Source organism: Dromiciops gliroides, chromosome 5, assembly GCF_019393635.1.
Source record: "Dromiciops gliroides isolate mDroGli1 chromosome 5, mDroGli1.pri, whole genome shotgun sequence".
Lineage (NCBI taxonomy): Eukaryota > Metazoa > Chordata > Mammalia > Microbiotheria > Microbiotheriidae > Dromiciops > Dromiciops gliroides.
Genome location: NC_057865.1, coordinates 297148198 through 297270093, shown reverse-complemented (window position 1 = coordinate 297270093; position 121896 = coordinate 297148198). Strand labels below are relative to the sequence as shown.

Below are 121896 nucleotides of genomic sequence, written 5' to 3'. Positions count from 1 at the left end.
ATAATAAACGAACACCTGCCTCACAACAGTCCAGGATGTCTTCCTGGTCCAGGCAGATCCCAGGCATCTGGCCAGTCCAGTGATGCTCTGGGATTGAGGTTGGGGCCTTGTTTGGGCCGGACACAAGTCAAGAGCCGGTTGGAAGAGAATGAGCCCACAGCCTCAGAGGAGAGGGGGGACACATGGCTTGGCTGTGATTCTGTCTGTGGGAAAGGTGCTGTGTACTACCCCCACCCAGCTTTCTCGTCTTACTGCCCCAGGGTGCTATGTCCACTGAGGACCACACGGGGTGCTGTTGGCAGCCCTTGGGTCTTCTGCTTGACAGTCTTTCTTTGGCATGAGCCCTTCCTGATGATTAGGGCTGCCCCAGCCACATGCCGCTGACATTGTGCAAGCATGCAGACTTAAAGGTTGCAAAGGCTTGGGGACAGGGGCAGCAGCCTCCCTGCTTGGATTCCTTGTGATTTTTTTTTTTAAGGAGGCCCAGGCTTTTGGCCATGCAGGGAGCTCCTGCATGTAGAGGCGGATCTGCTTTTTATCGGTTTGGGAAGTGCTGGGGGCACTGAGAGCTTAGGGTCTCACAGCCAGGATGGGTCCCAGGCAGGTCTTCCCATCTCCAGGGCCAGCTCTCCATTGGCTGCCCATCCTATGCTTGGGGGGACCTAAGACTTTCATGGGAATAGATTGTACTAATTAACGTCTGGGTCCCAGGCTGAGGACCCCCTTAGAGGCAGTGATGGAAGAGCTAGTGATGTCTTCCAGGACTTGCCTGAGAAAGGTGGGAAATGGGGACTGACATGCCTCCCCCACCTTCATCCCTCTTCCCTACCTACACCTGCAGCTTTGGGTTTTTAATAAGAGCTAATACTTCTTTTTATTTTTTTAATTTATTATTTTTTTTAAAGTGAGGCAACCGGGGTTAAGTGACTTGCCCAGGGTCACACAGCTAGTAAGTGCTAAGCATCTGAGGCCAGATTTGAACTCAGGTCCTCCTGACTCCAGGGCCGGTGCTCTATCCACTGCGCCACCTAGCTGCCCTGAGCTAATACTTCTTAGTGCCTTAAAGTCTGCATAGCACTTCACATATCTCACTGGGTCTTTTGGGGTGGGTGCTGCTATGAAACCTATTTTACAGATGGGGAAACTGAGGTACGCAGAGGTTAGAGGACTCATCCAGAATCACACAGGTAGTAAGCAACTAAAGCAGGACTGGCACTCAGGTCTTCCTGAGGCCCAGCCCTATATCCACCAGGCACCTAGCTGCTCCTAGAATGGGAAAGAGAAAGGCAAGGGAAGAAGAACAAAGAGGAAGACAGAAGGAGAGAGATGAGGGGAGGATACTGAAGAGAAATGGTAAGGTGGCCTTGGTCCTCCGGGCTCTGACAGCAGATTGATGGGGATTCTGAGAGGCGTCAGCTCCTGTCTGTTCCAGGGCCTCCCTGGAAGGGATGTGAGGTCACATTGACTAGTGCTGTTATGATCATTTCTGGGGTCATGGGGCCTTGGTGCATGTCTGGCTCACCTAAGGTGGAGACATACTGTGGGACATGCCGGGGACCTGCTTGAGAACAGCTACGCTTATGCTGTCATGACAATAGATCATCAGGGACCTTTTGGGATCTCAGAAGGGAAACTTAACTAAGGGAGCTCCCAGGGTGGGTGACAGAGCCAGGGATACCAGGAAAGTCACTGTCAAGGAAGGACACCTGTGATGGGGAAAAGAAGTGAGCTGGTCATTGAGGAAGGTGAGGGAGAGCTGCTGAATTTCTGCAAAATCTTAAATGAAGTAAGGAAAGGCCCTCCCCTGGGGCTGGATTCTCTGTGGATGTGTGGAAGACTTCTGCCCCTCCCCATAGACCCTTTCCTTGTAACAAGAAGCTCAGTTAAGAAACAATAACCAGGGGCAGCTAGGTGGTGCAGTGGATAAAGCACCAGGCCTGGATTCAGGAGGAGCTGAGTTCAAATTTGGCCTTACACACTTGATACTTATTAGCTGTGTGACCCTGGGCAAGTCACTTAACCCTCACTGCCCCGCAAAAAAAAGAAAAAGAAAAAATAACCACCATTGCTCCATCAAGGTCACCCCACCCCTACCTGCTCTGCCCATTAACATGCTGGGAGGGCCTGGGCCCCACAGCCAGGATGGTCCTTCCTGACTCTGAAGCCAGTTCTCTTACTTCTTCCATGGTCCAAACGCCCCCTACCCTAAACCTGGGGCTTTCTTCCCCAAGTATGCACAGCACTCATGGGAAGAAGTGCCAGCAGCTACATGAAGGCAAGTATGAGTGCCCCAAATGACCTTGAATCTATCTTGTCTATGCTGATTTGCATACATGGGCTCTCTCCTGATAAAATGTGCTCCTCAGAGCATGCGGTAAGTTTGAGGCCACTCTTCCCATATGAGAGTGGGGTTTCTACTATGCCATTTTAGTAAATGCCTTTGCTAAGAGCTATGAAGTGTACTGATCATTAATGGGAAGCATTGTTAATGGGGGCTCATGAGCTGCAGCTATTCACAGGATTACCCTGTGATATGATGATGACTAGCCCAGAAGGGAGGCTACCCCAGGGGTCAGTCACCCTTCAGGGATGAGCAAGGCTCCTTGCAAGGGACAGGACGGCATCTAATCCAGCTTCAGAGAAGCGTTCGGTTGGCAATGCTGAGTCTCTGTCGCTTTCTCCTTCCTCCAGCTGGAGCTGCAGAACCTCTCTGGCCATCATGCTAGGGCCCCCACGAGTCCGCTATGTGGCAGGGTGACCCTGCTGGTGCTCGAGGTTAGCACAAAGTCCCTCCAGGGTATAGTCTGGAGGTGCCTGCGCTCTGAACCTCTGACAGCCTTCTCCTACTGTGGACTCAGAGTGCCAAGATACAACCTGCACAGAGGGGCAACCCAAGTCAAATGCTATTTATTAAGAGCCTACATGTCCCCCCCACCCCCCAAAAAAAAGAGCCTACAGGAGCCAGGATTATAAAGATGAAAGGTAACACAAGCCCATCCTTCCTTGAGGAAATTCACCATTGAGAGGGAAGCAAGACCCAGCACATGTCCTAATGATGTGCACAGGGAGAGATTGTTTACAGCTAGGGATGGAGGTGGGCTCAGCAAAGCCTTCAGAAAGCAGGTGGTATCCAAGCTTGGATTCTAGAGACTGCAGGGGTAGGGCGCATCCCTCCCAAGTCTGGGGGCCACAGCCTAGGCAAAAGCATGGAGTGAGGAGAGGACAGGCTGACCACATCAGTCCAGTCTGGCTGGAGCACAGCCAGAGTGACCCTGGTGGGCTGAGAGCAGGCTGGGAAGGTTGGGAAGAGGATTGCTACAGGTTCTTAATGCCATAATCAGGAAGCAATGGGGAACTAGAGGTTTCCTAGGTACAGAATGATGTCTTCAGACCCTTGTATTGGGAAGATGTATGTATCACTGGATCCGAGGATAACAGACCTCAGAGAAGGAAACACTGAGGTCATCTAGTCCCCCCCACCCCAGTTGTATATCCCTGAACTTAATGACTGTTTACCTCAGTTTCCTTAACTGTAAAATGGGAATAACAACAGTACCTCCCTCACATGGTTGTTGTGAGGATCAAATGAGATCTCTCTAAAGTGCTTAGCCCAGTGCCTAGCACATAGTAGGTGCCTAATAAATGCTGCCCCCTCCCCCCCAAGCCCTGACTTATTCTCATTATGATCTTGAAATTGTACTGTTTTCTTTTGGTTTTACATTCCCTAGGTCAGTTGTGTGGATGAACAGTCCAGAAGAGGCCTGAATTAAGGTGAAGAGTGACCAGATGCTTGGGGATGTGAGAAATACTTATCATCAGTGTCTTGGGAGGGACCCAGTGTTCTCCCCTTCCTTCTTAGTCCTGCCTTCCCCCTACTCCAAGGTCCAGTTCTCCTTGAAAGTAAGATTACTTAGAATCTTTTTATCTGGGTCAAGCCCGTCCCAAGCTTGCGCAGAATCTTGGGCTGAGAGGGATCAGTTTATCTAGATGGCAGAAGGACTTTACTGATGGGATTTAGCCTGCACCAAACTAGACCTAGGGGAAATGATTTGCACACCCCCCAGTCAGCTTGGGTGGGGTCTACATTCTTTCTCTGAAGCCTTTTTTGACCAAGATTTGAGTGACCTAAGTCACATATCCCCAGACTTCACTTTATAACACACACCTCCAATCAAGTCAACCAATTAGATTTGATTGCCATGTGATGGACCTCCTAAGGTTAGAAGGGTATATAAGCTATGACCCCACCACCATTAGGGGTATTTAGACCATCCTTTTACTAATAACCTGCCAACCTATTAATAAAATGATTAATTTACCCAGAAAAATATGTCTCTTATATTTGTCATTGTCACAGGTAGTGGTAACTGATTAGCTATGGGGGGATGGAGAAGGGAGAGTAAAGAGTGAGGGGTGACTCACTCCCAGGCCATGAACCTGGGTGGCTGGAAGCAGGGGGATGCTCTTGACAGAAACAGGGAAATAGAGGTAAAAGGAATGGGTTCTAATCCTTGTGGGACAGCCAGGTGGAGTTGTGGGAGTGGAGGTCAGGAGAGTGATGAAGGGCCATCTGCAGACAGGTGATGGGTCACCAAAGAAAAGCATAGCAGAGGGCCCAGGACAGAGCCTCGGTGTTCACCCACACAGAGGGGAATGAGGGAATGATGCAAAGGGTCTGGGAAGGAGTGGTCAGACATGCAGGAGGAGAACAAGGACTGGCAGTGTCCCAAACACCCAGGGAGGAGAGGGATGCCAAAGGAAGGGGTGCCCCACAGGTGCAAATGTTGCAGTGGCATCCAGGAAGTCATGGCCAAAGGTGGCCAGGCTGAGTGATGAGGCCATGGGTGACCTTGGAGAGGGGTAGAATGGAGGGAGAACTCAAGAGTGCTGAGGTGAGGGGAGGGGGGAGAAAATGCAGGAAATAAAAGCACAGTTTTCCCCAAGTTTGGCTGTGAAAGGGAAGATATGGGACAGTGAGATCTGCTCTAGTATTCTAAGCGGCCTTGTCCTAAATTTTTCACTCCTCCAATCCATCCTTTATAGCCCAGTTTCTTAAATTGTGGATCGAAACCCCACATGAAGTCAAGGAACTGAATGTGGGGGTCATGAAAAATTTGGCACAAGTAAAAGGCTATGTCTACTTATTTTATATACCAACATACTGGGGGTCACGTAAAAATATCTCAGGTGAAAAGGGGTCATGAGTGGAAGAAGCTGCTTTACAGGAAAGCCAAGTCCTTACCCAGACACAAGACTTCTATGGCTTCCTGTTTACAGACCAAAACAAGGACTCTGTCCACTTGCCCATCCAGTCCTCCACAATCTGGCCCCAACCAGCTTTCTCTGACAGAACTCCCCTTAGCACAGTTCACATTCCAGCCAAACAGGACTGCAGGCTGTGCCTCCATCTCTTCTCCATCGCCCCTGCCTCCCTCCATTCCCCCAGGTCCTTGCCAAGCTGGACACTGGGCATCTCAGGCTGCCCAGATGCCAGGCTGGAGACTGGGCATCTCTGGTTGCTTAGATGGTTCTCTGCCTAGGAAGCCCAGTTTTGGGGAGACCTCCTCCAACTGAAGGCACCTCTCCCTCCCCTGGCTCTCTTATCCACGTGGGTGTCCCAGCACGTTCTGCCTGACTAGGTGCTATCCCCTTCCTCGAAAGGCTGAAGCTTCAGGTGTGTGGCTTCTCCTCTTTGAATGACCGGTGCCTAGCGCACAGTAGGCTCCTCATAGAGCTCCATACCGGTTCATTCTTCGAGTGCTCTTTGAAATGCCGGGGCCATGGGCTGGCCTGGGAAATGTGGCTGTGTAGACAGCCTCCCTTTGCTTTCCCAGCACTGGGGCTGAAGGATTCAATTTTGAGGGGGAAGGGCCCTTTGCAGGCCTCCAGCTCGGCAGAGGGGACGCAGTGAAGTGGCACATACACTCATGCGTGGAGCCTTTCTGGAACACCCGGAGGCCCCTCCCCCATGAGGGCCTCATCGCCCCCTCCCCAGGAGCTAGGGGCTTTTCTGCCCCCTCTGACTGTGGGGGACCGGGAGCCTTGGCTCACCTTCCTCTCCGACTCTCGGGCTGTTAAGGACAGGGCACCAGACAGGGCTTGGTCATGATGACCCCAGATGGAAGTGACCGATGCCTCCTCCTTCCTCCTCCTTCCTTCTCCTGCCCCTCCCCCTGCACCCCTCCCCCATCACCTGCGGCGCAGCCCTGGGAGACCCCCCTCCCCCTCCACATACACACACACTCGAGCCCAGAAAGGGGCCACCTCCTCCAGGCAGGGGTCACCTTTATATAGTGCTTGGAGGCGGAGACGCTGCCAGGGGAATCAGGGGACCTGGGTTCGAGTCCCACCTCCGCTGCGCTTGGCCTCAGTTCCTCCTCTAGCACCTGTCTCTCGGGGCGTGGCGAGAGGCTAAGGAGAGGATAGCGGCGAAGCACGTGTCCCTATGCCCATTCTCGCGACGCAGAAGCTGAGGATGGGAACCTGGCCCCGTGCGCATGCGCACATGCCCTTCTCTCGGCCCCCTCCGCCTCGGCCTTTCGGGCGACCGCGACCGTGGGCGGGGCGGCCTTCAGTGACGTCATGGTCGGCTTTTTAAAAACACCCCTCATTCTTCCCCTCCGCGGGGAGAGCGCATGCGCACGTCGTGAGGGTCGTAGCCATCGCATGGCGTCACGGCGGCCTCTTCCCGTCATTCTCCGCCACAGATTAGGGCGGGGGTAGGAGTATGCGTGGGGTGGCCTGACGACATGTACGTCATTCACGTTGGCGTTAGCGTTTCTAGGAGATTCCCCAAAGCGGCTGCGGCCAGTGCTGGGCGAGAGCCTATTCTCTCGCCAGCATCAGGTTTTCGCCGTGTCTCTCCCGGCCCCGCCATGGCACGAAGCCGGGGCTTCCGGGCCGCTTCCGTCACGGGGCGGGGTCGGGCCGCGCGGAGTCCCGCGGCAGGCCCTGGCGGAGGCGGACAGCGGCCATCTTGAGGCGGCCGGAGCCCCGCGCGCCCTCCCGCCCGGGCTCCCCATTTCGGCCCCTCATCCTGTTGCCCTCGGTTCCCCCCACCCCCTCCTCCTCCTCCTCCTCCTCCAACGGACCGGGGCGTGCGCGCTCCCGCTCCGGACTGGGCGTGCGCGCACCCGCCGCCGGCCGGCTCCTTCCCCCTCCCCCCGCCAGACGTGCCAGGGCGTGCGCGCTCCCTGACTCCCTCCTCCCCCGCCCTCCCCCACCGTGGTTGGCCGCCGGATCTGGAGCCGCGGGCGCCCCGCGCGCGGTGGGAGCGGAGCGGGAGGGGAGGGGAGGGGCGGGGGAGGAGGAGGAGGAGGAGGAGGAGGAGGAGGAGGGAGGGAGGGAGGGAGCGGGGAGGGGGAGGGGGAGGGGGCCGAGACAAAGCGGCCGCTAATGAATGGGGACCGGGATCCGGATCCGGCTGCTCCTCCTCCGCCTCCGCCTCCTGCAGCCGGGCCGCCGGGCCGAGGCCGGGGCCGGGAGAGCCGAGGAGGTGAGTGGGAGCTGGGGGGAGGGGGGGAGGAGGGGGAGTCACGGCGGGGTCCTGGGGGGCGGCCCCCCCTGGGCTCCGGGCCAGGAAGCGCCCGCCCCCGGCGCCCGGGGCCCCCATTGTCTGCGGCCGAGGCCCCGACCCGGCCCGGCCCGGCCCGGCCGCCACGCGGCCCCGCGCCTTGACAGCTGCCCCGGGCCGCGGGAGGGGCGCCCGCCTTGGGGGGGGCCGTGACCCCGCGGAGCGCCCCGCCGGGCACTGCCGGACCGGGGCTCGGCCAACTTGTCCGGTCTCTCGCGGTGGGGGGGGTTCCCTCCGGCCAGGCCGGCGGCTCCCTTGTGATGGCCGGTGCGTGCGAGCGAGCGTGCCCCCGCCGCGCCCGGGCGCGGGGATGAATGGGAGGCGGGCAAGCGGCCGAGCACGCCCTCCGGACCGGGCAGAGCCCCCCTTGGGCCAGCCGGACCCGCCGCTCCTACTCCCGGAGGCCCGGCCGGCCCGCAAACAGACCAACTCCAGCTCCGTGCCTGAGGGGAGACCAGCCCCCAAGGGGGGTTTGCGGGCGTCCCGAGGGCTGGCGGGGCACAGGTGTGTGGAAGAAGTGCTCCCCCAAGTCCTGTCCTCCGGGAGGAGCCCGGTGACACCGGCGCCAGCGCTGGGCCGGTTCGGCAGAAGTCCAGACAAATGGGGGTTTGGGGAGAAGAGAGTGAGGGGGGTCCGCAGTGGCCCTGACTCTGGCCCTCGGCAGACACCGATCGAAGTGACCTTTAGCAGTCATTGTGCCCACTCCGCACTGGTCAGTGCCTGCGGTAAGCGGTCAGTACCCGGGACCTGAGCCCTGCACGGTGTTGGGCTGCATTCCCATCCCAAACGTCAAGGAGGTGCTGAGGCTGGGCCACCGGCAGCCCAGGCTAGGGAGGAGACTGCCCCCCCAAAGGACAAGGGGGATCCTTGGGGGGACTCCTGGTTCCTGAGCCACCCGCTGACAGGCGGCTTCTGTTTTTCAGATCCTGCTCTTACCTATGGTCGGGAAGGTGAAGAAAAGTGTGGGAAATGAAGTCCAGGACCAGGGAGAAGAGGATGAGTGAGTGCTCGCTCCCCTTTGTTTCTCTCCCCTCTGCAGCCTCCCTTCTCTCAGCCGGGCACTGCCAGGTGGGATGGCTGCAGTTGAGGCGCTTCTGGGCCCCGGGCAGGAAGCTGCTCAGGTTTTCGTCATGGCATAGACTCTGACCCCTGAAGCTGGCCAAGCCCACGTGCTTCCTGGCTTCCTTCTGTAGCTAAGCGGTTGTGTTAGGCTGCTGGAGCAGGCCCACCTTCGCAATGAGGTAGATGAATATCATCTTCCAAAGAAAGCTGTGGGCGCCTTTTTGTCCCAGGCATCTCTGGATACGGTCCTTCCTCCAAATCAAACCCTCCCTAGTGACAAAGACAAACAAGCAGAAACTCCCAGTGTATGCAGTATTCTGCTCTGGTAGTTCCCCACCTCTGCAGAAAGGGAGGCAGTCTGTTTCTGTGCCCTGGACCATTCCTGGTTTTCCACTTGAAGTTAGCCTTCCTTTTAGTGTTCTTTTCATTTAAACTGAATAATCTAATTTTTAAAGCATTCATTATGTTTAGTTTTAGGAAGATACACTCTGGGAGTCTCCTGTTGTTCCATCTCTTGCTCTCCTTAGTGAACACAGCTAAACAAAGAGCAGAATCTTTGAACGTTTCGCTGTGATGCTTGCCAAACACTATAGAACAGGCAGGAAAAACCTGTTGGTGTGGTCACCTATAGAAACCGTTGGTATTGCATTTATACTCATTCTCAGGTTTTTGAGTATATGTGCCGGCATCTCCCCATGGACACGGAGGCTTTCTTGCTGCAGTGTATTTTTCAAGGCTCCTGGTGTTGTCAGCAGTATGGATCCCCCCTTTTCCCCTGGGCTCCCCTTACTTTTTGTGGGTTCTGTGAGATCTCCAGTCCTCCTCACATCTCACCCTGGAGCTGTGGTGGGCAGGGCCGGAGTGGCCAAGGAGCTGGTGGTCTCTGGTGTTAGTCCCTGCTGTGCTCTGGGACCTCCCCTGCAGCTTGGGGAAATGGCTTCTTTTCAAGATGACTCGTCCCCTGCTGTTCTGCTGCCAGTTTGGGAGGGCCCGGTGGGGCCCCTATGGCTGTGACCGCCTCATGGAGCATCGACACCTAAGGGATAGTCACCTGTGGCCATCTCTTAGGTGGGCTGTGGTGTTTTTTCTCTGCCGTTTCATCTAAAACCACAGAGTTGGGTTTGAAGCCTTCAGACTAGATGAGAGATAATTGAAGTGTGTCCTTATTTGGCTAGGCCCAGGAGCTGGTGTGGGCTGATAGAGGTTCAGTTACTCTACTGGCTAGTCAGTGTGGTTGAAATGGAAGAAAACTGGAAGGGCCCTGGCTTCCAAATTTGGGTGCCAGTGGGCATCTGGAAGACCTTTCCGGTCCCTCTCACCTGGGCTGGGGTGTCCTGGGGCCCCGTGCAGTCACTGAATGGGTGTGTAGAGGCACACCTTGTTTTGGGGACGTAGGAGAAAAACTGACCACACCACCTGGAACCCTGGTATTTGACCCAGAACTTGCCCGGGGCAGAACGGGGACCAGATGACCTTCCCTTGTACTGTTTGCTTGCTCTGGAATGCACTTTGTTACTAAGGTAGCCTTATCAGAGTTTGTGAAAGGCCTCCTTGCCTGACCCCTCCTGTCGTCAGGGCTGTGGACTTGCTGTGGTCCTCAGCAGGCTGGGGCCATCACGCTGCACCTCAGAGCTCTGTGCAGAGCCCCAGCTGCGGCTGCTTCCCAAGCTGCCTCCCGTTGTCGAGGGAGGCTTCTCCTGACCCAGAGCAGTGGTCCTGTGCCGGCCCTCAGTAGGGAAGGAAGGAAGCAAGGTGCAGCCTCCGCGGCTCATTGGCTTCTCTGCCCATAAACAAGGCCCTAGTTTGCATTAACCTCACTAGGAAAGAATGCGATCTACCAGTTTGAACCAGGCTGACCAGGGGCTGGCGAACTCTGCTGTGGCTGTGTCAGAAGTTCTGATTTACTGGGTGCCTTGGACCAAGCTAGCCAGAAAGAGCTTCGATGCTTAGGAGGAAAACTGCCAGACAGAAAAGTTTACCAATTATAAAGCATTTGGGATGAAAAAGCGTCATTTGTGGGGGGAAAACCAATTTCTGTGTAGGTGTTCACTAAAGAAAATCAACCAACCTTAAAGGCTGAGGGACCGCTGAGATGGGGGTGGGGGAGTGCTTCCTTGGCTGGAGTGGCTCCAGACCTTCGTAACTCACAAGTTGGAGGGAGTTCCCTCAGGCACCTGAGGGTCAGAGGCTGGGTAAACCTTACCTGAATAAAAAACATGTGCCCTCCTCACTAATGAGAAGGTTGGCATTTAGGTGTCCACATTGTAATTATTTGGAATGTGTCTTCTTAAAACTGATGAGTGCAGGAGATGAATTCAACTTCAGAAACATGCATTAAGTGCCTGTTATGCACAAGACATTCTGTTGGCTCTGGGGCTACTGGGACAAAGATGCCGTGGGCCCCGCCCACAGGGAGCTTACTTGATATTTAGGTACTGCCGTGTGGTTCATAGGTGGTACCTTTGGGAATCTGGGAGGAAGACGAGGTTTCTGACCCAAAACCCAGCTTCCCCTGAGACAGGGCATTGAGATTGGAGCATGGCTGGTGGTCCAGCTGGGCTAGACCAGGAAAGGTTTCATAAAGAGATCAGATGAAACGTTGTCAGAGAACTCGTGTGTCAGACAAAATCTTTGAATGAAAACACTCTCTTCCATCCAGAAGAATTTTGTTGCCCTTTGCAGCTTTGAGATTTTTTAAGTCATTCATCTTTTGTGCTTGGGATCTAGTTAGATGGACTTTGCTTCACTTTTCACGGTTTCAGAGGTGTTTTGTGTTTTCCCAGAGATTCCTTTTTACCCTCCTGGCTGTGACTGATGAGCGGACCAGTGATGGAGGTGTACGGTATGGGTTATGAGTCTCATTCTCCCCTCCCCTTCTCCAGAGAAGATATCCTGGGTGGGGGGGCCAGAGTGTGACAGTTTTCTGGCCCCGACAACGACTCCCTCCGAAAGCTTGACGCTGACATAGGAGCAGGGTTGACATTTGTTGCAGGAGGCTTTTTTCATCGATTTTTCCCCCCATTTGCTTACTGCTATGTAGCATTCCAGGGAGATCAAACAAAACAAAAGTAGACTTGGCTTTTGTGGCTGGAGAGGGCTTTGTCTCAGTGTGACTTGCAGGCCCTCCGGGGGGCAGGGCTTCTTAGACCTCCCGGTGTGTCGTGAGCTCCTCCAGCCGTTTGATGAACCCCTTTCAGAATTAGGATTTGTTTGATTTGTTTGTTTTTGAAGGAAAACTTGTAAAGGAAGGAAAACCTAAATTTCACTTAGAGGTTAGTGGAAGTCTACAGGCCTGTGGCATTCAGGTCCTGCTTAGAACTCTGGATGGCCTTGAAGGAGCACTTCCTCCCTGGGAAGCAGCCCTGAGTGGTTCAGGGATCCAAGTGTCATATTCCTCCTTGGGAAATGAAAAAATGGAGGCTTTGGCAAGCTGTGCTGAGGGCTTCATAACTGTTCTTTCGTTGGGTTCTCACAATAACTTCGGGGAATACGTTGTTATGCATCCCATTTTACAGTTAAGGAAACTGAGACAAATAGAGGTGAAGTGACTTGGTCAGGGTCATGCAGTTAGTATCTGTGACTGCATTTGAACTTGAGTGTTCCTGACTCCAGGCCCAGTGCGCTCTATCCGCTGGGTCCCAAACCAGGCCTCGTCATCCCCCTATGCCTTCCTGTACCAGGTTGCCTCTTCTGTGCCCTGCCCTCCAAGGGCTTGCCTTCTCATAGGAATGAATGAGAAGGCAGTCCTTTTTAAGATGTTGAAGAGGGTTTTCAGGTGTCAGCAGGCTGTCAGTAAGGTTCTAGGGTAAATTCTTCAACACTCATTGCCCCCACATGTATCTTTAGGATTTGACAGAAAAATAAACTCTTTTTAAAAAGTAAACTGAAGGAGGAGGGCAAGGCCCCTCTTTCTTGGGCTTAGCTAATACAGGTATGAGGAACGATTCTGTATAAACGAGAATTTGGTGGGGGCCAGGAAGGGGGTGCTGGACATAGAGCCCCTGGTCCCCTGGCCATCCCGCCCCTTGGTCTGTCCGTCTGTCTAGCTGTAGATTTCAAAGGTTTGTAGGGCCCTTTCTCTGTGCCTAGCTCCGAGTGAGGGCAAGGTGGGTCCCCAGCCCCCAAGAGAGTTGGAAGTTGGAAGAAGGTGGCATCAGTCAGCATGGATGTGCCAGCCCAGACACTGCACTGGGTGTGCCGGGGACAGAGCCAAAAACCGTTGTTGCTCTCCCAAGGACATTCTGAGAGAAGAAGGATTGGGGGTGATGCGCCGGAGACACCGATAATGAGTAAGGGCTTTAGGAATTAAGAGTAGGGATGAATGGGAGGCCCCAGGGCTTCCAGGCCTCCCCTCAGTGGTCAGTGCCCTGCTTGTGTCCAGCCTTCTGAGATTCCTTCTTTTACTGCTTAGACAAAACTCTAGAGGGAGCTCCTGGCCTTCAAGAAGCATGATTAATCAGGGCTTTTGGTTTCTGCACCACAGTCATTTCCCAGGGTGCTACTGGGTAGGCTGGGCAGGGATAAAACTCTCCATTGTAACAGAGAGAAAGCTTGAGGCAGCATATGCAGCACTCTGATCCGGGAGCTCCCCACCTCCCCCAGCAGGGACTTAAGGAATATTGCTGAGCTCAGGATTGGGCACTAGAATCTGAGCTTGACCCATGTCCTCACTTTTAGTGTTGTTGTTTATGTGACTGTAGTCATTGCAATGACCATCATTCTGCCTGGAATTGGAATCTGTTTAGATGTCTCCCCCCATTTCTCTTTGTTGTTCCTTAGAGCACAGTAGTGGGCTCCCCCATCCTGTCACCAAACACTGGCTAAGTGCCCTGGCCTCCAGGACCTTCCAAGCAGTTTGATCAGCTCTTTCCTAACTGATAGGCACCAGCTCGGGCTTCGGCTTTTTAACACCACAAGAAGGGCTGATAAGAACATTTTTAGTATACCTGGCTCTTTCCACCTTCCCCATCCCGGGGATTGTGCCCAGGAGCAGGATCGCTGGTGTCAGCAGGGCTGGAGGGCTCGCCAGTGTGCACTGGGCTGGAAGCTTCATCAGGCCAATGTGATTCAGATTGATAATGTACTTAGGGTTCTCATTCTCCTTTAGAACCTGCTTCTTGACTCTTCTGATTTCAGGGAATGGGGACCTTCCTTGAGGAAGTCACTTCTGTCTTGGCCAAAGTGACTCCCTCCCCGGGCTGACCTTGTAGCCCTCCCCTATAGGTCTTAGTAGTGCTTGGCCCTGCCCTCGTTCTTCTCTGGCCTAATTGGTTTGGCCCAAGTAAATTCATAAGCTGATTAAGAATGGGTTTATCCTTGTGAAAATGAGGTTCTACCTTAAGAACCAATGTTCTAGGCATGAAACAGTCACTTCTAGGCATTATATGTAAACATAAATGACAGAATTGTGTGGTGTACAATGAGTGACCAGAACTGTGGATTATAATGTACTGGTTGTTTAGAGCGGGCAGCTCATTCTAGAGGAGTTAAGGGGGGGGGGCGGGATTGGCATGATTAACTAAAACTCCACAGGCCTGGAGGGGCAGTGGGGCCTGGAAGGAGGGCCAGGGGTTTGGGAGGAAAAACATGAGCAATTAGTGGGATGGTCTTCCTGGAACCCTTAGGGAGAAGCTTAGAAAGTGCATCCGAGGCCATGTTTGGGAGGTTCTGAAAGTGAGACAGAGCCACTTGGATTCCCTTAGGAGTATTCTGGGGAAAGCTGAGGCCTGTGATTTCACCTCTGCAGCATCTCTCAGACACTCCCCTTTCTCCCCTTATGCCTGGACTATTGCAATGGCCTGTGGATGGGTCTGCCTTCCTCAAGTCTCCCCCCCCCAATCCATCCATTCCCCCCCCTGCAGTGACTTTACTAAAGCACAGGTCTGACCACACTACCCCCTATTCCATAAACTCCAGTGACTTTACTGTTGCCTCCAGGAGCAAATACAAAATCCCATTTGGTGTCCCACCTCTCCTGACTCTTCAAGATACCGTGGACAACAGCACGTCAGGCCCTTCTGTTGTCCAGTATCTCCTGAAGTCTCTCTAAGCTCGTGTCTGTTGCTGTCCATCTCATTCCTCTGCTATCCCCTTCTCCTTTTGCCTTCAATCTTTCCCAATGTCAGGGTCTTTGTACTGACTCCTGTCTTCTCATTTTATGTAGCCAAGGTATTTAAGCTTCAGGTTCAGTATTTGTCTTTCTAATGAATTTGTTGTTGTTCGTTCCTTTCAGTCATGTCTGACTCTTTGTGAGCCCATTTGGGCTTTTCTTGGCAAAGATACTACTCCTCCTCCAGCTCATTTTACAGATGAGGAAACTGAGGCAAACAGGGTTGTGTAACTTGCCCAGTGTCACAGAGCTAATAAGTGAGGCTGGATTTGAGTCTTTATAATTCCAGGCCCAGGATTCTATCCACTGTTTCAGGTAACTGTGCAATGAATATTCTGAATTAATTTCTTTAAGTACTGACTGATTTGATCTCCTTGCTGTCCAGGGGGAATTTTCAAAAGTCTTCTCCAGGGGGCAGCTAGGTGGTGCAGTGGATAAAGCACCGGCCCTGGATTCAGGAGGACCTGAGTTCAAATCTGGTCTTGGACACTTGACACTCACTAGCTGTGTGACCCTGGGTGAGTCACTTAACCCTCATTGCCCTGCAAAAAAGCCAAAACAACAACAACAAAAAAGTCTCCAGTACCCCCAGTTTAAAATTCTGCAACACTCAGCTTTTCCTTATAGTCTAATTCTCACAGCCATACATTGCTACTAGAAAAACCACAGCTTTGACTATACAGACCTTTGTTGGCAAGGTAATGTCTGTTTTCTAGTCTGCAGTCCACGTTTGCCATAGCTTTTCCTCCAAGGAGCAAACGTCTTTTAATATCATGGCTACAGTTGCCATCTGCAGTGATCTTTGAGCCCAAGAGTATAAAAATCTGACACTGCTTCCATTTTTTTCCCCCTCTATTTGCCAGGAAGTGATGGGACCAATTGCCAAGATCTTAGGCCTTTTTTTTTTTATGTTAAGTTTCAGTCCAGCCTCATAATTCCTCTTCATTTTCTGCCATCAGAGTAGGATCATCTGCATATCTTAGATTGTTGATATTTCTCCTGGAAACCTTAATTCCAGCTTGTGATTCTTCGAGCCTGGCATTTTGCATGATGTACTCTGCATATAAGTTAAATAAATAAAGTGACAATATACATCCTTGTTGTGTTCTTTTTCCCATCTTAAACCAGTCACTTGTTCCATGTTCATTTCTAAGTGTTGCTTCTTGGCCTGCATATACAGGTTTCTCAGGAGACAAGTAAGAGTCCTCCTGTCTCTCTGAGGACTCGCCAATTTTGTTGTGATCCACAGTCAAAAAAAAGTTTGTGTGGTCAATGAAGCAGAAGTAGATGTTTTTCTGAAACTCCCTCCTTTCTCCATAATCCAGTGAATGTTGGCAATTTGGTCTCTAGTTCCTCTGCCTTTTCAAAAACCAGCCTGCTCCTTTATTTTTTTTTTTTTTTGCGGGGCAATGGGGGTTAAGTGATTTGCCCAGGGTCACACAGCTAGTAAGTGTCAAGTGTCTGAGGCCAGATTTGAACTCAGGTACTCCTGAATCCAGGGCCAGTGCTTTATCCACTGCGCCACCTAGCTGCCCCAGCCTGCTCCTTTATTGAGTCTCCTGTTGTCCTAGTAAGTTCATGTATTACTGAAGCCTGGCTTGGAGAACCCTGAGCATAACCTTGCTAGCGTGTGAAATGAGTGCAGTTTTTTGATAATTTGAACATTCTTTGGCATTGTCCTTCTTTAGGATTGGGATGTAAACTGATCTTTTCCAATCCAGTTGCCACTGCTGAGTTTTCCAAATTTGCTGGCACATTGAGTGCAGCACTTTAACAGTGTCATCTTTTAGGATTTTAAGTCACTCAGGTGTCATTCTATCCTCTTCACCAGCCTTACTGTTAGCAATGCTTCCTACGGTCCACTTGACTTCTTTCTCCAGTATGTCTGACTCCAAATCAGTAGCCACACCACCGTGATTCTTGGTGATTTTAAGTTCTTTCTTCTTTAGGTCTTTTGTGTATTCTGACACATAGTAGGCATTTAATAAATGTTTACTGAATGAATCAATTCAGTGTTTGGGGGTGATTTGTTAACCTCCCCCAGTCTAAATTTCTTCACCCTTTAAAGTAGTGATAACACTGTTCCCCTTAAGGGGAATTGTAAAGCACTATGTGTGTGTGTGTGTGTGTGTGTGTGTGTGTGTGTGTGTGTATTGGGGGGGGCAGAGCAATGAGGGTTAAGTGACTTGCCCGGGGTCATACAGCTAGTAAGTGTTAATTGTCTGAGGTCGGATTTGAACTCAGGTCTTCCTGAATCCAGGGCTGGTGCTTTATCCACTGCGCCACCTAGCTGCCCTTAAATTATTTTTAATAGCAGTCTTTTATTGATCTTTTTGTATTTATTTATCTTTGGTAAGGCAATTGGGGTTAAGTGACTTGCCCCAGGGTCACACAGCTAATAAGTGTCAAGTGTCCAAGGTCACATTTGAACTCAGGTCCTCCTGACTCCAAGGCCAGTGCTCTATCCACTGCACCACCTAGCTGCCCCAATCTTTTTATTTTAAGAATACATTTCTGGCTAGGGGCAGCTAGATGGCGCAGTGGATAGAGCGCCGGCCCTGGAGTCAGGAGGACCTGAGTTCAAATCCGGCCTCAGACACTTAACACTTACTAGCTGTGTGACCCTGGGCAAGTCACTTAACCCCAATTGCCTCACTAAAAAAAAAAAAAACACAAAAGAATACATTTATTTAGTTTTACTTCCCTTCTGTCCTTCCCACTGCCCCTCCTCCATAATAGAAAAGTCCCCTAAAAAACAGACCATTGGCAGAAGTCTGCATAGTCCTGCACAACACTTTAGCTGTTCTTGAAGACCCAGGTTTTTCTCTGCATCTTACGGTCATCACCTCTCTGGCCCCAGTGAATGCAGCGTTTCAGCTTCACTCCTCTGGGGTCATGGTTATCATTGCCTTGATAAGAGTTGAGAGTTTCTTTTCTCTCTTATGTTGTTGTCATTGTCTAAATTGTTCTCCCATTTCTGCTCACTGTGCATTCTTGCTTGCTTCCTTTGGAATTGTCCATTTCATCATTTTCAGCACAATGCTATTCCTTTACATTCTTATACCACAATGTGTTTAGCTGTTCCCTGATAGGAAGACGCTCCCTTAGTTTCCAGTTTGGGGCGCCTATGTAAAAAGCTGCTGTAAATATTTAGGACAAATACGTACTTTTCCTCTTCCTCTGATTTCTTTAGGGTATAGCCCTGATAATTTATGGTTAGTTGGGTCAGATTATGTATAATTTAGTAACTCTTAGGGTACAGTTCCAAATTGCTTTCCATATACCACCACCAGCAATGCTCTACTGTGTCTGTTTTCTCACAGATCCTATGTACAATATTGGTCATTTTCCTCTTTTGTCATTTTTCAGCCTCTTTTTTTTTTTTTTTTTTTTTTGGTGAGGCAGTTGGGGTTAAGTGACTTGCCCAGGGTCACACAGCTAGTAAGTGTTAAGTGTCTGAGGCGATATTTGAACTCAGGTCCTCCTGACTCCAGGGCCGGTACTATATCCACTGTGCCACCTAACTGACCCGCTCTTTTGTCATTTTTACCAATCTGATTGGTTTGAAGTGGCACCTGAGTTGCTTTAATTATTAGTGATTTAGAGCATTTTTACCTTATTGTTAACCATTGTTTGGTTGAATTTCTTAGAAAACTGTTCGTATCCTTTGAATATTGAGTGGGAAATGGTGCTTAGTTTTGTTAATTTGAATCAATTGCTTATATAAGAAACATTTACCAGAGAAACTAGCTAAGATCGTTTTTCCCATAACTTGTTTCCCTTCTAGTTTTGATTACATTAGATTAGTTTGTGTAAAAGTTATTAAATTCTGTATAACAAAAAAATATCCCTTGTATGTTGCCTGGTCCCCCCCAGCTGCTGCTTCTCCCCCCCCCCCCCCGTCACCTTCCTGCACTTAATGATGTGCTTTATTTCTCTGTGCTCATTCCCTCACGGTGGACATACTGGGCTCCCCCATTAGTGTGAGCTCCTTGAGTGTCCTGCTTTGTCCTCAGATCCCAGCGCCTGGCACCCAGTAGGTGCTTACTCAGTTCTTGTGGATAGAAGGCAGCTTGCTCTGATACCCCCATGTGCGGGTCTGGCCACACTAGGGACAGGGACAAATGTGTTCACTTGACTTGGGACTATTTCTTTTCTACAAAAAGTGGGCGGGGGGGGGGGGACGGGATAGGACACAGTTTACTTTGGGCGCTGCTCAGACCTCCAGGCCTTAGTCCTTAAGGATTAGGGCAGGGGCCTCAGTCTGGGTGCGTGTCCTAGCCTCACTTTCATCACTGATCCCAGTGTTGAACTTTGAACTTCACATCGAATGGTTAAATTTGGAGGAGTCAGAAGTCACATGACTTGGGAAATGGTTTCATTCCAAATGTGTAATTGTGACTTCTGCCCAAAGATAAATATTGGTAGCTTAGCAGTGGCAAATATTTGGAATATTTAAAACTTTGAATTCCTTTGCTGCGAGGGATGGTTTATGTAAAGCTGTCCTTGGGAAGGCCACACGCTTGTGTTTAACCGTGTTACACTGGAGGACATTCTCGACACCTTTTGGGAAGGGGGTTGATGTTATTGTGGAAGGTCCTTGGGCCATTCGCTCAGCAACCCCGAGCACTTCCAGTGGGTTCAGGATGTGTGAGGACCTGCTGCCAGGAGGGTGTGGGGTCTGTGTAGCCACAGGGGCTCCTCTCCTAATGAGGGTCTGCTCCAAAGGGGAGGTACAGGCATTTTGTGAGGACAGTGGCCTAGTAGGGAAAGAGAGCTGAAAAAGTGACATTTGCAGACAAACATTAAGCACCTACTATCTGAGAAAACCAAGGCTAAGGGAGGTTAAGAGGTTTGCCTTGGCTCACGCAGCAGGGGAGCGTCGCAGGCAGCACTCAAACTCAAGTCTTCCCAGATCTCCGTTTGGCTTCTCATCTGCTGTGTGTGCCACTGGGACAGAGCCGATGATGGGCTGCCATTCCTTGGGGCTACAGGCTGCCGCCGTAGACGGAGTTCTGTTTGTTTGTGTTTGTCATCCAGAGAAAACCAGCAATTCTGACATTCTGAAGTGCTCAAAAGTGTTTGCAATTGGAGAGCCAGGCTAGCAAATGGCCACTGAGTGTCTCGTGGAATATCCTTATCCAGGTTAGAAATGTTGGCCCTCTCTTTTTCCTTACAGACCGCTCGTTTCCTTTTCATTTTTTACATAAAGTTTTACTGCAGTCTTTGGCTGATACGTCACCTTCATTTCCTGATGTGGCCTTCCCTTTCCCAGAGAGCTGTCCTTAATAACAAAAGGTCAAAGAGAGGGGAAACGGTGTAGCAAAGCAAACGGATATTTCTTTTTAAAAACATTCTGTTTTATTTTATCTTCAGGCTCAAATTCCCTCCTCCTGACTCCTCCCCACCCACAGAGAAGGCAAGAAAAGCAAAACCCCTTATAAACAGAGAGACATACAGAACAGATTTCCACGTGAGCCACGTTCCAAGGTTTAAAAAAAGGCAGGGAAGAGAGGCACCGGCTCTGGCCTGCACACTCTGACTGTCTGTTCTCTCCTCAGGGACCCTTTGGAGTTGCTTCATTCCCTGGTTCTGCATCAGATTGTAAAAGCCTTCCTAGGTTTCTCTGAAGCCTCCCTCCCCCTCATCATGGCTTCAAGTGCAGCCACACTCCACCAGATTGCTTTGTCTGTGTCACAGCCCCTTCCGTCATCCTGCCCTGCTGGTGGGCTATGGCTAAGCACTGTTTCCTGTTCCATAGACCTCCACCTCACATGGGCCTCATGGCTCTTTGGGGAGGGCCAAGCTTGGTCACAGTTTCAGTCGGGACAGTTATTGTACTTGTGTCTATGACTGGTGACTTCCTGGTCCTGCTTCCTTTGGATCAGTCAGTCAGCTAACATTTATGAAGCACCTACTATATGCTAAGCTAAAGATGGTCTAATGGGGAAGCAACATGCAAAGCACTGTGTACATTGGGGGAGTCTCAGAGGGAAGGAACTAGGATTCATCTTCATTCACAATAATTAAAGCTTTACAAAAGTGAAAGGAGTCCCTTGCCCCCAACTCTTCATGAGCTACCCGGCTTCGAATCCTGCTTTTGAATCTTGCCCAGGATAAAGCTCTTGCCATCGGATCGTGGGTTGCTTGGCCCCTGCATATGTTTGCTGACTCTCAGTCTCTGCCCCAAGAGGTAGAGGGTGTTGTGTGATCTTCACAGCCAGGCCTGGTCACTAATGGCTTCTTGGGGGGTCTTTCCATTTTCCCTTGTTTTTGTTCTCAAGTCTGGTTTGCCTTCGAGGGTTGTAGGACCCTCAGTCTCCCATGGGCCCAGTGAGTTCCCACATGTCTTCCTGGGCTTCTCTGAGCTCATTGTACCATCACTTCCTATGAGGACTAATTTCCCAATCATCGGACATAGCTTATGAAAAATGGAATTTTCTTTCCAGTTCTTTTCTCTGGCAAGAAGTGGTGCTGTGCATGCTTTAGTTTGCAGGGGGCCTCTCTTTTTATCCATGACCTCCTTGGTGCGTATGCCCAGCAGTGGGATTTGGGGGCCAAGGGTGTGGACATTATTTTTGGTTTCTTGGTTCATAGCTTCTTAAAGCCCTCTGATTCTCCTCTTCCTTTCATCCGAGGCCTCCTATTTCTTCCATTTCACCTCCCATCTCCCTTCCGATTGCTGCCTGCTGCTGCAGATGGCGACCCAGCTAACAGACTGGGCTCCAGCTCTCTGACCCTGAGTTCCATGCTTGCCCCCTTGGCTCTTGCTGCTTTGTAGAAGTTTTCCCAAGTGTTGTGCCTACCCCACGTGCCCAGAGAGGGCAGGCAGAGCATATTTAATCTTTCCTTTTTTTTTTCCAAGTGAGGCAGTTGGGGTTAAGTGACTTGCCCAGGGTCACACAGCTAGTAAGTGTTAAGTGTCTGAGGCCGGATTTGAACTCAGGTCCTCTTGACTCCAGGGCTGGTGCTCTATCCACTGCGCCACCTAGCTGCCCCTAATTTTTCCTTTTTGCTGCTGAACAGCTGGGTCTCCACAGACTGAGGACAGTGACTAGAACCATTTGGTATCCTCTTCACTGACCTCTCCCAAGCTCTCTGAGCCCTTCTCACTGTCCTGGGTGCCTTCCCCTGTGTTCTTGTCCTTCCTGGCATGTAGCAAGCAGACCCCACACCTGATGTGGGCGGCCATGCCCCCCTATATCCAACTGTTGCCTCCTATTGACTTTGTGGGCCATGAAAACCCCCAGACCCTTTCCAGAACTCACTGCTGTCTAGTCTCCCTTTCCCGTGGAGCACTTTGGAAGCTGAGTTTTTGTGTGCAGATGAAAGAATTTTATTTGTCCCTGGTACATTTCCCCTTCAATCTGTCACCGTCTTCTCACGTGCCGAGATGACCAGCTGTTATCTCTGGTAGCTCCCCTCCCATCTTTGTCATCTGTCAATTTGATAATCATGTGCCTGGGCTTTTTGTTAGTGATAAAAATGCTCTGCAGCCCAGGGCCAAGCAAAGATCCTTGGGGGGAGCTTCTTTAAAGACTTCGCTTTATTGTACTCTTGTCTCACACACTTCCCTCCATCCCTTTTATCAGAATATCCTCTATTAGAGACTGTTTTGTCAAATTCTGGGGAAACTATTCCAGGTCATCAGAACTGCTTCTAACTCAGCTACCAAAATCATCATTGAGGGGAGAAGTCATTGGGGAATGGGGGCCAGCTGCTGACCAGCTGCCACCATTGGGCAGATAGATGAGCACAGGAGCCCTGGGAGGGGCAGCACCCCTTCCCACCTAGACCGGTCCTACATCTAGCCCAGTCCTCAGTCACCATCCAGGGAGGCGGCTCCTATGGAGAAGGGAGCCAACCATTCCCACCAACTGCCACCCACAGGGCAGGCTGCTGCTGAGCCTTAGTAGCGGGGCCCTGGGGGCGGGGCAGGTCAGACCACCCCCACCACCTTCCCCACCACTTCCCCTCAGACCCTGATGGAGACAGCCCAAGACCCCAAACCCAAGAGCCTTGGGAACGGCCGTGCCCTGTGCCCTCTGCCCCCTGTCCTGGGAGATGTAGCCTGCGGCCTGCTCCTGCAGGGGCTGAAGCCACAGGAAGGGAAACCCAGACAAGAACTTTCTGCCACCTGAGTCCTTGGCCCCGTCCGGTGGTTCAGCATCAGAAGCGGGTGGGATTTCATTGGCAGAAAAGGCACAGAAGACGAGGTCAGACCATCTGCTCTGCTACTGCCCCTGAAGGCCTGAGGACCTTTGCATCTGCTGGGCTTGGAGTTGAGACCTTCCCCATGTGCTGGGGGCGTGCTTGAGATTAGGGACCACCTCCCGCTCTGTTATGTCCCCAGCCCTTGGCATAGTCCTTGGCACTTAGTAGGTGCCTACTGAAAGCTTCATTCCTTCGTACTGTGTTCCTCTTTGGCCGGTCTGGCTTAAAAAAGAGAGAGAGAAAGGAAAGGAAATTTGTCTGCTATGCCCAGTTCTGGACCACAGCATGTTTGGTCTTGGTGATGGCCCCTTCCTCTTCTAGAGAGCCAGTCACACTCGTGTTAAATGATGTGTTCTCGAATGTTAGGCAAGCTCAAAGGCCCACAGTTTTCAGGCTGTTCTCTTCCCCCTTTGATCACTGGAACATAGGTCTTCAGATCTCTAATATCTCTTCCTCTTCTCAGGGATTTTTTTTTTTTTTAGTAAGGCATTTGGGGTTAAGTGACTTGCCCAAGGTCACACAGCTAGTAAGTGTTAAGTGTCTGAGGCCGGATTTGAACTCAGGTACTCCTGACTCCAGGGCCTATGCTCTATCCACTGCACCACCTAGCTGCCCCAGGGATCTTTTTAAAATGATTTTTTATTGATATCATTTTCTCATTACCTTAATTTCTGAATATCTCTCACCTTCCTCTTGTAGCAGAAATTTTAAAAGAAACAAAAAAGTTTGTGTGAATCAGTGAACAGACATTCATAAAGGGACAACCACCAAGATCCCCGATGCCCTCAGGGAGCCAGAGACAGCATGTCCATGTACAAGCATACCTCAGATGCATACGAGTACTTTTGGGAGGGAGGGGAAGGTGGTGAGGGAGACCCCGAACACTGAGGAGGAAGGGAAGGAGGGAGTGTGTTCGGGCCTGGTGGGCCACCAGACAGGCCAGAGCTGGGCTTGTATGGGCACCCGGGAGCAGGAAACTCAGCCCAGCTGTTGTGCAGAGCAGAGGAAGGGGGAGTAATGTGGGACCAACTTGGAAAGTCAGGTTGGGTCCCGGCAAAATGAAGCCGCCTTTGTGTGATCTTCTCTCTAGGTAATAGGGGGCCACTGAGTGACCAAGTCAGAGCTTCAGGGGCAGAGAGACCAAGGGAACAGCCCAAGCATGTTGGCAGGACACTGGGTACGTGGGCATGGGGTGGGGGGCTCTTCCTGAGGCTACCTGGGAGATGAATGGCGGCACCCTGGATGGGGACCAGAAGCTCAGAGGAGGGGGCCTGCCTGGAAACGAATGGTGAATAGGGTCTGTTTGGGATGTGCCAGGTCAGACATGTCTGTGGGATGTCCTTTGGGAAAGTGTTTGGGACTCCAGGGCTTATCCCCCAGGTTAGAGGCGGGGTTCAAGGAGCCACCAGGTGAGAAAATATCCAGAGAAAAAAGAAGAGATGACTCCATCCCTCAGCAGGGCCAGTCCGGGCCTTGGGGAGCCCCTAGGGTTAGGGTGCAGCAAAAGCAACCTGCACGTCAGGTGAGTCTGACTGTATGTAGCACTCCACACCCATAGAGCCCCACCTCTGTAGGGAAGCTAGGGAGGCCCATTTTTTCTCAGCTCTTGTTTCCATGATCTTTCAGAAATCTCTGGGTGGCTTAGGAATAGCAGATTCCCACTGTTTCCCCATTAGGCATTTTGAACTGAGTTTGAATCCAGCCTCAGGCACTTACAGCCACTTACTGTCTGCCTCAGTTTCCCCATCTGTCATCTGGGGAGAATAATCACACCTCCCTCCCAGAGTTATCATGAAGAGCAAATGAGACATCTCTAAAGCGCTGAGCCCACGGCCTAGCATACAGTACACGTGTCAACAGAGCTTTCTTAGGCATTGGTTAGTAGGGGCCTCTGCTGCCTTTTCCTGGGTGTGATTTTTTCCTAAACCTTTTCTTGCCCCGACTCCCCTTTCCCTGGGGACGCCTGAGCTCCCACCTTAGGCTCTTGGGACGTTCCCAGCCCCCCTGCCTGACTTCTTTGCGGCCGCCATTTCTGTGCTTGGTGTGAGGATTTCATCCCTCCCAGAGGCCGAGGGCGTCTCCTGACTGACCCCTCAATCTGGCCACCCGGCATTTCTCCTCGTGGGTGAGATCACAGGCGCTGCTGGAGACAAGAAGACAGACTTCTGGCCAACTGGTGTCTGGATGGCACAGGTTCCCCGGCGCTATGCTCTGACGCTTCTGCAGCGTCTTATTCGGGGTGCGTTGTTCTCACCTCCTCTGTTAGGATTTCTTCATGTGAATAAGGGCCTACTGTGTGCAGGGTCTGGGGGTGCAAACAAAGGCAAAAAACCACCCCTGCCCTTGAGGAACTCCTGGTCTGTTGGGGGAGACAACATGCAAACAACTGTATGAACAGGCAGAAATGGACAGAATAAATTGGAAATGACCAGCAGAGGGAAGGCAGGAGAACTGAGGGGAAGTAATTGGGCAAGTAAGAATTGGGAAGGCTTAGGGCAGCTAGGGGGCGCTATAGTAGAAAAAGCACCGGCCCTGGAGTCAGGAGGACCTGGGTTCAAATTCAGCCTCAGACACCTGACAACTTAATGGCTGTGTGACCCTGGGCAAGTCACTTAACCCTCATTGCCCCGCAAAACAAAAGAGAGAATTGGAAAGGCTTCCTGCGAAGGTAAGGTTTCAGCTGGGGCTTACGGTAAGCCAGGGAGGTCAGTGGTGGGAGCCAAGGAGGGAGAACACCCCAGGCAAGGGGACAGCTGAGAGACAGATTGTCTTGTGGGTGCAGCAGCCAGGAGGCCGGGATCATGGGATTGGGAGTAAGGTGTCACAACACTGGAAAGGGAGGAGGGGTCTTTGAACAGCAAGCATCGTTTTGTATTTGATCCTGGAGGCCAGAGGGAGCCCCCAGTGTTTGTTGAGTAGAGGGGGATCACTGACAACAGAGGGGAGGGAGACCCATGAGCAGCAGCAGCTGCTCTCATGCAGGCCTGGGGGGGAGAGGGCCTGCCCCCAGATGGGGCCCAGAGGAAGGACATTACACAGGTGAACTCAGCAGGCGTGGGGAGGAGGGAGAGGACCCTCTGTCCTTCCTTGACCCACGCTGATCCTTTTGAAAGGTCTGCCTTTCCTGAGCCATTCTCTAGTTCACAGATTTCATACTCACAGGGTGTCTCCCTGCCTTCATGCTTTCTCACTTGCATGTAAGTGTTGCAGTGTTTTCCTGAGGAAGAGGGGGAAAAAATCTATTTTTATCATTTCCTTGTCCCAGAATCTGCCCTGGCTTTCTATTCAAGTCTGAAGTTCTTTTTCTTTTTAATTCTTTTTCTAAAAAATGCTTGCTTTGTGTCATTTGTTTGTTCGTTCGTTTATTTATTTTTGTTGCATTTTGGTTTCTGAGTTGTCTCTTTCCCTCCCTCCCCTGCACTAGAGCTCAACATTTTATATGTGTGTGTTCGGTCGTTTTAGTCATGTCTGACTTTTTGTGACCTCATTTTGGGGTTTTCTTGGCAAAGATACTGAAGTGGTTCGCAGTTTCCTTCTCCAGCTCATTTGGCAGATGAGGGAACACGTGCATCTACAGCCTACTTCCATTCTTTCTTTGCTGGTGGATAACGTTTTCCCTCATAAGTTTTTTTTATAAGTTCTTTGTAGTTGGTTTAAATGTTCATACTCAGAATAGCTTAGTTATTTGCAGTTGCTCTTCAAATGATACTGTTATTACTGTATACAACCTTCTCTTGGTTCTGCTCTTTTCACTCTGCATTATTTCATGCAAGTCTTTCCATATTTTTCTAAAATTAACCTGCTCATCATTTCTCACAGCACAGAAGCATTCCATCACAATCATATATCACAACTTATTCAGCTATTCTGGGCATCCCCTCACTTTCCAGTTCTTTGCCACTGCAATCAATATTTTAGAACATGTAGCTTCTTTTCTTTTTTCCCTGATCACTGTGGGAAACACACCTAATAGTGGTATTGTGGGGTCAAAGGGTATAGACAGGTGTTTTATTTGGGTGGGGGGTAGCAATTGGGATTAAGTGACTTGCCCAGGGTCACACAGCTAGTAAGTATAAAGTGTCTAAGGCCGGATTTGAACTGAGGGCCAGTGTTTTATCCACTGTGCCACCTAGCTGACCCCACTCAGGTCCTCTTGACTCCAGGCATTCCATCATCTGCATCTCTCACCTGGATGCTAGGGGTGGGGTCGAAGTGAGTGCTGGTCCTCTGACTTTGGCCTCCTTTACTTCTCAGCAGCCTGTACTCAGAATTGCCCCCCTCCTCCTCCTCCTTCTCCCACCCCCCCCTCCCCTCTCAGTCACAGGCTGATCCTCCCTTCCATTCATTGACTGAGCCTTTCCCCAGTGGTGGTGTGATGCCTCCATCCTGGCAGAGGACCATTGTTTCTACTGCCAATCCGTCTCTGGCCTGGATGCGCAGCCATGCTTTCTCTGGTCAGAGTATGACTGCTTTGTGATGCTTGCTGAGAGATTCCAGGTTCTTTCCCCGAATTGTTGGGGAGTCTGTCATTCTCCCCACAGTGTACTGGTGCGCCCCCCAGTGTTGGCTCAGGCTGTCTGTGAACCCTGCCTAGACTTTCCCACCTGCTGGCTTTGACACCAGGACTAGTCTCTGCTAGTGGTTTTCTGCCGTTTGGAATGCCCTTTCCCGTGCCCCTGTGTGCCCCCTTCTCCACAAAGCCCAGCTTCCTGAGCCTCAGTATTCCTTGCCATTTTTCTGAAGTCATTCAGAGCCTCTCTTCTCTCTCATGTTGTCATTGTAGAATTGTTCTCCCATTTCTGTTCCCATCTGAACCTGCCCCTCTCACCCTTCCCTCTCTTCAGGAGTGTAGCCTGTGGGGGGCATCCCTGGGTCAAAGGTTACACACAGCTTCCTGACATTGGGGGCTTCCCAGAATGGCTGGACAATCCACGACTCCACCAACAGGGCGCTCGTGTTGCCATTTACCTCTTGTCATCTTTATTAGTCGATGACTCTGAAGTGGGCTCTCACAGGGACGTTGGTTTGCATTTCTCTAATGATTGGAGCAGTTTTTCCTGCCTGTGATAGATGTTCTAACAGCCCAGCTCAGTGGGCTCTGTGCAAACCCATATCCTAACCTGGGCAGTAAGTGGCTTCAGCCATTGAGGCTTGCCAAGCCAGTCTCATGAGTGGCTCTGGCTTTTATTGAGCGGCGTTTAATCTGGGGTTCAGCACAATCAGCCGAGGGTCCTCAGGGCAGGCTCCCTTCCATTATGGCCTTGCACCTTTGAGCATAGATTTCATTTGATATTGGTCATCAGAGGCTTATTGAGTTAAGTCCATCGTCTTTGTGATCGACTTCTGGCTGCTTGGCCACAGTCATTCTGAGACAGCTCCACTCCTCCCCTCCCCCATCCAGGTAGTGTCCAGCCTGTAACAAAGAGGAGTAGAGGAGTCAGATGAGATCATATTGGTAAAGCACAGAGTGGGATCTGAATAAATGCTTGTTCCCATCTCCCCTTGCTGCTCCCCCCCTTAGCATTGTTGATGGCATTTAATCTGAAATCAGCAGCTTTCATGTGTCTGATCACAATCTTTGTGCTGTGTCTTTCGCTCCACTTTGTTCTTTATCAGTTTGAAAATGTTTTCCCCCATCTCTGAATTCCTCATGTTCGCCTTGTCTTGGGGTTTGATGCTAACTCCCTTTAGGAACCTCCATTTGTTTAGTTCTTCTCTCAATTTTAAGGGATCTTGGACCATCTTAACAGATGCCCAGAAGGTCCCTCTTGGGCAGAGTGCCTTGAAGGCTCCCCTGGGCCCTACCAGCTCAAATCATCCTGCAGTGTGAGCTTTGGGGGCTGCAGGGGTGGGTCCACCCAGAGACACTTCCCAAAGAGGCATGCTGGCTGGCTGCCGGCCACTTGCCACACACCTTTTGGGGCAGCAGGGGGTTCCGTGGTCTTGTCCATCCTCTGAAATCTGGAAACTTATCCCTGATTATTCTAAACATGATGCAGGCTTTTCTGGATGATTCATTCTTATTATCCTTGTCACATTAGCTTTTTCAACTCTGCGGTGACCTACACATTCCCTTGATGGCTAGTGAAGGATCCAGGGCTGTGGGCTCTGATGCCAAGTGGCTCCAGGCTGCTCTGGGTTGGCTTTCCCAAGGCTTTGGCTCCTTGGTTCTGCTGTCGGCTCACTTGCCTGTAAGAAGGTTCTTCTGCCCTTTCTAGTTCTTCTGATCTCTGCGTAAGGAAGGCAGATCACCTTGATGTAACTGTGTCTAAAAGAAGAGTTAGCTTGTGGAACCCATTCAGAAAAGTGCGTCTGCATGGATCTTCCTGACATATTTGGGCCCTTCTTGTTTTCCCCACCAGTAACTCCATTGGTCTGAATAGGCAAGGTGGCCATGGCCACAAGTGACTTCCATATAGAGATTATTTGTTATAAAAATTAAATAATACAGAGGGCAGCTAGGTGGTGCGGTGGATAAAGCACCAGCCCTGGATTCAGGAGGACCTGAGTTCAAATCCGTCTTCAGACACTTAACACTTACTAGCTGTGTGACCCTGGGCAAGTCACTTAACCCTCATTGCCCTGCCCCCCCAAAACAAAAACCAAACAAACAAATTAAATAATATGTTCAAATGTATTTCAGTAATTTGCCAAATTTGATATTATCATGTTAATGAATTATAGAATAATCATTTCTCAAGGCCTTGACATAATGACTAGGTCATTTTAATGGCTTAACTCTAGATTCATTTTGAGAAATATTCTTGAGGTTTTCAGGGAATTCTCAGAATCTTATTTTTGTGAATATAACAAACACAGAGTTCAGTCTTTTAAAAAATAGATTTTTATTGATATCCTTTGTTTTTACATCACATATATTTCCTCTGTACTCTTCCCCTTTTATCCCTGATAACAACTTAAAAAAATGAGCTAAACTGATGAGTACATCCAAAAATCCCATGTAGGCAGTGTTTCACACCTTTGGGCCCCCACCTCCCTAAAGAAGTGTAAGTGTAGAAGGGAGTCTTCTGGCTGCTGGAGGCAGCTTGCTCCGTGTGTCTGTCTGTCGGTCATTTCTGTTGACACTGCCCTCGTCCTGGAATTTATCGTTTCCCTGGCTCTGCTTCCTTCCCTTTGCATTGGTTCATGTGAGCTTTTCCAGGCTTCTCTCTGCGCCTCCTGCTTGACATTTCTTACAGCAGCCCAACGTGACGTTTCCCACACGGCATAGTTTGTTTGCGTCGGTGTCTCCTTTGTTCCCAGTTCTGAGTGTAGCTGGGACCTTCCTTTCCGTCATTGGTTCCCTTAGGTATCTTGCCCAGGAGTGGGATCTGCCTCATACCAGATGACTTTCCAGAAGGGCTATAGAATGGCAGCTGGCACCCCAAGATGTGAGACTCTTGGGTTCTTTCTGGCAGATGGGCCAGACCAAGACAGGATGAGCCTTACTTCCCTGAGGCTGCTGAGAGCCGTGGCGCTGTCCTCAGCTGCTGTCCCGTCAGAGGTCTGGTGTCTAAGACGAGGGAGATGAGCGTCCTGCCAGCTTCCTGACTGGGCTGACCCTGGAGCTTGGGAGACCATGATGGAGGACAGCTGTACCACTGAAGCCCGGGGTTAACCTTTGTTTAGGTTGGAGAAGCTGGACTGTCTCTTCTAACTGTCTCTTTCCCAAGCTCCGGTCCCCTACCACCAACTGCCTGCCTGCTGGACATTTCAGCCTGAAGCCTCTCAAATTCAGCATGTCTCAAGCAGAACTCGTTCTTTGCCCCCTGCTCTTTTTCCCAACTCTCTCGTTTCTGGGGGTAGTCACCCCTTGAAAGTCATCCTTGACTTTTCACACTCCTTCAGCCTCCATGTCCAGTCAAGGGCCATTTGTTCTCAATTTAGCCTCCCGCACATCTCCCATCCACCTACTCTTGACTTGTATGGCCACTCCCCTACACCAGAAAGGGAGGCCGCCATCACCTCTTACCTGGACTAGGGTAGCGCCTTCCTCCTTGGTCTCCTCATTAACGTGCCCTCTCCCTTTGCATCAGATCGTAACTGTCTGCCCAGTTTCCTCTGAAATGGTCCATTCCTTCTTATCTTACGGCCCAGTATTCTGTTACATTCATTTCCCACAGTTTGTTTAAGTGATTCCCCATTAAGTGGACATCTCTTTGAGTTCTAAATTTTGGCTACTGTGAAAAAATATATAAATCTTTTGATACATGTATCCTTTTCCTCTTTGATCTCTTGTGGGGACAGGCCTTGTAGAGCTGTTGCTTAGGGCAAAGTCTAGTAACTTTGGGGGTCTGTTCCAAATTGGACAGTTCACAGTTCCACCAGCAATGCATGAGTCAGTAGTGTTCCCGCTTTTCCAGAGCATCTTTAACACTTGTCATTGTCCTTTATTGTCATCTTGCCGATATGATGGAACATTTTTTCATATGGTTATTGATCACTGGAATTTCTTCCTTTGAAAACTGTTCAGATCTTTTGCCCATTTATCTGTTGGGGATTGGCTCCTAGGCTTATGCATTTGAATTAATTCTTCCTATATCTTGGATATGAGGCTTTCTTCAGAGAAACTCACTATTTAAGGATTTCCCCCAGTACCTGTTTCCTTTCTGATTTTAACTACGTTAGATTTGTTTGGACAAAAACTTCTCCCTTTTGTTCACTTTTCTGCTGTCTTCTTGCTTGTTTGGCTGTGAACTCTTTTCCCGCTTTGCTCCTCTAATTGCTCATGTGGTCACCTTTTATGTCTTGGTGTCTGGTGCCCGGTGTGGCTCTTTGTGCATTTCCCACCATTCTTACTCCTCTGCACTCTCAGATTGACTGGCCAGAACTCCTTGTGCGATGTCCCTGAAAATGCCCTCCCTGCAGCCCTGGGCTCCTGAGCTCCCTGACTCCCAGACTGGGAGGAGGCTGGATGTGCTTAGCCCCTCTGTCACCACCCACCTACTCATGGTGCTTCCTCCTCTTTTGGCATCCCGTGGCCAGGCTTGTGGCTCCCAGGCCCTTCCCTCCTTTTTCTGAGGCTTGATGCTCCTGGGTTTTCTTGGTTCGTGCTGGCTGTCCCCCTAGCAACCCAATGACGTACCCCCTCGGGACAGCACCGCCTCCAAGATCCGGCACCTCTCTCACTGGCACCAGATCTGGTCTTTGGTCTCGCTGCAGTCCATCTCTTATTAAAGAATTTGAGCCTTTGTTTCGTGTGGTTCAGAAATTGTGTTTTAAGAATTGCTTATCAGGTAGTATCTGTTACTCGTCTAAAACCCGTTACTGTCTCTGGGTTCTGGATGGTAGGCCTTTATTCGGTGCGCATGTGGACACAAAAGTGGCCTTTTCCCCTAGTCTCTCTTCTGCATTCTGGTCATGCCTGCTCTATGTTCTGGTCCAGCCACTGGATGTTTTAAAGTGAATATTCTCTAGGCATCTGACATGTAACATGCCCCAAACTCACCGTGCTCTTTCCTCTCCCTCTCCCTCTCCCTCTCCCTGGATCTGACCCGTCCTTTGAACTTCCCAGTTTCTGTCAAGGGCACCATTGTTTAACCTTGGGGTCATACTGGGCAACTCTGTATCATTCCATCTCATTATTTGCCAAATCTTGACATTTTTTTATTACATAACATCTCTTATATCTGTCTCCTCCCAAGGCAGCTACGTGGCCCAGTTGATAGAGCGCTGGTCCTGGAGTCAGGAAAACCTTAATTCAGTTATGGCCTTACTAGCTGTGTGACCCTGGGCAAGTCACTTAACCCTCTTTGCCTCGGTTCTTTATCTATAAAATGAGCTGGAGAGGGAAATGGCAAACCACTCCAGGATCTTTGCCAAGAAAACCCCAGATGGAGTCACAAAGAGTTGAGCATGACTGATAAGCGACTGAACAATACCAACAATGGTAATGCTGGGTCAAAGGGTATGTGTGGTTTTTATAGTTCCAAATTGCTCTCCAGACTGGTTGGATCAATTCACAACTCCATCGATAGTGCATTAGTGTCCCTATTTGGTCCACATCACATCCCCTCCAACATTTGTCATTTTCCTTTTCTGTCATATTACCCAATGTGATAGACATGAGGTGGTACCTCAGAGTTGTTTTAATTTGTGTTTGTCTAATCAGCAGTGATTTAGAGCATTTTTTCATATGGCTATAGATAGCTTTGATTTCTTTGTCTGAAAACTGCCTGTTCATATCCTTTGACCATTTCTCAACTGGGGAATGACTTTTTTATTTTAATTAAATTTTTCTTTTTACTTTTTTTTGGGGGGGGGGCAGGGCAATAGGGGTTAAGTGACTTGCCCAGGGTCACACAGCTAGTAAGTGTCAAGTGTCTGAGGCCGGATTTGAACTCAGGTCCTCCTGAATCCAGGGCCAGCGCTTTATCCACTGCGCCACCTAGCTGCCCTGACTTTTTTATTTTAAATAGAATTTCTCTCTCCATCTCCTTCTGCTTGGTTTTCTTGGTATATAGAAATGCTGATGATTTATGTGGGTTTATTTTATATTGTGAAACTTTGCTGAAGTTTCACCTGATTTGGGGGGGGGGGCGGGGGTATGGGGGTTAAGTGACTTGCCCAGGGTCACACAGCTAGTAAGTGTCAAGTGTCTGAGGCTGGATTTGAACTCAGGTCCTCCTGAATCCAGGGCTGGTGCTTTTTATCCACTGCGCCACCTAGCTGCCCCCACAGGCAGTATCTCTCTGCAGCAGATTGGATAAGTTTGAAGGTATAGGCATAGAGGTGATTATTGAATCCACGTGGGCTGAGATCACCACGTGAAACTGAACCATTGACCCATTCAGGGAGAGACAGAGAGCGAGGCTGTAGGGAGACAGTGCAAAGAAGGGGACGCCCAGAGTTAGAAACCCACAGACAGGGAGACTGAGGCCTGCAAAGGGCCCAGCACTTGGCCCCAGACTATCCAAGTTGGAGTCTTGGCTGGGGGACCCAGGGAAAGCAGCAGAGCTTTTCAGGCTCTCTGTTTCTCCATCCTATAAAGTGAAGCTAGAAAGCTACATGCCCCTGATGTCACCATTTTATTGTAAGAAAACTATTTAGCAAATGCTGAGATGGTGTGGATGTAAATGGGAGCAAGTCTCAGTGTTGACCTACTTTGACTACCTAGTTCTGACCATCGCTGCCTCTTAAACTTAACGCCATTGTTATATTAAAACACTACTATTGGGCAGCTAGATGGTGCAGTGGTTAAAGCACCGGCCCTGGATTCAGGAGTACCTGAGTTCAAACCCGGCCTCAGACACTTAACACTTACTAGCTGTGTGACCCTGGGCAAGTCACTTAACCCCCATTGCCCCGCAAAAAAAAAAAAAAACACACACTACTATTATTTTAAATTTCATCTTCAATTTCTGATCAAAGATGGATAAGTCCATTTGGGTTTGACTCATGGGGATAAGTAGGCTCACTTAAATTTGCCTTGTGGTTAGGTTCTTTGATCCTACTCAGAAAATATCCCTTTGCCAAAAGGCTTTCTCTCATCATTGTCTGTTTTCTCTGTTTCTTCTAGACTCTCATTCCGATTCATGACCCCTGTACTTATCTGATCCCTCCCTTCTCTCTGTATTCTTCATTCTCTCAAAGCTCCCAAGGTATCTGTTCTGGAGTCTTCCCTCTTGATGCTTTCTACCACTGCCTTGTAGGTCTCCCCTATATGTTCCCCTTTGCCATTGTGTCTTCCTTCCAGAACAATTCTGTCACTAGTATTAGGCTTCCCTATTTTTTTTTTCAGCTGTAACTTTAGGCATCAAACATGGTTTTTGATCTTTTTACAGGAGATTGGGGCTCTTACCATATTAAATAAAAATAGTTTTTATGAGGTAGCTAGTTGGAGTAGACTTTTATGTTTGTTTTTGGTGGGGCAATGAGGGTTAAATGACATGCCCAGGGTCACACAGCTGGTAATTGTCAAGTGTCTGAGGTTGGATTTAAGCTCAGGTCTTCCTGAATCCAGGGCTGGTGCTTTATCCACTGCGCCCCCTAGCGGCCCCCAAGAGTAAACATTTTCTAAAACGATAGTGTGAGGTTATGATATGAATAAAGTTTCTCAACATAAATTAAGGCATTTGGTGGCTCTTGTATTTTCAGCGATTACACTTTCAGTACATTGGGATGGGAATTGTTTGCTTTAGTGGTGTCGCACCTCGAATGAGCGGGGTTGGTTTCCTTCACTTAGATCTCTCTCCAGAGGTTGGGGTTTTATCGGGGTTTGTTTGGTTTGGTTTTTAGGCCTTCTTTAATTTTACTGTCTCTTGGCCTGTTTCAGTCTTTGCCAATAATTAGAGTAAATTAAGGAAAAGAAAGTTACGTTTAGGTTATCATTCTTTTTTTTTTTTTTTTTTTTGCGGGACAGTGAGGGTTAAGTGACTTGCCCAGGGTCACACAGCTAGTAAGTGTCAAGTGTCTGAGGCCGGATTTGAACTCAGGTCCTCCTGATTTCAGGGCTGATGCTCTATGCACTGTGCCACCTAGTTGCCCCTAGGTTATCATTCTTTATTTTAGGAAGCTCTTGCTAACATCTCTGGTCAAATTTTTGTAGATTGAGGTAGGGCATAAACCCTTGATCAGAATGTATGTTTGGGGGTTACTGGTATCGTTGCTTTCTCTCCCTTTCTTCAGTGGATTTTTGAGTGTTTGGTATGATGTTCCTTTTCTTTTATTAGGTTTTTTATTGGTACCTTTTGTTTGGACAAAACACTACCTAATCTTCCCCCCCCCCCCCCTCTCTCTCTCTCTCTCTCTCACACACACACACACACACACACACACGCACTCTCTCCCCCCCACGTAGATACACATGCACGCACACACATCCTTCCCAATAAAACAGGAGAGTCAAGTCAAGTTGCCTAATGATGTGCTTATGACTGACAGTACCCATCACTTTCCAGTTTTGTAGTTTTCTGTTTGTTCACCAGAAGAATGTGGTTTTGTTGCTTTAGTCATTTGGGACCAATATTGTCTGTTGTCTGACTTGAGTGTGTTTGCTTTATAGATATCATTTGTGGTCATTATGTTTGTATAATATTCTTTTGGTTCTGCTTTCTTCATGCTGCATCAATTCATACACATCTTCCCAGTTCAACCATGAAGTGTTTAAGTTTAAAGACTCTGTTCTTAGGAAAATTAATGACATATGAATGCTTCTTCATAGGCTTTAATGGGAGACAAAAAGTTAAAATGGAAGAACGCTTCACCTAGTTTAATTCTCCTTGGTAGTTTGGGGGAATTATATAAGAATTATGTCTTGTACATTTGTTGTGGAACAGATTTTAATGTTTGATTCAATTTAGTATTTAATTTGATTTCATCTTTTATTTACAGGTGATACAAAAGGATCGTGTTTACATTTTCAAGATGAATGGGATTATGACTTTGAGAAAAGAAGCTAAGCCATCACTGCCCACATTTATGTTGACAGCATGGAGCACCTAGCACTCCAGAGGTTCGAGAAGGGTGACTTCAGTCCTGGGATGATCGGCTCCTGATGCAAAGTAGAGGGTTTTGTGAGTTACGTCTGCAAGCTTTCAGTAAGAGTTGACAATGAATCCCATTTGCACAAACGGCCACGTTACAAAAGACTGAAGATTGGATGCTTGTGCTTTTGCACAGACTCGGTTATTTGGATCAAATCGTACGCCTAAGTTATTAACGTACAATGACACAGCCAGAATAATCACTCTCACTTAGCTCATGGATAAGAATCAGGAAGCGTGTCCAAAAATGGATAATAGTTTTGTGTTAGATAAAATAAATTTTAAAGTAGAACCAGATAATATAACTAACCATAGTTTGGAAAGAATGGATTTTAAAAGTGAGCAAGAGGACGTGCGACAAGCAGACAGCAGTGATGAACAAGCAGAATTCAAAGGCAAGAGTTGTAGCAGTCGTCACCCTGGGAAACACTCTTCTCCTGACAATGAGGAGGATTACGGCTCTTTATTTTCACAGTATAGTAGCACACTGTACGATGTGGCGATGGAAGCCGTGGCCCAGAGCCTCCTTTCCGGCAGGAACATCAGCTCCCGGAAGAAGTCCCCAGCCTGGAATCACTTCTTCATCTCTCCTCGGGACAGCACCAAAGCGATCTGCATGTACTGTATGAAGGAGTTCAGCCGGGGCAAGAACGAGAAGGACTTGAGTACCAGCTGCCTGATGAGGCACGTGCGCAGGGCCCACCCCACCGTGCTCATTCAGGAGAATGGGAGCATGCCCAGCATCGCCTCCTTCCCATCCCCATCCTTGCTACTCCCTCCACAGCCTGCAGACGTCGGCGACCTGAGCACCGTGTTGTCCCCTATCAAGCTGGTCAAGAAGATGGCTTCCAAGATACCCTCCCCAGACCGTGTGATGGAGGAGTCCGGCTCTGCCGTTTCTTCTGAAGAAATGTCATCCGACTTGTCCATCTCAGAGAAGTACAGCAAAGAAGAAGCACTGGTGGGCTCGTCTCCACACCTGCCTGGTGCCCAGTATGACGACACTGTGGAGAATGCAGCCGAAAAGACTGTTCCAGTCCCAAAGAGCACTTCAGGTTCCAGAAGGAGGTCTGCTGTTTGGAAGCATTTTTATCTGTCTCCTTTAGATAATTCTAAAGCTGTCTGCATACACTGCATGAACGAGTTCAGTAGAGGAAAGAATGGCAAAGATCTGGGCACGAGCTGTTTAATCAGGCACATGTGGAGAGCCCATCGTTCAATTGTTTTGCAGGAGAATGGAGGTGGCACAAGCATCCCCCCTCTTTATTCTGCTCCTCCCACTCTGTTGCCTTCTTTACTGCCCTCAGAAGGAGATTTGAATTCTGTGGCATCTTCTCCAGGAAAGGTGGTGAAAGAGTCGCCTTCAGCCTCCTCTTCTCCTGATAGGCTCACGGAAGACATCCATTCTCATCTCAATCCTGGAGACACTTTAATGGAAGACATGTCTGTTCTGTCGTCCTCAGATGATGTGGGTGAGGCTTCCTTGGTGTCTTCTCCCGAGAAACAGGGGGATGGACTGAGTACCTTAATATTTGAGCCGGGCACTGTTTTTCAACAAAACAAAAAGATAATGAAAAGACTGAAGTCAGAAGTTTGGCATCATTTTTCGCTGTCTCCCACGGACAATCTGAAAGCAGTTTGCAGATATTGTAGTTGTATGATTAGTCGTGGGAAAAAGGGGGATGTCGGTACAAGTTGTTTAATGAGACATCTGTACAGGCGTCACCCAGAAGTGATTGGGAACCAAAAGAGCTTTATTGATGCTAGTTTGGCAAATTCTCCTTATGCCACTTTGGCTTCTGCAGAATGTTCCTCCTCTAAATTGACTGACTTGCCAACAATGGTTACGAATGATAATCAAGTGATCTTTCCTGTTAATAGCAAAAAGACCTCAAAACTGTGGAATCATTTTTCAATTTGTTCAGCAGACTCGACAAAAGTAGTGTGTTTGCACTGTGGGCGTACAATAAGCAGGGGGAAGAAGCCAACCAACTTGGGTACCAGTTGCCTTCTAAGACATTTACAACGGTTTCATAGCAACGTGCTGAAAAATGACGCCTCAGAGACAGTGTTGCCCTCTGCTGCGGAGATACGCGTGCCCCTGAGCACGGATTTATTAGCATCATCGTCCTTGGATGAAACCAATGAAAAGTTTTCTGACTCTCACCCAGTTGCCAAAAAAATCACGAGTCTTGTAGCAGAAATGATTGCACTTGACCTTCAGCCATATTCTTTTGTAGACAATATTGGCTTTAACAGGCTGCTCGAATACTTGCAACCTCAATACTCTTTACCGGCGCCGTCGTACTTTTCTAGGACTGCAATCCCGGACATGTATGATAATGTGAAGCAGATCATCGTTTCCCATCTTAAAGAAGCCGAAAGCGGCGTGATCCATTTCACCTCTGGGATCTGGATGAGTAGCCAGACTCGGGAGTATCTCACTCTCACCGCACACTGGGTCACGTTTGAGTCCTCAGTCCGGCCCCATTGTGAAGACTACCACTGCTCCGCACTTTTAAACGTGTCCCAAGTGGATTGCGATTACAGCGGGGTCAGTGTTCAGAAGCAGCTGGAATACTGGTGGGAGGCCTGGGTCACTTCTGTCGGCCTTCAGATTGGAATGACCGTGACTGATAATCAGAGCATTGGGAAGACATTAAATGAAGGGGAACACTCCAGCGTGCCGTGCTTCGGTCACACGATTAATCTGATCGTCAGTGAGGCTATTAAAAGCCAGAGAATGGTCCAGAACTTGCTTAGCATTGCTAGGAAAATCTGTGAGAGGGTACATCGGTCAGCAAAGGCAAAGGAGAAGCTCGCCGAATTGCAGAGGGAATACGAGCTGCCCCAGCACCATCTCATCCAAGACGTTCCGTCCAAATGGAATACGTCCTTTCACATGCTTGAGCGCCTCATCGAACAGAAGAGGGCGATTGATGAAATGTCGATCGAATGTAGCTTCCGAGAACAGATTAGCTGTGACCAGTGGGAGGTCATGCAGTCTGTGTGCCATGCGCTGAAACCGTTTGAGGCTGCGAGTCGGGAGATGAGCACACACATGTCCACACTGAGCCAGGTGATCCCAATGATCCACATTCTCAATAGGAAAATAGAAATGTTATTTGAGGAAACAATGGGCATTGACACCATGCTGAAGTCTTTGAAAGAAGCAATGGTAAGTAGATTATCCTCTACCCTTCATGACCCAAGGTACATTTTTGCTACTCTTTTGGACCCTCGTTATAAAGCTTCCTTATTTACAGAAGAGGAGGCTGAACAGTACAAGCAAGATTTAATCAGGGAACTAGAAATTTTGAGTTCTACCTCAGATGATAAACCTGTTTCCAATGGGTGTGATACAGGTTCGCCATCTACAAACTCTGCTGGAGAGGACAGCCTCTGGTCACTTATGGCCAAGCTTAAAAAGAAAGATCTAAGAGACAAGAAGAAGCTGCCAGAAGAAATGGTGCTCGCCTACTTGGAGGAAGAGATGCTTGAACACAACTGTGACCCCCTAACTTACTGGAATTTAAAGAAGTCATCCTGGCCAGCCCTGGCCAAGCTGGCCGTCAGGTTCTTGGGCTGTCCCCCAAGCATTGTTCCTTCCGAAAGACTGTTCAACAGCACATCCAACGAAAGCGGCAGCTTCAGCCAGGCCAGGCTCATGACGGAACACTTCGAGAAGCTGATCTTTTTGAAAGTCAATCTTCCCTTAATATACTTTCAGTATTGAATGAACGAATGAACAAGCTGCCAGGTTCCAAGGATCTGACGCCTCCTGGACATTGCTCCACCTAGGGGCCATGTATGACATCCAATCAGGGACCCTGATTCCAAGGTTAGCGCCACTCTCCAGCTTTCAATCCAGTGTCTACATGTGCCTTATCCATAGTTCTTCAGGCCAGATGGTGTATATATGTTTTTTTTAACAAGTCCACACTAGGTAGTCTGTCTTGTCAAATTATCAAATACGATGATTAGGTTTTAATCCATAACTGTAAACTTTTAAAGGGGTGGGGGGTGTCAGTCATTTGTTTTAATGGAATGGTAAAGAGAGAGAGAGAGATGTACACAGTTTGACTCTGTAGTGTTTTTTTAATTCAATTATGTAAAACCCATGAACCAGGTACTGTATTTTAGTTAAACTTTGCTCTTAGGGCAACCGAGCAGCTTTTGGAGCTGTCCAGTGAATGCTGGGTTTCAGAGGGGGAGGTCAAAACTATCCTTTCCTGAGCAGTCACTGACTGCCCGCTCTCAGATACTTGGAGGGCGAAAACAGACGAGACGGGGAGAGCCGCTTTCTAGTACAGAAAATTTGTAGTATTTGAACACGCAACTAAAGTTAGAGGTATTATGGAATATCTGTTATACAGGGAGCTCTAAAGAAACTTCCCATTGGCTTTTTGTGTTTGTTTTTGTGTTTGCTTTTTATTCAGGTTTTCCATTGTCCTTGAACTTCAGAAATATTCTGAGTATTTATATAAGCTGCTTGGTATTTTCACCAAGGTTTGTGAATTCATGCTTATGTTATTTAACACAGTGCAGAAGATGGAAAGGAATCTACAGCAGAAAGGAGTTCAGTGCATTGATGGGGAAGCCTTGAATATCCACTTTGTGGATCCAAGCTAGGAAGCTCCTGGTGTCAGATCAAGCGGTGGTTCCTGAGTCGATTGAACATATGCATCAGAATCTGTTGTAGAAAACTGATTACTGTATTCCCTTCACAAGAATAGCCTTATAGACGTGGGCACTGCTTAGTGGGACAATTCAGCAGGCAGGCAGGAGGTTTAGAATCCTAAGACATCAGAATAAAGTAAAAACAGTCAGGTTTTCCTTTGAACAGTATGTTCTCAATATTATTTTTGTTTTAACATCTAGAAAAGGGGTCAATTTCTCATTTCAGTTTTTAGATGAAATATTTGGGGGGTAATAAATCACTCATTTGCCTATGAACTTTTAGAAAAGTTGTAGTTTTGTTAAAATACTGTACCTTTGCCTAATCTAATTTTTGCATTTACTATGTTTTAGTGTATTTATAAATGGTGAACTCAGTTTCTGAAATTAAACCTTTTATTTGCAATTTTCTAGTGCTGGTGAACCCTGACTTTTTATTTCTAAGTGCAAACAATGTGTAAACTTTTTTTTTTTTGTATTTTTTTAGTGAGGCAATTGGGGTTAAGTGACTTGCCTAGGGTCACACAGCTAGTAAGTGTTAAGTGTCTGAGGCCGGATTTAAACTCAGGTATTCCTGACTCCAGGGCCGGTGCTCTATCCACTGCGCCACCTAGCTGCCCCTAAACTTTTAACTATTATAAACTAAAATATTTTACCCCATCCACATAGTCCCATAAAGTCTCACTTGATTCCAGATTGAAACCCAGAATGCTCTGCAGTTAGTTACCATTCCCTGTTAGCTCTCTGGGCAAGGATGCCCCCAAACCAGTAACTGTCCACTCGGGAGGGGGGCGTCCTGGGCTCTGGAGCCTGCCTCAAAAGCCCATAGAATCAGGTGACATTCACAGCTTTGTGATGGGGACTGTTCAGCTCCTTTAGTTTCCATAGCTGTCTTGTTTATTTTTTCATACTTCAGTGATTCCTCGCCCATTTGATAGGGAAACTCTTTGTTAACTTCATCTCTGGGGAGCAGAACTGAAAACCAGCTAGGGTTTGATGGTACCAAAAGGCGCGCTTTATTCAGAGACCCTCAGGCCTTCTCTCAGAGCCTGTTGTAACAGGCTCCCTTCCCCACCTTCCCAGTCACAGGAGCAGGCGAAGCAGTGAGGCAGGAGTCAGGAGAGTCAGGAGCCTGGGGGTGGGGATGCAGCAAGAGCTGGGCAGTGATGGACCGAAGCCCTTCATCCTCCAGTCCCGGGAGCATCCAAGGGTCATAGCAGAGCAGCTGAAAAGCCAGGGCTGCACTCTTTTGGCTGGGAGCCCCACGGTAGAATGAGGAAGACTGGTGAAGTCCTGCTTCTGACGCCCACCATGGTCACTCCCTGATTCTCCATGTCCCAGGGGGAGGGAGACCCCAGAGGGGATGCCCCGCGCCCCACCCCCACCCCCCTGCGCCGGGCCTGATGCCGCTGTCACCCTGACAGACAGGCTTGGCTTGGGGACGTGGCGCAGGTTATGGTGTGTGCATAGGCACACTCTTGTCTAGGGCCTCCCTGATGTGGCCTTCCTCACCCAGACTGGTCGGCAGATTGGCATCTGCCGTCATCATGTGGCCTCCATGTCACAAATAAACACGTTGGGACAGGCTGTGGACCAAGTCACAACCCTGCCAAAAGCAGCTGGTACCTGGCACCCTAGACTTGACTATCTAGACAACTGCAAATTAATACAAAATCTAAGCCAGCCCAAGGCGGGGGACCAGTGACCCCCAACCTGGAAGACTGCTGCTCGGGCCCAGATCTCCTGTGGCTCAGCCCACCTCAGTGGCATGCACCAGCTGGTGTGGAGGGCAGAGGCACTTTGTTGGTTCCTGTTAGAATAAAAAAAATTTTTTAAACACTTTGATGCCCCCCCACCACCACCAAAAAAAAAAAAAGTAAAATAGCTGATCTCCAAGGTCCCCCTACTCAATTCGGAGACAGAACTCTCGCTGGAAGGGGCCTCAGTGGGCATCTAGTCCAATGTATACCTCAAGAGGAAACCCCACTAGTGCACACCCAAGTGGTGATCCCACCTTGCCTGGCAGACCTCCAGGGAGGGAGCCTACCACCACCACCACCTGAGGGCTGCCACCCATTAGTCCTGGTTCTACTTCAAGACCCCCACTGCTCTCTGGAGACCCTCCAGTTGATAGATAGCCTTCCTGAACTGTGGCCCCCAGAGCTTGACTGAAGACGAGGTCTGCCTAGGTCAGAAGACCTTCCAAGGTACAAGCATGGAAGCCGTCCTGTGCTGCCCACTCACTGACCTGAAATCGACTGAACCTGTTCTTTTCCATGGCCTTCCCTAAATAGGTCCTTCCCCTTATCCCTATCCAGAGGGCCTTCCCCTGTGGCAAAAAAATAAAAAGGAGTGGGGGGGAAGCAGTCAAAGTAACCTGTCAACACCTTAATGAGTCTGAAAGGCTGTGCAAATCAATCCTTCACATCTGTGCTCCCTCACCTGCAAGAAAGAAGGTGGTTTTCTCCATCCCTTCTTCAGGTGTATCCGTTGTCTTGCTCAGCTTTGAGTTGTTTCCATTTATGTTGTTGCAATCATGTACTTAGTTTTCCTAGTTGAGGTCACTTCACTTTGCCTTCGAACCCCAATTGTCATACTTCTCTACGGTCTCCATAGTCATCATTTCTTAGGGCACAGAAATAGTTCATTACATGCATGCACCATAATTTGTTTAGCCATTCCCCAATTGATCTGCTACCAAAAAAAATGGTATCATAAGGATTTGGGGGTAAGTGGGACTGACATTTTGGGAGGTACATACCTGGGAGAGGGAATCTCTCAGTCAACAGGAAGACATTTTAATTGCATAACTGTTAGGTTGCTGACCCACCCAACCATTGGGTTAGCGTTCTCTCCTACACATGCAAACATGGTAAGCATGTCTCTCTTTAACATTCGTACCAGGGACCTGGCAGAACAGAACAGATCCTGGGGCATTTCACTAGAGACTTATTGGCATTTTACCATTAATAGTTCCTCATTGAGTGCAGCCACTGAATCGATTCAGAATTAATTTACCTGCCTTATCTAACACCAGATCGACACCTCTCTCAGAAGCATAGATAGTGTGGGCTATTTTAACTCATTCTGCATTTATCTAAAGTCTAGGCAGGCTGTCTCAGCATTCTTTTAGTCAGCAAGTCAGAGAAGAAAATATTCTAACGAGCTGTTCTGGGCAAAGCCAGGGTAGATACTCCTGAGACCCACAAACAAAAGCAAACATTTATTAAGCACCTGCTACATGCCAGGCCTTTCCTAAAAGCTTTGATTTGATCCGCCCAACAAGCCTGGGAGGGAGGTGCTGTTCTCCTTTTACAGTTGAGGAGATTTCCCCAGGGTCACAGACCTACTAAGTGTTTGAGGTTGGGTTTGAACCCAGGTCCTCCTTACTCCAGGCCCAGCTACCTCTCAAGGCCTGTCTTTTCTACAAGTTAATTCACGACTTTGATCAGGACAAGAAGGGCGGCTCATTGGCCTGTGACTTGAACAGTCTTGTCTTTCAGCCATTGCTGACATCAAGTTAACCGTCACAGCTGAAATCTTTCAGGACCCAAGGCAGGGCTTCATCTCAGCCTCATCCAAGGCCGCTAGATGCTCTCTTCCCGCCTCATTGCTCATACTGGGGGGTCAGCTGGCTGGTGGCCATTTTGGTTCTTATTTCCTTGACAGAAAAAAGACAAAAGCAGTGACATCTGAGCTGCTTTGCCCTCTGTTAGCTCCCATCTCACCCACTGCAGACCTAGCTCTTTGTTTTAAAAGTCATAGGGGAGAACAAACAAAAACCCAAACCCACCCCTTGTTAATGTCCCTAGCTTCCTTCAGCTCATTCTGAGTTTTAGGACTTGTGATGGTATTTTTAAAAGTAGACTTATTAAATTTTTGCATTGATTAAATCTCCCCAGAGAATCATCCCTTATAACAAAAAAGAGAAAAAACATTTCAGTAAAATCATTCAATGCAACCAAAAAAAGCCCCTGACATCACTGTTCCACACCTGCAGACCCTCACCTCTTAATAGCAACTGGGAAAAGGTGTCTTCAAATATCCCTGCTCTCAAGATGTTTTCTTTTTCTTTCTTTTTTTTTTTTTTGGTGAGGCAATTGGGGTTAAGTGACTTGCACAGGATCATACAGCTAGTAAGTGTCTGAGGCCAGATTTGAACTCCAGTCCTCCTGAATCCAGGGTCGGTACTTTTTCCACTGCACCACCTAGCTACCTTCCTTCTTTCTGATTTTGAAACATTTCAGGCATGATGTCTTGAACTTTGTTTTTTTCTGTTTTGCTATAGTCACTGTATATACAGTTTCTGTGGCTCTGCTCACTTCCCTTTTTATCAGTTCATCACATCTGTCTGACATTTCTTACCACACAGTACTTTTCCATTACATTCATATCCTGCCCTGTTTAGCTGTCCTAAAGTCTGTGGCCATCTGCTTTTTCACTTATCTTTCACGTATTTGGAGTTTTTTTTTTTAAACCAATAACCTACATAGGATTTGTGCCCAGCAGTGAAATCTTTGAGCTGAAGGCCATGAGCCCGTTTCACCACTTTACAGAACTCCTATGGACAGCTCCACCAGCCATGCATCGGTGCACTTGTCCTTACTTGTCCCCCAGCATCGACCTTTTCCATCCCTTTGTCCCAACTCTGTATTCATGGGACCACCATCCTTTCCAGGCCCTATCTCTTTAAGCCGTTGCTGTGCCCCCTGTGCATCCACACTGGTCTCCCCTTTCCTCTTCATCACAAGTGTTTTCTTTGGGCTTTCAGAATTAGAATCTTGAGCCCAGACTGACTTTCCCTGTAGAACTTTGCTGCACAGGGTCCTGCCTCTTCTCTCTCCTGTCTTGAGCATGTATGGTCTGCCCAGTTTTCCTCCCCTTGGCACAATTCTAGGAGGGAGCAGTCCTACACCTTCTCCAAGGCTTTCACGATTTCTACACCAGCTTTCACTTCTTCTTTGTGAGATTCACATCCAGAATAGTTTCTAGTTTCCCCTTGCTGCTTCCTACACTGTTGTTAAAAAAATTAAATTGTGATTCAAGCAAGCTGGGCATCGGACTAGTTGCGCTCCGGCTTGCTCTGAGTAGTTGGTACTCTGCATCACTATTTATCATAACCTATGCCAGGCTCCTGACGTTTCCTGAACACATCTATTTACTCTGTACCCAAAGGGTCTGTAGTCTTACTGGTCTAAGAGGTGTGTCCTGTATCCCTCAAGCCAAATTTATGTAACAGATGCCCTGACACTATTGTCTGTTAGATGAAAACCCATCTTTGGGTTGCAGAATTAACCAGGGAAGGATGGGAGGGGAGAGGAAAGGAGCAGCGGGGAGAGACAGAGAGACTACTGAACTCTGTGGCTCCTTTCTCCTCTAGGGAGTACAAGCATAGAGGGGATCCTAGAAGACAGGAGAAGGATCAGGCAGGCTTTTGTCTGACAGCCAGGCTACGGCTGACAGGCACAGACAAGGCCAGATCCCAGTCTGCTGCCTCCCAGGTGTTTTCAGCCACACCCCAAGCCACACGGGAAGGAAAGCTTTTCCCAACCTCCCTTAATGCTGTCAGTTCCCCTGTCCCCATTGATCCTGTATAGACTGTGTCTTGTTGGGACCTAGCTGTTGGCCAGTCGTCTCCTTGAGAACCAGGGCTGCCTCTGGCCTTCCTCTGCGACGCAGGGCGAAACACAAAATAGCGTGACGCAGGCCTGCCTGCCCAGGCTCCGGGATGGCAGCACTCCCCCCTATCAGCATGTGACGTCCCCATCGGCCCAAGCCCTGGGGACACGGCCCATCTTCCCAAAGGGAGGCCTTGGCCCACCCAGCGCACTGGCAAAGCTCAGGGACGGAGAGTGCCCATTTCTCAGACCATGATACCCAGATAAGGTACGTGGGGGGGGGGGAAGGCCCCCACCCCCACAAGCGGCCCCACCCTGCCTGCTCTCCCCCAGCCCCCACCAAAACCCACTGCGGACACCGACTAAGAAAATTCCTTTACTTTGGCTCAGTCCGGCCGCCGCCGTCTCCTAAGTTGTGCTCAGTGAGGACACACATCATGGGGACAGAACCAGGCTCCAAGCTCCGCTCCCGGGGGGGGGGGCCCCCAGCATGACTGGCAGGCCACACCCAAGAAGGGAGGCAGCTGTGGCCGCAGCTCGGGCCCAGGGTCAGCGACCCTTGCCCTCTGGGGGACCACCCTGCGAGGCTCCGCGTCACTCTGAAAGGGTTTTATTGCAGATACTGGTGCAGGCCCTGCCCGGGGAGGGGTAGAAGAGGAGCTGCAGGCTTAGGGAAGGAGGCCTGTGCCCGGGCAGCCACTGTCTGTGCATCACTGAAAGTCAGCCTGAGGGGCGGGTGCTCTGGGCCCTGCTGCCCCTCAGGACGGCCTGAGCAGTCTCTCCAAAAGCACAAGCTTGGTTTTCAAGTTCAGGTCAAAGGGAGGTAGTTTGGTGAGGTTCAGCTTGACCCCCGTGGTGCCAGCGATGTTGGCCAGCACACGGTGGGTGGTCTTGTAGTGGGACAGCTGCACAGGGTCCATCTCGAGGAGGAGGTGCGTGTAGGACATCATGGGCCCCGCCCCAGGCTGCAGACCTTCCTTTTTGTCGTACCTGGGAGGCACAGAGGAGACCCTGTGGTGACCGCCCACCTGGAAGAGAGCTTCCATTCCTCCCCACAAACCAGGGAGCCTCCCACTAGAGCAGAGCCAGGGAGCTGGGTTCAAATCCCAGCTCTGACCCTGACCCCACAAGCCCCGGTGGATTACATACTTCCAGTCATTGTTGACCTCTAAAAATCGAGAGACGCCAGTCTGCGCAGCGGCCACGTCAATGTGAAGCGCCACATCTAGGAAGAAGCGGGGGGAATGGTGGGTGAAGACGGCCAGCCAGAACATATCGCGGCAGAGCCGTCTACCCTCCTCCCCTCCCCCCACGGAGTCTCCTCTGTGCCACGGACCCACGGACCTGTTTTGGGGGGCACCAACTCGTGGAGCTTTTGTATGGCTGCCCCTCCAGGGTAGTTAAAGTGGGAGACGTAAAGCGACGTGGCCGAGTACGTGGCATTTATCAGGAGGTGGGCCACAACAAGGAGAGAGCCAAGCTTGTATAGCCAAGACTTCCTGTAGTTGTTTAGCCTGAAAATGCAGAAGAAACACGGGTTTTACAAGTCAATTTCAGGGTGCCAAACCCCCAAGAGCTCAAGGCACTGCAGGGGCACGGAAGGAGAGACGGGCAGAGCAGCAGCAACTTCCTAACAGGAGGCTTCCTCTTGAAATCTCTGCCTTGACTGAAAACATCCCAGCAGAGCGTGAGCCCTGCTTCCCCTGCCCCGGTCCCATTCACTCTGCCCCAGGAGCACGCCATTTACCTGGGACCCTGTTTTATGACTCAGCCACTCCTCCTGGAGGGCCCAGGGTGCAGCAGGGCAGGGTGACCCTTGCTGTCCACCCACACTAACCCCCAAGGCCTGAGGGGAGAGATGGGCCAATGGCTACTCCAGAATTCCTGCTGCCTTCCGAATCATGTTCCCCCAAAGAACAATGGGTGAGGGGCCAGGTCAGAAAATGTGCCAGGATGCACGTGCAGAAAATCAATACTGGAAATGGTCTCCTTAGTTACAAGTGAGCATTGCCCTCAGAGGGAAGAGGCACCAAAATGAAAAGAATCCTGCAGGGAGTTTTCATGTGGATGAATCCAATTAGGGCATTAACAAGGCTCATCAATACCAGGGGACTCCAGCCTGGCTCTGTTTGCAGAGATACCCACACGCCACCCTGGCTCGAGAGTCTACTACCTGCAGAGGCTGATGCCACTTGCAAGGAGCCAAGGGTCGAGTCCTCTGCCCAATCCTAATGTCTTCTGAAACATACCTAAACGTTCGTCAGCCACCAACCCGGCAGGGGCACAGCCCCAGAGCCCAGGGGTGACAGCCTTTCTGTGGATACTCACATGCGTGAACAACCTTTGGCTGCCACAATGTTTAAGACCGGAAACGTGTACATGATGAAGCGCAGCTCCTTGTGAGGGAGGAACGAGTACAGGAAGATGAAGCCCACCGCCGGCAGGATCAGCAGCCGTGTCCTGCGGTCCCAGACCCCCAGAGGGATGAAGAGGACGCTGCAGCCCAGAGCCCGCGGCAGAACCGAGTAAAAATACCACAGGAAGGGCGAGGTCTGCAGGTGGGCAGCAGTCAAGGAGACGGTGTGGGGTGAGGGTGTCTCTACAGGGGGCATCCCTGGCCTTACCACCCCCAGGCCACCCAGGGAGGCTCCCTCTCCCATGAGGATGGGCAGGGCAGGGCCTGAGGGGCGGCCTGGGGAAGGCCCCTGCCCAGGGTCATATGGGGCCACCTCTACTCTCCTGAAGGCCGGCTCTGGTCTGCAGGGCAGCGGGTACCCAGCTATACCTGCCTTCCTAATGGGGGGCTTCCCTCGCTCCCCACCACTGATGCCCATCCCCAGGAGCCTGAGGGACAGCACCCAGCCATCCTTCTTGACTTGTCTTAAAGGATACGCCCCAGTCTGAGCTTTTGTTCAGAACTGTGTTGTACCACAGCACCTGGCCCTCTGGCCACAGAATGTGGCGCCAGAACATGGAATCCACAGCCACCGTCAGTCCTGGGGGAGGAGAGAGGTCCCATCTCCAGTTATAAAAGTGCCCCCAGCCTCCGGGAACCCCCAGCAATGCACTCCCTTCCCGCACCAACAAGCCTCCTACAGACCTATCAGGACAAGGAAAGCGGGCCCTGCCCTTGAGCAGTTTAGTCTAGCAGGTGACCAAACACAAGAGGGAGCCGGCAGAGGAGGCCAGCCAGGGGCCCATGACGGACGGAGCCCAGGAGATCACTCGGACTAGAACAAGGGGAGTGAGGGGAGACAACACAAGGGGGACTCCGGGGCAGCCGGGGCCAGGCCAGCAAGGATGGTCTTGTCGTGCCCCGATCGATGCCAAGGAAAATCCCCATAGGTTTGTCAGCAGGGGCAACTTGCCGAGGCTACAGTGCAGTTCTTTGGAGAGGTGCGCGGGATGAAAAGGTGACTGGAAGGCTTTGGGGACAGGAGGAAACGGGGCTCTGACCTGCGCTGCTGGACTTGGGAGGCAAGAAAGGGACAGAGCCGTGCTCGGACCTAACAAGTCTTGGCCACTGATTGGATGCTAGATCCTTGACACGGAGCCCAAAGGGACCTCGGAGAATCTCATTTTATAGACAAGTAAGCTTAGAGGGGTCCCGGGCCCTGTCTTTGCACTGGGCCACACAGCAACATGGCATGTGTGGATCAAGAAAGAACGACTAAGGGGTAGCTAAGTGGTGCAGTGGATACAGCACCGGCCCTGGATTCAGGAGGACCTGAGTTCAAATCTGGCCTCAGACACTTGACACTAGCTGTGTGACCCTGGGCAAGTCACTTAACCCCAATTGCCTCACCAAAAAAAAAAAAAAAAAAGAACTAAGACTGGACCTCCATCTAGGGGACTCAAAGTCCTGTCACCCAACGCCTGGAAAAGGGGGGTCAGCCCCTAGGCATGCACACTTCCACTTGTCAAGTGCGTCCCACTCTTCTGAAAAAATTATAAAACAAACTCCCACAAAGACCCCAACCTACAAAGAACATCAGTGAGGACTATCTAGGACTGCCGCGGTGTGGCTGGCTTTCTGCTTTGTGAGTGCACGGTGACGTTTAGTCTCCAGCTGTCCTGTCTGGGCCTCGGCTGGCACACAATGGCCACACTGGCACATCTGTGGGCATGCCAAGGGAGACGCTCATGGACGGCCACTGACCCATCCCCAGCTGGGCTGCCAGGGCAGCGCTGACCGCCCGGCCACGCCCGCCATCCTAGGACTAAGTGACGGGGAGGAAGAGGGGGAGGGGCAGGGGTCTCACCCAAGCAGACGATTCCGGCAGGAGCGGCGTGGCACAGCACCTTCAGCACGGTGACCTTCTTACTTAACAAGGTTAACAGCAGCATGAGGCCGAGGAAGAGGCACAGTTCTGCCCTGAAGACAATGATGGCGAATGCCGAGAGCCAGATGAAGCGGCCCCGCTGCTGCTGCATCCAGGCGGTCAGGGCCAGCAGCACTGCAAAGACACGAAGACGGCTGTCCGGGTGTGACCCTCGAGCCCTCTGGCCTGGGGGGTGACACCCGGCGGCTTTCCAGATGGTGCCACAATACAGGGCAGAAGCCTGACCCTGTCGGCGAGGAAACCCCCAAGGACCATCCCCACCATGCTCCCGAGGGCCTGCCCTGAGCCTGGGCAAGCACCGAAGACCGATGGGGAGCCTCTAGGTGGAGATATCCAGCACCACCTGTCTCTCCCTCACAGTCACAGGCCCCGGCCCGTGCCCCCACATACCCACGGGCAGCGCAAACACGTTGGGCAGCGTCCGCGTGCAGTAGAACATCAGGTGGAACTGGGAGGCCGTGATGAGACAAAAGACGGTGGCCACGGTGGCCCCCAGTTGTCTTCGGACCTCCTTCTGTAGCCTCCAGAGTCCATAGATGACACCGAGCCCGAGGATTCCTCTCACTGCAGGGGCGAGAAGACGAAGCCTGTCGGTAATCAGCAGCATTGACAGCTACAGGGTCCAGCTGGGCCAGCGACATGCCCGGGGGAAGGGCGTCTGTCACACTCAGAGAAGGTGGTGGAGCCCACCACCAGGCCTGGCCTCTCTCGAGCTCTGCACCCACAACAAACCTGATCCCCTTGACCCTCATCCTCACTTTACTATGCAGACAGCTCTCCGCCAGGTGCGGGAGGTCCGACAGCAGGACGGCTTGGCCTCCCTCCTCATCCTGTCGGCCAGACCCAGCTTTCAGAAGCATGGCTGACACTGGGGCGGCATGAAGCCCAGAGGAGTGTTATGGGGGAAAGACCCCAAAGGAAGACCAAGGGGGGCCATCCGTTCCCGCTGGGGAATGCCCGGGTTACCAGCTGGGTGCTGCCCCCACGTTTCCCCTTCCCCAAATGACCCAAGTCCCATGATCCCACCTCAAGGACACCTCTCGCACATGCCCCGTGTCACCTTTTGCTCAAACTTCAACTGTTTGATCGGCCACCTTCCTGTCTCAACCATTTCTCATTCTTCCCAGTCTCTCCAAGCTCACACCGCGTGCCGCCATGGCTTGTGCTCACACGTGCCACTGGCTTCGAAATATTGCTTCCTTCTCTGTGACAAGTTAAAAGCCAGTCTGCTCTGCCCCTACACAGGCTTTATTCTGCACCCACGGCCCCACCACCTCTGCGATAAAAAGTGGCTGCAGCTACGCTTTCTCAGGCTTTTTGGCCTGTACAGTTTTCAATCTCATCTTCCCCGACGGGAACATGCTCAGTAAGTGGTCTTCACGTGGCCTTCCAGGAGATCATGGATCCTGAGCTAGGGGGTACCTCCAAGGCTACCTCAGCCTGGCTGCCATGCCTGACCCCTCCCCCTAATCTGCACCTGTCCAAACCCTGCCTGACCAGTCTCAGCTCAAATACCACCTCCTCCAGGAAGTCTTCCTTCCAGCTGGTTTCTCTGGCAACACCTTGTTCAGGGCCATCAGACCCTTTCCATCAGCTGCCTCACACTGCGGTCATAAGCCCGAGAGGGTCACACTCCCTAAAGTTACTCGGCACTGGGCACGAGTGCACCCGCAACAAAGCAGAACCATCACCAACCCTAGAAGGATGCCAGGCCAGCACCCTACACGACACCTGAAAATGTGTGGTACGAGACTCTTTGAATCTCACCTATACCCACAACAGAATCAGCACAAATGGCCCCACTGGCCGTCCGCATTGTCACCTGAGGCAGAATGGGCTCGTGGTGCCCATTTACCACATGTAAAGGGAGCTTTAGACAATGGATATGGCACATCCCAGAGGCCATACAGAGGAGAGCTGCCTGATGCTGCTTTTCTTGAAAAGGCCTTGACTTCAGCTGGTCATAAGAATGCACAGATGCCTGTCTTATCTGCCCAGTGTGGGTTTAAGCTTGCCAGGCATGTCCCTGTTGTCTGCTCAGCCTCAGTTTCCTCATGTGTAAGATGAAGGGGCTAGACTACCAGGGCCTCTTCCAGGTGAAAGGAAGCTGCCACCACGGGCTGACCCCACCTCAGAGCTCAGTGACTTCTGTGAGGCTGTGAGATGCACCAGCAGTCAATGGAGTGGCGCTCAATGAGGTTACTTGTCGAGGGGCTCCGGGAGGTTGGCTGCCACTCAAACCCACATACCACACAGAGTATTAAATGCTAACAGTCCTCATGCAAAAGCACTTCTAACAGGCAGAAACAAAGAGTCCCAAACTGGGAATGGAGAAGTCTAGTCTTATGCTCTCCGAGAAGGCAACCATGAGGAAGTGTCCTCACAGGGCTGCCCTCCTGACAGAGCGGGGCTGGGGAGAGCCAGCAGCACAGATGAGGCGGATCTACAAAGAAAACCTGTATCAGGAATTTGCTGCACCCAGAACACACTCACTCTTTCTTTGGAAGCGAGTGAACAAAGCTCTCAAGGGTCAACTGGAATGTCTGGTTGTGAGGAGGGAGAAAATGGGGGGATGGACACAGATTCAAAACTGCCCAAGACCCCCAGGTTTTCCAGTGTACGTAGTTGGCACTAGGATTCTGGGGGTCATCAGACCTGGGGGGCTGCCTTCCATGTTTCCCTGGAGTGGCCCACCGTGAAGGGATTATCTGAGAGGCCTCTGCATTCCACTCACTTCCAATCTTTAAATTAGGGAGAAGCTGCCTTAGCAGCCTGTCTGAGGACTCACCCGTAAAAAGGTGAACAGTGGCAGAGAACCAAGGAAGGCAAATCCTTGGCCTGAGTCAGTAATTAGGGAAGCCACCTGAATAGAACATTTCCAAATGTACCAAAGGCCTTTTCTTGGTCTGGCTTGCTGGTCTACTTGCTACAAAGGGCTGAATCCTAGCTAGAGCAAGATAGAACCTGCTTCAGCCAACCCAGAGGGAGGGAGACCCAGGACCAGCTCCCTCCCCAGCCCACTCATCACCACAGCGGCTGGCTTTTCTAGCACGGGGGCCGAGGCCTGGTGCCCATGCTGATGGTTCCAAGAGAAGGGGTTTCTGGGGGGTGGGAGGACAGCCCCTCCTGTGCCCTAAAGGCTCCTTACCTATCAGCTGAGAATAAAATTTGGACATTTCCAGCAAGGACAGCACATAGACGGCAGGGCTGGAAAAGGCTGCGACTACGATTGGCCCAAGAAACGTTCTTGGGACGACGCCAGGAAACTCATGATGGTCGTACTACAAAGAAAGGGGGCACAATTACCAAGCAGAGCATTTGTAAAGGGCGCCGGCCGCTGCGAGGCGCAAACACCGAGGCATCCGCAGGCGCCCTCCGCCCCAGTGGCCCACTCGCCTTGTCCAGGTCCCAGCGGTGGTACAGGATGTCATGGGTGGCCTGCAGGCTAAAGCTCTCCTCCACCTTGGAGTAGGGACAGGCGACAAGGTGGACGAAGGCGACGGCAACGAGCAGCAGGAGCAGCAGGGGCTGCCGCTTGGCTTGTCTCTTCCCAGCCATGGTACTGGGGGCAGGGGAGGCCCCTTCGGGCAGTGCTGGCCCAGCTGTCCTTCTAGGCTTGGGGAGGAGAGAGAAGGCCCTGTTTCAAGAAGACAAAGGAAAAACACTCAAAACCAAGTTGCAGCTGGACTCCATTAGCCGAATGCTGACCTGAGGCTTTGTCTCCTATCTGACCCGCACATCGCTCATTCCAGAGAGAGACACTTCAACCTCAAAACCCGAGATTCAGAATTCTGAGCAAAGAGAACGCAAAAATAAATCAATAAAACCCCAGCCCACAGCATGTCTAACACCATTTGGGGTTCAGAGAATGCTTGCTCGTTGGCTGTCACTGGCCCACAGTCCAGTATGGACACTTTACAAGAGAAGCCAGAGAGACCTCACCTGCTAAGTGACAAGAAGCCCCAGAGCCACACAGGGAACAGCTTCATCTCTTGATCTTGGACCCAAATGACCAGCATGGCTCCGTGTCCACAACCACATGCACCTCACTGGATCTCAGTAGTGACACGGGTGTAGGATCGGCAAAGGCAAGGACTCACCAAATCCCTCAGTGGCCTGTGACTAAGACCAGCTCCTTCCCCTCTGTTCTTGTCATCAGATGGAGGTCAGCACAAACAGGAACGGGCCAGGGTTCTTCTTGGTCCTCCCCAGAATCCTGCTATTTGGGAGAAAAGCACCCTGTGAACACTTCTCCTCAGCCCTGGCCAGCTCTCATCACCGGACAGGTCTGGCATCCCACCCCAAGGGCACTCAAAGTACAGCAAAAACCATCCACAGGGAACAGACAAAATTTCAATTCACAATCTCATGCCAATACGCCTCCTGTGAGCCCTGTCACTCCCAGAGAAGGGCAGCAGGACCAGAGGCTGCCCAAGATGACCGTGGGCAGAAGGAGACGGAAAATTTTTCTCTCTCTCTCTCTGAATGTCTTAGGGGATGTTCCACACTGGCCACTTCTGTCCTGCCCCCTTCTCCCTGATAAAGATTTGTCCAGCCCTGTTGCCCACAGAGGGAACCTTCCATTTGTGAAGTGGGGTCACAGAACACAGAAACCTCTGGCTTGAAACCTAGAAGACCTTCACCCAGGAATAGTCACGTGCTGCTCTAAGTAGGGAGAACAATTCAACATGACTCCAGAGAGAGGGTCTTTGTGGACATCAGCCATCTCTGATTACGGATGGCTGAAAGTGACTTTGGAGAACTAAGAGCAGAGTTCAGAGGGGTTTGGTCACCATTCTGGTTTATTCACAGACTAATACACTGCTTCTAACCTTGAGGACCGAATCAGTATGAGGTGAGGAGAAAAACCAAAGGTACATTTCTAAATGGCAAATACCATCTCAAGAATCACACTGCAAATAGTGGCAGACTTGAGAATCTGTTCAATTATTTTCCACCAGATGGAAAGTCTTCATTATCTGAAGCCAATTAGACTCAAATACCAGGGGCTAAGTAGTACTATCTTGAAAGGCTTTTCTTGGGGATGAGGTGGCAGTGGGGAAGACAACAAAAACCAGAGTGGCAGCACAGGGACACATAAAATAAGCACTAAGATAAGTTGTTAAAAGTCTGAATGCACAACGAAGATGGGATATGCCATGGTCTCCTTAGGGTTAAGAACATTTAAAATAACAGTCAATACAATAAAATCACATCAATACAATTCTCTTATAGACTGCCCCAAGAGGTAGACACTAAATATTATTAACTCTGTTTTACAGATGGGGAAACTGAGGATCAGAGAGGTGAAGTGACTTCTTCTTGGTCACAGTGCTAGTAAATAACAGAGCCAGGACCTGAACCCAAGTCTTCCAACTCTGACCTGAGTGTTCTTTTCACTTTGCCAGGCTGCAAGAAAAAGGGAAGGAGAAGCCATTCCGCAGTCTGTCATCAACAGGATTAAAGTCTTCCCTGGCTCAGTTGGAATCCCCCCAAATGCTGGGTCAGAGGCCAACAATAGAGAAATGGGATGATAGGAAATAGGGGCAATCTTTGAGAAATGGCAAACAGGAGGCATGGAGGAAGCTCCGCCCCTTAAAATTATGTCCCAGTTACTACACATAGTCAGCCTGCTGGTGTTGCCTGGAGCAATTCTAGGCTGGATCACTAAATACTTAGGGCTTAAAAAATAAGGAGGCAGCCCTCTGAGCCATGGCTCTGGCTACCTTAAAAATAACTTATAGCAAGGTAATCTTGCTTCTTCTTTGAGAGTTTGTAAACCCTATTAAAAGACTGGTGCCAAGACCTGTCCATGTCACCTCTGCAGCATCTCTTGTCCATGTCACCTCTGCAGCATCTTTGTCCATTTCACCTTTGCAGCATCTCTTGTCCATGTCACCTCTGTAACATCTGTCCATTTCACCTCTGCAACATCTTTGTCTATTTTACCTCTGCCGCATTTTTTGTCCATTTCACCTTTGCAACATCTCTTGTCCATTTTGCCTTTGCAGCATCCCTCCCCCATTTTACCTCTACATCATCTCCACAATGTGCCCACCTTCTCTCCTCGGATCCTGCCCCCAACCCTGGTGCTGGCCCTCATCATCTCACACCTGGCCTACTCCAACAGCTGCTAAGAAGTCTGCCTAGCTCCAGTCTCTCCCCACTCCTCTACTGTCCAATCAGCCACTAAAGTGATTTTCCTAAAACACAGGTCTAACTAACCAGGTCACCCCCTACTCAATAAACTCCCATGGCTCCCTACTGCCTCCAGGATCAAATATAAAAATCCTCTGTCATTCACAGCCTTTCATAACTTGGCCCCTCTTATCTTCCCAGTCTTCTTACACCTCCCTCCCTAGCACATACTCATCAATCCAGGGACACTGGTCTCTTGACTCTGGGCATCCTCTCTGGCTGACCCCCTGCCTGGGACGCTCTCCCTCCTCCGCTCCCACTACTGATCTCCCCAGCTTGCTTTAAGTCCCAATTAAAACCCCACCTTCTACGAGGAGTCTTCCCCATCCTCCTTAATTAAAGCCCCCTGCATGGATTATCTCCAATTCATACTGTACACAGCTTGTTTGTATGTAGCTGTCCACATGCTGTCTCCCCCACTAGACTTTGTTTGCATCCCCACTTAATGGCACAAGGTTTGGCAAACAGTAGGTGTTTAATAAATGCCCCTCTGCGATGAGCCACTTACTGGAAACCTGGAGGTCAAAATAGGATCTAACTATGGGTTTGCAGTATGCTTTTAAAAAGCCCTTAAAAGTCTTGCAAATGGACTTTCTAAACAATGGGAAAAACATAGTTCTACAAATTGCTCTCCTTGGGAACCAGAACTTGCAGAGGTCTGGGCCCCCGGGGGCACCGCAGCTCCTAGCCTCTGGCCACCTCCATCTCTTCGTCTGTGAAATGGGGAGAATTAATATCACTATGGGAAAGACCCCAACCAAATCTCGAGCCCTAGACTGGGGGGAGGGGACCAGCTCTCATAACCAGGGCAGGACACCCCTCACTAGGCCCAGCTGTCTGACCAGGGACTGAGGCTGAGCCCCCTGTTGGGGAAAGAGATCGGAGTCCTGGGCAAGTCACGTCACCGCTGCCTGCCTGTTTCCCCCCTCTGTAAAGCGGGGATCATAAAAGCCTCATCACGGACCCTAAGAGTTAAGCGCCCCCACCCCCACGCCGGCCGCGGCCTCGAGTACGGACCGAGGAGAAGCCTCGGGGGGGGGGGGACTTCGCCTTTGCCCAGGCCGTGCTCCCGCCTCGGGTGCCGTCCCCGGCAGACCCCGCCCGCCACGTGTCAGTCCCAGGGCTCTCGGACCACCGCCCCCCAAGCCCCGCCCGGGCCTCACCCGCCGCCGCTTGGCTAAGCTCGGCCTCTCGCCCGGTCCGACTCCGTCCCCGGCACCAGCTCCAGTCCCTGCCTCGGTGGAGACACTCACTCTAGCCCCGTCGCGCTCGTCGCGTCCCGCTGGCGTGGCGCGGCGTGGCGTGGCGCGGCGCACGCGCGACCAGCGGCTAACGGTCGCGGAGGGGTTCCCGAGGGGCGGGGCGCTCGGAGAGTGGAGGGATCTGGGCTGGAGGAGCCCGCTGGAGGCTGCCCCTTTAAGAAACGACCATGACGTGACCCGCATTAAATATGGCCGCCGCCTAGGCGGGAAGCCGTAGCCTCTGCCCCTAGTCAAAATGACCGCCCACTATGACGTAACACAGGGAGCTGGGCGGGGCGGGTCTCGGGCTTCCAATGTGGGCTTTGTGCTGACACGGGCCTCTCCCATTGGCCCAAACTCGTTGGCGAGGTCTGATTCGTTCACGTACTCGCAGCGCGGCGGCTTCTTGTCCAATGAAGATCCGAGGCTTGGCAGGTGAGGCGGGGCTTGGCTTGGGTCCCAGTGAAATAGACCAGGCGCCGAAGGAACCCGGCTTCTGAGCGACGGAGGAGGGGCCTCAGTGGCCTCTCTGCGCTTGCGCGAGCTCTAGCTCGGGGGGGCCTCGGTCCCGAGCCGGGTCCGCTCTGGGACCGGCCCAGGTGTGGAGGCGGAGCTTGCCTTGTCCCGACTCCTCCCGGATCCCGCTGACATTCGAGCCCCGCTCTAACGGGATCCCTCGTGCTTATCCCAGACCTCTCCTCCTTTTTCCCTCTATTGATCCCGGACCCCTCCTCCTTTTCCCCTCCATTGATCCCGGATCTCCGCCTCCCTTTGCTGATCCCGATCCCTTCAGCCAAACCTCCATACGGATCCCGGGTCTCCCTCCCCTCTGCTTATCCCGGATCTCTCCTCCTCCCTTTCTCCCCTCCCCCCATCCCAGATCCCTCCTCCTTTTTCTCCGCTGGTCCCCCCCCCCCCAAGATCCTCCCTCCGCTCTGGCCTGGACCATGCGTCCTCCGGGTACCCGGGGCCAGAGCCTTTGGCTCCTGCTTCTGCTGTCCGCAGCCTCCCTTTCTTCCTCCTCGCAAAGCCACAAGCCGTGTACAGTCTGCAAGAACATCGTGGATCAGTTCAACAAGGTGCGGGGCTGGAAGCTAGGGATGGGGTGGGGAGCGGGGAGCCCAGAGAGGGCAAGGGGCACCTTGGATCACACAGCCACCGCACCAGGGGGCTACCTCTAGGCTCGCCGGGCTCTCGGTCCCGGGTGTCCCGTGTCCTAGTTACCTTCTGACACCGCAGCTCCCCACCCCCTTCCCTTCACTGTCAGAAATGGGAAGCAGAACCTGTCTCCTTAAAGGGCTTCTAACATCCCTTCTCACCTGTGACTTTGAGCCTCAGTGTTCTCAGCTGCAAAATGAGGGGTTGACCTACAGGGTCTCTGAGGTTCCCTTCCCACCTTCCATCTGTGATACTGTGATAGACAGACCTGCGCTGGCCAATTCAGGTAGCTGTTGGCCTTCCATGCAATTGGCCAGAAAATTTAGAGGCGACTCTTAGTAAGCGCTGGGGGTATCCCCTTGGGGCTGGGGAAGTTCCTGCTGGGAACCAGGGGCCTTAGGACCCTTGTCAGGCCTAAAGAGATGTGGGGACGTCAGGTCAGCAGGGGCAGGGAAGACTACTTGGGGGTGTTGCACTGGTCCCCTCTCATCCTCAGCCCCTCCTTTCCCTGGCTTCCCTCTGAGGCTCAGCCCTCACCCAGGTGGCATTTCCTGGCCTGCCCCCCACTGCTGCCACCTGCTCTCTCTAGCTCAGGTGGCCCTCCTCTGGGGCTGTGTGCTGCTGAAGGGCAGGTTCAGCCTTTGGCCTGTTTTGGGGGCCCCAGAGCTTACTGAAGTGCCTTGTCCCCGGTACAAGTTCAGGAAGGGTCTAAAATGCCTGAATGTCCCTAGAGGGGATTCCTGTGTAGCAATGGGGTGAACCAGAACCCTCTGCGGCCGATGCCAGCTCCAGGTTAAGCTAGAATCAGAGGCCATGAAATGTGAGAGGGAGATTCACCTGAAATTCGAAGCTCACTCTCTCTGGGAGAATAGGATGGCTTTTATCTGTCAAGTACAAGTCTAGCCATTAAATGCCCAATGACAGTGAGTTTTCCTGGGTTCCTGCTGCCCAGGTGACCACCAGAGGACAAGGGAGACTCACTCCTTCCAGTCATCTGCAGTTTTCCAGATAAAATTGATAGTTGTGTTGGTTTCCCAGGAAAATATCATTAACTGAACAAACATTTTGTGTTTTCCCTTCGGCAGGGCTTGGCAAATACAGAAAAGAAGAATTTTGGTGGTGGAAATACGGCCTGGGAAGAGAAGACACTATCAAAATATGAGTCTAGGTTTGTCTTATTGTGTATGACCTTGATGGGCATTGTCCCCAGCCCTGTGATCTCCATGGGGTGGGTGTTAGAGAAGGAAGGAGAGAACTAATGGGGCACTCCGGGCTAGCCTGGGGGCCTTCCTCAGGCCCTGTCACATTTCCAGGGGCCACTGCATAGGACTTATGGAAAGACAGGGATGGGATCCCAGGAGGTCTCAGCTCCTTTCCACTTTATGCTGTCATTGGCTGCCCACCAGAGGTCGGGACTCAAGAAGTGATGTTTTTGATGATGGAAGAGAAGAATTCTGGGTTTTGTCTTCTCTCAGGGAGATAGAGAACTAACCCCTTGGGAGGGGGAGCTCGCCCCCTACCCCGTGATCTTCATCACCTGCACACGCCCCCGCTATCTTAGGCAGACACTAAAAGCCTTTAATTTCCTCTAGTGCTGACTTGTGGTTTTCATATTCCAGTGAAATCCGCCTCCTGGAAATCGTCGAGAACCTGTGTGAGAGCGATGCTTTTGATTGTAACAATATGTTGGAAAACAACGAAGAGCACCTGGAGAATTGGTGGTTCAAACAGTAAGTCTAAGCTTGGTCGGTTCTTTGAGGTGGGGGGGCCTTGGCTGGGGAGGAGCCAAGATTTGCATCTCCTTCCCCGGAGAACGACTGCTAAGAAACCCTTCGAAGGGGAGAAAGGGAGGGAGGGAGTGAGGATGGCTGCTCAGCAAAGAAAATCACTCGATGTGTCATGGCCAAGCAGAAGGAGCTCCGGCATTGGAGTCTGCCAAGACCCTGCTGGCTCGTTGCTGTGGACAGGTCATTTACCTCCAGGATCCTGAGATCCCTCATCTGTAAAATGGGGGCAGTGGCAAGAATTCTGCCCCCTTGTTCCCCAGTGCTTGTCACCGCTGGCCATATCCAGGCAGGCTCCTCACCCACGTGCAGGCTGTATGGAGAGGCAGTGCGGCTTTGGTGAAAGGGAGGGAGACAAGACTGGGGTTCGAGCCCCTCCAAGGACTCCGGCAGCTGCTTTGCCTCTCCCAGGTGCACTGGGCCTCGGGGGTTGGGGTGACTGTGCCTGGGCCCGCAGCAGCTGGTGCTCGGGCACTGGTGGCCTCCTGCCCCATCTCCCCAGGGGAGAGCTCAACCCTGGCAGCTCTGTGAGAGCCACTCTCCCAGCCCTAGCACAAGGACTCCCTGCCTTGTTGTTGGCCCGGCCCAGCATGTCATGTTCCGCCACGCGCTGTTTATCAGAGGATCTGTTTCTTTGGGGTTTTTTTGTTTGTTTTTTGGTGAAGCAATTGGGGTTAAGTGACTTGCCCAGGGTCACACAGCTAGTAAGTGTCAAGTGTCTGAGGCCGGTCCTCCTGAATCCAGGGCCGGTACTTTATCCACTGCACCACCTAGCTGCCCCAGGATCTGATTCTTTCAGGGAACCTTGGCTCATGTCTCAGGCTTAACAATAAAAACCTGCTTCTCATTACTCAGGAAGAAGAAACATCCCGACTTGTTTAGATGGTTTTGTGTGGAAACTCTGGAAGTGTGCTGCCCTTCAGGAACCTATGGGCCCGACTGCCTCGGTGCGTCCCCTCCCCACCCCCTGTGGCAAAGCTGAGCCCAGTAGAGGCACGGGCCCTGAATGGTGCCTCAGGGCCGGCAGATGGGAGGCTCTGCTGTGGGCACTACACCCCTGCACACATACACATACCCCTGTGTACACACACATACCCACATGCACATATCCCTATGCACACACATACCCCTGCACACACACCCATGCCCACGTGCACACACACACATACCTCTGTGCACACATACATGCCCATGTGCACACACACATCCACATACACACAGATACACGTGCCCGTGCATGCGTACACATGCACACATAAACACGTGCGCACACCCCCACGGGCCTTGCCTGGTGCACAGCTGGCCCTGCATAAATCTGTGAAGAATGGGGGAAGGAGTCGGTGAGCGGGCACCCTCCTTCCCTTTGCTTTGTCCGTGTCTGTGTGTGAGTTCTGTCCTCCTCTTTTCCCTGGCACCTTTGCTAGGTGATCTGGCCCAGGTTTGCTTTCATCAGCACCAGACAGCACCTTGGGCCTCCTGGTGGTGGGTTTGGGCGGAGGTGCTGCTAGCAAGCCCAGTGAGCATTCAGTGCTTCTGTGTGAGCACAAGGAGAAAGATGAGCCTGCTCTGCCCTCAGGGAGCTTACACTCCATCTAGATGGACAAGATGAGAGACAGACTGGGGAGGGAGGGAATGAGAGAGGGAGAGGAGGGGAGGGCAGATTGCCAGACACTCCTGGGGTCAGGGCCTCTGGCTGGTTCAGGGGGTGGTCCTTGACCTCGGCCAGCCTCTGAGCGGTGCCCGTTTCCTCCCTGAATCCAGAGTGTCCCGGGGGGTCCAAGCAGCCGTGCCGGGGAAATGGCTATTGCAATGGTGATGGGAGTCGTGGTGGGGATGGCCGGTGCATGTGTCACATGGGCTACGAGGGACCACTTTGCATGGATTGCGTGGAGGGCTACTTCAGCACCTTGAGGAACGACACCCATTCCGTCTGTACAGGTGACTTGGCGTCTGGCCCCACAGGCCTCCCAGGGGGGCTGCAGGGTCTCTCTGGGGCCCCAAACCTTCAGGGAGATGAGGAGGGGTGAGAAGGGCCCATGCCAGGGAAGGGAAAGTCCTGACTCTATTTGAGGTCTCTAGGGAAGAAGATGAGCCTGGGTCCCAGCCTGGCTCCTGACCCCATCTGTCCCCTGGGTCTTCCTGAGGTCTCATCTCTTCCTTCTGGTTCTTTGACATCTTAGGTGCCTCCCAAGGAAGGGGCTCCTGTCCAAGGGTACAGGACATTCCCTGCTGCCCCTAGGAGAGCCCGATGCCCAATAGGATGCCAGGGAACACCCAGTTGTGCTCGGCATGACTGGCTTTCAACATGTCTTTTCCAGTGTGTAGCCAAGCCTGTAAGACGTGCACTGGCCCAACCCACAGAGACTGTGGGGAATGTGAAGTCGGGTGGGTCCAAGAGGAAGATGCCTGTGTAGGTGAGTTAGGAGATTGCCCTCAGGAGACAGCCTCCCTTGGGCTGTACCTGTCCCCATTTTACAGATGAGGAAACTGAGGTAGACAGTGATGAAATGACTTGCCCAGGGCCACACTGCTAAGGGATGGAGCGCTTGCCTGAAATTAGGGAGACAGGAGTTCAAGTCTGGCCCCAGGCACCTGCTACCTGTGTGACCCTGGGCAAGTCACTTAGCTTTGCCTGCCTTGGTTTCCTCCTGTAAAATTGGGGAAATAACAACGCCTGTCTCCCAGGGTTGTGGAGATCCAATGAGATCGTAGTTACAAAGTGCTGTTTTATTACCAGGTCTTGTCACTCATGAGGACTGTCAGTTCAGATTTGAACTCGGGTCTTCCTCACTCCAAGCAAGCCCAGTGCTCTCCTCCCTGCCTCCTCCACTTCCTCTTCCTCTCCTCTCTTCCCCTCCTCTCTCCCTCTGCCTCCCACAGCCGCCCAGGCCTGGCTCATTTTTTGACTTGGTCTTTAAAGTTGACCCTGGCCAAGTGGGAGCGTCGGCCCAGCCACAGAACTCGGGCGTGCGCTTGGGGGATGTCATGTCAGGACTGGCTGATGCCCAATGGGGGGGGGGAGAAATGGAAGGTTCTGAGGAAGCCTCCTGGGTCCCCTGAAACCTCCCTCGGGGCCCCTGCCGGTGGTTCTGGTCCCAGAGTAGCCAGGGGCCGGGCCCCAGGCCCTTGGAGACAGCCAGTCACCGCAGTGCTCAGCAGGGCAGTGCAGACCATGCTCCTGCTCGAGAGGCGCCATCTTCTCTGGCCCCTAAGTGTCCCTTCCAAGGCCCAGACCACAGTTTCTCAGGGGTCTGAGGACCTCAGGGCTGGCTGGTGCCTCCTCTTACAGACCCCACAGAAGGACTTGTCCGAGGTGCTGAACCTCCTGGCTCCACCTCAGCTCTCTCCACTGCCCCACTGGCCCCTGCTCCCAGATCTGATGGATGGGGCTGACCTCTCTTTCCTCTCCCCCAACTCAGGAACTAGGAATGATCTCGGGGAAATCCAGGTTCAGATCAACAAACATTTAATATGCTGGGCTAAAGACGACCAATCCTGCCCTCGGGAGGCTCCATTCTCCTGGGTGGTAGATACAGGGGAATGTTACATGCATGTGGGGGATGCAGCAGGAGCCAAGCCAGCTGCTCATGGAGCGTTGGAACCTTTAGCTGGGGGGATCAGGGAAGGCCCCTTGGAGGAGGTGTCCCCTAGCCTGAGCCAGATTCTGAAGCATGAAGATTGATGGTGGGGCGTGGCAAGCCCTTGTGCCCAGCAGAGATGTGGCATGTGGGAGGGTCCTCTGGAGAGGTGGGGCCATGTGGGGAGGGCAGGTATTTTGGAGGGCGTGTGACCTGGTGAGAATCCCAAGGAGGACTTGCTTCATTCTCTGTGCTTAGCTCTCCAGTGCCAAGCCTGGCACCTCTATAGCCTGCAAGGGCTCAATCAATGCTGGTTAATTATCGACAGCTCTGGAGGATGTCTGGGAGATGAGAGGCCAGGAGCAGGGAGACCCTGTTAGGGGGCTCTTAAGCATCCAGGCCCACCTGGACAGGACAAAACAGAGGGAAGCTCCCTCCCTCCTTCCCTGCTTCCATCCTCCCCTCTCCCCTCCCCATCTTCTGCATTTGCCGGTCATTGGCAGACACTGAAATCCTCAGGTTTTCCCAGTAAACTGCAGTGAATTTCTGGGTTAAGCAGCCCCGACCAAAGACACATATATCCATCCCCCATTAGTTATTATTTGTTAAAAGCCTACTCTACGCCAGGTGATAGGGAAATGGTGTTCTGGGGCCTCAGGGAGGCTGCAGTTTATTGGGGGAGACAAGCTGGATACATTCACATACCGCATTCCTGGGGCTTTCCCAAAGCAGGAAGTGACCAGCTGCCCCAAGATCTGGGCCTGAGGAAGGAGAGAGGGACAGGCAGGAGACACTGGGGAGGCAACTTGGAAAGATGGGTTTGGGGGTGGAGGATGCACAGTGGGACATTGGGTTGGAGGGTAGAGAGAGTGAGCCACAGGGCGGGGCAGGGAACTGGGTCGTTGGGCAGTTTGTTGGAGTGGAGGATCCAAGAAGGAGCTGGAGATGAGTTAGACGGACAGATTGGGACCAGGTTGTAGAGGGCATTGAATGCCATGTCCAAGAATTTGGGCTCGATTGTATGGTCCTGGGTCTGCACCAAAGGCTTATGAGCAGAACAGGGATGTGGGGAAGGTTGTGTGGTTCTGGGGGCTGAGGGAGAAGGCAGGACACTGGAGGCAGGGCCACGGTGGCCGTGCAGCTTGGAGGCCGCTGATCTGGGCGTTCAGTCAGGCTGTGTGCCCCAGGCCTCACCCCCACGGGCAGGACCTGCACCTTGTTGGGGGGACGAGGCCTGACGAGTATCTCCTGGTGCAGCTGTCCCCAGCCCTGAAGCTGGGGAGAGTCTGGGAAAGGTGCCCTGCCGACCCTGCCCTCCCCAGGTATGAGTGCTCTCCCTCACCTGTGGCTGGAGGACGGGGACCCCTTTGTTTTCATCTCTGTGAATCCAGTGCCTTGTGTGGAGCCGGTGCTGGGGAAGAGCTGACTAAATGCCTCTTGGATTGAGGGAATTCAGGGGGAACTGGGTTTGCAGTAGGGGAGGGGCTAGATTTCTTGTTGGACTGGAGGGAAGCATGGGGGTGACATTCACTTTGACCTGATATCTGAAGGTGTAGGAGAGGTCTGGTAGTCAGCCACACAGGCCTTCCTTGGGGGTGCCAGGGGACTAGGACATCGGTGGGCTTGGGGGTCATCAGAGGCATCGCCTCCACTGCTTCTTGGGCTGCCTGGACAAGCAAGGGACGGAGGTGGAGACGGTGGGGGCACAGGGCACAGAGAGGACCCCGACGTGGAGTTGGGTCGCTGTGGGGGTGCTGGTTTGGAGGGGCTGCTTCCATCAGCCAAGCTGTGCCTTCGGTCTCTGTCTCCGTTCTGTTGGGGAGTGCGGGGAAGTTGACAGCCAGGGGCCCATTCTACAGATGAAGACACTGAGCTCTTACAGAGGAGGAAACTGAGGCACACAGGGAGTAAAAAATAGCAGGGCCGAGACGAGAGCCCAGATCCTCGAACCCCAGCGCCTTCCTCTGCACCCCTGGCAGTGACTGGAAAGAGGGTAGGAGTGGGTAGTAGAGTCCAGGGAAGACCTTGGAATTGCTCAGAGAATCGACCTGCAGATTGCCCAGCATTTCCCTGTGGAGATCCGTCCTGTAGGGTCCAGTGTGCAAAGGACAAAGCCTGGGCACTGCCAAGGCCCCTGTGCCACCTTCACGTCGTCTGCCATTGCCTTGTTCGGGGAATCCCAGGATTTCAGGCCCAGGTTTGCCTCCTTACAGTTCCTGCGCCGGCTCCTGGTGCAGCCCTCTGGGCCGAGAGCCAGACCAGCCCTTAAAATGCTCAGGGACGGTCGTCGTGTGCCCCCAAGCCTTCCTGGCTGCCCTCCAGCTGCAGCCTGACCAGGCCAGAATCCAGGGGCCATTTCCTTCCTCCTTGTGGATGCTCTTGGCTGCTGGAGATGAGCAAAGCCCTCAGGACTTTCTTCAGACGAGCTGCTTCCCAACCATGCCTTTGACCAGCTTGGGCTGGGGACGTTGACTCTTTTATCCCTGCTCGATTACATCCTAGCAGATTCAACCCAGTCTGTGGCCATTCAAGTGTGGCCCTTGGTTCTGTAAGCTAGCAACTCTCCTCTTTGGTGGTGCCTGCAGGTTGGATGATGGGCATGCTACCTACCTGTGGCTTTGTTGAAGTCCCTGACAGCCTTTGAAAGGAGAGGGGCCGGACTCAGATGCCCAGACCCCTCATTGTCCAGGTGAAGGAGCAGAGGAGGGCATAAAGTTTATGTGACCCATCCAAGGTCACTCAGGGGTAAAGAAAGAGGGCCAAGCCCCCAGATTCAGATCCTTACTGGTGACATGAAACCATTCTTCACAACCTCTTGGGTCAAGCCTTTCAGGCATTTCTGCCGCCATCTCGTACTAGAGGCTGGCCCACATCTCATCTCGCCCATGAAGACAGCGCCGCACAGACACCTCTTCCAACTCTCCCCAACCAGGTCAGGTGGGTCACATTATCAGAAAAGGAAGTGAGGCTAATCCAGACTGGCCAGTTCTTAGTGAAGCCCAGCTGGTTCTTGGCAGGGGCTGCCACCCGGACTTTGCCACCATTTCCTTCCCTTTTCAAGATTCCGGGCAGCATTCATCCTCCTCCAGCCTGCAGCACTTTGCCTGTTCTCCATGGACTTTGGCTTTAAGTTTAAAATGTTTGAATTGATACATTGACAAATGGGGGTGTTTGGACAAAGACCCCAGAAGAGACCATTTTCCTATACAAAGAACAGAGGAAGAGGATCGTATGTGAACCTGTCTTCTCTCTCGTGTATGGCTTCCATGTTTTGAAAGGCAGGTAGTAAGTGCGCCCAGTTACTTTCAGCACTTCCTGCATCCATGTTCTTTCCAAGGGTCACTCACTCATGGGGGCTTCATGGTCAGTGCCCAATGACGGCCTCCTCTGGGCCAAGTGCCTGGGGCAGCTAGTTGCTGTCTTACATGTAGAATGAAGATTCATTTTGTTGTTCTTGGCCTTAAAACTAGGAGCCGTGGGTGGAAAATGCAGGGGAAGGGGGGGGCAGCTAGGTGGCGCAGTGGATAAAGCACTGGCCCTGGATTCAGGAGTACCTGAGTTCAAATCCAGCCTCAGACACTTGACACTTACTAGCTGTGTGACCCTGGGCAAGTCACTTAACCCCCATTGCCCCGCAAAAAAAAAAAAAAAAGAAAATGCAGAGGATCTGAGCTTAATAAAAGGGAAAACTTGCAAATGTTTGGAATGGGCCACTGTTACAGGTAGTGAGTTCCCCATCACCAGAGGTCTTCAAGCCAAGATTAGATGACTGCACGTTGGGGGATTCTTGCTTAGGTACTGGTTGGTCTAAATTGCTGCTGAGATTCCTTGGGACGCTGCTGGTTGGACAGCAGCACTGGGGTGGAGCCAGTGGGAGGTGGCAGAGGTGGAGATGGTCCTTAGCCATGAAGCCCTTTTCCCTAGTATTGGTCCTAGTGAAATGGACCTGTCTTTTCAGGTTTTGAAGCACTTTCCACATGTTATCTCCCTTGAATCTGACAACAGCCCCGGGAGGTGGCTGCTTTTATCCTCATGCCTTTTTTTTTACAAAGAGAGAAACCGAGTCTGGAAGAGGTAGAGTCATGGTTCAGGGTGGCCCAGGTGATAGGGGTCTGAGCCTGCAGGACACGGTACTTTGTGGCTCTCGGCGGAGCTGGGCCGAGAGCCCAGGCTTCCTGGCTCCTTGCAGGGCTCAGACCCTGCTGCTAGGTTGCCTCCCTTCCTCTCTGGGGGCTCCGTGACATTGGGGATGACCCAGGGGGTGTGAAGTGTGTGTGACATGTGACCTGACCAGGACCCACAGGTCAGGCGCCGTCCAGCAGGGGACTAAAGATGAGCTCCGAAGCTGCTCCTGGCCACCCGAAGCCCTCAGCTCCCCTGTTGCAGGCACTGCTGTATGTGGATGGAGCCAGGGTGGAGGGCCTGGGGGTCATCTTGGGAGGATGGAGGGCAGGGAGCCCCGTCTGCTGCCTCATGGAGAGCACCTGGGGAAGCCAGCCCTGATCACAGACCCCCCCCCCCTTGTTTCAGATGTGGACGAGTGTGCAGCTGAGACCCCTGCTTGTGATGAGGGCTTCTACTGTCTCAACAACAACGGCTCATTCTCCTGCAAAGGTTTGCCTCCCCTTGAAGCCTCTGGTGCCTAGAACCCTTCCCAATCGGTCTCAGGTTCCTGTCCCTGGCCCCCCAGAACGCAGGCTGACCCAGAGCTGGGGCTGAGGGCCGGGCTCCCCTTTAGGAAGTGAGATGTGTGCAGCTTTACAGAAGGGCTGAATGGGAGGCCCCCTTGACAGCAAGCCACCTGGTGCACTTGGCTTTTTCCGTAAATTGAGAGTGCCCCAACTTCTAAAAGGCACGATGTTTAGAATTCAGGACATCCGTGTTCACGGTTGGCCAGTAGACAGCCAGGGGTCAGCTGGTCTTTGTTGGGGTTTCGTAGGACTAGAAGGGGCCTCAGCCCTCAATGGTACTTGCCTAGGGTCCCCCGAGTGCAGAGCTGAGACTCGAACCGAGGCCCTGTGACTCTAGCCCAAGGACTTGTGCTGCCTCTCACTTGCCTTAAGTGTGAAGGATCTACCTTTGTAATATCCTCATCATGAGGCCCTGAGGTTGGGAGCCAGCATCACCGACGCCAGCCTTTTGCTTTATTCCCAGAGTGTGACTCCAGTTGTTCCGGGTGTGTGGGAGAGGGCCCAGGACACTGTATCAACTGCACAGCTGGTTACGCACAAGAAGATGGCGCATGTCGAGGTGAGAGTGAGACCCTGGGACCCCCCGCTCCCCGCCCCCCCAGGCTATGCCTCCCTGTCCCCATGCAAGCTTCTGTCCTTAGGATCACCCCATGAGTCACTGCTTTCTCAGCAGCCCCTGGCACGGGGTGCACCTGCTGCTGCTGCCTGGTGTGCCTCTTTTAAAAAAGCGTGGGCAGGGGCAGCTAGGTGGCACAGTGGATAAAGCACTGCCCTGGAATCAGGAGCACCTGAGTTCAAATATCGCCTCAAACACTTAACACTTACTAGCTGTGTGACCCTGGGCAAGTCACTTAACCCCAGTTGCCTCACCAAAAAGAAAAAAAAAAGCGTGGGCATCTCTAGTCTTTACCTCCATATCTTTCTGTACCACCCCACAACGACAAAGAAAAACAATTAAGCACAAGCACTTGCGGGGTGAGATATTCAGTAGTCCATCCCAGCAGCCCCCCACCTCTGTGGTCTGAGTGGGGAGGGCTGTTCTGTCCTCTCTTTTCCAGGACCTTTGATGATTTTCCCATGACGGGGAGGTCAGCTTCCTTGGAGGGCTCTGCTCATTTAGGGGGTCAGTTGTCATTGTGTGTGTTGTTCTGTGGCTCTAAGGTAAAGGCCAGGAGCATCTGTGTAATGAAAACCAGCCCAGGGCCTTTCCTGTCAAGTCCTTGGCTCACGGGAAGGAGCCTCCCACCTCTGCCCGAGCCACTGCCCCTTCCCTAGTGGGAGCAGCACCGGGGGCCTGAGCTGTGTGCCAGCTTACGGTGAATATGACACCCGGCTGTCTCCTCCGTAGATGTAGACGAGTGCTCCCTGCCAGAGAAGGTGTGTTTACAAGAACACCAAAAGTGCTTCAATACCCCGGGCAGCTACGTCTGCGCCTGTGCCCAAGGCTTCCAGGAAAAAGATGGTGCTTGTGTGCTGGCCCAGGAGTCCCAGGGTGAGTGGCAACGCCGCCAGCTCGGTCTCCCTTCTTGCTCCTCCCCTGCCGGTGCCATCCCCCTCTATTCCATCCTTCTTCCCAGCCCATCCTCCCCCCACCCCGCCCGCAAAAGACGCCCCAGGACTCTCTCTGCTTGCGTTCCTGGCTCCTCAGACTCTAGAACATAAACACAGACCATGGTTAGGTCTTGATGTTAGTCTGGGCTGGGGCGGGGTGGGCAGGGGTGCCCAATTGTTGCCTGGCACTGGAGGGAATCTCCTCCTTTGGAAGGAAGGAAGCAAGCAAAGAGGAAGGAGGCTGGTGGTGGTTGTGGGGGCATCATGGGTGGGCCTGTATTTTAGCTGCACCAGGGACATGAGCAGAGCGGGGTAGCCCTGGGAAGACACACAGAAACCCTGGGTCAGGAGGAGGAGGAGGCCGGCCCAGGAGAAACAGGCCCTCATCACCCCCCACATCCTCCTCATAGGCCTCCCTGCCTCCAGTTCTGCATCCGCCCAAAGCGAGGACCTAGCACAGGCCTGGCTGCATCATTCCCCAGCTCAAGGAGCTGTCATGGCTCCCGCTAGATTGTAGGATAAAACACATCCTCCTTGGGTGGCCCTGCAGACATGGCCACCTGGTTCCAGCACAGCCTCCTGTCCTCCAGGGACTCTTCTTGACACATGGCCTCCCATGCCTGGCAGGCCTTCCCTCCCCATCTCCACACCTTGGTGCCCTGGCCTCCCTCAGTGCTTACACATATGCCATCCTCCACTCTGAGGCTGGCCCTCCATGAGCCGGGTCCTCCCCTTAGCAGGCGTCTGTATCTGGACCAGTGTTGTCTCCCCCAGGGCAGAGGCCGCCCTGTCTCCCAGGCACGCTGTGGCCTGTAGGAAATGTAACCTGTGTGACCACTGGTCCAAAGTGAGGAGAAGCTCTGAGCCCTGGATGAAGGGGGTGGGCCGGAGGGAGGGTCTCCCACTCATGTGTTGGGACAGCTGTGAAGGGTGGGTGTGGAAAGGTGACTGATTCTAGGCAAGAGGAGGAACTGGGCTGGACGCCCACGTCTTAGGCCCTGGCTCTTGACCTCCATGTGGCCTGTGCCGTAACAAGGAAGGGCCCGCCTGTGGCGTGCCAGCTGCCACCAAGTGTCTGGAGAGGATCGTCACCTCCCTCAGGAAGGGTCAGGAGACAGACTCGGTCCTGGGGCCCTGGGGCCCTGGGGAGGACAACAGAAGAGGCGCAGTGGGCGGGGGAAGGAGCAGGGGTGGAATGGATGTATACATCATTGATGCAGACAAGCAGCAGGGGTTAGAAGCCGGGGTGGCACACCCTCAGCTCTGCCTTTGGCAGCAGTAGTGGCAGGGCATTCGCCAGGCTGGTCACTTGCCCCATGAACCTCTGAGGACTCCCCAGGTCCCTCTGGCTCTGCCACTAGAGCAGCGGGAACAAAGGGAGAGACGTCCACAGGTGGTGCTAACGTGGCTGCTTGTGTGGGCAGCCGGGTCACCGCCCAGATTTCCCCCTTCCCTGCTGCCTATGGCGCCCCCTCCCCACCACCATGATCCTTCTTACAAGGAGGGCTGCTCACGGCTGGTGTGTGCTTGCTTTTGACAGAAGATGAAGAGACAAAGGAAACTCTGACACCCTCGTCACATGAAGACTTGTGATCTGCCTCCCTAACTTCCCGATGCCCGATGGTTAACTTCAGTTATTCAGATGGAAACTGCTCTTAGTGGGAACACCAAGGAAGCCTCAACAACCAACCACATCTGGGCTGCCGAGACACACCGAGCGCCCGTGACCCCCTGCCCACGTTGGGGGAGAACTGTTCACAGCGGAGGGGCCCTTTCAAAAGCTGCACTTCTCTCTTGTTCATAAAGAAACCACATTGTCTTATATTTTGATACTATCTTTGTAATAAAACTGACTATGGAAGCTGGACCAGAATGGAAGGTCAAGTGTATTTACTCATTAGAAAAACCAACAAACTTCAATGGCTGGATTCCGGATTTGGGTCTCTCCAGAAAGGTCTCTGATGGAATCCACTTGCTTGGGGCCTGTTGTCCATGGGGGACGAAGGTGAGCCAATGATGCCGAGTGCCCTGTTGGGCAATTTTACGCCACTCCCCCAACCTTACCCCTCCCCAATAAATAAATGAATTGGTTCTTGGTGTAAATTTACATTTTTTCCTTCAGACTTGCCATTAGGGCACCTGATGTGCTATTTGGGCAGTAGGTTTTTAGGAACTTCTTATGAACAGATACCAGCCCTTGACTTTTTTTTTTTAATTTTTTTTTTTAGTGAGGCAATTGGGGTTAAGTGACTTGCCCAGGGTCACACAGCTAGTGAGTCTTAAGTGTCTGAAGCCGGATTTGAACTCAGGTCCTCCTGACTCCAGGGCTGGTGCTTTATCCACTGCACTTCTAGCTGCCCCCTTGACTTTTTTTTAGAATCAATTTTTATTGATGGTTTTTTTACATCACCATAATTTCCTCTAGTATCTCTAACTCTCTTCCTTCTATAGAAGCATTTGAAAAATAAAAAAAACCCTGAAAATGTTTAGTCTATGGGGACCTTCCACTGCCATGAAGGGCTGGTTTGGGGGCATCCTGTCACCTCTCTATTCAAATCTTCGTCAGTCTTTATCATTTTGTTCCATCGCTTTTGATTTTGGGGGTGTCATTGTATTCACCATTGACATTGTCCTACTCCCTGTGTAGAGTGTTTTCTTGGCTCTGCTGACTTCATCCTGCATCAGTTCATAGAATTCTTCTCAGATGTCTCTCTATTCATCATATGCATCATTTCTTACAGCACAGGAATATTCCATTATGTACATGTATCATAGTTGACTTAGTCATGCCCTAATCAATGGGCATCTATTTTGTTTCCAATTTTTTGATATCACCAAAAGTGCAGTTATAGTTTGGTGTGTATGAGGACTTCCCTCTTGTTGATGACTTCCTTGGGGTATGAACCCAGTAATAATAGTCTCTGGGTCAAAGGGTATGGACTTTTTACTTGCTTAACATACTTCCAAAGTGCTTTTAAAACGTTGCACTGGTTTGCAGCTCCACAAATAACGCACCAGTGTGCATATCTTCCCATGACTATTCCACCATTGATTATTCCCATCTTTTGTAATTTTTGCCAATTTGTAGGGTGTGAGATAAAAGCTCAGAGTGGTTTTGTCTTGTATTTCTCTTTTTATTAGCACTTTGGAGCATTCTTTCATATGGTTATGAATAGTTTGTAATTTTTTTAAAAAATGGTTCAGATCCTTTGACCAATTTTCTTTTGAGGAATCAGCTATTGACAAAGCTGGCCTGGGGTCTTTCCTTAAAATGAAGGCTCAAGTAGGAACTAACCAATCAAAAGAAGGGACCAAAAGGGCAGAGGATTTTTTGAGGATAGGGAAAACACAGGCTTGAAATAAAACTGAATTGATACAAAGCATAAGGTGGGGAGGCATAGCAAGGCAGTATTCCAGCTTAAGTCTTAGAGATTTGAGTGACTTGCTGGCTCAACACAGGGTCAGCGATGCAAAAATGGTGGCCAGAAAACACACACACACACACACACACACACACACACACACACACACACACACACACACAGAGTCAATAAGCATTAAGAGCCTACTATTTGCCAGCTACTATGCTAAATTGTGGATGTACAGTCTCTCCCCTTCTCTTTCTCTGTCTCTGTCTCTTTCCTGCCTCCATCTCTGTTTCCCCCTCATCTCTTTCTCCTTCTTCCTTCCCTCTCTTTCTCTTTTTGTCTCTTTCTCTGTCCCTCCATCCTTCCCTCTCTGTCTTTATCTCTATCTCTGTCTCTTTTTCTCCTCTTTCTCTGTTGCGCCCCTCTGTCTGTCCTCTTTCTCTGCCTCTGTGTCTCCCCTTCTCTTTCTCTTTTCTGTCTCTTTCTCCCCCTCCTGCCTCCCTCTTATCTGTCTCTTTCTCCTTCCTTCCCTCTCTTTGTCTCTGTGTGGCTCTCTTTCTCTGTCCCTCCCTCCCTCCTTCTGTCTCTGTCTCTGTCTCTCCCTTAGAAGAGTCACGGTGTCCCCAGCTGTGCTGGTACTGGGCTGCTGCCTTTTGCTGTGAGCAGTCCACATCTGGAACAGTAGATCTGTTTGGACACATTCATAAACTGGAAATGGTCCAGCTTCAAGAAGCAGCCAGAGGGTGAAAATCCTGGAGTTTGTGTCCCACGAGGAGCAATAGGATGAACTGGGGAAGACTCAGAGGGGATGTGAGAGCTGGGTTCAAGTGTATGAAGGGTGGCCAAGTGGAACAAAGATTTGACAGATTTTTCTGCTTGGCCCCAGGGGGTTGAGCCCCAGGGGAGGGGTCATTGCAGAAAGGAAGACAGAGTTCAGGTACCTGCCCCACAGTAAAAGGGTCTGCTCCACCAATGGGGTACTTCAGGTAAAGCCTGAATGGCTGACTCCTTGCTGGCTGGGTTGTCCAGGGGCATTCTGAGGTCCTGTTCAACGCTGAGATTTGTTTTTTCTGTGCAAATCACAGCTTAATTGGCCTTCAGTGAGAAGCAGTTTTATGAGCTCAGTCCATTTTCCATCTGAAGGCTATGACCATATTTCATATGCTTCTGGTGATTGCACAAGGAGCGAGAGGGTCCTGTGATGGCTCCAGCTCAGAGCTGGACCTCAGCAGACCCACATCACAGGTGGAGCTGGAACGTGGAGGTCTGGGGCTCAGGCCTCCTTCTGTTGGGGGGCCAGGAGGGAGAAGAACCTGGGAAGAGGGCTTTGGAACTCAAAGGTCCATTGGGGGAGGGATCCTGGGGCACCGTCAGGCAGACCCTAGCTGGAGACCTGGGAAACTGGGCAGAGGATGATGGGGGAAAGACTCGGGATCCCATTCTGGCCAGGGTCCCCCCACTTCCCCTGATCCTGGGTGTCCCTTGTGAAAGCAGTGGTAGAGCTCCCTGGGCCTGCTAGTCCCTCACAGAGGACAGAGGACAGTTGGCCCCAGTCAGGTACAATGTGTCAGAAGAGGGAGGGGCTTAAAACCTGGGGTTCCAAGGAATAGCTGTAGGACCCTGACCCCCAAATCCCTGGGGGATATGAGGGGGAGGAGTCAGCAGGCAAGGAGGCCCACAGGAGGTTGGGGTTGAGGTCCTCAAGGCACGGAGATGTTGGACCAGAGGACTCTCCTGGAAGGGCACTGTCCCCGTGGACAAAGCCCCAGGCCATTGGCCAGAGAGAGGCCTGACATAAGCCACAGAGGCAGAATCATGGGTCACTTGGTCCCACCTGCCCTTCTCTCTTCCCCACATTGGCTTCTGTGGGAGCTGTGCCCAACCTGTTGGAGTTTCTCATCTGATCCCAGGTGGTCCCTTAAGAGCTGAGGAGGACGCCATTCTCCCAGGCTTGGGTCCCTCCCGTCATTGCGGGCCCTCCCAGGCCCTCTTCCATGCATGTCTGCATGATTCCTCCCATCCCCCACCCCCACCACCTCCCTTCTTGGGATTCTGTCATCCCTCTACTCAAACTACCACCTGCAAAAGACCTCCTAGTGCTTACAGAACAAAGTCCTGCCTCTGACCTTGGCATTCAAAGCCCTCCAGTCGGCCCCCTCCCACACACACACACACACACACACACACACACACACACACACACACACACACTCTTCCAGCCTGAAACTCCATGGTACCCCTTCATAGATTCTACATTCTAACCTTTATTCTCATCCTGCTTCCTGCCTTGCCCTGTCCCCCAGGCCTGGCATGAGCTCCTCTTACCTTCCCTAGATTTCCCTGTGGGACCTAAGAGCTGAGATCTCTGCCCAAGTCTCTCACAAGGGCCTCTGTGGGAGCTCTGCTTTACCCTTGCAATGGGCTTGTGTGGCCAAGACCTCTCTCCCTCTGATTGGATTGTAAACCCCCCAAAAGCAGCACCTAGGGAGCATCTAGGTTTTGCACTCCTGAAAATAGTAGGTGTTTCCTAAATGCGCATGGTCCGGCCTTTGTTGTTGTTTTAATTCACAGGTATTACATCATAAAATCTCTCTCTCTCGCTTCTCCCCAACACTAGGAAAAAAGAGAAATTTGTCCCTCATTCTTTTTTCATCAGTCAACCAGCAAGCATTAATTGAGTGTGCACGATGTCAGGCACCGAGGCTACAGGCAGAAAAAACAGGCCCTTCCCTCGAGAAATGTTCTATTGGTCACTCGGACCAGTGGGCTCCAAACTTGTTTGAGCACTCCTATCAGCAAAAGTTTTTGAGCAGGCATTTTAATTTATTCATCAAATTATATACATGTATGACTGTGAGGCTTACTCTGTCCAAGCCAGAAGGGGGTGGGGAGCTCTTTACTCATGGGTCCCTAACTTGGAGTGCCAAGCCCCTCCTCCAGGGGGTACTGGGGAGCCCTGAGATGATCTCAGGGCAGGGGGTAGAAGCACAGAGGGTGGGAGCTGGGGATGCTCCCAGCGGCCCCCCTGCAGTTGCAGTGGCTGCTGCTGCTGCCTGGCTTAGGTTCCAACAGCCCTGGAGCAGATGATGGCTGGGGGAGATGAAGGGAAGTTGGTGCACAACAGACGGGTGTCCCAGATGAGTCCCACGTGTGGCTACCACACAATCCTTGTGGACAGGGACCACTTTTGCCTCTTTTGTAACCCAGTGCTTAGCATGGCACCTGGCACTTGGTGGCCTTTAGCAAATCTCTGCTGACCCACTGACTGGCCCATCTCCCCACCCTCTGATTGGCTGATCCCACAGCTCTTGGACAGCAGGTCCCAGCACCAACTTTGGGGACCTCGGATTCTGGTCTCCTTCTCCAGCCCCAGTCTAATCTTGCACATGCTGCTTGAATCGTCTGCCTAGGCATACCCTTGTTTAGACACTTTGAATGACTCACCTTCGGCTACAGAAAAAACCCTACATACTTCATCCTGGCATTCAAGGCCCTCCAAAGTCTTAATCTGAATCTTCTCTGCTGCCCAGTCTCTCTCTCTCTTCTTTCTTTCACCCACCTTTGGCCCAGGGACAGTTTGCAATATTCCATCTGAGCTTTTGGGACAAAAACTCATTATTTGACAAAAACTGCTGGGAAAATGAGGAAACGGTATAGCAGAAACTAGGTATAGATCAACACCTCATACTGTAAAGATGAGGTCCAAATGGGTACATCATTTAGCATTTAGACATAATAGGTGACACCATGAGCAAATTAGGAGAGCATGGAATAATTTACCTGTCAGATTTATGGATAAGGGAAGAATTTAGGACCAAATAAGATATAGAGAGCATTATGAAATGTAAAATGGATAATTTCAATTACATAAAATTAAAGAGTTTTTGTACAAATAAAACCATTGCAACCAAAATTAGAGGGGAAAACTGGGGGAAATTTTTTTACAGCAAGTATCTGATTGATAAAGGCCTCATTTTTCTCAAATCTATAGAGAACTAAGACAAATTTAAAACACAAGTCAGTTATTCCCAATTGATAAATGGTCAAAAGATATGAAAAGGGAGATTTCAGACAGAGAAATCAAAGCTATCTATAGTTATATGAACAAATGCTCTAAATCACTATTGATTAGAGAAATTCAAATGAAAACAACTCTGAGGTACCATCTCATATCCATCATATTGGCTAATATGACAAAAAAGGAATTATAAATGTTGGAAGGGATGTGGAAAAGCAGGGACACTAATGCACTGTTGGTGGAGTTGTGAACTGATCCAACCATTCTGGAAAGTAATTTGGAACTATGCCCAAAGGGCTATAAAACTACGAATACTCTTTGATCCAGCTATCATATCACTACTAGGTCTGAATCCCAAAGAGATAAAAAAAGGGAGGGAGGGGGGAGGGACCTATGTGTACAAAAATATTTATAGTAGCTCTTTTTGTGGTAGTAAACAATTAGAAATTGAGGGGATGCCCATCAATTGGGGAATGGCTGAAGAAGTTGTGGTATGATTGTAATGGAATAGTATTGTGCTTTAAGAAATGACAAGCAGAGGGGCAGCTAGGTGGTGCAGTGGATAAAGTACCTGCTCTGGATTCAGGAGGACCTGAGTTCAAATCCAGCCTCAGACATTTGACACTTACTAGCTGTGTGACCCTGGGCAAGTCACTTAACCCCCATTGCCCTGCACAAAAAACAAACAAACAAGCAAACAAAAAAGAAATGACAAGCGGGATGATTTCAGAAAAACCTGGAAGGTCTTACATGAACTGATACAAAGTAAACTGAGTAGAACCAGGAGAATATTATAAACAGTAACATAATTTTTTAAATTAAATCATAAAAATGTTATTATTTTCCAGTTACATGTAAAGATCATTTTCAACATTTGTTTTTATAGGATTTTTTTCTTTATTTTATTTCTTATTTAGCGGGGCAATGAGGGTTAAATGACTTACCCAGAATCACACACCTAGTAAGTGTCAAGTGTCTGAGACCAGGTTTGAACTCAGGTCCTCCTGAATCCAGGGCCAGTGCTTTATTCACTGTGGCATCTAGCTGCCCCCTTCATAGGATTTTTACTTCCAAATTTTTCTCCCTCCCTCCCTCCCTCCCTTCCCTCTCCCTCCCCAAAACAGAAAGCAATCTGATATAGGTTATATATGTACAATCACATTAAACATATTTCTGCATTAGGCATGTTGTGAAAGCAGAATCAGAGCAAAAGGGAAAAACCTCAAAAAACAAAAAACAAAAACGAAAGTAGAAACATTATGGTTCAATCTGCATTCACAATCCGCAGCTCTTTTTTTCTGGATGTGGAGAGCATTTTCCATCACGAGTCCTTTGGAATTGTCTTGGATCATTCAGTAACAGCAATATTGTACAGTGAACAACTATGAATGACTTAGCTTTTCTCAGCAATACAATGATTCCCGATAATCCCAAAAGATTTAGGATGAAAAATGCTATCTGCCTCCAGGGAAAGAACTGATGTCATCTGTATACAGACCGAATATGTTATTTTTTCCTCTCTCTCTTCCTTCCTTCCTTCTCTTTCTTTTTTGTGTTTTTTTTTTGTACAAAATGACTAATATGGAAATGTTTTACATGATTGCACATGTATAATCTATATCAGATTGCTTACGGTCTCAGGGAGAGGGAAGGGAGGGCAGGAAGGGATAGAATTTGACACTCAAAACTTTAAAAAGATGAAAGTTAATTGTTTTTACATGTGACTCGGAAAAAAATAAAATATTATTTAAAAAGAAAAGAAATCTAGACACACAGCACAGAGAAGCTAACAGTGAGTTTGGAATCAGAGGAGCTAGGTTCAAATCCCGGCTCTCCCATGGACGACTGTGTGACCTTGGGCAAGTCCTTTCTTTCTCTGCCTCAGCTGCCTTCTTTGTAAAAACAGAAGATTGGGCTACATGGCCTCAGAAGTCCCCCCCAGCCCTAAATCTACAATCCTAATAGCAGCATGTTGTCCAGAGCCCAGGAGTTGATTCTGAAAATGGAAAATCTATGATCTGATGCCCCCTGAACTTGGTCTCTGGGCCTCAGGGTCCTCTTCTGTAAAAGGAGGGGGCCGGGGGTGCTGGCCTCCGAGGTCCCATCCTGCTTTGGTAGAACACACACCTTACTCTAGGTTCTGGTCTTGTTTTGTGGAGCCTGGGAGACAGGGAGTGTACCCGTACCGAGCACACGGGGGCGCCATTGGCTTGGCCAGAAGCAGAGTCGGCAATCAGAGCACCAGGCTGGAGAAAGTAGTCTCCAGCAGGCAGGGTTTTTGAGGCTCCCTGGAGCTGGTTGTCAAGGCTAGGACCCTACACCGTAGCAAAAGCAGGCTCCAGCCCGGAGCCCCAGCAGGAGCGGCAGCTACGGTCCCCGGCGCACAAAGCACCCGGCAGAGCTTAATGTATGCGAGCACTGGGCGGGGCCAGGCACCTCCCCCAAGGAGCGAGGGGCGGGGGGCAGGGGGCAGTCCAGGTCCCCCAAGCCCAGCTCAACTCTGCGCATCCCGCCTGGTACCACCTGAGCCCCAGGCATATGCAGCCCCTCCCCACCCCTTCCATTCCCAGGTTTTTTTTCCTTTTCCCACGACCTGGCCCTGAGATTCAAGGTCGAATTCCTTTGCAAAGGCCCATGATCCTTCAGGTTCACTTTCCCCAGGAAGGGGGAGGGAGGATTATCCGTGTGGACTGCTGCCCTCAGGCGGTCCTCCTGGGACTCAAGGTGGGGAAAAGTTCTGGGACCAGGAGAGCTGTCCAGCAGTGGCTGTGGGAGGAACGGCCCATTCTTGGAGGACTGCAGGCAAGAAGAGATCCCACCAGCTGGGCTGGTCCAGAAAACCATCCCAGTGCTGAAATCCTGTGATTCGGTGAACTCGGCTGATCCCTAGCCCTAACCTAGCGCCACTCCCCTCAGTGCCCTGGCCTCTAGTTCAAATCCAGTCCCTCCCTTCCCACCCCCACTCCCGCATGCCCAATGGAGCTTAGCGCCAACTCCCCTCTACACCAGAAAATAGTACTAATTGGCATCTACAGAGCCCTCTAAATTGTGCCAAGCCCCCTTACACAAAGCGTCCCATTTGATTCTCGTAATTAGCCTGGGAGGTAGGTGGCATTATACTCATTTTACAAATGAAGAAATTGAGGCTCATAATGGTAAAATGACTTATTGGAGGGAGGGGACGGAAGGTCACAGAGAGACAGATCAAGTTTCCCTAAAGGAAGAACATTCGAACAGTGAGAGCTATCCCAAAGTGAGCCATTGTCTGAAGTAGTGGAATCCCCACCCTTGGAGCACTTCAATAAGAGATTAAATGAGGATGAGGGAACCGGGGGTGTTCAGTCTGCAGAAAAAACAATTTTAAACAAGGGGGTGGTGACTGTTTTCCTTGAAGGAAGAGGGATTCATCGGGTTCTGCTTGGCCTAGGAGGGCAGAACCAGAAACAGTGTGTACGTGTAGAGAGAGACACAAAGTCACGGAGACACTGACAGAGGCAGAGAGACACAAAGACACAGAGAAACAGAGAGACAGAGACAGACAGAGAAACAGACATTGACAGAGACAGAGATACACAATGACACAGAAACAGAGACATAGAAACAGAGACATTGACAGAGACAGAGATATGGAGACACAGAAACAGACAGAGACACAAAGACACAGAGAAACACAGAGAGGCAGAGACAGAAACAAAGATATTGACAGGGACATTGACAGAGACACAAAAACAGAGAAACACAGAGAGACAGAGACAGAGAAACAGAAAGACACAGAAACAGAGACATTGACAGAGACACAAAGACACAGAGAAACACAGAGAGGCAGAGACAGAGAGACACAGACATTGACAGAGACACACAAAGACACAGAAACAGACAGAGACACAAAGACACAGAGAGGCAGAGACAGAAACACAGATAGTGACAGAGACAAAGATACACAGACACAGAAACAGACAGGGACATTGATAGACACAGAGAAACAGAGAGGCAGAGACAGAGAAACACAGACATTGAAAGAGACAGAGATACACAAAGACACAGAAACAGAAAGAGGCATTGACAGAGAGAGACACAAAGACACAGAGACAGATATTGACAGAGACATAGACACAGAGAGACAGACACATTGACAGAGTGAAACAGAGCTAGAGAATGAAGGGGGAAGCTTTCGAGGACTTTGGTCCAAAGTAGAGAATGCTTTCCTAGGAATCAGAGCTACCCTCAAGTGGAATGTGACCACGAGGAAGGATAAACATGAAGAATTCAGAAAGACAGATGGGCTGGAGTGATAGGGGTGTGGAGTGGGGAGAACAATGCGCCCCCAGCCCTGACCAAGGAAGAGGACAGACTGGAAGGGCAGCCGGACTGGCCGAGACAAAGGAGCTGCCCATCCTCATTGTTAGTGAAGAGCACACGCCCTTCCTTGATTTTATTTTTATTATGAACTTGACAAATGTTAACAAACATTCGCCTTTCTACACACAAAGAACAGGAGGAGAGGATCGCGGAAGAATGAGTGAAGCCCCATTACATACCACTTAGGGTTCTTCCTTTTATTGTTGTTTTGGTTTTCTAAACACTGCTGCCATTTTACCACTTTGGTCTCCTGCCCCGAATCTCTCCCCTCTCCTGTCCATTCTCCATAGAGCCCCCAAATCAATTTTCCTCAAGTGCAGGTCTGGCCTCGCCCTCCCCTCTTCTTCTCTATAAGCTCCTGGGGCTCCCTATCACCTCCAGGGTCATACACAAAATCCTGTTTGGCATTTAAAGCCCTTCCTAACCTGGCCCCTTCCTGCCTTTCTAGTCACGTGACACCTTAGCTACTCTTTTTTTGGGTGGGGGGGTGGAGCAATGAGGGTTAAGTGACTTGCCCAGGGTCACACAGCTAGTGAGTGTCATATGTCTATAGCCAGATTTGAACTCAGGTCCTCCTGAATCCAGGGTCAGTGCTTTACCCACTGTGACACCTAGCTGCCCCACCCTAACTACTCAACATCTCTGTGCCCCAACTATGCTCTTCTGACTGACTTTCTCACCCAGGGCACTCCATCTCCCACCTCTATGCCCCTGCCCTGACTGTCCCCCATTCCTGGAATGAGCTCCCTCTTCACCTCAGCTTCATTGGGTCCTTCTCTTCCTTCAAGATGCAGGTCAAAGACCACCTTCCCTGATTCACCCCCTCCCCCATCGGTGCCCTTCCTACCCAAGTTATCTCATATTTAATTTGTATATACCTACATATGCATAACCACATAGTGTACCACTTTCTATAGATCAATATAGATCTAGATTTATATATCTCTATTGAGAGGGAGGGGGAGAGAAGAGGGGAGGGGAGGGAAGGGAGCTTGTTGAGGAGGGGCACTGTGTTTTTGCCTTTCTTTGTACACCTATACTTAGTAAACACATAGTAAGCACTTACTAAATGCTTATTGACCAATTTATTGATTAAAGCTTCCCTCTCCCTTCCACTGTGTCCCTCCCCAGTCCTATTGATTTTCCTTCTACCTTTCTCACATTTGCCCCTTCTTTCCACTCACAATGCCATGAGCCTGGATCCCTCCCTTGCCCCCTTTCTTCTGGGCTGTCCATAGATTTCTACTCAGTTTCTCTGGCTCAAATCTCTTCTGGCTTCCACCCAAATGATTTTCCATCAGTTTAGATCCTACTGTGCCTCTACCTTGTGCATGAAACATCAGTGGCTCCCTATTGCTTCAGACCCCTCAGTATGACCTCTGAAGTTCCCCCCAATCCAGCTGCAGGCTCTTTTTCAGGACCAACTTGCCTTCCTTTCCCCCTACCCCCGGCTTGGCTCAGGCCTAGATCATACATGAGGCCTTCTTTCAGTCTCCTCTGAAGTGCTCCCCTGCCCCTTTCCTCACAATCACTTCTCTGCACACACGTTGTTTCCCCCTCCGTCCCCCCAAGTAGAATGGGACCTCCTCGAAGTCCAGGACCTTTCCATTTTGGACTCTGCCTTATCTCCCACGACAATGGATATCATAATACAGTAATAATAATGGTGGTGGTAGTGTTTTAGGGTTTGTAAAGCACTTTTTTTTTAGGTGAGGCAATTGGGGTTAAGTGACTTGCCCAGGGTCACACAGCTAGTAAGTGTCTGAGGCCAGATTTGAACTCAGGTACTCCTGACTCCAGGGCCGGTGCTCTATCCACTGTGCCACCTAGCTGCCCCTTGTAAAGCACTTTTACAAATACCTCATTTGATCCTCACAACCATCCTATGAAGGAGGTGCTATTATTAGCTTCATTTCCCAGATGAGGAAACTGAGGCAGACCTAGGTAAAGTGACTTGCCCAAGGTCACACAGCTAGTAAGTGTCTGAGGCTGGATTTGAACTCAGGTCATCCTGACTGTGGGCCCAAAACTCTACCTACCCACTAAGCCACCATGATCTTAATAACTGCTTATTGAGGGGGCAGCTAGGTGGCACAGTGGATAAAGCACTGACCCTGAATTCAGGAGGACCTGAATTCAAATTCAGCCTCAAAAACTTGACACTTACTAGCTGTCAAGTCACTGGGCAAGTCGCTTAACCTTCATTGCCCCCCAAAAAAAAAAATTGCTTGTCGAGTTGAACCCCCTCCAATGGAACCCTCCCCACTAATAAAGTTAAACAAAAATCACACATTAACATACTTACAGTGTAGGCCTCATTCTACACCCATAGTTGACTGTATCTCCTGAGACTAGGGGAGGATGCTTTGTCACCCACTTTTTTTGGGGGGGGCAACGAAGGCTTGCCCAGGGTCACACAAGTGTCTGAGGTCAGATTTGAACTCAGGTCCTCCTGAATCCAGGGCTGGTGCTTTATCCACTACGCCAACTAGCTGCCCCTATCAGCCTCTTTGGAAGTCAAGCTTGGTCATTGCCTCCAGGGGAATTCCGCTGCGTCTATGAGCTGTTGTTGTCTGTGTCTGTTTAGCCTTTGTATTCTGGGCAAGTTGTTCTCCTGGTTCTGCTCCTCTCTCTACGCAATTGATCACACGAGGCTTCCCAAGTTTCTGGATTCCTAAGATTGGTCATTTTTTAAATGGCCTTTGAAAAGCTACCAGGTGCAATCTCTGGGGCAGGACTCTTAACCTAGAATGCCTGAACTTGTTTGAAAAATCTGTTGATGAGTTTATTGCAATAGAATTGTCTTCCTCTGTAATCAAGGACTTTTATTTTATGCCCCTACCGACATGACTCTGAGGAGGGGCCCTAGCCTTCACCGAACTGCTTGTCCAGAGAGGCCATGACCCACCAAAGGTGAAGGCCCTGCTTTAGGGACTTAGTGGAGGCTTGAGGTAGAAGGCGGCTCTGAGCGTCCTGGAGAGAGCCAGTCCTGGCCAAGGGACAGGTGAGGGGTTTGGCAGAGGAGCAGGCGCAGGGGGCCCCTCCTGCCCAGCTCCTCCTCAAGAAGGGAAAGACTATCAGCCCTCCCTGCAGTGCCTCACCTATCAGTTGCCTCAGTCCACCCCTTCCATGCACCTCTCCTCTGATTTCCACGAGTGTCCACTGTTTGTGGGAGAGAGTGCCTCAGGGTGGGCATCTGCGCTGTCTGGCCTAGCTGGTCTGGAGGCAAACCTTGGCAGCTTGGGTGCTTGTTTAGGGTGCTCAGCTGGTTCAAAACAAAATTTGTCCATAGAAGAAAAAGGACAAAAAGTGTAATGACTTACCTGCTGAGGTAGTGAGCGCCCTGTCATGAGAGGTCTCAGAATCTATGATTTTAGGTCACACTCAGCTGACAAGACAAATACAATAGGGAACTGAGACCAATACAAGACAGCTCATTGAGGCTTCCTAGCCAGGTGATCTTGTACCCAAACAAAGTCAATTTTAGAGCCAAAACTTTGGGCTAAGCCCAGGACAATAGTAGGGTTGAAGTAAAGAGAATGCACCCATTGAAGCCCAACTTTCCAACTTTGCCTTGGTGATCTGGGTGACGTCAACAAGAATTTAAATGCCTGTTCTGGCACCCTGCACTAAACCTTGGGTATACAAAGAAAAGGATAGGCCTCAGAAAGCTTACAGTCTAAAAGGGGAGACCCGGAGCAAACAACTCTGTACAAACACAATTGGAAATAAAACTACTGGGAGGTAAAAAGTCTCCTGGCTGGCCGGCCCTTATGGGACTTGGAAGAGGTGATGTTTCCTGTTCTTTTCATCTCTAGAAACCAAGAGAGAGTCCTCTCAGAAGCCTGGCGGGATTTTTGTCTGGGTGGAAGTGAGTTTCTTAGCCAAAAGCCACGGAAGGACCAGGAGGAAGCAGGCATTCTGATTCCTCTGGACCTTAAGCTTCCTGAGGGTAGGAATTGTCCTCTTTTGTTGGTATTGAATCTCTAGCCCCAAGCACAGTGCCTGGTCTGTTGTAGGCGCCCACTCTATTTTATTGATCGATTAAACAAAATCAATAGTTTTGTTTTGAACTAGGGATATTCAGTAATAGATTGAATTAACTAAAGCTTTGTTGATAATTGCTGCTTGGACAGCTTCTGTTTGTGTTAGGGCTTGGCAGGAATCTGCTAATTGCTGATCAAAGGCAGCTAATTGAGGCTGGGAGAAAACAGGCGAGGATCTTCATCAATATTAAGCCTTGCTCCGAAGCCCCCAGATTGAGCTTCCAGTAGAGGAAGGCTAGGAATTATTGTGTCTGAGGCCAGGGGAAAGGCATACACTAGGGCATTGTGATAGGGTAGGAAGTGTCTCGTGGGGTCCTTGTGAGGTTTGGCTAAAGGACTGACTGCTGTTGGGGGGGGGGCTGGAGGCCTTCAGGTGGGTGTTGCTAACACTCACCCTCTAAATTTCGGGCAGTACCCTGACCACCCTAACCTAGTTAAGTCCCTGCTTCTCGGCAGAGATCAGAATTGGAAAGCGGGCTGTCAGACATTTGCTGGGACAATTAGCCACAAGACCCACTCTTGAGCGCTTCTGAGGAGAGCAACAGAAAACTGAGCATCTCCCTTTGTGTGACCACAAAGGATAAGGAGAGCTCTGCAGGAACCCACAGAGAGAGTGCTTCTCTGGTTGCGTTTCTGCCAGTGACAAGAAACAGCTGGATATGAACAAGGTGCAGGTTGGTTCCATCCCAGAGGAGCTGGTGAAAAGGCTGGATCGATAGTCTTCAGCAGAGAATGAAACGTTCCTTGGGAGAATAGAAAAAGTCTTTGAAAGAAGAAACAATGAAGAAAAAGGATATGAAGAAGCAGAGGGAAATCCTCACCTGTGGCACCGAGGAGGAAGGAGGGGGAGGAGCCCTGGACCTTGGGCAAGACCAGGAGGCTGGTGAAACCTGGGAAAAGTGTTTGTAAATGCATAAAGCAAAATACCTCGGATTACAAAGGACGCCGGTTATCCTGAACACTGCATATCAAAATAGCACAAGTATAATATAAAAAGGCTTAAATATTGGTTAAAAGTTCACAGATGGGGGCAGCTAGATGGTGCAGTGGATGGAGCACTGGCCTTGCTTGGAGTCAGGAGTACCTGAGTTCAAATCCGGCCTCAGACACTTAACACTTACTAGCTGTGTGACCCTGGGCAAGTCACTTAACCCCACCAAAAAACAAAACAAACAAACAAAAAGTTCACAACTGGGACAGCTAGGTTGGCTGTGGATAAAGAGCATCGGCCCTGTTTTTAAGAGCACCTGAGTTCAAATTCAGCTTCAGAGGCATGACACTAGTTGTGTGACCCTGGGCAGGTCACTTAACTCTGATTGCCTCAAAAAAAAAAAGTTCATGACTGTTACATGAAGAACCTTTGTGTTATACTGAATACAGTGTATCAAATATATTGTGATATACTGAGTCTAGTATATCAAAATAGCAAAAGTAAATATAAAAATATTTAAAATGTAAAAATATTGTTTAAATGTTCACAACCGATAGGCGAAGAGCCCTCGTGTTAGGCTGAAGCTCAATGCCCCGAGGACAAGGGATTGGTGACTCCCTAAGGAGAGAGTTCAAGGCGGCTATTTGTCTCCTGATGTCACCAGCAGGAGCAGGCTCCCTTCCTGTGGGGCAGGCATCTAGCACAAGACTCCTAAGGCTTGTCAAATCTAACAGCCCCTCCCCGATTCCTGGTAATTCATGTGGGTCAAAGTGATACCACCGGTAAAGGAACCGAGAAGTCTCTGCCAAGGGGAATGAAGTCCCAGGTGGAGACGTGGAGGTGTCTTCATCACTGATACTGCTGAGGGCAGGAGACAGGTGGGTGAGGGACGGGAACAGCCATCTGAGCCTGTGCTGTCTGAGAACAGGGTTTAAAGTTCTGCAACACAGCTTGAAATACAGGAAGGAGACATGTTCTCAGCCAGGGATGGAAGGCAGAAGCCAAGCACCAGCAAAGCACTGTTCCTGGAGGCTTGGGATCGGATCTCAGGGCTTTGATCTGAGGATGGAGCGGCAGAGAAAACACTAGCCACACACAGCTGGAAAACTAGACCCTACCAAGACTGGAAGGTCTCCCTAAGGAAGGCAAAGTCAGAGACATGGAGCACAGCACTCTTCCTCCCCAACTAGGCTTCTTCTCCCCCTTCCCTGACTCCCTGGCTGGCCCCAGTACCAGACCCAGTGTCCTCCCTCCTCACCTCCACTTGCTGGATTCCATTTCTTGCCTAAAGAATGAACTCAAGCATCTCCTTGGGCAGGAGGCCTTTCCCAGCTGTGAGAGCCTTCCCTTTTAGGCTTTCCCTCCATTTATTCCAAATGTGGCATCTGCCAGTGACAAGCAATAACGCCATGTAAACAAAGTCTGACCATATCTAAGAGGTCCCCTATTTATCTGCATGTTGTCCTCCATGCTAGACTGTGAGCTTCCTGAGGGGACGACCTTGTTTGGGGCCATTCTTTTATCTCCAACATTTAGTGCAGTGCCTAGGCCATAGAAGACACTTAAAAAGTGGCCAATTGACTGATTGACAGAAGAGAGAGAGGAATACAATGTATGGTCCCCCTCACAAACACAGAAAGCCTGGTGGACTAGAGATACTAATGCAAGAGAGCATTGTTAGCCACAGAGTTATCACTAAGCCTCATGGGAGGAGAGCCCTGACTGTGACATGACTGTAGAGGAGTGTGCCTCATTCCAAAAAACCAGGAGAGGTAGGGGGGTGAGGATTATTTCATTCAATTAGACACTGATTATGCACACAAAGAACAGTGACCCAGTCGATTTGCTCAAGTTGTTTCTAACATAGACACAGAGAAGTAAATACATGGTCAATTGGGGAGGAAGAGAGAAATCAGGGGAGACTCCAAGGGTGAGGGTGCCTGAGCTGAGCCTAGAAGGAGTTCCAGTATTAGGAAAGAAACAAGGAAGGAAGGAAGGAAGGAAGGAAGGAAGGAAGGAAGGAAGGAAGGAAGGAAGGAAGGAAGGAAGGAAGGAAGGAAGGAAGGAAGGAAGGAAGGAAGGAAGGAAGGAAGGAAGGAGTAAATACTTACTTTGTGCCAAGCTGGGGATTCGAATAGAAACACCAGACAGCCCCCACTCTCCAAAAACTTCCATTCTAATAGAGGAGATACCACATAGAGGGAGAGTCTGGCCACAGGGCAGATGGAAAGACCCTCTGGTCCTTAAGGGACAGTGACAAAACAGATACAAATGTCTTCTTTAATATTATCCCCACTGATAAAACCCTACAGCTTCTGATGTCTAACACTGTTTTGATGGTGCCAAGGGATTTTGGGGCTAGATGCTGGAACTGGAGAAAAGGGATGGAGTCAATCTCTTCTTCAGGGAGCTTGACTTCCATTCTTGTCCACATTCTAGAATGTTTTTTTTATCTTTCCTTTTTCCCCCCATATAAATATTTTATTATTTTCCAGTTACATTTAGAGATAATTTTCAACATTTGTTTTTATAAGATTTCTAGTTTCAAATTTTTCTCCGTCCCTCCCCTTCCCAAGACAGCAAGTGGGGGCAGCTAGCTGGTGCAGGGAGTGGATAAAGCACTGGCCCTGAATTCAGGAGGACCTGAGTTCAAATCTGGCCTCAGACACTTGACACTTACTAGCTGTGTGACCCTGGGTAAGTCACTTAACCCCCATTGCCCTGCAAAACAAAACAAAACAAAAAAAGACAGCAAGTAATCTGATACAGGTTATATATGTACAATCACATTAAATATATTTCTGCATTAGTCATGTAATGAGAGAAGAATCAGAGCAAAAAGGAAAAACTTCAAAAAAGAGAAACAATAACAACAAGAATAATAGAAATAGTATGGTTAGATCTGCATCCAGATTCAACAGTTCTTTTTTTTTCTGGATTTGGAGAGCATTTTCCATCATGAGTCCTTTGAAACTATCTTGGACCATTGTATTGCTGAGAAGAGTCAAGTCTATCACAATTGATCAACATACAATGTTGATGATACTGTGTACAATGTTCTCCTGGTTCTGCTCATCTCACTCATCATCAGTTCATTCAAGTCCTTCCAGGTTTCTCTGAAATCTGCCTGCTCATCATTTCTTACAGCACAATAGTATTCCATTACATTCATGTACCACAACTTGTCTAGAACAGATTTTTAAAGGTATGGTTGATGACCTATTAGAAAAGGATTAAGTGGGGGCGGCTAGGTGGCACAGTGGATAAAGCACAGGCCCTGGATTCAGGAGTACCTGAGGTCAAATCTGGCCTCAGACACTTGACACTTACTAGCTGTGTGACCCTGGGCAAGTCACTTAACCCCCATTGCCCCGCAAAAAAACCAAACAACAACAACAAAAAAAAAAAAAACAAAGCAAAGAAAAGAAAAGGATTAAGTAATCACAGAGACATCATGGCTTCATCAAGAACAGGTGATGTGATGATGGAACAGCCCTCCTTCCTCACAGTAGAGATGTGGAGAGCTACTGGGGCATTATGGTGTATACAATGCCAAAGAAGTTACAAAATCAGTTTTTGCTTAATTGTTTTTCTTTGTTAAAGAGAGGGTTTGTTCTGGAGGGAAAGAGGGAAGGTTCCCCCTTCTCTAAAGTGACTGATTGAAAAGTAGAAACATCAATAAAATGTGTGGTGGTGTTTTTTTTTAAGTCATGACAGACTAAGTTCAGTTCCCTTTTTTTGGACAGGGTAACTTGAATGTTAGACACAGATTACCTGGGTTTCAGCAATGCTTTTGACCAAGGCTTCTGTGCTATTTTTGGACCGACATCCAACTCGAGATGGCCGTGCTCAAACAACAGTCACTGATGGCTTAATAACAATTGGTCAAGAGGTCTCCAGTGGAGAGCCCCAGGGATCTGCACTGGGTCACTTGAAAAAAGACCTAGATGGCACATGTGTCCAATTAGCTAATGACAAAGAACTGGGAGGGGTGGCTACTGCACTGGATGGAATAAGAATTGAATAACAAACAAGGTTTGTAAGGCACTTTACAAATATCTCATCTGACCCTCACAACAATCCTGGGAGGGAGGTGCTATTATTACAGATGAGGAAGGTGAGGCAGAGACAGGTTAAATGACTTATCCAGGGTGACATAGCTAGTAGATGTCTGAGGTCAGTGCTCTATCTCCTGGGCCACCCTGCTGCCTCATTAGCATGGACACAGGTATGTGGTTTTAGATTTCATTAGGAGTGCTCTGGTCCAGGAGGTGGTGGTTGGAAGGGCCCCAGGCGCTGCTCAGCTCAAAGCTCCAGGTCGGAAAGGACTTGCTGACGATGAGCACTGCCGGGTCACCTTTGTATATTGTGACTTGTTTTCTATCAGTGGAGACCTTTCAAAAGAGGCTGGAGGACACTTGTTAGGGGCATTTCAGAGGGGATGGGAGGGGAGGGATGCGGTTTAGACTCGAGGCCCTCTGAGGGCCTTCCAGCTCTGAGATTCCATCTCCCAGAGTCAGGGCTCAAAGGGTAGGTCAGAATTCTCCCAGAGAAGAGAGCCTGGGAGAGAACATGCCAGATCCAGGGAGCAGATTGGGCTGAGTCCCATAGGTGGGAAGTCACGGAGCACGCAGTGAGCAGAGCAGGATGGGGAGGTGGCTTCCCTCCTGGTCTCCTGCCTCAGTTACCCCCAGGCTGCAGGCGAGGGGCTGGGCTTCCCGGCCCCCCTTTGGCAGGCCCTCCAGCCACCCCAAAGGAAATTGGCATATAAACAACACGGAGGGAGAGGAGCCTGCGAGACCACAGGAGGGCCCTCCCAGCACAGGGCCAACGTGCTCCTTGTCAGGGTCTGGCCTGTGCCGGGTTATTTCGTACTCGGCAGAATTCGACTGTTTATCATCATAATGTTTAGACTTCTCAAAGGCAGCAGCAGAACACGGTGTCCAGCAGGAGGAGGAAGGGAGGGAGGGAGGGCTGGAGAGGCAGAACCCAGCGACATCATGTTCCCTGAATAAACTGTTAAGTAAACTTCCCCAGACTCTCTGTTGATTCCTGAGCTGGGCCACAGGCTTCCAGGAAGGGCTCTGTGTTGGGACAAAGTCGCCCCCCCCAGCCCCTACCCCAGCAGAGGCAGAGGAGCTGGGGGGGGGGGCTCCTGCTTCCTAATGTCCTTTTCCCCTCTCCAGGCCTTCATTCCCCACCTTTGCCGTGCAGCCCCTTCCCCATCCACTGTTCTAATGTTGGGCCCGGGCTTGGGAGGCTGGGCCTGAGGGGTCCTACCTACCTGGGGGTACATGCAGTGCAGGATCCAAACAATCCCAACATATGCAGTACCATGATGGCTGGATGCTTCTCCCAGGGTTGGGACAGGGAAGCAGCCGAGCTCTGCAAAGTTAGTGTCCTTTCCTCCCCTTCTCCTCTCTGTTCACTAGTCTGACAGTGCCCTGAGAACAGGGCCTGGCACTGTTCTACCTCTCTCTCCCTTTCAAGATAGCCTAGCCCAGGGCTCTGCATACAACAGGTGCTTAATAATGTGTTGAGGGAAAGAAGGGAGGGAGGGAAGGAGGGAAAAGAGGAATGAAGGGAGGGAAGAGGGAAGGGGAAAAGGGAAGAAGGAAGGAAAGGAGGGAGGGAGGAAGAAGAAAGGGAGGAAGGAAAGAGGAGAGAAGTAATCTATAGATGAGTCTCTTCTCTTTGAGAGATTTTTTTCTGAGTATTTTGGTGATGCGTAACATGACTAGAAATGGGCTTAAATAGGAATCTGTCCATACAGTGCCAAATGGGTTGATTTAGACCAATTTGGTGACTCCCACAATGGAATCATTGGGATTATTTTGACTTCATGAAATCAGAAATAAACCAAAATGGCTCCCTCCCAACCCCTGCCATTAGGTCATTGACTGATTTTTCTACTCTGCCAGTTATTGTGGGAGAATCAGGGGCCCTGAGTAATAAGGGAGTAATCAGTCTTTCTCCAGTTTTATTTTTCTAAGGTGGCCCAGGGATTAGGAGCCAGGAGATCCAGTTTGTTGGCCCAGCTTTGAGGACCTAGGTCTGGAGCTCAAGGGGACCTCAGAGGCCCATCGTTGTACAGGGTGGGGAACTAAGGCTAAGTGACCTGCTCACATGGGTAAGAAGGGACAAGATGGGGATTTGAACCCAGGAACTCTGAGGGGCACTGCACTTGGAGGCAAGAAGACTTGGAGTGACCCTTACTGTCATGGCTGTGTGCCCATGGGCAAGTCATTTAAGACCTCTGGGTGCCTCCATTTCTTCTATTGTTTTTTTGTTGTTTTTTTTTGCGGGGCAATGGGGGTTAAGTGACTTGCCCAGGGTCACACAGCCAGTAAGCGTTAAGTGTCCGAGGCTGGATTTGAACTCAGGTACTCCTGAATCCAGGGCCAGTGCTTTAACCACTGTGCCATCTAGCTGCCCCCCATTTCTTCTATTGTAAAGCAAAGGGGTTGGACTCTGGGCCCCTAAGGTCACTTTCAGTTCCGGCTTGATTCCAGGACCTCCCATTCATTCCTACAAAGGCAGTGATAGCTGGTCAGGACGGCCCTGAGTCACCAAGTGAGTGACTCCATCGATTCCATGTGACTCTGCCCTTGATCAGAGGACTTGGTGCAGATGTGGGCCTTCTTTCTGCCCATTAGAAGGGCTTGCCGGCCATCTCTCAGGGATGATGAAGGAGAGCTTCCTCCCTAGGCACTGGCTCCTCATCAGCCCCGAGAGAATCTGAGGTCTTCCTGCTGGCCCTCTGGTACCTGAAGACAGGGATCCCACCTGCCTTCAGTCTTTTCTCCAGGAGGAACACCTGCAGTTCCTGGTCTTTGCACCAAATACGCCCTTGAACCAGTCTTTGTGTGGCAGGTGTCCTGTCCTCCCTGCCCTGGCCTTCCTTCTCTGGGTGCTGTCCAGCATATCAGTAACCTTCCTAAGGTATATCTCCCACAACTGAGTGTAAGGCTCCAGGAGTGGTCTGATGGGGGCAGAGGGCAGAAGGACATAGGCCTGAGCCCTCCCTAGTGCTGAACACTCTGAAGCCTCAGCCTGGGCTGCCTTGGGCCCTTTTGTCTGTCCTGTGACCCCTGTAGACTCACATGGAGCTTGCAGTCCACTAAGACCCCTAGATCTTCTTCCTCACAACCTCCTCCACTGGAATTTGTTTTTTCACAACTGCCTCATTCTTTATCTGTGAAGTTTTTCCTAACACTCACAGAAGACATTACCTTGCTTGCTATTCAGTTTACCTACTTATTGATTTTATCCATCATTCTAGCCCATTGAAGTCTTTTTTGGAATTTTTTGGAATTACCTGCCAAGGTGCTTCCCACAGACTGTTACATGATAAGGGCTCACTCTCCTGGGGCAACTGAAGTACTTCCCACAAGCAGCCTGTCTCTTTGACCCCCCACAATGCCACATGGCTATGAATTAGGGATCCCTGAGATCTCAGGAGAACTGACAGGACACGGAGCCAGAGGGTCACGGTAAAACTCATGGTGGGAGGAAAGAAGCCACCATGAGGTTCTCCAAATGACTGGTGTGTAAGAGCTGTAAAAGGCAGGGACAAGGCCAGGCATGATCAGAAGAGGAGATGGGCCAGTCAGGTAGTGAGAGGACAGGCCAGCTCATGGGCAGCCCAGCAATTCCCTTCTTCTCTCACTCCACATGCCCAAAGCAGAATTTCCTCTTCTCTGCCCTAGACTCCCCCTCTTCCCAACTGCCCTCTTTCTGCTGACGCCCAGGCTTGGGACCTCAGAGTCACCCTCATCTCCTCTCTTGTCCTCCCCCTCCCCTCTCATGGCCAGTCAGTTGCCAAGTCTTATCCATCCTCCCTCTCCAGCACTACTACATCTGAACCCTCCCCTCCCACATACCTCATCCCTTCTCCCCTGGACTATGGGCCTCTCTGCCTTTATCCTCTCCCCACTCCAATCTGTCCTTTGTCCAGCTGCCAAAATAATCTTTCTAGAGAGGAAATCTGACCTTGTGACTTCTCTGCTTAAAACCTTCAGTGGCTCCCTATTCCCCTAGACTCCAATAAAAATACCTCAGCCTGGTACCCACAGTCCTCTACAAACCCACAGGCATGATTTTGTACAGCCTACATTCTGGTCCCACTAGCCTGTTAGTTGTCCCCCCAAATCACCCTGACATCTTCCAGCACATGACGCAATCCCATACAGAGAATACCTTCCTTGGTCTCCACCTCTCAGAATCTCTCTTCCTCCAAGATCCCGTTCAGGGTCTACCTCCTTCACGAAGCTTTCCTTGATCCCAATCCCACCCCTCCAACCCCCAAGTGCCAATCTCTGCCCAGTCTCCCATTTTCCTTGAGCCCTTGGCTTTCTTTTCTGATTCTGCTGAGCCTTCCATGTCCCTTGGGGGCAGGGGCTGTTGGGGCCTGCCTTTTTTGCAAGCTCCTCCCCTCCAGTTGCCAGCACAGACCCCTGTATCCATCAGGGGCTTCAGAAATGTTGGGAGGATGGAATCAAGGGATGGACTTGGCACTGATTTGTCCCAACTGGGGTTTCTTTGCCTGCTTATCTTTTTCTTTCTTTCTTTCTTTCTTTCTTTCTTTCTTTCTTTCTTTCTTTCTTTCTTTCTTTCTTTCTTTCTTTCTTTCTTTCCTTTCTTCCTTCCTTCCTTCCTTCCTTCCTTCCTTCCTTCCTTCCTTCCTTCCTTCCTTCCTTCCTTCCTTCCTTCTTTCTTTCTTTCTTTCTTTCTTTCTTTCTTTCTTTCTTTCTTTCTTTCTTTCTTTCTTTTTGCAGGGCAATGGGGGTTAAGTGACTTGCCCAGGGTCACACAGCTAGTAAGTGTCAAGTGTCTGAGGCCAGATTTGAACTCAGGTACTCCTGAATCCAGGGCTGGTGCTTTATCCACTGTGCCACCTAGCTGCCCCCTGCTTATCTTTTTCAAGATAAAGATTGATAACACTTCTCCTGCCTTGCTGCCCTCCCCCAGCCCCTTGGAAGTTTTCCTGGCTTTCTCTTCCACGCCTCCTGAAAATTGTGTCCAGTGGTTTCTTAGCAACAGCCAGAAGATTGTCCAACTGCCCCTGGAAGGGTGTTCAGCATCCCAGACATTGTAGACACTATGTGTCTACACTATGTGTCCAGGGCAGGCCCCGGAGCAGAACAAGCTGTGCTTAGCCCAGCACGAGGCTGCAGCAGGTCTAAGGAAATGGGAGGGGAGGGCATCTCTTGCCAGCAGGCCTTGCTTGGGAGCAGCCAAAGAGGCCCACGGCCAAAAGGTGGGCACCCCCGGGGAGGTGGAATGGTGGGAAAAGCCCTGGTCTGGGAGTCAAAAAACCTGCCCTGGTTTGCATGTTCTCTATGAGCCTCAGTTTTCTACTCTGTAAGTAGGGAGTATGATCCCTTTAGTCCCTGCCACCAGGATTTGTGGGGCTCCAAAGAGCTGATGTACCTCCTGGCTGAGAGCTGCCAGCGTTCTGCCCACAACTTCTGTCACTGACAACCAGGCTGGCCTCCCCAGGCATCCTCAGTACCTTCTATAAGGAAGCTCTCAGTTTCCTCACTGCATTGTGAGATAAGTCACACGAAAAATACCAGCATTTCAGAGCTGGAGGTGACCTCCTGATATCTGAAGATGCCCCGAGAAGTGAGCATCTACCCTGTGCTTGAAGTCCCCTGGCAGGAGGATTGTCACTTCCCAAGGCTTAAGATGTCCAAGATTCCATTAGGAGGCATTGATTCCAAGGCCAAAGTGATCCCTGACTATGGAAGCAGACACTGGGGGGCCATATAGAGGGGATGATTTCAGTGCTAAGATTGTCCATTGGGGGCAGGAGGAGTGTGGAAGATAGCAAGATCGAGAGTTTTGCTTCAGTGAGTGGGGTGTCTGAGCCTTTGTTTCCCCCAACCATAGAGAGAAAGAAAAGGAATACACCTAGGCCCTGCCCTCAGGGGCCTCCCAGGAACAGGAACAGATCTGGCTCCTCCCTTCAGGGAGTTTCTAGCCAAGGGGACAGAAAAGTAGCAGCCCCAGGTCCTGACCCTCAGGGAACTCCCAGTCGGTGGGGAGACCTGAGAAAAAGCAGCCCCAGGCCCTGACCATAAGGGAATTCTACTCTAGGGGTGGGAGGGAGAGGAAGAACCACCCCAGGCTTCAAGGCACTCCCATATAGTATAGCAATGAGGAGAAGGTGAACAATGTTACTTCTTTTCAAACACAATGTTATTGTTATGATTTACTTTTCTATCACTTGCCAATACCACTTTCTTAGTGTGCTTCCTCCTCTAAGAGAACCATGCCTTGTAAGAAGGAATCAAAAAGACAAGGTGTGTGTGTGTGTGTGGGGGGGGAATGATAGGCAGCATTCCACATCCATAGTCCCCCACCTCAGCAAAGAGCCAGGGGGAAGCATCTTCTCCTACCCTTCCTTGGATGGAAGCTTGGTCATTAGAATGTCTCCAAATTGTTTCCATGGTTTTGTTGTTCTTTTCGTTAAAGTGGCTGAAGTCATCCAGTGTATTGTTTTTCTGGTTCTGCTTTCTTTACTTGGTATTAGTTGATAGAAGTCTTCCTGTTTCTCTGCATTGAGCACATACATTCATTTCTTCTGATCACATGCCAATATTCTTCTTCTTCTTCTTCTTCTTCTTCTTCTTCTTCTTCTTCTTCTTCTTCTTCTTCTTCTTCTTCTTCTTCTTCTTCTTCTTTTGGTGAGGCAATTGGGGTTAAGTGACTTGCCCAGAGTCACACAGCTAGTGGCAATATTCTTCTACACCCACAAATCATAGCCTGTTTAGCCATTCCCAATCATAGGGTCACAGATTTAGAGCTGAAAGGGACTAGAACCAACTTCCGATGTACTTTAATAAATACTTAAAAGTATAAACTCTTGCTAAAGCCTCTAATTTAAAGTGACTACTCATTAGATTTTAGACATCATAGCTAGAATTTTAGGCCCCTTACAACCCCAAAAGCACAATAGTACCTCCCCTTAAGGGGCTCCCATCCAAAGGGTGGGGGAGAAACAACCCCAATCCACCAATCAACCAACATTTATGAAGTGCCTACTATGTGCCTGGCACTGTACTGATGCTGGTGATGATATATATATATATAGATAGATAGATAGATAGATAAATATAATTTTAGCAGAAGGGCCTCCTCCTATAAATGACACAACCAGAGACTCCCAAGAAGAGAAGGGGAGGAGGTATGCAAAGACATGGTAATGGGAGATAAGTGGTGTGCATGGAGGACTGTTAGCAGTCCAGTTTGGCTGGAACAGAGAATGCAGGAAGGGGGCTAGCCCATGGAAGGCTTCAAACACCAGGCTGAGGAATCTTTTATCCCATGGGCCAAAGGGAGTCACTGAGGATGTTTGAGGTACAGAATGACTTGGTCAGGTCTGTGTTTCAGGAAGATCAACTTGGCAGCCAAAGGAAGGCGGGACTAGAAAGAGGAAAAACCAGGAGTGAGGAGACTGCTGAAGGGAGCTGTTGGGCCAGTGTGTGTGAGAGGTGATGAGGGCTGGCCTGGGGTGTAAAGAAGAGGTGAGGAAGGAGAGGGAACATGCCAGCTTGCTCCCTCCTTGGCCTCTGAGGGCACTCTGCCTGGATCCCTCCTCTTCTCCCATGTACCATGCAGAACTGAGCGAGCAGGGTCTCTGCTGGATCCATTGGGTATCCCCAGCACCAAACACCGGACATGGCACACGGGGATAGGGGAGTGAGGCATCCCCTGTAATCTTACCTCCCAGGGGCTCAGGACAAATGACAGGTAGCATATTTACCCACATGTCTGTATGTGTAGGTAAGTCCAGGAAAGCGATCGGTGCTAATTGGATCCCATCAGCCTGGCACACTCATCAGTGTTGCTTGCTGGAAAGATTGCTGCAGCAGCTAATTAGTAAAAAGGGCAGGGGAAGCTGCCTTGCTCTCTCTGGGGGCTCTGGGCCCTCTTACTGGCTGTTCACATCTCCTTCTCTGTCCTAGAGACTCCTGGGCTTCTCCCACCCCCTCCAAGAAAGCGGGAGGCTGCCCTGCCCCTCTGCTAGAAGGCCCTGACTCAGTCTCCTTCCATCCAGGCTCAGAGAAGCTCTGAGGCAAACTAAGGCAGGATTCTGTGCAGGGACATCATGTAAAGAGGGCCAGGGAAGCCAGTTGCCTTCCCACCAACAGCCTTGACCTTTCAAGAGTGGAGAATTACAGAATCTCAGAGTTAGGACGGGGCCTCAGAGGCTATCTAAGCTAGCAATGGCACCAGGGAGACAGTATGGCTGACAAATGGCCTGCCAGGCTTGGCTTGGGTAGAGGAGCCGGCCATCTTCCTGGGAGGTCCCCCCTCCTTCAGACAGTCCTGCCTGTTGGTGAGTTCTCCCTGCATCTGGCTCCCTCTGACATCTCTGCATCATGCCGGGGTCAAGCAGAACAAAGCTAAGCCCCCTTCCCCACAACTGTCCTTCAGGTACCTGGAAAACAGCTCTCCCCATGCCCAGAGTCTTGCCTTCCCCAGGCCCAACATCCCCATTCCTTTGATGCAGCTGCACGTGGCCTGGTCTAGAGACCTCTCATTGTCCTCGTCTCTGTCCTCGTTGCTTTCCTCCCTCCTGCTTTCATTCCAGATTGTCAACGTCTTTCCTAAATCTTGGGCTCCTGAGCCGAGCATGAGTCTCTAGCTGTGGCCCGAGCAGGGCACGGGTCTGAAGCCTCCTCCTTTCTGTGCAGCCCAAAGTCTCCGTCACTTTATGGCCACCACATTTCCCTGCTGGCCACCAACGCTCTCAGCTCCTTTTCAGCCAAAGGGCCATCGAACCAGGTCTCCCCTCTCTTGCACCTGGAAAATCCTACTGGGAGATCCTCTCAGCCTTCATCTCCAGCCTAGGCACTAACTACCTCACCAGGCACCTGGAGCTCTGAGATCCTGTCCAGGAAGGCCTCCCCCAATGCCCCAGACTGGCCCAGGCTTCTTAGGACCATAGAACCTGCTCTATGAGAAATCAAGGCTGAAACCATGGGTTTCTGTGGGACTCCAGACAGGTCAGAGTCCTCACTGGTTCCACATTTGAGCTGGGCGGGGCACTCCACTCCCATGCACCACTCTTGGACTCAACCCCTTTGTCCACCCTGGAGTCTATGTATAGCACCTCTCCCTCCAACATCTCCCAGTCCAAGACAGGGAGAAGTGAGGTTGGACAACAGTTTGGGGGAGAAAGATCTGGGGGCCTTGGAAGACTGTAAACTCCATGTGAGTTTGTGGTGTGACAGGCAGCCCCGGAAGGGAATTCAAGCTCAGGCTTCATCAAAGGAGGCAGAGGATCCAGAATGCGGGGGAGGGTGACCACAATGGAGACCCTGCCTCAGAAGCATGAGCCGCAGGAACCGCAGTGATTTACCCTGAAGACTGGGGCAGGGGAGGACACTGGGAGCATTTTCAGGCATTTAAATGCCTGCCATGTGCAAGAGGGCTTGGCCCCACAGGGCAGAACCAGGAGGAGGGGGCTGAGAGGCCAGTTTTCAGCTGAATGCAAAGAAACACTTTGGAAAGATCGGGCTGCCCTGGGAGGTGACTCCCCATCACTGGAGCAAGGCTGCAGGACCACACATAGGGCACACTGGGGGTGGGGGATGGGGGAAATGATTGGGCAGGTATGAGCTACACCTGATGGCCCGAGTGCCTCCTAGCTGAGACAGACAGACAGATAGAAACAGAGAATGAGTCAGAAATAGATACGGGAGCATAAAGAGAGGGACAGAGACAGAGATAGAGAGGAAGACAGAGACAGAAGGGAAACAGAGAGGGGGGGAGAGAAACAGAGACAGAGACATGTGTCTCTGGAGAGAGAGACTGAGACAGAGAAACAGAGACAGACAGACACAGACAGACAGACAGAGCCTGTGACCTTGACCCCACAAAGCCCCAAACCCACCCAGCTGGCTGCTGCCTGGCCCTCAGCCACCAAACCTGGTGTGCTGGGCTCTGCCCCTTGCTGGTTCCCCCAGTTCCCAGCCAAGCACATCCTCATCCAGGGCCTGAGTGTTCCAAGTCTACAGCCTGTGTCTCTTCCGAAAGTCTGCTCGGGTTTGTTTGTCCTGTCCCCTGATTGGCCGGAGCCGTCTCCTTGGAAACAGAGGCCGAGTGGGATTCACTGTGAGTGTCCCTGACAATTTGTCCAACCTTCTCCAGCTGGGAGTGGGTACAGCCTGTCTCCCTGCTCCCCCACACTGGGGATGGGAGCACAGGCAGCCAAGCTGGCTTCTGGGTGCTTGGCAGGGAGTGGGACCCTGGAGAAGAGGGGCTGCTGGGCCCTGCTCCCATGCAGACCTTGCCCGGACAGCAGTTCTGCTCCTGCTCACCAGGGCTTGGGGGCACCTCTGGAGGAGGAGGCAGAAGCCTGGGCCCCTTTTATTCCTAGTCGTGTGCCCTGAACAAGGGGCTTCCTCCCCCCACAGGTTCTTGTGAACCCCATGCCCTGGAATGCCGAGAGCTAGTTGTCCCCTCACCAATGGCGCCAAGGTGAATGTTGAGCTCTGCCCTGACGGCATCGAGTTTGAGACCTGAAAGCTGCCTTGGGAGGGAGGAAAGGCTTCATCTCTCTATTTAGCAGCTGAGAAGTGCAATGGCTGGCCCAGGATGTCTCGGTGGCAGAGCCTGGACCTGAACCCAGGTGTCCTGACTCCTGATCTGTCAACACAAAACAAGGCCCACAGCTGGGAAGTCTCTCACCTGAGAGATGGAGCTCTCACCCGGGCCAGGCCTCTCAAGGAGGTTAAGGCCTGCCTAAGGGGTGAGTGGGAGCCAGGGATCGGCCAACAGCCCCAGAAGATCAGAGGCCTGGATCCCCGAGCCCTGGGGTCTCTGGGGCACCTAATGCCCATGACAACCTTTAGTGATCCAGAGGTCCACTGTCTCTGAGAGCTGATGGGGGGAGGGGCCACTGGTCTTTCTGTGGTCCTCACCCTGGTCAGAACCAAGCCAGAGCTGGTGTTGGGCTGGTGCACGTAGCTACAATGGCCGATTTAGACCCAATCTCAGAACAAATGACCTTGCCACAGGAGCTGTGCCAAGGTGTCTTGGACTGCCTGAGAAGGAAACAAAAGTGGAATGCCTGGTCCCTGGTCAGGGATTCCTGTTGAGGGGCTGGTCAACTCATTGACCTCCAAGGTCCCATTAACTCTAAGCTTCTGGGATTGCTGGTGGGGGCAGGTGCTGACTTACTGCTCCCCACCCTACCCCACCCCACTCCCACCCTCCCAAATCAGCTGTAGGTGAACAGCACCAGCAGTCTGAGTCCTTGTTCCTGTCTGCAGGTTTCGTTTTGTGAGCTTTGGGAGGTGGGTGGGTCAGACTGGATTATTCTGCTCTTTGAAGTGATCAGATTTAATTCTCTTTCTTCATGGTCTAGGTAGAGGGAGCCACCAATGTTTGCCTTGCCTGTCACTATGGCAGGACCTATGATTTCACCTGGACTGGAGACGCTCCCTCCATCGATGCAAGTTGAACTCCTTTGCTGGGTGGTGAAGGGGTTTGCTCATAGACAGTCAGAGGCAGAATTCCCACCCATATCTTCTTGATTCCAAGGCCAGTTGGAATGCCTGTGTACACACCTCCCTAGTATCTGTCTCCAAAAAGATTGAGTGTGCTTGGAGTCAGCCTGAAGCTATGAGAGCAGAACTGATCAGAAAACTCCCTCATCCAATCAGAAGCTGTGACCAAGCACTAGAAAAGAGAGAGCTTAGGACAGAGCAGTTTGACCAGCCCCACCTGCCATCTTGGGTCTGGAACCAAGGAGTATGGATTTCTTCTTCCTGGCAAAGGCTCCAGCCTGTCTCTTATGAATGGGGACCATATTCTGGCTGAGGAAGCTAGGGGCCATTACTGGAGCAATGGATGACTTCCCTCTCCACCCCAACCCTTGCTGTCTGGGGAAAACTATGTCCCAGAGCACTGGGTTCAAGTGTGGACACCATAGATTAGTAGGGATTGCTGGAGAGCATCCAGTCTGGTGGAGGGCAGGCAGCCAGAAGGGTGAAGGACCTGGTGCTCATTCAAGGATGTCCTGGGGGAGGGGCTTAGCCTTGTTCTGCTAGGGGAAAGTCTGGAAGAGACTGTCAGCACAAACCCCCAGTTTCCTGAGGACTCCTTTCACACACATTTCAGATGTGCCCAACCTGCAGTGTGGGGGCTCAGCACACACCTGTGCTGGATGTCGTTTGCTCTCCCAGTGACATCACAGGCGATGCCTTGACTTGTGCATGGATTAGGTGAGGCTATTCCACAAAGTCATCGGCCTCGCGCTCTCTTCCAGAGTCATCCAAGTCCAGTAGCGGGACAAAAATCAAGATGACCAGCAATGATCCGGGATGCAGGGGATGACTTTGGTATCTTCAGTATCTGACCAAATTCTAAGTGCTTCTCAGCACTCGATTCAGCCTCCTTCACGGCCATTGGAACACATTGTTCTCATCTGCCAAGGGAAGTCTGCACATGCTTGGGGTAGACACTTCCCTAAGTTCCCTAAGTCACAAACCTCTCTGTCCTAAGCGCTCTCTTTTCTAGTGCTTGCTCACAGCTTCTGATTGGACGAGGAGAGAGTTTTCTGATCAGCTCTGCTCTCATAGCTTCAGGCTGACTCCAAGCACACTCAATCTTTTTGGAGACAGATACTAGGACCCGTTGGGTCCCCTCAATCTGGTATAGCCTGCTGGGGATGGCCACTAGAGATGCTACAGCTTCTTGGAGCCAGAGATGAGAGGCCAGAGGTGGGCACCAAAGGTGGATGAGCAGCCCTGAAGAGGGCTCGGCAAACCCTCACACCAGAGGCGTGAGTTCTCCTGAACACCCCATACATCCACACTTCATAAAGATTTGTTGAATAAATGACCAAGTTCCTTTCACAGGGTCAGGCTTCTTGGTCAACTTCCCGTTCATATATCCCATCTCAGACATTGACTAGCTGTGTGACCATGTGCAAGCCACTTAACCTCTCTGTCCCTCAATTTCATGAAGATAGCAGCACCTCCTTCCCAGAGTTGTTGTGAAGATCAAGTGAGATCACATGTGTAGAAGTGTTGTGAGAGCCTCAGGCTACCATTGTCACCATCATCTCCACCATTAGCATCCCTGTCCACATCCCCAACCCCATCCCCGCCACCATCATCACTCTCATCATCATCATCCCAGCTTGGCCTTCATCCCTGAAGTTCTCAGAGTGACAGGTGGGATTGGAGAGATGGGAGGTGAGTTCTGAGCTGAGAATTGGAAGTCTGGGGACTGATCCCCAGAGCTGGTAAGACATCCCTTGGGGCCTTGATTTCCCATTCTGTAAAGTGGGAGTGTTAGGTAGGATGGTCTCCAATGTCCGTTCCAGTTCTGGTTCAAACTTCCTGGGGCATTTTAGAGCCGAGTTTCCCCATGCCCAGCTCCTGTCCCTTCCACTCTCCCCTCCTCTCTCCCCCTTCTCCACTTCCTCCTCCTCTCAGAGCACTTTGAGTTTTGAGGCAAGTCCCCCCATACTTTCCCCTTGTCAAGGCCTGTCCAGGCAGGCCTTGCCAGGGCACCAAGAAGCCTGGTGCCAGGTTGGGCCCAAAAGGAATTTGTGTCCAGCTACAACTACAGTGAGGCCAAGTGCTTCTGGCCTAGAGCTCAGACAGGTGGTGCTGACACCTGCTGCTCACAGGGAGCTGTTTGTCAGGGAGGCACCTTGGGCAGGAGGTAGCTTCCCAACATCTGCCCCTCCTTAGCAGGCCTGCTCAGACCCTTCCATCTGAGCTTGGTTCTGGGACAAGGCAAAGTCTGAAGAGAGAGCTCGGAGGGTTTGGGTAAACTGGTTTGGGGACCTGTCCTGACACTGCCCACTGCCCATTGCCCACAGGCCAGTTGACACCAGGCTATAGGCTTTGAGTTCTGAATGGTCAGCTCAATGAACTTCTATTGATCTCTGCTCCCTTGTGCTCAGTCCTATGCTAAGATGCTGTGGGGACATGGGGTGGGTGAGGCTGCTGTGGACTGACCCCCTAGGGCCCTCTCCAATGGTTGTGCAACTTGAGGAATGAGCAGGCAACAATCCCTTCTCCATCCGGTGCTCGGCACTTCCTTGTGCCTTGTCTTAGACAGTCCTTGAATGTCAGATCCAGGAGGGGCCTCAGAAGAGGGAATGTCAGAGCTGGGAGACAGGGAAACTGAAGCCCAGACAAAATGGATGGCCCCTGCTTGCTCGTTGAGCCTTCTCAGTTCCCTGGACCCTGAGAGTGGCCCTCCCTCTCCTGCCTGGTCCTCTCTGACCCCCTGCCTGACCGCTGGAGTCTGACCTTTGCTCTCCCTTCCCCATCATTCCCTGGATCCAGGTGGTCACATGGCTGCATTTCTTGGGTTTAGTCATGAAGGCAATAAACTTTACAGACTCTAAAGTGTCAGAGAAAGCCTCCCCAGACCCTGAAACCCCTGAGCTTTCTCTAAAAACACAAAAGGTATTTCTTTCCCTTCCCCCTCCTGAGGAAGCTCTCCCTTATGATGAACAAAAAAGGGAAACAAGTTCTGCAAACACCATAGTTAGAACGTATGGGGGTCTTTAAGGTTTGCGAAGCATTGACCAAACGTCTCGTTCGATCCTCACCTGGGAGTGCCTGGGAGGTACGCCCTGCTATTGTTTCCATCTGATAGAGGAGGAAGCTAAGGCAGACAGAGGTTAAGTGACTTGCTTAGTAAGTGTCTGTGGCTGGATTGGAAATTAGGTCTTCCTGACTCCAGGTCCGGTGCTCTATTCACTGCAACACCAAACTGTAATGAAACCAACCTGCGGAACAATTTTGACTTTGTATGCAGTGCTTCATACCTAGAGACCCTACCTTTGCAGAGAAGTGGAGGTAAATACTTTCTCACATCTTTTCTTTGGGTCCTTAACCCATTTTTTTTTAGGGCAATGGGGGTTAAGTGAGTTGCCCAGGGTCACACAGGTAGTAAGTGTCAAGTATCTGAGGCCGGATTTGAACTCAGGTACTCCTGAATCCAGGACCGGTGCTTTATCCACTGTGCCACCTAGCTGCCCGGGTCCTTAACCCTTAAGCAAAGTTTCCTAGACCTAGCTGGGCCCCCACTATTCTTTCTAGGCTAGGAGGAGGGAGAGTAAATCTACCACATGGTATTCACCTAGATGCTGGTGGGTGAGAGGATTAACTAGGGTCAGGTGATTGGAGCTGTGTAACAGGGTGCTAAATGGTGGAGGGCACTAACCATACTCACACCTCTTCAGCAGTTTAGAAACAAATGAGATTAGTACCTAGGTTGGAAAGAAATTAGCTAAATTAGCAATGGCCTTGTAGGTTGAGGGCCTTTTTTCTGTCTCCAATTGAAATTATCTTAAAAAGTGATTCAAAGGGGGCAGCTAGGTGGCGCAGTGGATAGAGCACTAGCCCTGGAGTCAGGAGTACCTGAGTTCAAATCCGGCCTCAGACACTTAACACTTATTAGCTGTGTGACCCTGGGCAAGTCACTTAACCCCAATTGCCTCACTAAAAAAAAAAAAGTGATTCAAGGGTATAGTCCATAATACTTGCTCTGGGCACCAAAATTGCTAGTGGTGGCTCTGTTTGCAGTCCCCAAGACTAGGCATCTTTCAGGGCAGGTTACCCCTGACACATTACACTCATTACTCTTCTTTTTTCCAATCAAGAAAAAAAGACAGAAATACCAAGTTGGCACTATCTCCCGTCACTTAAAAAGTCAAAATAAGTCAATCTTGCCCAGAGGATTTATTTTTCAGGTTAGGAACCAAGGTCTAAGCCTAGCCTAAGAACTGGAATTAGGACCCAGGCATCCCGACTCTGCCCTGTGTTACTTTCCTTGCCCCAAGTCGTCCTGTTCTCTTGCCCAGAATAAGGATCTGTCCCTGTCTGTCTGTCTTTCTTGTCCCTCTCTTTGTCTTTCACTCTATGTCCCTCTCTGTGTCTATTTCTTTGTCTCTATCTCTTCTCCTCTCCTCTCCCCTCCTCTCTCTTCTTCTTTCCTCCCCTCCCCTCTCCCCTTCTTTCTCCTTTCTTCTTCCTCTCCTCTCTCTCTTCTCTTTTTTCTTCCCTGGATCTCTCAATTTCTTTCTGATTCCCCACCCCTGTTTCCTCTCTCTTGCTCTTTCTATCTCTCTCTTTCTCCTTATTTTCCTCCCTTCCCCCTTTTCTCTTTCCCTCTAATACAACATTATTCCCTTGAAGGTAGGCATTATTTTCATTTTGGCTCTGTACACCCAGAGCCAATTGAACACTCAGCTTATTTACTAAGCTGAGAGAGATGGTGGCCAAAGGCAACACTGGTTTGGAATATTAAGTTGTTTGGAACATCTCATAAAGAAGTATGAAATATCACTTCATAGAACAGAAAGAAGCAGGAATGGACAGTAAAAATGGTTTAAAGAGGTTGCTGAGAGACCCAACTAAACAAAATCACCCCAAGGACATTTAAGAATGAAAACAGAAAGTTGAGAACTATCTTTACATGTAACAGAAAAAATAAAATACCTTATATGTAATATAAAAAAATAAATATAAAAAAACAAACAAACAAACAAAAAAAGAATGAAAACAGAAAGTCTACAACAAACAGAGGACAAATGGAAAAGATCTGCAAAAGTTTTTCTAGCCAGCTAGTTTTTGCCACCCAGGATGGCAGAGCCAAAACACTTGAACCCCATCTCATATTCTCTTTTTTGTGTGTGTGAGGCAATTGGGGTTAAGTGACTTGCCCAGGGTTACACAGCCAGTAAGTGTCAAGTGTCTGAGGTCAGATTTGAACTCAGGTCCTCCTAAATCCAGGGCCGGTGCTTTATCCATTGCACCACTTAGCTGCCCCCATCTCATATTCTTGAATGTGCTTATTATAAAGGAAGTTGAAATGTACTAAAGAGATGGCAAAAGCAGCTGGAGAAGACCAAGTATATATGTAAAGTCAGTCAGTTAATAAGCTCTTTCTATATTCCAGGCACTGTGGTAATCACTGGGAATACAAATGCAAGAAATACAGAAAAAGAAAGTGTCTGACCTCAAGGAGTATACATTGTAATGGGGGAAAACAACACATACAAGTAAGGTGGAAGGGGTGGTAGTGATGATGGAGAAGTCCTGAGTGCAGCCTGGTGAGAAATGAAGAAATGGCTAGCTTGGGATGTGAGGGGATCCTCCTTATGTTACCCTAGTCCTAAAGCCCATTGCCAGAGGACTCTCCTGATGGGTGAAGATCAATGCCCTATACATACCTGCATGGGGGGGGGGTTGCTAAGAGCTGGAGAAAGGACAGGTTCATTCTCTTCAAGCTCCTGAGTCTCTGCGGATGCTTTGAGCACTTCTGGCTTCTTGAAGAGAGGAGATGGTTGATACCAATCCCGCTTCAGGTTACTGAAGAATCATGTTGTATTTCATTGCACATGGGGGAAAGGGGGGTGGGAAGGAGGGATAAAGTTTGGAATTCAAAACTTTAGGGGGCAGCTAGGTGGTGCAGTGGATAGAGCACCGGCCCTGGATTCAGGAGGACCTGAGTTCAAGTCCAACTTCAGACACTTGACACTTCCTAGCTATGTGACCCTGGGCAAGTCACTTAACCCTCATTGCCCCCCAAAAAAAAGAAAAAAGAAAAAAACCTTTAAATAAAAATGTTTATTATTTTAAAAAAGAATAATTTTGTATTATGTTGTACTAGAATAAGACTGGGAAGAAGCCAGTGATCTCTATGGTGACCCCATCCCCAGTTTGCTGGGGTACAGACTTTGGACAATTTCCCCATGGGTGAGATCTAGGACACTTTCTCTTGGTGAAGCTGAATTATCTCATTCCCAAGGATAGAGCTCTTTCATTCTGTATTATCTGGTATATATTGTCCTCCATAGACCTCTGATTTCTCTTGTGATGATTTGGATAAGTGGGTTTTTATGCTATTATGTGTGTTCATCATGGGACTAGTATTTGGTAGGAAGGGAGTCAGGCCTTGAATATCGTCTGGCTTGGGTCCTTCCCCCACCCTCTCCATTAATAAACAGCAATCAGAAGTTTAGTTCTAACTTGGAAAACCACATCCCTAAGACTAACAATATTTAAGGGAGTGTATAGGTAGGCTGAGGAGAGCGGAGTGGTGGCTTCTGACCCTAACCTCCTGCTTCCCTTCCTGGCAGGAATGATAGTCTCCCTTGAAGAGAGGGGAGGGGGAGAAGAGACTAGAGATGTCTACTTTACCTCCCTTTGGGCCACACAATGACACCCCCATGCTACATGTGAGGGACAGTTCATGTGGTCCTTAAATGAAGGTTTGGGGAAGAGCCATGAGAAAAACTATGAGAGGCCCCTTTGGTGGGGGGGGTTCTTCTGAGAGTGAATTCTCTAGAGGGGAGCCGTGGTGTAGGCTGTAGGAAGCACATTGGTGAGGACATTGGGAGAGTGATTCACAAGGTATCTGAAAAAAGAGAACAATACCAAAGGACCTCATTCATATTGGAAAAGGGTGATCAAGGAAATGCTGATAACTTCTGGCTGATATGTCTACTTTCCCATATATAAAAAATGTTGATAAGAACTATCTCCCCCCCCTCAAAAAAAAAGAGCTATCTACAAATGCATCAGAGGCATCCTCTGTGAGACTACCAGTAGAAATCAGAAAGGCTTGACCAAGTGATGTTCCATACTAGACTGACCGCCTCTTTACCATCACAGATTTGGCTGAAGGACAGAGAGAGAACACAAGATTTCCACAGTGCTTGTTGTTTGCAGATTATGGAAAGCATTTTATTTGATAGAATGAAACACCACCTTAAAGCCTGTTTCTAAATAAATAAGATGCCTCTCGGCCATACATCAAAGTCATACAAGAATCTTTGAAAAATACATGACCCTCTGATCATAAGTACCAGGTGAGGAATAAAATAGGCTCTCTGGGGTCTTTAGAGTATAGTTGAAGGGCGATTCCCTGGAGATGTTAATGCCCCTGTTTGTAGATGACATTGTGCCAATTTCATCAAACCCCAGGACATTACAGAATCTTCTGTTAGAGATCTGTGCCCACTTAAAGGAGCTTGGCCTAACCATTCACACAGGAAAGACCAAGTGGATGAAGAATGTCTAGGAAGCTTGTCCCTCAGTATGTATATCTGGGACAGATATACAAATGAACAATAAATTGGTCTCAGAAGTAAAAAAAAAAAAAAAAAAAAAGATCAGACTGAGTTGTCTTGGGAAATTGCCAACCTCCTTTAATGCCCCAAACTTCTCTGAGAAACAAAAGCCCGTCTTTTTAATATCGAGATCTTATCAGTGCTATTATGTGCCTCTGAGATGCAGAACATAGCGATCTCTGAAGAATTAAGAGTGACTTTCACACAGAGGGCAACATGTTCCCGGTGAGGAACTTTGAAGAACAGGAGCATAGCCTGTTATGAGGGACATAGCAACACGGACACAAGGAGAGGGGACAGAGTGGTCAGTCATCATGGGCCAAGGGTGATGATAGGTGGACAGCCCCAATATTCCATTGAAGTCCTCATTAGGTTAGGAGAAAGTAAGGGAGGCCCCTAGAAGGCTGTGTGGGTCACTCCCCTCTAGTGATGAGATCATGAAACCAGCTGAAGGTATCCTCAACACCTAACACAGTGCCTAGCACTTAGGAGGTATTCCATAAATGCTTGATGAGTTAAATTGTATTCTTTGTCTCTGTCTCTTTTTGTCTCTGTCTTTCTGTGTCTCTCATTTTCCTTCTCTGTCTGTCTGTCTCTGTCTCTGTGTGTGTCTGTCTCTTTTTATTTCTATCTATCTCTGTATCTGTGTATCTTTTAGGCTCTATCTCTTTGTATCTGTCTCTTTCTCTGTATCTCAGTGTCTGTCTTTGTCTCTGTCTCTGCATGTTTGTCTCTTTTTCTGTCTCTGTTTCTGAGTTTCTCTCTGTCTATCTTTCTCTTTCTGTCCCTTTCTCTTTGTCTCTCTGTGTCTGTGTCCATCTCTCTGTCTCTCTCTCCTCTCTCTATTTCCCTCTATCTCTTACCCCCTCCATTTCTTTCTCTCTCTTCTCCCCCTCTCTCCCTCTCTCTTAATTTCTCTCTCCCTCCTTCTCTCTCTCTCTTCATCTCTCTCTCTCTCTCCCTCCCTCTCCCCTTCTCTCCCTCTCCCCCTCTCCCTCCCTCGCTAGCTCCATCCCTCTCAAGAGCCCTCAGTTTAATGAGTCAGGGCGTGAGTCTCATTCATGTGATATTTTCGGCCCCACTGTTGCTGAAGCTCATTGTTCCTTCCTCCTCTGGCCCATAATAGAAATGCTGAGTCGCGTCAGGAGCCCGAAATAGGAATTGAGGGAGCCAGGGCGGGAGCCCAGAGGAGGGAGTAGCAGCACAGCCGGGCCTGCCTATCGCGGAGCTGCTTGGCACAGGCGCTGATCTCCGCTCCCTTTCCCAGTCACACTCACATGATTACTTGTTTCATAACCGCTCATCAGCTGCCCCGGAAACCAGGAGTCCTTGACAGGGAGGTGTGACCCTTTAATCTGGGAAACCCAATGACAGGAGGCCTTCTGGGGGGGGGGGTCGGTCGGGACCCCAGAGGTTGTCTGGGCCAACCTCCCACCCGATGCCCACATCCCTTCTAAAGCCTCCCTGGCATCTGAACATACAGCCTCAGTGGGATGACCTTCGGTGGCAGGGAACTCACTACCTCTGAGGCTAACCATCCCATCTTCTCACAGCCTTTATTGTTAGGAAAACTCCGATTGCGTTCACCTGAAATCTGCTTCACTGCCACTTCCCTCCCTCTTCTTCCACCCCTCCCAATTGTTCCTTGTTCTGACATTTTTCTTGGTAACCCTAGTGCCTAACCCAGTGTTTGGCACAGTCTAGGTCCTCAATAAATGTTTGTTGCCTTGGCTTGTTGTTGTGTGTGTCTTGTATATAGCCATGTCCCTGTTTCCTACCCCATTAGAATGGAAGCTCCCTGAGGGTTGAGACTGTTTCTTGCTTGTTCCATCTCTCCCCAGCACTTAGCCCAGTGCTTGGCACATAGCAGGTGCTTAATAAATACCTATTGATTGAAAGCAGCAAACACATCCCCATCCCCCATTCCTCTTACACCAGTTTCCACCATTAGCTGCCCTCCTCGGCATCATCTCATCAGGGGCCTTTCTAGACTGTGCTGCCCAGGACTGGACACCACACACACACTCCAGATGTGGTCTGGCTAGGACAGTGGGCATTAGGACTCATGGATCTTGAACTAGAAAGGGCCACAAGAGTCTTTTTACATTGGGAGAAACTGAGGCCCAGGGATGTCAAGAACATTGCCTACAAGGGGCAGCTAGGTGGCACAGTGGATAAAGCACTGGCCCGGGATTCAGGAGGACCCGAGTTCAAATCTGGCTTCAGACACTTGACATTTACTAGCTGTGTGACCCTGGGCAAGTCACTTAACCCCAATTGCCTCACCAAAAAAAAAAAAAAAGGAAAAAAAAAGAACTTTGCCTACAGTTATTCCAGGGGCAGAGGGGGAAGGGGATAAGCATTTAGACAGTACCTACTATGTGCCAGGCATGGTGATCAGTACTTTTTACCAATATTATCTCATAACAACCCTGGGATATAGGTGCTGACATCATCCCCGCCTTACAGATGAGGAAACTGAGCCAGACAGACGTTAAGTGACTTGCCTAGGGTCATACAACCAGTGTCTGAAGCAGGATTTGAATTCAGGTCTTCCTGACTCCAGGCCTGACACTCTTTCAGAACATCCCAGGTCTTCTGATTTTATCCAGTGTCTTCTCCCTAATCCAACAATCCAATAACAGGAGAAGACCATTGAATTCCTCCTACATCGACCTGGCAAGTGGTCATTCATCGTGGATGTCTGGGTCAGTCAGTCAAGGCTCAGTTGGCCTGAACTCTACACAGCCTTTTCTGACTCCCTCAGGACTGATGGTGCAGCTTTGTCTTGTCTTATCTCCAATGGTCCCCTCTAGGTTAGCCTCCTCCCCTTGTTTGGCTTCCCCAGCTCTGTTACTTATGTAAGGGGGGGAGGGGGTGGGCTGCCCGGATAATTGGTGGTTATCCCTGAAAACACAAAATGCTGCAGGTGCTGGAGCCAGGACACCTCCCTCCAGGAAGACAGGCTGCCACTTTACTGTTAATGAGCCATCCAGGGAGTATACCATAGATTGGCTCATGAGGTAGCACTGTACTCCAGCTCACAACAAGGTCTCACTGACACAAGTGTGGAAGATTCTCTCTGTCCCCTCTCTCTCTCTCTCTCTCTCTCTCTCTCTCTCTCTCTCTCTCTCTCTGTATGTGTCTTTCTGTCTGTGTCTCTCTGTCTCTGTTTCTCTCTTTCCCAATCTCCTGGCAAAAAGATTGCAACAATTTATCTAAGTAATGATTTGCTATGATCAAGCTGGATTTATACCGGAAATGCAAGCAGGGGTGTGATGGAGCCAGTGTGAACTGGCTTGCTCAGGGGAACGGATTGTTAAATTTTCAATTGGAGTATTTCACTTCAGAAAAAGACAAAGTGGGGCAGCTAGGTGGTACAATGGATAGAGCACTGGCCCTGGAGTCAAGAGTACCTGAGTTCAAATCCGGCCTCAGACACTTAATACTTACTAGCTGTGTGACCCTAGGCAAGTCACTTAACCCCAATTGCCTCACTAAAAAAAAAAAAAAAAAAAGACGAAGACCAAAAGTTGGGCCTTGATTGATTGTTTTGTGGTTTATCTAGTTCTCCCCCCCCCCTTTGTGTGTGTGTGGGGGGGGGGGCAATGAGGGTTAAGTGACTTGCCCACTGCTCCACCTAGCTACCTGGTTTATCTAGTTTTAAGAAAGTGATGGAGAAATTGTTAATAATATGGATTAAACTTAAATATGTCAGGTGTGCATTTTTTTAAGTGAGGCAATTGGGGTTAAGTGACTTGCCCAGGGTCACACAGCTAGTAAGTGTCTGAGGCTGGATTTGAACCCAGGTACTCCTGACTCCAGGGCTGGTGCTCTATCCACTGCGCCACCTAGCTGCCCCAGGTGTGCATTTTTTTTAAGTGAGGCAATTGGGGTTAAGTGAATTGCCCAGGGTCACACAGCTAGAAAGTGTTAAGTGTCTGAAGTCAAATTTGAACTCAGATACTCCTGACTCCAGGGCCAGTGCTCTATCCACTGTGCCACCTAGCTGCCCCAGGTGTGCATTTTTTTAAAAGAAATAGTTGTTAGACATTTGCCAGTACAGCCCTGGTGCAAAGATGGTTCAATAAGTAATGTATTCCTACTAAAAGAAAAATATCCCCCAATACAAGATTTATCAATAAATAGGGGAAAAGCCATTGACAAAGTACAACACTCATTTATGCTAAAAACCTTGCAAAGTAAAAAAAAGTGATAAAAAGTATTTGTCTAAAACCAAAAGTTATTATTTACAATGGGGCATTACTAGAAACTTTCCCAATAAATACAGGAATAAAACATGGACACCCACTTTCCAAACTGTTATTTGAAACAGTTCTAGAAATGACAGCAATAGCAATGGCAAGGAAAATAAGAGGTCTAAAGATAACTGAAAAAGAGGCAAAACTGTCCCTATTTTCTCATGACAATATGGCTTACTTAAAAAATCCTAGGGAATCAGCAAAGAGACTGAAAAAATTAATAGCTTTGGTAAAGTTGCAGGCTGCCAAAAAAAAAAATTTCTATGTAGTATTAACAAAATCTAGAAGTCAAGGACAGAAAGGAAAGCCCTTTCAATGAATGAAATGTCTGAGAGTCAATCTACCAAAATACACTCACTGCCTATAGAGATACAATGTTAAATGCTCCAGGAAGAACTTGAATAAGTGGAGGAATGTTCAATCCTCATAGTTGTGTCCTGCTAATATAATAAAAATGACAATATTACCAAAGTTGGCATACAGATTTAGTGTTAAACCAAACTACCAAGATAATACTTTATAGATAGAAACAAAATAATAACAAAATTAACTTGGAGGAACAAAAGATCTAGAATATGAAGGAAAATAATGAAAAAAGGTAGGAGTGAAAGGGGACCAGCACTTCCAGACTTTAAATTACATTATAAAGCAATAATCATCGGGGGCGGCTAGGTGGCGCAGTAGATAAAGCACCGGCCCTGGATTCAGGAGTTCCCTGAGTTCAAATCTGGCCTCAGACACTTGACACTAGCTGTGTGACCTTGGGCAAGTCACTTAACCCCCATTGCCCCGAAAAAAAAGGGGAAAAAAATTTTAAAAAATAAAGCAATAATCATCAAAAACATTTGGTACTAGCTAAAAAATTAAAAAGTAGATTGATATAAAAGTAGGCTAAAGAAGAATAAAAAATAATGTAACTCAATGACCTAGTGTTTAATAAATCTGAAAATATAAATTAGGAAAAGAACTCTCTATTTGACAAGAATTCCTAGGGAAGCTGAAAAGCAATCTAGCAGAAATTAGGTTTAGACTAACATCTTACACCATACACTACAATAAATTCAAAATGGATACATAACCTGAATATTAAAGATCAAATCATTAAAAAAAATTAGAAGAGAGGCAGATCCCTTATCTTTCACAGCTATGGGTGAAATAGTTGATGGGTGCTGATGACCACTGAGGGTGCATTGAGGGAAAGGAAGAAGGCATAAGACAGAGCCTAGGGGATGGGAAATGGATGCTGATTCAGCAAGGCAGACTGAGAAAGAGGGGTCAGACAGGTAAGAGAGAGCAATGTTTTAAAAATCCAGAGAGAAAAGAGTGTCCAGAGAGGTCAACACTATTAATGAGGACTGAGAAGAGAAGTCAGGGGTCATTAGTTACTGTGGAGAGATCTGTTTTAGGAGAGTGCTGGGGATGGAAGCATGAAAACATCACTGTAAACATCCCCCCATCAACTGAAGAGGGGAAAAATAAAGACTGATAACACAGATATTGGGGCTGCCCCTCCTCTGACTCCACAGTGGGAACCCTCTGAGGACAGGGCTTGAGGCTGTTCTTCCTCTGTCTCCCCAAGCACTGGCCTTGGCCACTTGGGAGAAAGGTGAGTACCGCCTGACCCTCTGCTGAGGGACTGTGCTGTCTGATAGCAGAAGCTACTGTCCCCCCAAAAGAGGGGGCTCTGTGTCCCAGTTTGGCCGGCAGGTGTCGCTGTTGTGCAAGCCCGGACCAGGGTCCAGGCTGTGAGACCTTTCCTCCCCACTGCCCATCAATGCTTCTGAATAACCACAGCCCCCATTTCTCTTGGGCTTCTTCCCCACAGCCCTCTGAGGCAGGTAGGAACCCCATCCCCCCGCCCTCAGTTAACTTCCAGGGACCCTAAATCTGAGAAGCTGGTGACTTGCCCAGAGATACACGGCCGGTGTGCCTGGGACAGAATTTTCCCCCAACTCAGGGATCCTCCCACCATGTTGAACGCTCTGTGAATACCAAGGGGCAGAAGCACATTTAGAAGCCAGAGAGATCCCTCCTCCCTGGAGGAGTTATCCCTGGGGGTGTCCTTCCTCCTCTTGAGCAAGCTTCCTCTTTATGGGAATGAATGCCTTTTATTTGTTCATTTCCATTACAGCTCCAGGTTGCACCCTCCCTTTGGACAAAAAACGAAACAAAGTAGCAAAACCATCCAACTTCTGAGGCTGCCAGACAATGGGTCCAATAGGAACCAGGTTCTGCCCGGCCGAGCCCACCCCTGCCACAGAGGAGGAGGTGGGTTTGTTCTCTCTTCTCTGCAACCTTGGCCGGCTTTTCCATTACTAGGAGTTCCACTTCCTCTTGCCGACCCTTTCCATCCACGTCATCATTCGCTATGTTTTTCTCTTGGTTCTGCTAATTTTGCTCCACTTCCATTCATACAAATCTTCCCACGTCACTCTAGACTTCTCCCGTAGAGCACTTCCTACCCCCCCAAGAGTAGTCCACTATCTTCATATGCCATGACGTTTCCAGCCACCCTCCAAATGATGGCCACAGTTTCCAGTGCTTGGCTTCCACTGCCGGGCTCCGCCTCTTCAACCTTGGTTCTGCTTTTGACTACCTTGGGCACAGGGGCAGTAAGGGGATTTCTGGGCCACATTGTCACTCTCCTTGCCTAAAGTCCAAACTGAAATCCAGAGCAATGGGTTCATTTCACAGCTGACCTCAGTGGAGCATCAGGGTGCCCATCTTCCTACAACCCTGCCAACCTCGCCTCCCCCATCATTCTTCATCTTGGCCACTGGTGTGGTTAACCAGCCAATCAGTCGGCGAATCAGCACCCGGTATCTGTTAAGCACCTGCTCTGTGCAGGCCGGCACACTAGGCTTGGGCTTACAAGGAATAGAAACGAGCTGATCTGATGGTTCTTCTCATGGGCATGTCTCTGAGCTGTGATTCACATTTCTTACACTCGGTCCTATTTGGAGCTTGTTTTTGTGAGGCTATTCATAGTTAGCAGTCTTCTTTCAAACAGCGTTTGTTCATCTCCTTTGACCCTTTTAAACCTCTGGGGGAAAATACCCTTTTGCTATGGACCCCCCTCCCGAAGGTTGGGAGGGGGAAGAGAGAGCTAGCAGCACTGGGGCTGCCAACATCGCCAACTCACACTCTGACCTGCAGAGGGTCTTTGCCCCATGGGGAGGGCCCCCTGAGGGAGCCCCCCACCCCCTGTTGATTAGGCCTCACCTGCTTTCAGGGACCCAGACACCTGCTCTCCTGCCTCAGAAATCTGGCTAATTGCCCCCAGCCCCCGTTTACTTTGACCGGATGGACCCGAACCAAGGGTGGGTATGACTCATGCCTTCCTGGTGAGCTCAGCCTCTTCTGAATGGCTAGTAACAGAGCCCCTCTTCCATGTGATAAACCTTCATATGCCTAAAGATAGCTACCACATTGTCCCCTGTCTCCTCCCTTCCAGGCCAAGCCACCCTGGACCCTAGCCCCTTTGGGTCAGAGCTACGTTGGGGGCAAGGTCAGGGCCTGGAGACTAGCAGCTTTAGGGAGGAACCTCAGCTCTGCCTGCCGCTAATTGGCTTGGGACCCTTGGCAGGCGCTTGCCCCCTCCGGGCCTCAATGTCCTCCTCCGAGCCATGGGCCCGGTGAGCGGGCCCTCAGTACTCACGTGGCCGTGGTGGGCCTGGGTGAGATCAGGGAGGAGCTAAGAGAAGCCGGTTATTATTAGCTGATGTCTGCCCGTGATCTCAGAGCCAGATACAGGAGCTAATGAGGAACAGAGGATCCCACTCAGGGAGATGAGCACGCCCCCGGCCTTCCCTCAGCACCTCCTTTTAGAGCCTGACTCAGTGAAGGAGCCCAGGGCTGGGCACCCTGCTCCTGCTGAGTTATTTCAGGAACCTCCTCCCCCTCCTCCTCCTCCTCCTCCTCCTCCTCCCCCTCCTCCTCCTCTTCCCCCCCCTCCTCCTCTTCCCCCCCCTCCTCCTCCTCCTCCTCCCCCAGAATCGTCTCCTGTCCCTGACACCCCCTCGAGGTGGGGAACAAGGGAGGAGGCCCTGGGCCCTGGGGCAGAGCTGGAAGACGTGGCCCTCCTGATTAGGCAGATGTGGAAACTGAGGCTCCACAGGAGGGAAGTCCTTCCCTGAGAGTCCCCAGCCTAGAGGTGGCCTTGAACCAGGCGGGCAACAGAGGACCTGCTTTCAGTCAGCTTTGCCCCTGCTGCTGCCTTATTCGATCTTAGATGAGTCATTTTCCTGCTCTTTTCTGAACCTGAGGGCCTCAGTTTCCCAATTTGTAAAATGAAGCGAGCAGTCATTAGGGGTTCTTCCAGCTCTGACCTCATATGTCTTCTGTTTCCAAATCCAGGACTCGTTGACCTCCCTTCTCTGCCCCCTTTTGTAAAATGAGGTGGGGTCCCCCAGAAGGAAAGTGCCAGGGGTGGGAAACCATGAGGACCAGGTTCAGTTCCCTGCTCCTCTACTAAGGGGTTATACGACCACACACCTCTTGGGGACTCAGTTTCCCCATCTGTAAAATGAGCGAGCCCTCCTGGCTGGGAACATCCTAAGACTGATTGGTAGCAGCAGAGACTCAGCCCTGCCATGGCCAGGGCTCTGGGGTGACAGCTGTGGCTTGGGGGTTCCTGCCTCCCTTCCCTCTCTCCCTTCTGGTACCATTGGGTCCTGGGTCATCCCCACAAGGGTCACGGGACTGGGCCTGAAAGAGGAGCTGAGAGGTGACCTTTGGGATGGTTCTCTCCCAGGCAGATTTCAGCTACCCCAAGATCTGTGTCGGGCAGGAGAGAGAGAGCTCTCAGCTTCCCCAGGGATGGCCATGCCCCAGCTCCAGTTACTGCTAAGTCCAATGCGGTCATTGACCCCACAGGAGAACCTCCCTCCCCTCCCATTTTTCCTGTGCCTGGTGCCTTGGGATCTTGCCACTCATCCATGTCACAGGACTGGTGGCAGCGGGTAAAGAGAGCTGTCCTCATTTTAAAGATTAGGAAATTGAGGTTCAGAGAGCAGCAGGGACTTGTCCAAGGTCATATGGGGAGGCCCCCCCCAAGACTCAGGGCTCCCACGGCCTGGTCCAATTCTGGGGGCTGGCTTTCAGGGGTCCTTACTTCTCACCCTGAATAAAGCTTAGAACAAATTCCCATCTGAGTTTCCCCAGACATGAGGAGCAGTGTCCCCACACACACACATATGGGCACTCCACATACACTGTGGGTATAGGATATAAGGTAGCCTTTTTATTTCACCCACCTCAGAAAGTCTAAGACTCTAAGGACCTGTGGGAGGCCGCAGACCAAGGCAGGGTCATCAGATGCTCTCAGAAGGAGTTTCCACCAGCCGGGGAACTCAAAACTGGTTGAATGAATGACTAGGTGGCCCAAAGGTCCTGCTCAGCCCCAGCTTCAGTGACTCTGGGAGCCCGAGGAAGAAAAAGTCATCCCCAGTAGGTCCCTAATGACTTTGTGCAGAAGGGACAAATCTCACAGTGGAGGTGGCCTGTAACTGGAGAATTCATATGTGGTGTGTGTATGGGGTGTGTGTGTGTGTGTGTGTGTGTGTGTGTGTGTGGTGTGTGTGTGTATGTAGTGTGGTGTGTGTGTGTATGTAGTGTGGTGTGTGTGTGTGTGTGTGTGTGTGTGTGTGTGTGTAGTGTGGTATGTGTGTTTGGGGGGGGGTGCGTGCGCACATTTCTTCACCAGTGTGACAGGTAGTACACCTTGTTCTGAAACCTGATACATTTGTTCCCTCATTTGCAGGGTATTGGGACCTGCGGTGGGCGGGCATCAGGTGGTGTTATCTCCAGGCTCAGCAGGGCCGAGGTTTCTGGCCCCCTCCCCCCACTCAGGCCTGAAGCCTGCTCCTCATGCCTCTGTGTGTAGGGAACATCCTGAGCCTGGACAGAAGGCTTATCAGAAGCCTAGCAGCTGAATGGCCTTGGACAGGTCACTTAGTCACAGGAGGGAAACTCTGGCTGACCTTGGCCCCGCCTAGGAGCCTTGAACTCAGCTCTGGGAGCCACAGCCCTGGAAGGACTGTGATGCGCTGGGGAGCATCCAGGGGAGGGTGACCACCATGGGGAAGGGGCCACCTTCAGGCATCCACAGGCTGTCCTGTGGAGGAGGTAACTGACATCTCAGGAAAACTTCTCTCCTCCAGCTGTGACACTGGGTCACACTCAGACCTCCCCTGGCTCTGGCCACTTGTCCTGTAACAGCAATCTCTCATCACTGTTCTTCAGTTTCATTTGTGCCTCAGTTTTCTCTGCTGTAAATGGCAGGGTTGGACTGAGTGATCTGTAAAAGTCCCTCCTTACTCTCATCCTCCTAAGACCCAATAAAATGGAATCAAACTATTCTTGGTCCCAGGGGGCAGAACTGGGAGCAGTGAAAGGGAGACACATGGGGAGGTCTCTTTGAGCTCCACGTAGAGAAAATGTCTGTGGATTCTGAGGGTGGATTCAGGATGTTCTCTAAACCTCCCAAACTCCCCTCCATGACCTTTGGA

General features: G+C 50.4%; 3 protein-coding genes across 7 annotated transcripts; 2 read left to right on the top strand and 1 right to left on the bottom strand.

Annotated features, from left to right (window-relative positions):
• The first annotated feature begins 7355 nt into the window (after window positions 1-7355).
• Window positions 7356-41485, top strand: ZBED4 (zinc finger BED-type containing 4). 2 transcript variants are annotated; one of them, XR_006353230.1, is made up of 4 exons: window positions 7356-7495; window positions 8497-8573; window positions 36291-40283; window positions 40986-41485. XR_006353230.1 is itself a non-coding variant. In XM_043966166.1 (3 exons), exon 3 carries the CDS (start codon window positions 36660-36662, stop codon window positions 40176-40178), a length of 3519 nt encoding a protein of 1172 aa, XP_043822101.1. In that variant the 5' UTR covers window positions 7356-7495; window positions 8497-8573; window positions 36291-36659; the 3' UTR covers window positions 40179-41485. The 2 variants fall into 2 exon arrangements, 1 of the variants encoding a protein (XP_043822101.1); XM_043966166.1 differs by having other exon boundaries at window positions 36291-41485.
• A 1347-nt stretch (window positions 41486-42832) lies between these two features.
• Window positions 42833-58690, bottom strand: ALG12 (ALG12 alpha-1,6-mannosyltransferase). Of its 3 annotated transcripts, none has more exons than XM_043966168.1 (14): window positions 58442-58690; window positions 55181-55299; window positions 54477-54717; window positions 54229-54361; window positions 51471-51644; window positions 51000-51194; window positions 49630-49733; window positions 49066-49289; window positions 48082-48251; window positions 47887-47962; window positions 47118-47727; window positions 43562-43744; window positions 43368-43448; window positions 42833-42929 (listed from the first exon to the last, which is right to left on the bottom strand). In XM_043966168.1, exons 3-11 carry the CDS (start codon window positions 54636-54638, stop codon window positions 47496-47498), a joined length of 1470 nt encoding a protein of 489 aa, XP_043822103.1. In that variant the 5' UTR covers window positions 54639-54717; window positions 55181-55299; window positions 58442-58690; the 3' UTR covers window positions 42833-42929; window positions 43368-43448; window positions 43562-43744; window positions 47118-47495. The 3 variants fall into 3 exon arrangements, with proteins under 3 accessions (XP_043822103.1, XP_043822105.1, XP_043822104.1); XM_043966170.1 differs by having other exon boundaries at window positions 55181-55296; XM_043966169.1 differs by lacking the exon at window positions 43368-43448.
• A 330-nt stretch (window positions 58691-59020) lies between these two features.
• CRELD2 (cysteine rich with EGF like domains 2) lies at window positions 59021-73384 on the top strand. 2 transcript variants are annotated; one of them, XM_043968576.1, is made up of 10 exons: window positions 59021-59598; window positions 60763-60845; window positions 61297-61407; window positions 62317-62408; window positions 63223-63399; window positions 63780-63875; window positions 69570-69653; window positions 70194-70289; window positions 71079-71222; window positions 72822-73384. In XM_043968576.1, exons 1-10 carry the CDS (start codon window positions 59467-59469, stop codon window positions 72872-72874), a joined length of 1068 nt encoding a protein of 355 aa, XP_043824511.1. In that variant the 5' UTR covers window positions 59021-59466; the 3' UTR covers window positions 72875-73384. The 2 variants fall into 2 exon arrangements, with proteins under 2 accessions (XP_043824511.1, XP_043824512.1); XM_043968577.1 differs by lacking the exon at window positions 63780-63875 and having other exon boundaries at window positions 59022-59598.
• Window positions 73385-121896: the final 48512 nt, after the last annotated feature.

Coding starts and splice junctions, on each gene's coding strand:
- ALG12 (XM_043966168.1), bottom strand. CDS start 54,638: ATGGCTGGGAAGAGACAAGCCAAGCGGCAGCCCCTGCTGCTCCTGCTG. Junction 49,734..50,999: donor TGCCGGAATCGTCTGCTTGG/GTGAGACCCCTG, acceptor CTCCTCCCCCAG/GACTGACGGTGGCTGTGGAT. Junction 49,290..49,629: donor ACAAAAGCTCAGACTGGGGC/GTATCCTTTAAG, acceptor GCCCACCTGCAG/ACCTCGCCCTTCCTGTGGTA.
- ZBED4 (XM_043966166.1), top strand. CDS start 36,660: ATGGATAAGAATCAGGAAGCGTGTCCAAAAATGGATAATAGTTTTGTG.
- CRELD2 (XM_043968576.1), top strand. CDS start 59,467: ATGCGTCCTCCGGGTACCCGGGGCCAGAGCCTTTGGCTCCTGCTTCTG. Junction 59,599..60,762: donor TCGTGGATCAGTTCAACAAG/GTGCGGGGCTGG, acceptor TCCCTTCGGCAG/GGCTTGGCAAATACAGAAAA. Junction 71,223..72,821: donor GCTGGCCCAGGAGTCCCAGG/GTGAGTGGCAAC, acceptor TGCTTTTGACAG/AAGATGAAGAGACAAAGGAA.